Consider the following 144,179-nt stretch of genomic DNA (forward strand, 5'->3'; position numbering starts at 1 on the left):
GGTTTATTTCACTTAACATAATGTCCTCCAGCCTCATTCATCTTGTTGCAAACGACAGGATTTCATTTTTTATGGCTCAATACTATTCCACTGTGTATATAGGCCACATTTTCTTTATTCATTCATCTGTCTATGGACACTTAGGTTGATTCCATATTCTGGCTATTGTGAATAGTGCTGCAATAAGAATGGTAGTGCTAGTATCTCTTCTCCATACTGACTTATTTTCTTTTGGATATATATACAAATTACTACAATTGTAGATCATATGGTAGTTCTATTTTTAGTTTTTTGAAAACCCTCTGTATTATTTCCCATAATGACTGTAGTAATTTCCATCCCACTAACAGTGTATAAGAATTCACTTTTCTCTGTATCCTTACTAACACTTGTTATTTTTTGTCTTTTTTATAATAGCTATTTTAACTTGGGTGAGACAATATCTCATTGTGGTTTTGATTTCCATTTCCCTGATGATTAGTGATGTTGAGCATTTTTCTTTATACTTATTGGCCATTTATATGTCTTCTTTTGAAAAGTGCCTATTTGGATCATTTGTTCATTTTAAAAATGGATTATTGGATTTTTGCTATCGAGTTGTTAGTTTTTTTATATTCTTAATATTAATCCCTTGTGTAATGAATAGTTTGCAAATGATTTCTCCTATTCTGTAGTTTGTCTCTTCACTCCGCTGATTGTTTCCTTTGCTATGCAGAAACTTTTTAGTTTGATATAATTCCCTTTGTCTATTTTGTTTCCTGTGCTCTTAAGGTCCTATGCCTAAAATTGTTGCGCAGACCAATGTTCTGAAGCATTTCCTCAATGTTTTCTTCTAGCAGTTTTATAGTTTTGGATATTACATTTAAGTCTAATCTTAATTGAGTTGATTTTTGTATGTTTGTATATTTTTGTATATTGTGACAGATAGTGGTCTAGTTTCTCAAACTAAAACTAGAACTATCATATGATCCACAATTATACTGCTTGATATATATCCAAAAAAGTGGTCTACTTGTCTAATTTTTGTATATGGTGAGAGATAGTGGTTTAGTTTCATTCTTCTGCATATGAATATCCAGTTTTCCCAGCAGTATTTATTAAATACACTGTCCTTTCCCCTATGTATGTTCTTTGTGGAAAATGAGATTGCTGTAAATGTATGGATTTATTTCTTGGTTCTCTATTCTGTTACATTGATCTGTTTGTTTTTATGCAACTGTCATGCTGTTTTAATCAAGTCAGGTATTGTGATGCTTCCAGCTTTATTCTTCTTGCTCAGGATTGTATTGCTTTTCAGGGTCTTTTGTGGTTCAATATAAATTTTAGGAGGTGTTTAGGAGTGAAGCCATCTGGTCTTGGGATTTTCTTTGTTGGGATACTTTTTGTTACTGAGTCAGTTTCATTCCTCATTTTCAATTTGTTCAGGTTTGCTGTCTCTTTCACATTCGATCTTGCTAGGTTTAATGTGTTAGTAATGTATCTATTTCCTCTAGGTCTTCTATTTTTCTTGGTGTATAGTTATTCATGTAGTCTCTACTGATTTTGTATTTCTGTGGTATCAGTTGTAATGTCTCCTTTTTCATTTCTGATATTACTTATTTAGATGTTCTCTATTTTTTCTTAGTCTAGCTAATAGTTTATAGATTTTGTTTATCTTTTCATAACCCTAAAATTTACTCTTTTACCTAAGAGTTTTTTGGTGGAGTCCTTAGGTTTTTCTGAATATGAGAGCACGTTGTCTACAGACAGGGACAATTTGACTTCCTTCTTTCCAATTTTGCTGTCCTTTATTTATTTCTCTTGCCTAATTGCTCTGGCTAAGAACTTCCAGTACTGTGTGGAATAAAAGTGGTGAAAGTGAGCATCTTTGTCCCGCCCGTTCCAGTTCTTAGAGGAAAAAGCTTTCAATGTTTCCCTATTCAGTACAATGTTAGCTGTGAGTAAGTCATATATGGCCTTTGCTATGTTGAAGTACATTCCTTTTTTACCTCATTTTTGAGAGTTTTTATCATGAAGAGATATTGAATTTTATTAAGTATGAATTCTACATCTGTTGAGATGATCATATGGGTTTTGTCCTTCATTCTGTTGATGTGCTGCATTGCATTTATCAGTTTACTTATGTTGAGTGATTCTTGCATCCCTGGGATAAATTCCACTTGATCATAGTGTTCAGTCTTTTTGATGTGCTGTTTGATTCAGTCTGCTAGCATTTTTTTTGAGAATCGTTGTATCTATATTTATCAAGGGTATTGGTCTGTGGTTTTCTTTTTTGTTGTTGTTGTGTCCTTGTCTTGTTTTGATATCAGGGTAATGTTGGCCTTGTAAAATGAGATTGAAAGAATTGCTTTACCTTTAAATTTTTGAAATATTTTGAAAATAATAGGTGGTAGTTATTCTTTAAACATTTGGTAGAAATCAGCAGTGAAAACTTGACTAGTCTTGGGCTTTTCTTTGTTGGGAGACTTTTTATTGCTGAGTCAGTTTCATTCCTCATTTTCTGTTTGTTCAAGTTTTCTGTTTCTTTCACATTCAATCTTGCTAGGTTGAATGTGTTCAGGAATGTATCAATTTCCTCTAGGTCTTCTGTTTTTCTTGATGTATAGTTATTCATAGTAGTGTCTACTGATTTTATATTTCTGTGGTATCAGTTGTAATGTCTCCTTTTTCATTTCTGATATTACTTATTTAGATGTCCTCTGTTTTTTCTTAGTCTAGCTAGTAGTTTGTAGATTTTATCTTTTCATAACACCCCCTTTTCATTTTGTTGATCTTTTGGTTTTTTTAGTCTCAATTTTGTTTATTTTAGCTCTGATTTCTATTACTTATTTCTTCTACTAATTTCGAGTTCGATTTTTTTCTTGCTTTCATAGTATCTTGATGTAAATCATTGGGTTAATTATTTGAAATCTTTCTATTTCTTCTTGATGTAGGTGTTTATTGCTCTAAACATTCCAATTAGGACTGCTTTTATTGTACATCATAGGTTTTGCTATGCTTTGCTTCTGTTTTCATTTGTTTCAATATATTTTTAATTTCCTTCATAATTTCTTCATTGACCCTTTGGTCATTCAGGTCATTTGGCATATTGTTTAATTTACATGTATTTGTACAGTTTCTGCAATTATTTCATTAAATAGGTTTTCTATCTCTTTACTCAACTCTTTTCCTTTTAGAATTTTCATAGTGCTAATATTTATTTGCTTAAAGGTGCCCCATAGTTCCTGTAGGCTTTCTTCATTCATTCATGTTTTTTTTTCTTTTTTTTTTGTCTGACTGGGTTATTTCAAAAGACTTGACTTGCCTTTAAATTCAGAGAGTCTTCTGCTGGGTCTAGACTGTTGTTGAGGCTCTCTATTGTATCTTTGGCTTTCATTCGTTAAATTCTTTAGCTCCAAGATTTCAATTTGGTTCCTTTTTATATCTATCTCTTTGTTGAATTTCTCACTAAGATCATGCATCACTTTTCTAATTTTGTCAAATTGTATATTTATAATCTCTTGTAACTCACTGAGTTTCCTTAAGATCATAATTTTGAAATTTTTTAGGCATTTCATAGATTTTGTTTCCTTTAAGCTCCGCTACTAGAGAATTATTGTGTTCCTTTGGGGATATCATGCTTCTTGCTTGGTCACGTTTCTTGTGTCTCTTTGTTGATATCAGTGCATCTGGTGGAGTGGTTGCCTCTTTCAATTTTATGGAGTAGATATTATTTAAAAAATGAGTTTTCTTTCTATAGATGTGCCCTATAGTTTCAGTGCAGGGTACTTTGACTTTGGTTCCGGGTGGGTGCAATAGCGTAGTTTTCCTGTGATTTCTTTGGCTGTAATCAGCATCAGCAGTGTCAGAAAGTGCCTCAGTGGCCTAGATTGTGGGTGTTTGTGGAGGCAGTGGTGTAGCTTTGCTGAGGACCAGGGTCATTACATAGGCTGATTGTCATGCTCTGTGGGGATATACATAAGGCACAGTTGCTCCGTTGGCCAGTTGGCAAGGGTTGTCAGTGGTATTGGGCACCAGTCAAGACAGTCCTCAGGTTCCAAGATGCATGTGTGGGGTGTGGCAGCTCAACTTACCTTGCGTTTTGGAAAGATCTTATACTTCCGTATGATTTTGCAATCCCACGTATTGGTCATTGAAAAATATCAATTTACTGAGTGATACAGATATTTTTAATGTTGACACATTTCATTATACAGAGTTCTGTGTCTTTCAGCACACTTTGCTTAAATTCTCAGTTTCACTTTTGTCATTTGAATATGGAGGCTGAGGAATCCAAAGATCTACTGTCGACAAGCTGAAGACCCAGGAGAACTGATAATATACTTCCAGTCTAAGTTTGAGTCCAAAGACAGGATGAAATAAGAAAATAATACATAAATAATAAATAAAATGTAATAAAATAAAATATAATAAAAAATAATAAATAAATAAATAAATAAATAAACAAATAATAAAATCAGCTTAGAAGCTGATTGCTGCCATGAAGTTTCCCGAAATATGTAACCTTGACTTCGTGGCCAGGTAGCAGACAGTTACAAAACTATTCCAGACATCTGTATACTTATTATTATTTCACAGATGCCACACTATTTAAAGAATTTCCGTTTTGATTATGCCTTAATTTCTAGAGAGTTATTGCTATTAAAAGTGGTATATTATTTTTAATTACATTTTCTAATCAGTTATTGGGGATATAAAGAGATACCATTATTTTTCTTTTTTTAACTTTTACTTTAACTTCAGGGGTGCAGGTGCAGGTTTGTTACATAGGTAAACTTCTGTCGGGGGGGTTGTTGCACAGATGATTTTATCACCCAAGTATTAAGCCTAGTACCCATTAGTTGTTTTTCTTGATCCTCTCCCTCCTCCCATTCTCCATCCTCCGAAAGGCCCCAGTGTGTGTTGTTCCCCTATGTGTACATGCATTCTCATCATTTAGCTACCACTTGTAAGTAAGAACATACAAGAGCTACCATTATTTTCATCCACAAATGTAGTATATCGATTTTATCATTTTGTATAATTTGCTGATTATCTTTTTTAATGTAAATGTTTCCATCATTACAAGTAATAATTGATTTATCCCTTCACTTCTAATTCTTCTAGGTCATTTAATTTCCTGGCCAGTTCTGTTAAATAGTAGAAGTGATAATGCACATTGTAATTTGTTTCTTACCTTAAAATAAATGTATATAATATTGAACACAGATGGATATAAACATGGGACCAGTAGATACTCTGGACCACTAGAAGTAGGGGAGAGAGGTAGTGGGGAGGGGGTTGAAAAGCTACCTATTGGGTGCTATGCTCCCTACCTGGGTGCAATACACCCATGTAACAAACCTGCACATGTACCCCCATAATCAAAAATAAAAGCTGAAATTTTAAAAAAAGAAATGAAACTGTAAAAACAATCGATATTATTAAATTATATTTAAATTTAGAAATGTAAATTAAATACATTCTTCACCATGAAAAAACAAAAATAAATGTATTTGTAAATTTTTGGTAAAGCTTTTGTCAGCACAAGAACATTTTTATGTATTCTTAGTTTTCTGATTTTTAAATTATTTTATTAGCCTTGTTTTACTCAATAAACAGTACCAATCAAAGTATAATTACAAATAATGCCATTAATAACAGAAACGAGACTAATATGAATGCGATAAGAGCTGAGTGAGTGAAGGTCAGGAAGAGTGGCAGTTGAGGGGTCAAGGCAAGACTCACTGATGATTTCAATCTGAACCGCTAAACAAGTGACTCTCCCAAGTTTGCCAGGAAACTGCTGCAACTCTCCGATTTCTGGGAAAGGCCAAGGTGTTGGTCTTGATCTGCAGCAGCCAAGTAGGAACTTGTGCAGAAATCTATGAAACCATGGTATCTGGCTCTCACAAACTCCCTGGAATAAAAACCTCTCCTATAGTTCACTTTCCAAATATCGTGCAAGGTCCTTTCATTGGCAGGCTCTAGCCTGAAAGTATATAGGGAAGAAAATTCTGTAAAATAAATTTTCTGGCATCTGCAATGCAGAGTAGACCAAAGAAGAGGGTGGGTGGAGTAAAGCAAAGTTGACAGCTGATCCTGCAGCCCAATGCAGTTTTTTTTCCCTGTACATATTGAGATGACTGTGTAGATTTTCTTTTTTTTGACTCAATATAGTGAATCACACTAGTGTATCTTTCTGATGTGGAACACCTTGGATTCCTAGAATAAACTCTGTTTTGTCTTGATGTCCTATCTAAAAAAACAATTTAGGATTCAAAATCTTAAATATACTATTATCTGTGTTTCCCACAGATAGATACTCATTGTAAGGAATCTAAGAGGATGTACTCCACTAAAGGAAAATGAATTTAGAAGAAAGTTCTGTGATATGGAAAGTAATAACAAATAAAATACTTAGTAATAATTATACTGTCAATATTTGCAGTGACTAAAGTGTTTGCCATGTAAATTTGCTTTAAAATTCCATTTTCCACTTAATAAACATTAATTTTTTTATATAATAAAATACTACTTTTATAGTATTTATTATTTATAAAAGATACTAGCTGATTAGATACTAGTTGATATTAATCATCTGGTATCTGATAAATATTAATTCATTTAATTCTTATGACAAATACTAATTCATTTAATTATTATGACAATACTTTGAGGAAGGTAATACTAATATCCCCATTTTACAAATTAAAAAACTGAGACATAAAGAATAGTTGACTTTGCTCAAGGTCACAGATTGATCAACTGTGTAGCTGGGATTTATATCCAGGCAGTTAGTTCCATGTACTGCTATTACCTACTATGTTATGCTACCTCGATGCCAACATTTGGTGAAGAGAGAATGGAGATAATCCAGAAGAAGATAAAGACATGACAAAATTCTTATGTTATTCATGAGGAAAATATAGAACATGAGACATTGTTCTTTTGCTTTTTAAATCAAATACTTGTATTCACGACATGATTGAATATGACCACATTACAGCTGTTAAACTTACAAATCATATTTCTATCCACCCACATACACTAATTTTTTGTCATTATATTCCACATTTGGAGTTCATACAAATTGATGGGCCCAGCATGGGCTGTATGATTATTCCTGGTCTAGAGAACTATGGTGAGAGAGTGGCATGAATATAAACATGTTTGATGGTGATCAATCCTTACTGTTAAATAATTTTTCAGCGGAAGTGAGGGAAATAGAAGAACACCACTCCCAGAAAAGAAGCATTGTGTTGTGTAAGTGAAGTATGTTCCTTAGTGGAAAAATGAAACTTAATTTAAGAAAGTTTTATCTTTCTAGAACTGGTGTAATTGGGCCTCTACTCCTGTGGTGTATTTTTTGTGGAAAGTTATGTGCCAGTACACCTTAAGAGTGCTCTTTATGATTTTCTCTGAGACAATTTTAAATAATATATATTTTACTAACAATGTTTTTCTTATTTTTAGTCAGACCTCTCTTAACTGACACCTGTCATTCTGTAAAACTCATATGCCAGAGACAGCAAATTTATTAAGGCATGAAGGGATAAATACCTACAGTTATCTCTTTTTTCCCTAGGAAAACATTGACCTCAGCTATTTCCTGGTCATTTTGTTTCAGTTTTCTGAAAATCTGGCTTAACATAGCATCATCCCATAACATTTACTCTATGGAGCAGTCCTTCAGCAGTAAGAGAACAACAAAGTGATGGCAAGCACGTAATCACCATCACATACCCACAGAATGTTTTAATTAAGAAAACCTACCAGAAAGACAAAGATATGGCAATATTCTGTGATTGGAAGAAAACATGGGAGAATATTTCAAAAAAGTTGAATATATACAAGCTAATAAATTCCTATTGTAACTGTGTAATTCCCACAATGGTAGTTGTAGAAATAGAACTATCCACCTGCTTACCCTGTCTTCCTCATTCTATCCCTCCTAGACTTGAGAATTTGCTTCTGCCTCTAGAAATCCATCTAATGTTATCATGTTGACACATTTATCTTATAAATAAATGACTTGAAAGCAAACTATAGGCTTTTAGAGAGGGTCAGGATTATAGTGGGGCAATGTAACAGGAGGGCAGCATAAGTGGGGAGCTTTGGAGGCATTTTGGGGTGCTGCCAGGGAAGATGGTTCAAAGGATCTATATCTGAGATTCACTGATAACATTACTACTTAATAAAGACAATAAATGTGAAGAAAATAACATCTTAGAATCATAATCAAGCCAAAAGCTGATGTTGTGCTCAGTTTTTCAACATAGCTTTATGAAGTAGACATACGGAGTCACAAGAAGGCTGAACAATGTGGAAAGTGATTCTAAATATTCCTAAGAGAAAAAAAAGGCTGTTTTGGTGCCACAGTTCTGAAAGAGATTTAGGGAAAAGAAAAATGAGCAGATCCTTAACTCTTGCTACTGTGGGGTTTCTAGTAAATTGATTCTGTCCTTTAGGATCTGTTATACTCCTGCTTTCGAGCTCTGAATTGCTTAGGAATAGGTTCAGCAGCATATAAAAGTTCTTAATGTGGCTGAACAAAATAGGGAGATATTTTCCCTCATGCAACTAGGAGTTTGAAAGTTGGTAATTCAGGGCTAATACATTAGAATCACAGTCTCATCAGTGTCTCAGGCTTACTCTGGTCCCCAAGGTTGCAAGATATCTCTTCCCCAATTCCCCAGCATCACAAATTTTCCTTTCCCCAAGAGAAGAAAGGAAAGCTATGAGCCAGCTAAGTCTGTGACTGTTTTGCAGAGCATTCCTCAAAGTTCTGCATAATGGCTTCCACTTATATTTTTAGCCAGAACTGTGTCTAAAGCTACTTCTGTCTACAAAGGAAAATGGAAGATGTAGTTCTTAATTGTTCCCATTACCGTCTTCAGAAAAAAAAAAAGACATTTGTTGAGAGAGAATAAAGGGAAATTGAATACTGGATAGTCAAGCACAGTGCACTATGTGGTATACACTTCATACACTTCACTATCTGGCAGGGGCTATAATAATATCAGATACTATTGTTACTTGAGCAAATACGTATGATTTTCCTACAAGGCATATTTAGAATAGTACTTCCTTCCCTCATTGAAATTAGGTGGGTCCATGTTTCTCGTTTAGCCAATAACATCAAGAAAAGTGATATGTGTCTTTTCATGGAGAAAACTAAGTGCTATTGTGCAATTGGCAACTCTGGTACAGGATTTTTAGTGTTCCAGATGGTGGTAACTGCTTCAGCCTAAAGACCCTGAGTGATTACAATGAGCAGGGTTCCTCTGTTGATAATAATAGGCATGAAACCTGAAGCCTGTACATGGTGTCAAGCCGCAGAGAGTCGGGGGTTACTTTTTACTACCATATCATCTAGCCTACCATGACCATTGCCTCCTGGCACTAGACTCTATAGAATATCTGGTCATTTCTATTTCTTTATCATATTTTTAGTCATCTTCCCCTTTTACGTTTCTGATCCCTTTCTCTTCCTTCCTTTCATCAGCCACCCTCCTCCACCCCTTTATCTTTTCCCAAGTGAGCTGCACTTGTGAATACCATCTAGCCTTATTATTTGCACTGAGGTCAAAAGAGTTACTTTCTCTGAGCTGTGGAATAAGATACCATAATTTACAGAAGCTCTGTTTTGCTCTACTTAGCACAACTTAAAACAGCCAAGTACTGTTGACCAGCCAAGTGCTCTGTGCAGCATCTGAGACTGTCTTTTTCTCAGCATTCTTTTCAATATTTGGATAAGATTAAAGACTGGCACAAAAAGAAGTCTCCACTAACATAATTATGTTACTGGATTAAACTTGATGATAGCTGAGCAAGTAAATAATGGTTTTAATTTAAATTTTTACTGTACCAGCCAAGAATGCAGAGAAGAAATAGGAAACTGGATGTGCTATCACAAAATGTAAGTCCTGAAATCTAATTGAAATGACATAAAAGAGCATGTATCTGGAAGCTTCACACATTCTACTTAGAGTAGGCTTAATTGGCTATATAGTGCTATATTTAGATGTCATGATTATGGTATGTTTTTAAAGCAGAGATAAATAATAACTTTCACTGCTAAGCAAGATTTTATGATTATTATATCCTACACAGATGATAAAAATCATCTAAATATGTCTTGCTTTAGAAGCAAGATATTGTGTAGTAATTAGATCAGGATGACCAGATTTTTAAGAAGTGTATTAAGTGCATATTAAGAGTGGAGGATGTATAAGACTCTTAGAACTTAGAACTCATTTTTGGAAGTTTAATTAAGTTAACTCATGAGTGCCTTGGCATGAAGATTAGGAGTTAAAGATCCTATTTTTACCACTCTGAAATGGTTTAGGATCCTATTTAATTAGACATATTCTTCTTTTTGTTCTAACCACCTTTTTACTGATATTCAGGGAGTTGCATTCATTTATTCAAGTTAAAATAACACTTCTATAATCTGAGTTAATTGTCTCAGCAAAAGTGTGCATAATGTCATCAGAAATATCAGAAATTTTGCCATTTGTGGTAGGTACCAGTTGTTTTTGTTGTTGACTGTTTTTTCCCACATTCCTCTTCAGGCTGTGGAGTTGCTCCTACCATAACTCATGTGGTTCTTTCCTAGTGGTCAATTCTTGTGTTCAAGGGATAATTCATGAATTATTTATTTGTTGGATGTGATTTGCTAATATTTTTAAAGTATTTTTTCCATCTATTTACGTGAGGCATACTGGTCGGTAATATTCTTCCGGGTTTTTTGTTATAATTCTTTATCAGATTTTAGTATTAGTGTTATATTGACCTCATAAAATGAGTTGGGCATTTATTTCATCTCCTCTAAATTGCCTGTAGAAGATTAATTCTATTTTGTTCTTGAATATTTTTAATGTATTAATAATTCATTAATGAAAATATCTTTGCCTGGATACTTCCTATCAGGATTTAGGTAAAAACACTTCATTTCTGTAATAGACGTAGAGCCGTTTCTTCCCCTGTTGATGGAACAAGTTAAAAAAATTTGTCCTTATTTCAAATTTGTCAAATTTGTTGCCATAAGATTGTTCATAGTATTTTCTTATTATCCTTTTAATGTCTTTCTTATAAGGACACCATCATAAAACTTATACTAAAGACTCACTACTTTTAAGTTTTTTAACGTTTTAAATATTGGTAATTTCCAGGCTATAATCTTTACTCCTTTTCTTTTCTCACTTTATGAGCTACCTGAAAGAAGTCTTCTCTACTTCACAATTTTTGAGAGTAAGGCCAGGCACTAGTATACCAAACATCTCCCCTAATGGTTCAAATGTGCATCCATAATTGAGAATTGCTGCTTTAAATGCTCAAGATTCTAACCTCTAACTTCTGATTCTTTCAAATTACTTCCAAGAACCTCCAGTAAATTTTTTTTCAGCTGCATACTAGAATGTTTGAGAAATTTGAGTTCATTATCATTATCTCTAAGACTTGCTCTTATTTCTCTAAGTTTTTTCTTTATAAGCCAACTCAGTTAAGATAAATTTATACTAAAATGCCTCATTTTTAGTGTAGAGACCAAAAACTTTTGAAAAATATATTCACATATGTAACAACCACCCTAATCAAGATATGCATTCCTGCCATCCCAAAAAGCTCCCTTATGTTCCTTTGCATTCATTTTCTCTTTTATGTATCATGTCAAATTAGTAAAAATAAATGCAATGAATTGGAAAACAAGTGGAGTTAAGAATGGGCCTTGGAAAAGCCAAAGAAATAAGTTAGCCAGAACCCCAGCACTTCTTATATACTTCCTGCTATGCCTGATCTTACTCTTATTATAATCTACCAAGATATTTCCCAGGAACAGAGGACATTTTGATCTGCCTTGCAACCGAAGTCTGAGGCCATGGGGGAGACTGTTAAACAAGACTAGAGCAATAGTCGTAGGGCCAAGTAAGTCCTAAACTAAAGGTTTCTCTGAATTCATCCCAACAAGGCATTAGACAAGCTTTGAAAGTGTATAATTTACTTGAGTAACTTAACTCAATTAAGGTAACTGTGTAACAGTGCAAACTCCATCAATAGATAAAGTATACAAAAATCTAGTACCAAACAGAATTGAAAATAGCCAGTATTCAATTTTTAAAAATTTACTAGGTATGAAAGTAAGTTGAAAATATTAAGACCTTTAGTTATGAGAATATTTAATCATTAAAAAGAGATACAGATATGGGATAATCAACATAAATCAGTTAATACAGCTGTTTTAAATATACTGTATATGTTTAAAAAGTAGAGGGATCATGATTATGATGAGGAGAGAAACATAAAATTTAAAAAATAATTCAAAACCTAGAAATAAAAAATACAGCATCTGAAATGGATAATAGAACTGAAAGTGGTCAACAGAAATTAGACAATGTAGAAGCAAAATTTTGAACATAAATACTTAGCTATAAAAACTATTCCCAAAATAAAACACCAAAAGAAAAAATATGACATAAAAAATTGAACAGAGCATCAGTTGTGTGTGATACACTATCAAATGGTGCAACACACTTGTAATTGGAGTCCTAGGAAAAAGAAAAGATGTTGAGGGTAGTGGAAAGAAAATATATTTGATGACATAAAGGCAAAATTTTCTACATTTGATGAAACATTTTTAAATAAAATAAAACACAGAGAAAATACTACCAATGTATATCACAATAGAAATGCTAAAAACCAGTGAAGAAAAAAGTCACACAGAGCCAGTGAAAAAAAGACTCTATCTATCTATCTGTCTATGCAGGAACAAATTTAACAGTTATTGTAGATGCCTTGTAATGACCTAAGGAAGTCAGAAAACAATGTAATGACATTTTAATGTACTGAAAAAAAACTGTCATCCTAGAATTCTATTTACAGAGAGATAAGAAGAAATTTTAAAAATTAAAAAATTTAGAGAATACATTATTAGCAGACCTGCATCACATGAAATGTTTAGAAAGTTTTATAGGCAGAAAAGCAATGATACTAGATATAAATTTGGATCTAAAGAAATAAAGAACACTAAAATGGTAATGTGTATGGAAATATAAAAGTTTGTACCTCACTTTTTAGACTCTTTAAAAGATAATTTACTATTTAAACAAAAAGTAGTAACAATATATTGAAAGATTTATAAATTATGTGGAAGATGAATGATAAAATTATTACAAAAGATAAGGAAAATGGAAGTACATTACTGTGTGATTCTTATACTGTATATGGAGTGATATAACATTATTTGATAGTAGCCACAATAAGTTGAAGATATGTTATGTAAATTTTAAAGCAATCACTAAAAAAGAAAGAAAACAGATACTGCTAATGGGTCAAAAGAAGAGATCAAATGGAGTCATAAAATATACTCAATCAATAAGAAAGCAGGGAAATGGAACAAAAAGGATATAAAAAATTAGAAAAAAATACCAAGATGGTAGATTTAAATTCGACAATATCAATAATTGTATTAAACTTAAATTGTCTAAGAAATCCAAGTAAAAGGAAAATTTTTCTGATTTCCTTTTAATTAGAAGAAACAATTATCCTTTTCTACAGGGAAGCCTCTTTAAATATATAAACATAGATAAATTAAAAGTAAAAGGATACAAAAAGACATATCATGCAATTATATATTGAAAGAAAACTGGAGTAGATATATTAACATCAGACAAAGTACATTTCAGGGCAAGGACTATCACCAGAGATAAAGTGGTTAATTCATCAAATGAAATAACATTTAATAACATTTAATAAAAGAGCTTCAGAATATATGAAAAATAGACGCAGTTGCCTGCAGCTGTAGTTCTATAACAGCTACTCAGGATGCTGAGGCAGGAGAATCATGTTGGCCCAGGAATTCAAGGTTGCAGTGAGCTGTGATCACACCACTGCACTCCAGTCTGGATGATCTGGATGATAGAGTAAGACCCTGTATATCTAAAAAAATTAAATAAATAAAAGAAACAAAGAGAAATTGCTACTACTTAATGGAAAAATAGAAAAATCCACAATCCAAGTCTTGCTTAATTTGCATACTGAAAAAAAACCTTGGCATTATAAGAAACATCTATCTTGATAGTCCATATCAGAAAGATACAACTTTTTTTCTACCATTGCCAGATCTTAGCCTGTTCATGAACTTAGAACTCTGAATAAAGCAAATGTCTGCTCCCTTTGAAACTACTGGCACAGGTATGTGCTATCAATCTTTCTTCTAGCCTCTACCAAAGACTTGTAGTCATTTACTAGAGTGGTAGTGCATTGGGAAAAGGACATACTGAGACTTTGGGGGGGGACTTTTGAACATTTCTTTAAACTACTTTAATTTTTTGTGATCCAAGAAACATCACTGTGATGAGAATGAGGGGTTGAGAAGTTATGGCAGCCAGCTGATATGTGAACATTTGGTGAGAACTCATTTTACAATGGTCCAGTGAATCTAAGAACATACTCTGTGGTTATACAAATGCATAATTGGAATAGACATGGAAATATTGAGCAGATGGTAGAATTCCTAGACTGGCTTTTTAAACCAAGGAATGAGAATTGTTATGATAGAAATCATTAAGTAGAAGCTTGATTTTCCTTGACCATCAAAAGAGTAGACTGAAAAGCAATAGTGTATTCTTGAAAAATAATCCTAGAGTTTATTCCATCATCAAAGATGTATGAGGGATGATATCACACCCCTACTGAACTCATTTATTAGGACTATGTGAAAAAAGCAGGGAATTTGAGGAAAGACAGGGGGTTATCATAAATTTAATAAGGTGGTGATTCAAAGTACAGTTACCGTTCCAGATGTGATTTCTTTTTTCTATTTTTTTTTTTTTAATTTTGAGACAGAGTCTCACTCTGTTGCCCAGGCTGGAGTGCACTAGCACAGTCTCAGCTCACTGAAACCTCTGCCTCCTCGGTTCAAGCAATTCTCATGCCTCAGCCTCCCAAGTAGCTGGGATTACAGGTGTGTGCCACCATGCCCGGCTAATTTTGTATTTTTATTAGAGACAGGGTTTCTCCACGTTGGCCAGGCTGATCTTGAACTCCTGACCTCAAGTGATCTGCCTGCCTCAGCTTCTCAAAGTGCTGAGATAACAGACATGAGCCACTGTGCCTGGCCCAGAAGTGATTTCTTTACTGGCCACATCTAAGCTTTGATCTGGCAAAAGAACTTTTTTTTTGATTAGCAAAAACTTCCAGAAGTAGTTTGTATTCACGTGCAAAGACAGTAGTATATTCTTCTAAGACCTCTCAAACTCTGTGTTTTAATAGAGGATGCAAAGACTTTGATATTTCGCCATTCCTTGAGGTATCTATTTTTTTGCTTATTAAATTGATGGCATCGTGTTTATTGGACCTTTAAATAGGAAGTAGCATACACACATAGTAAAACATGTATATGTCATGGGGAGAGAAGTCAACCCCATTACAATTAGGTGCTTGCCTCTCCAGGGAAGTTTCTAGGCATCCAGCTATCTAGGACATAATAATTTTTCTAACCCAAAATGTAAGAAAAGTTACTGCACATTGCATAACCTGCCACTGAGAAAGAGGAACATTTGATGGATCTCGTAGTAATTTCTAGACAATATATGTCCATTTCTCTATGACGCTTTGGCTCATTTAGTAAGAAATTTGGAAGGCTTTTTTGTAGATCCCAGAACCAGAGAAAGTTCACTAGCTAGACTCTTCTCCAAAATAATTTTCTTTCAATTAGGTTTTATTACCCAAAATTTCAAAGATGCTCAAAATGTCTGCAGTAGGTACAGATTACTTGTGGAGTCTCTGGCAAACTCTAATACGAGAATCACAGTTCCGTTTCATAGGGTTTGGAATGAAACTGTACCACATTCAAAGAAAAACCTTCTTTAAAGAAAAAAACTAAATTAAACAAAACCATACATTTCTTAGCTCACTAATGGTCTGTAGTAGAGACCAAATATCTGACCAAGTGACACCAAATGACTATAAAATCTCAGCTGCCCATCATGAATTAGATATCAGCTGGTTCAACAAAGCATAAAGTTGAACATATTAGCTCTATGGTCAAGTAGAAGGGATATATGAAAGAGAAAGAGAGGTCTAGTAGACACTGAAGTTATAGGTATGCTTTGTTCACAGACTAGTAAGATGCCAGTAGCCTCTATCACTTCTTGCATCATCCTCACCTTTGACCTCATGATGAGTTTTCTAAAATTCCTATTGAATACGAAAAGATTCACACTTTACTTACAGATCATTTCACCCAATATCTTGTTGCTAGACTGCAGTGGATTTCTGCAACATTATAATTTATCAGGAGTGACCCTGAATGACAGAGGAAAGGGAAGTCCTACAAATGGGCAAATCTTTAAGCAGTTGTCCACTTGCTTAGTAACATAAATGGCCCAAAGTATAGGTTTATAGCATTACTTTTTAGAAATGGCTAAAGGTTTTGTCAGATTCTCATGAACTTGGAAGGAGTGAAATGAGATGGTTGGTAAAAAGGATGTCCAGAAAAGTTGTCTTAATGAATTTCTTGGAATAGTCACAGAATGTGAGGATATTTGCATCTCAGGGAAATAATCATTGACGTGCACCCACTAATAAGGAGGTTCTCTGTGATCAGGTGGACAAGAAGATGTGTCCCGTAAATATTAATCAGCCTCTTTCCCTTGCACAGTTTTTACACAATAGGCTTATGTGGCCATGGAGGCAGAGATGAAAGTTACAAATGTACTCAACAAAATAGACTGGTCCTCATGAAGTTTTATCTGGCCGTTAAGTGGCCATCTAAGTGCCCAAACTGTCAAAATTAGAGAGCACTGTTGAGCCCTTTCCTTAGCCCCATTCTGCAGAGAACCAACCAACCATAATGTGGTGGGTTGATTACATAGAGGCATCAGTGATGATTTGTTCTCAAATAGACATGTACTCTGGATATGGATCTGTATTTCCTACCTGCAATGCTTGTATCAGTATAAAGATTTGTGAAGTTGCTGAATGCCTTGTTTGCCATTTATGGTATCCTGCCATTTATGGTATCTTACCAAAGAACTCATTTTACAGTAAAATAGGTAAGAAAGGCCAACACTCGTAAGATTCACGGGTATGATCATGTACTCCATTAGGTGACTTGGTGAAATGGTACAATAGCCTAATGTTGACTGATTCATGTTCCTTACTGGTTGACAAATCCTGCAGGAATACTGAGCTCCCCTATCAGGTTGTGATATATGCTTGCAGATAACGGCGGCGTATGTAAGTTGAAAAACCAAGGTGTGGAAAGGGAATTGCTTCTATTTTTTTACGTAGTGTTCTCATTTGGGCTTAATTTTGCACTCCTACTCCCACCAGACATCTGGCAATGTCTGGATACATTTTTTATTTTCATGACTGTGGGAGAGGTAGAGGGCAAAGATGCTGCTAAACATCTTGCAATAAATAGGAAAACTCCCTACAATGAGAATAATCCAGTCTGAAATTTCAGTTACGGTAAGTCTGATAAACTTTGATCTACACCTAATGACACACTTAAAAAATACATGATTCCCATTAGCACAACCTTGGGTTCTGCTGATTAAGAATCCTTCTTATTTCTCAAGAGTGGAACTAATATCGTTTATGGCCTCATGACCAATTATAGAAGTGAAAACAGTAGTAGCTATGCATGTTTTTCTGTTTCTTTGTCAGGTATGTATGTATTATGTATGAAATTTCCTTCTTCATTTAGCTGAATATCTTACATAAAGCGCATTGAGGGGAGTTATCTTAATAATTTAGTCTCTAGGTTATAAAATGCCCAGAAGGGCTGTGACTAACTGGAAAAAGGAATAACATGATCCAGATATGAATACGGTGTTTCCTGAAATGTTGTGTTTTCATTTTGGGGGGATAAGTTAAGCTCATCTTGGTTTGTACAAGGAGAATTTCATCATTTTAGATGGAAACATGATGTTATTCTTTTTGTTGTTTGGAAGCTTAATGGAAACATGATGTTATTCTTTTTGTTGTTTGGAAGCTTAATACTGGCATAATGATGGAAATGGATGCTGACTGGAAGCCAATTGAGGCTTTGAAACTTTCCTGTTAGCAAGTTAGTGCAATTTCCACTTCCTTCTATGCTCTCCTATTGCACAACCAAATTCACACCTTATCTTTGCAGAATTCTGTTGGTTAACTTTCCCACATCCACTTCATTCACTCTAAACTCCATTCCCGTGAATGCCTTCTGCTGCTGACATGTCTTTATATGTTTGCACATGACATAGTCTATCTACCAACCTCCTTCCCTTTTTCAAATTTAAGACTCACCCTGAATGCCACTACAGAGGTGAATATTCCCTGAAATCTCTAAACATGATGAATCACATATTTCTCTATGTTCCCATGTATTCTATACGTATCTTTAGGATGGCACTAGATATATCGTGGGGAGTTAGCTAATATTTCTTTACATTTACTTTTAGATCATTCCAAGTGTTTAAGCAGTGTGCTATGCATGGTAGGTGTCCAATACATGCATTGTTTAAGTATCATATAGGTTCAATAAATGTTCGATAAAGTGTATTTATTGAAGCACCTCTATATTTTTCTTAGTTTTCTCAATTAGAAAAAATAACACAGTTGGCTACATAAAAATACATGTATTAATTTAATTATAAAAATGAAAAATTATCAAAAACCTACCTTGAGATATGCATAAAGTATTAATTTAATAAACAATTATGGAATTTTTTTCACCATGAAGCAGACGTCATGGAACATGCTTAGAATAAAAGAAATATAAGATAAAGTCTCTGAGGATTTCACAGTCAGTGTAGAGAACTAACAAATAATGACACTATAGTTCAATTATACATCTATGTTTAAAATATGATCAGAATATAGACACTTTTTAATCCCTAGGAGAAGTGGGGAGGCCTTCACAAGGCAGGTGACAATTTAGTTGGGTCTTGATTGATACATTGAAGATCAACATGAAAAGAATGAGAATAAAGTTGGTTTCATGAACAACTTCCACATATGCTATTTATATAAACAAAAATAATTATGTAAATATAACACATGTATTTAGAGATGTATGAGCATTTGTTCTATGCAGTTAGACAAGAGCAACAAAGATTAATATTGCAAAGGCAGGTTGAGGCCAGATAATGAAAGAGTTTTATGCCATGCTAAGTAATTTGGGCATTCCCCTGCAGGTAACATTGAGCCACTGAAAATTTTTAATTAGAAAAATCACATTTGAGCTTGTGCAAAGAATAAACTACGCTGTAGAGAAACTGGATAAAGGTAGGCAGATCATTACAATAATCCAGGTGAGATCGCTAAGATGAGGAGGAGGAGAGAAATCAAAACAGCATTTAAGTAATATAATTGCACATCTCCTTCCAAAAATATGTAAAGAGAGAATAGCTAATGCAAAAGAAACCGTGACAATCTTGATTAAATTCTAGCATCATGTTTTAAATTAAGGCATTATTTTCTGAAGCTACTGATCTGGGATTTGAGCAATGCAGGGGACATGTTATCAGTCTGTTTTAGTGTTTATCATACACCAGCTAGTAATTTTCAAATACATTATACATGATCTTTGAAAGCACTGTATCTATTAATTCTTTTGTGAAAGTAGAGATACTTATAGGAAAGAAAAAAGTTTAAAATCTAATACTTTTAGGTAAGAACGATATATGCTTCAGTGGAGAAAATACATTATTTTTTTGAAGTTCAGGGCATGTTTTGTTTGACTTTACCAACTCTGATAATTCTATTATGAAAAATGAGTAAAATTATGAGCATAGCTTGTAAAAATCCTCTTGGAATCCTTCTGGGGTTCAAATTTTAAGTCATCATGATATGCTTTTTCTTGTAGCCAAAGTATTTAGTTGAATGCTTTGCAGTGTTAGTTAAATACTAAGAACTTCATATGCTAGTCTCCAGACTCAAGCAGGTTTGGTGGGGAGGTATTGTAGATGAAACACTAATGTAGAGTGTTTCTGTGCATAAATGCACAAATGGGCAGTGTGTAAGTATATCAAGGAACCCACTGTAGACTCCTATGTTTGCCTCCTTAGAAGGAATCATAATTTGCAATAAATGGTCAGTCCTGAGCACATTGGTTATATATATAAGACATGGAATGTATCAACATGCTACGTTATATTTAAGCTTAGTGTCAGCCTATAGCCATTCCCAGAGATTGATCTCAAAGAATGCAAGATGGAAGGCTGTAAATATATATATAATATTCACAGGAGAGACTGGGTAAGAACACTGCAAACATATATATATAAATATATATACATATACATATATATGACTCATGCTAGAGATACTTCTTGCTGGCTTAAGTAAGTGGCCATGTTGGGAAGACCATATAGCAAGGAACCCAAGGCAGCCTCTAGAACTGTGTGTGGTCTCTGGAGCTGAGGGCAGCCTCATTATATGTCATTACCATCAATACCTAGCCAGCACCTAGGCCTCTTAATCCTACCAAATAAAGGGAATAAATTCTGCCAACAACCTGAGTGAGCTTGGAAGTAGACTCTTGTCCAGTAGAGCCTCCAGATGAGAATACATCCTCACCAACACCTTGATTGTGAAACCCTAAGTAGAGAACCTAATTAAACTCTTCCCAGGTTCTTGGTACACAGAAGCTATGAAATAACAAGCATGCATTGCTTTAAGACACTAAATTCATGGTAAATTTGTTTTGCAGCAATAGAAAACCTATACATCCTCTAAACTCAGTAACTCAAATTTCCTTGCAGACAAATGAAGTCTGAGGTGCTTCTCTCTTCATTTGGCCTAGTTGACTTGAACAGACACACAAAATAATGATCTGGGTGGAGAAGAAATGAGAGAGGAGAAGGAGGAAAAGGGAGTGTATAGCAGAGAAAGGGTAGGAAGGCAGAGGCATGGGGTAAAAAAATCAGAAAGATGCTTAAGTACATAATATTTGGGCAACTATTCACATTTCAAAATTATAGTCTAATTAAACTAGAACGTTTTTTTCGCTTTTTTGAATCCCTTTTTCTCCTGTGCTGAGCTCTAAAGCTGTACATACCAAATATGATCCTGACTAGTTTGAGGGCTTCCTCATCCTCCTAGATGATTTATCAGATCTAGCTTGGTCCCGGGGACACATGGACAAAAACCTCCTGCCCATTCAGAAATCTTGGAAGGGCAAAGGAGAACAGGGATGAGTGTGGTTGAAGAAGGAGGGTCTGTCTGTGCTGACAGCTGCATACTTAGAGCTTTTTCACTTGCTGTCAAACATTTGTGACAATTGAAATATTCACACATATCCAATTTCTTTCCTACTATTTTTCTTTTTTAAATTTACCTTTTATTTATTGACTGATACATAATGTTTTATGTATTTATGAGGTATATGTGATATTTTGTTACATGCTTAGAATGTGCAATGATCAAGTCAGGGTATTTGAGTTATCCACCACTTTGAGTATTTTTCATTTGTATGTGTTGGCAATAATTGAAGCCTTCTCTTCTAAGTACGTTGAAATATACAATACATTGTTGTTAACTATAGTCACTCTATTGTCGAACAATAGAACTTACGTCCTTTGTCTAACTTTATGGTTATACCCACTGACCTATCTTTCTTCATTTCCCTACCCCCACCCATCCTTTCTAGCCTCTAGTATCTATCATTCTACTCTTAGTTTTACGAAATCAACTTTTTTAGATCCCGCATATGAGTGAGAACATGTGATATTTGTCTTTCTGTGCCTGGGTTATTCCACTTAACATAATGACCTCCAGTTCCATCCATATTGCTGCTAATAAAATGATTTCATTCTTTTTTATAACTAAATAGTATTCCATGCATATATGTACCATATTTTCTTCATTCATTCATCCATTGATGGACACTTGGGTTGATTCTATATCTTTGCTATTGTAAATAGTGCTGTAATAAACATGTGAGTGCAGGTATCCCCTTGATGTACTCATTTCTTTTCCTTTGGATAGATACCCAGTAGTGGGATTGGTGAATCAATATAGCAGTTCTATTTTTAGTTTTTGGAGAAATCTCCATATTGTTTTTCATAGTAACTGTACTAATTAACATTTCCACCAACAGTGTATAAGAGTTCCCCTTTCTCTACACCCTTGCCAGCATCTTTTGTTTTTTTTTTTTTTTTGTATTTTTAACAATAGCCACCGTAATTGGCATAAGGTGATATCTCACTGTGTTTTTTCTTGGCATTTCTCTGATGATTTTGAGCATTTTTTCATATATCTGTGGGTTATTTGTGTGTATTTTTCTGAGAATTGTTTATTCATATGCTTTGCCCATTTTGAATAAAATTATTTATTTTTTATTGTTGAGTTTTTTGTATGTTCTGGACATTAGTTCCTTGTCAGATGAATAGTTGGCAATTTTTTTCTCCCATTCAACAGGTTGTCTCTTGACTCTATTGATTGTTTCCTTTTCTGTGAAGAAGTTTATAGTTTAATATAGTCCCATATATCTATTTTTTGTTTTAGTTGTCAGTGCTTTTGAGGTCTTAGCCATAAAATCTTCACATAAGTCATTGTCCTGTAGTGTTTTTCCTATGCTTTCTTCTAGTAGTTTTATAGTTTCAGGCCTTACATGTAAATCTTTAATCATTTTGAGTTGATTTTTATATATCATGAGAGATGGGAGTCCAATTTCATTCCTCTGTATATGGATATCCAATTTTCCCAGCACCATTTATCAAAGAGAGTGTTCTTTCCCCACTGTATGTTCCTAATGGCTTTGTCAAAAATCAATTGGCTGTAAATATATGGATTTGTTTCTAGTTTCTCTATTCTGTTCCATTTGTCTGTGTCTATTTTTATATCAATATCATACTGTTTCGTTTATTATAGTCTTACAATGAAAATGTATTTTGCATTCAGTTAGTGTAGTGCCTCCAGCATTGCCCTGTTTGCTCATAATTTGACTATTCAGGATATTTTTTGGTTCCATACAAATTTTAGGATTTTTTTTTCTATTTCTGTGAAAAATGACATTTGTATTTTGGTATAGACTGAATTGAATATGTAGATTGCTTTGGGAAGTATGTTTATTTTAATCATATTAATTCTTCCACTTCATGAGCATGGGATGACATTACATTTGTGTCCTTTTCAACTTCTTTCATCAGTGTTTTATGGTTTTTACCTTATAGAGATTTTATATCTCCTTGGTGAAATTGATCCCTTTTTTTGTAGCTATTGTAAATGGGATTGCTCTCTTTTTTCAGCTGTTTCATTTCTATGATATAGAAATGCTATTCATTTTTGTATGTTGATTTGGTATCTTGCAACTTTACTGAAGCAATTCCTGGTCCTAAGGACAAGAAATTTTTGTTGTTGGACAAGGAAGAGGAAAAACAAGAGAAACAAATTGAACACAAACTTTTTTTCTACCTGTTGGCAGCATTTATAACACAAATACTCCGTAATTAAAATAATTTTATTTTTACTATAAAAAAATTAATAATCTTTTCTGAGCCAGATTCTTAGAGAATAAAGGTAACATTGGGGAGGGTTGAATATAATGTTTAGTTATGAGCAAATATTCATTATTTTTCTCAATACTGATATTGCTATACTTTGGCAGAGGGGGAAAATATGAGTGAAACTCTGGAGTACAGAGACTTAGGTATGAACGCTAATTGTAGACATTTTCCCAACTTCTGAGGTACCTTTTGTGAATTTAAATAGCCATAGAGTATAGAATAGGTAAAGAGAATAGGTATGCACTGAAATTTCAACTGAATACTTAGGTTTCCATTTGGCTTTAGAAATAAAGTGTATACTTTAGTGGCCGATAGGTATATACAAATGATCCAGTTTATGGACCATCATGTATGAACAGTTTGAAATAATAGGCAAATTTTTACTTTGTTTGTTTTCCTTAAAGGCCTAAGCTTCCAAAGTAAACATTTTCCTACCTTGAGTCTGCTTCTTTTCTGCCAAACTTTAAAGTCACTCCTCAAAATCAAAGGTTAATTCTGGATAACAGCAGCAAAATATTTTCTATACAAAAAGTGAAGAGAAATGAAAATTTTAATGGAAAAGACTATCATAATACAAAATATTCTATTTTAGAATACAATTAGCAAAATATACATATTAATAGTACACACCTTGGGATTGGTGGTTTGCCTATTAAAAAATGGCAAACTCCTCTAATTCTACTGCTAGTAGACTACTCTTCCCATCTGTGAATAATGATATTTTCCAAATGTCAGTATAAGGAAACTTACACAGAAAAAACTCCGTATTGTAGATAGCAGTTTTCCACTAGATGAAAAATATCTATTTTCCTGTCTCTTAGAATACACCATCTGTATTTGTCAAACTTTCTGAATGTTGCAGGAATCTGGGCTGTGTACCTGCTCAGCTTTCTCCTAGTGACTGACAATCAGTGACATGCGGAGAGGGAAGGAGCTTTCTAACTTCTGTGAGATTGTGAGTTTTCCAAGTGGGGCATAGGACACAACTCAGTAGAGTTAAAGTATCAGTTTTTCAACACAAATGATCCAATTTATGGACTGTCCACACCTCTTTCTTTTCATTTGCATTGACCTTCTGCCTTTGTAGTGCTTTTTCAAAACTATATCAGATGGTGAGAGAATCAATAAAAATAAACAAATAAAATAAGAAAAATGAATGCTTAAAGTTTTTACCTATGGTGCTTCTAAGCAAATATAATTTTAATTTCTGTGTACAAATGGAAACAGATATATAGCTCTACGTATGATTCAATTAGGTATAATAATTTAAATCTATTGAACTTGCAATAACAAAAGTGTAGCTTTAATTCTGAAATGGATGTGAGGGGGAAACGAAAGGGATGGCAAAGCAGAGGAGGTATGGAGGGATAATGTATTTCATTTTTTGAGCAAAATTTCTGATGGAGTGTTGCTAAAATTCTCCACTAGGCAAAAAGCAGGTGCTGTGCACTGTATCACAGTGGCCCCTTGACTTAAGATGCAGGCCTATAGGCCAATTTTACCAGCATTAGGTATATCACAGAAGTATCTGTTCAAAGGAAATGGCCCATATTCCAAGGAATTTATGAGCCCTAATGTCACAGAACAGGCCCAGTGCCCTTGGCTAATGTGAGTAACAGAACTTTTGGAATGGAAGAAAATTCCATTTTCCAGTGAGCAAACAGAAACCTAGAAAAGGCAAATTTATGGTTCACAGCTCTCTAACTGCTTCTGTTAGAACTGAGACCTGGTTGCCTCTCCAGAGCTGTTTGTGGATGCTCTCACAGCAAAATTCTAGATGCCAAAATCATATTTAATAACCATGATATGATATTTAAAATCAGTTAATAATATAAATGTTATATATTTAATATACATATGATGATATGCATATTTTACCTCTGGTCTTTCTCTTCCAAACCCATAACTCCATTCTAATAGTGAGAAATATATCAAACAATATCAGTTAAGGGACATTCTAAAAAATACCTGACCAGTAATCTTCAAAACTGTCAAGGTCACCAAACCAATCAAAGTCTGAAAAACTGCTGTAGCCAAGATGAGGGTAAGAAGTCATGATAACTAAAAGCATTATGGTATCCTAGATGGGATTCTGAGGCAGACATGGGACACTGGATAAACACTAAGTAAATCTGAATAAAGTATGGATTTCAGTTAAGAATAATATATCAATATTAGTTCATTAATTGAGACAAATGCATTATAATTATGTAATGTGCTAATAATAAGAGAAGCTGAGTATGGGGTATATGAGAGTTCTCTATCAAACACCAAAAGCTGGTGAGGATATAGAGCAACAAGAACTTGCATTCATTGCTAGTGGAAATGAGAAAAAGCTCAGCCACTTTGTAAGAGAGTTTCGTAGTTTCTTACAAAATTAAACATACTCTCACCTCACAATCCAGCAATTGTGCTGCTTAGTATCTACTTAAAGGAGATACTAAGTAGTATCCACACAAAACCCTGCACACAAAACTTATATCCACACAAAACCCTGCACACAGATGGTTATTATTATGAGTAATGAGTAGCTTCATTTGTAATTGCCAGAACTTAGAAGCAACCAAGATATTGCTTAGTAGGCAAATTGATAAATAAACTTTGGTACATCCAAACAATGGAATATTATTCAGCACTAAAAAGAAATTAGCTATCAAGTTATGAAAATGCAAGAAGGAAACTTAAGTACATATTAAGTGAAACAAGACAATCTAAATTGGCTACGTACTGTATGATTCCAACTATATAACATTCTTGAAAAGTCAAACCTATAAAGATTTTAAAAATCAGGTGTTTCTAGGAGTTAGGGGACAGGGAGAGACGAATAGGTGAAATGGAGAAGAATTTTAGGGATCTAAATATACTCTATATTATATTATAATGGTAGATAAATTTTATTATGCAATTGTCTGAGCCCATAGAATATACAACATCAAAAGTAAACCCCAGTGTAAAGTACAGACTCTGAATAATAATTATATGTCAATGTTGGTCTATATATTGTAACAAATGTACTAATATGGTGGGGGATTTCAATAGGGTGGAGGCTGTACATGTGTGGGGGCAGGTGGTGTATGAAATATCTCTATACCTTCCTTTCAGTTTTGCTGTAAACCCAAAACTGCTCTAAAAAATACATTCTTTTTTCTTCAAATCACTATTAAAATCATCTTCATTTATGACAAGTATGTACAACTTAGTTAAGCAGGAATTTGAATCATTGCTTATGAGTACAGTTATGATTGCCTATTGGCTTTATAGGAAAATTATAACCAAAGCTAATTTTCCATTTCTGAGGTTACTACAATCCAATGTTTATGTGAAATAATGATCTATTGGACCAAGATTCTGGAAATTTTTACTTTTACCTGGTTATAAACTCATGTATTTTAGAGACAATTGCAATGTGAAATAGCAAGATAAATTTTCCAGAAAAGAAATATTTCCATTTTGAGCTGATTCATCTTCATAATTTTGACTTTCTAATTAATGTATTCCAATTACTTGCTAACTCTTTTATATGAATCATTTATTGTCTAGTTATGGAAAGACTGCAGATTATTGAAAGGACAAAAAATTATAAAATTATATTGAATCAGAGAAAATATATCCTACTTACTGGTTTATCCTGACCAAAAAAAAGTTCATGATTACACATTGCTTTAATTGCACATTTTTTAATTCTAAATTCACATGCAGTTGTTAAAAAAAATAATACAGAGAAATCTGTATACCCTTCAGTTTCTCCCAACGGTATCATCTTGCATAACTATAGTACAGAATTATGACCAGGAAAATGGCAATGCCATCCATTAACCTTATTTGATTTCACTAGTTCTACATGGACTAATTTGCATGTGTTTGTGTGCTTCATTCCATTTTATTTTTGTCACAGGTATAGATTTATTTAACAACCATCACCGTCAAGACACATAACAGTTCCATCAGCACAAGAATCCTATGACAGTTACACACTCTTCCATCTGTTCCTTTCTCCCTTTCTCAGTCCCTAGCAGTAATAATATATTTTCTATCTCTATAATTTTATCATTTCAAGAATGTTCCACAAATGAAACCTCATAGTATGCATAAGCTTTTGAGAGTACCTATTTTCAGATAGCATAATCCCCTTGAGATCCATTCAAGTGGTTGTATGTGCCACTTGTTTGTTCTTTTTTGTTGCTGAGTAGTAATCCATAATGTGAATGTTTTTCAATAATTCACCCACTGAAGTCTACCTACGTTGTTTCCAGTTGGAGGCTACTATGAATAAAGTTCTACAAATGTGTGTACCTGTTTTTGTGTGAACATAAATTTTCATTTATTTGGGATAAATGTACAGGGTCAAATTGCTGGGTCATGTGTAAGTGCAGATTTAGTTTTCTAAGAAATTATAAAACTCTTTTCTAGAGTGTTTATATTACTTTACATTCTCATCAACAATAAATGAGTGGTCTAGTTTCTTTGCATTCTAACCAGCACTTGACATTATCACTATTTTTTGAGCCATTTTTAATAAGCGTGTAGGGATGTCTACTAAGTGTGGTTTTAAACGTTAATTTCCCTCATGGCTAATCATCTTTTCATGTGCTTGTTTACCATTTGTATCGTTTTTCAGAGAAATACCTATTTATGTCTTTTTTCTACTTTCAAACTGGAGTACTTGGTGGTGGTGGTGTTGTTTCATGTTGGATTTTGAGAGTTTTTATATATTTTAGATACAAGGCTTTTGTCGGGTATGTGATTTTCAAATATTTTGACCCCATATGTAGCTTGTGTCTTCATCCTCCTGACATGATCTTTCACAGAGGATAAGTTGTTTATTTTTATTTTTATTTTGAAGAGGTCTATTTTATCTTTATTTCCTTTTATGAATCTTTTTTTTCTTGGGTGTCAAAACTGATACCTTTTCTCCTAGTCCTAAGTCTCAAATATTTTCACTCATTTTTTTTCTAAAAGTTTGAATTTGAAGTTCATCTTCTATCTTTAAAGGTTGTACAGTTTGGTTGAGGTTCATATTTTTGCCCATGGATGTCCAATTGCTCCAGCAATGGATGTTGAAAAGACTACATTTTCTTCACTGAATTGTTTTGTACCTTTGTCAAAATTAGTTGAGAATATTTGTGTGGGTCTATATGTTCCATTGATCTATGTGTCTGTCCCTCTGTCCCTCTGCTAACACCATACTGTCTTGATTCTTGGCATACATGGCTTTTTTTTTTTTTCTCAAATCGTTTTTACCTTTAAAACAAAGAGAACAATTCACAACACCCTCTTATCTATCTATGTTGGTTGGTTAGGGACAAAAAGGAAGAAATGAATCATTTAAAATGTAGAGGGTATTTAGCAGAATTTGTTTCCAATTAGAAACGGATTGAGATTCATGGCTTTGGGAATGATTTCTCTATTGCTTTCTCTCTCTTTGGTGTTCTCGTTTATCCACAATGTGTTATATTCTCCATTTTATAGGTGAGAAAATTAAAGTTCTTTGAGGTTCCCACAGAATATGGTAGGACCAACATCATGCTTGGAAGCCAATTCAGCTTGTTTCCAAAGTTTGAAATTTTATCCACTATGTTATACTGCTCATGACATCTCAGAGTCCAGTGCCCTTCAGACCAACACCTCTTACATATATATGGGAGATTTTTGAAAGTCTACATCAGTGTCTACTGGTAATGGTACAAAAGAATGATCAGGTGGAAAATAGTCTTATTTAATTACAAAATACTCATTGAGTACCTATAGACCATGCCCTTGACCTAATGGAGCTTACATTTTGTGGGAGAAGCAAACAAACACACAAGCAAGCAAGTCTCTCTATATATTTACATTTATATTTTTATATGTATTCCCCAAATCTCCTACCCACAGTTCTACAATTCAAGAAGTTCTGAAAACCAAAGATTCTTTTATAACTTATTTGTTGGCAAAAACTTGTCTTGAACTGACATAAAGCTATCTATATCTTTATTTATCCCACTTAAAATTAATTACTAGTAATGAATTTTATTGTAAATCAGTGGCTGAGGCCAAGTGTGTTGGGGGAAGGGGTTACATAATATACAGTAAATGTCCTATATTATCTTTCTAAAATTTGGGAGGAAAATGTCTTATTCTGGAAGCACATTTATTCTCAAAGGTTTGGGATAAAGGAATATAAATTTATATTACTAAATGCAGGAAGAATAGGTGCTACATTGAAAAATAGAGTAATGAAGGAGAATACTGTTTGAGATAGGGCAACAGAGAAGGCCTGTCTGAGGATGTGTCACCTTAGAGACATGCAGAGGAGAGCTATGGAGAAGGAGCATCCCAGGTAAAGAAAAAAAAATAAAACAGATGTAAAGACACCTAGACAAGAGTATCATGCTCGGGGAGTTAGAAACAGCAAGAACACTGAGCTTGGAGTGGAGTGAACATGGTAGAGGGCAGTAGGAGGTAGATTTGGACTTTCAGTCAGACCATATCACCTTAGTCAAAGAGCAAAATTATCCAGGTGTTTTCCCTTTTGTTCACTGTAAACAAAAAATATCTGAGACAAGTCTCAATCAGTTTAGAAGTTTATTTTGCCAAAGTTAAGGACATCCTTCGGACACGTCCTCAGGAGGTCCTGAGACCACGTGCCCGGGGTGCTGGTTTTATATGTTTTAGGGAGACATAAGACATTCATCAATGCATGTAAGATGTACATTGGTTTTGTCCAGAAAGGTGGGACAACTCAAAGCAAAGGGGATCGGGGTTCCAGGTCATAGGTGGATTCAAAGATTTTCTCATTTGCAGTTGGTTTAAAGAGTTTATTTAAAGACTTAGAATCAATAGAAGGGACTGTCTGGGTTAAGATAAGGGATGGTAGAGACCAAGGTTCTTATTATGCAGATGAAGCCTCCAAGTAGCAGGCTTCAGAGAGAATAGATTGTAAAACTTTATTATCAGACTTATCAAGTGCCAGACTCTTAGTTAATTCTCTCCTGAATCAGGAAAAAGACCTGGAAAGGAAAAGGAATTCTCTACAGATTGTAGATTTTCCCCTGTAAGAGACAGCTTTGCAGGGCCATTTTCAAAATATGTTGAAAAAATATATATACTTTGGGGTAAAATGCTTTTCTTTCCTTCAGGGCCTGCTGTTTGTCATGTTGGTATCATATTGCTACAAACAGTCTGCTTTGTCAGTCATAAGGTCTCTGTTTTAATGTTAAGGCTGGTCAATTGTGACTAAATTCCAAAGGGAGGAGGGTATAATGAGGTGTGTATGACTCCCCCGTCCCATTATGGCCTGGACTAGTGTTTCAGGTTAAATTTGTAATGCACTCGGCCAAGAGGAGGACACCATTTAATTGGCTGGGGAGCTTAGGATTTTATGTTTGGTTTACATCATAATTGCTTTTATTCTCTTTAAGTCATTTCTCTGTGTCTCAGTTATAATCTCTAATATGGTTTGAGGCTTGCAAACACCTTGCTATTATTTTTTAGTTATCTGGCACTGACTCAGCTTGTAAAACATCAAGAAGATTCTAAATCTTCCATAAACAAGGCAGTGATAATACTTACTTACATATTGGTACATGAGCTAGAATATATGTAATAACACTTTAATACATTATTTGAAGGCCTTAGGAAAAGAAGGATTATATTCAAATGCAATATTATAATATTTCTAATTTAAGAAACATTCTTAAGATAAAATCAAAGTTATTATTCAAAATTATTGAATTGGCCTTTTTTCTTTTCTCTTTATTAAATCATTTTGGAGGCTGCCATCTTAAGAAAGACAGACTTTTGCCAGTTCAATTACACTTGCTGGGTACTGTTCTGTACCAGTGTACCAGCTGCTTTTCATGGGATGCCCAAGTCCTTACTAAAGATGAAGATCTATAGTCACTTATTAAGTGAATTCACATCTGAGAAGGATAAAATGTTATTTAAAACAAAATACAGGTAGATTTAATGTAGAAGGATCAAATTCAATTCTGGAGACAGAATAATCTGTTGACCACAAAGTCTGATCCTCTCTGATATGTCTATAGTTTCTTTATTCTAATGCCAATGTGAGGATTGTCTTCTGTCCCAATGTCATGTGTATTTGCCCCAGCCTAGAGGTAATAATATTGCTTTAATGTGAAAATAAATAAATAAATAAATAATTACTTCTCTGGTGCTGACACCATCTAACTATAGTAAATTATAAATCCACATCCTTCTGTGACCATCCTGCACCCCCAGTGTTTCCTCAAATTACTTCCAGAACTTTTCAGAGAAGCCTCACATATGGTCACAGGCAGGTCCTTTCAGCCTCCACTGTCTACTGAGTTCTATAGTGCCTGCAAAGCTGGGCTTTGTTGCAGTTTTATCCTCTGAGTGCTCTAAGTTCTGTTCAAAGGAATGGCCTCGGTAAGCTATAGCTGAATCCACTGCTGGAGGTGGTGTCTCCTGCTATGAATAACCCCAGTGCTGACACTCCTGTGCTATGGTGGGCCCATTCTTTCTTGCTATATTTACACATGACCTGTGAAAATGCCTCTTTGAACATCCAACATCTCACAGAGACTTTGTGAGTTAACATTTTTTAAGTTTAACTTTGTCACACAGACATTTCTTTCTCTTTTTGACAGAACTCATAGGATTAAAAAAAATTGAGTGTATTAATTTGCTAGGGTTGTCATCGCAAAGTATCACAAACTGACTACTTCAAACAATATAAATTTGTTTGCAGTTCTGGAGGGTAGAAGTCCGAGACCAAGGTGTTAGCAAAGTCAGTTCCTTCTAAAGCCTCTGTCCTCGACTTGTAGAAGGGCTGTCTTCATGTTTACGTGAAGTGCTCTCTCTGTGTGTCTGTGTCTTCTCATAAAAACACCAGTCATACCAGATTAGGGCCCACCCTAAAAACTTCATTTAACCTTAAAAGGGTTAACAGCCCACCAAAGTGATATGAAGATTACTTTAACTGAAGAATATCTAAACAATCAGCAGCCACATAAAGAAACATAATCTAAACTTAGCAGAGACTCCCCAAATACAGCTGCCATTGACCCCCTCCAAAGCAGTTTCCTATTAGAAGGCTAAAATGGTTAATTCTACGTGGCAATTTAATGGGGCCAAGAGGTGCCCAGATTAAACATTGTTTCTTGGTGTGTCTATGAGGGTGTTTCCAGGTGACATTAGTATTTGAATCAGTGGACTCAGTAGACAGACCTCCCTAAGGTGAGAAAGCATCATCCAATTTATTGAGGGCCTAAATAGAATAAAAGGCAGAGGAAGGAAGATTTTGGCCCCTTTGCTTCCTGCCACATACTTGTTCTGGGACAACAGTCTTCTCCTGCCCTTGGACCAGGATTTACACCATTGGTTTCCCTGGTCTCAGACCTTCAGACTTGAACTGAAATTACACTGCCAACTTTCCTACTATGTGAGCCAATATTTCATAATAAATCTCTTCATATATGTATATATTATACATACATATTCATATGTATATATAATTGGTTATCAGTAATATGTCAATATATATTATTGGTTCTGTTTGTCTGGAGAACCCTGATACAGGAGAATACTAGCCCTTGGCAGCAGGAAGTATAAATTACAATGTCATAACACCCCTCCTCCTCTTCTGGCTGAGATTTCAACCTGGATAAACACTGCCATTTCTATTTGCATCAAAAAGCCAACAGGACTTTCCATACTTCCCCACTGAAACCCTAGACACTGGCCACAGCCACTTACCCTCCTTTTGTTTAGGTAGTATATAGACCTATACCTCCGGCTATTCACCGAGTCATTCATTACTCTGTGTTCCTATATATGTGTGAATCAAACCTGTCTTTTCTCCTTAGTATGTCTGTTAATTCACAGGTTCTGATCACTTGAACTTAAGTTGACAGAAAGATTTTTCTTCCAATAATCTTAATTACCTCTTTAAAGGCCTAATCTCTAAATATACGTTCATGTTCTGAAGGTACTATGGGTTAGGATTTTAATATAGATATTTGGGGACACTATTTAACCCATAAAACTGAGCTATAAATTTCTCCAAATCACACCTTCTCTCTGATATTAGAAAATCAGTCTTAGAAAGAGCTTATGTGTCTCATTTCTTTACTCAGAAGGTCTCAGACAATTACGTCAAGCATCCCTTGAAGAAACTAACCTGCTTGCCTACTGGGTATGTCTAGGTGTATCTGATCCTAGTAGTGAGAGTCAGCAGAATTGAAGTTCAAGCTGGGATGTATACTGTGTTCTCTAAACTACCTAATATAAACCAAATGTGTAAAGTGTGGAGTTGAGAAAATATTCCCAAATGGTCAACAATTTAGAGCAACATTCCCTATTTTGCTTCAAGTATCCACACAGAGACACCCAAAAATGAGTCTGGGTGATTATCCTGGGCTCTGAACATTAGACGATGAACAACTGAAGAGAAATAGAAGATCCCACAAATAGATGTTAAGAGAGGACTATGACATTTCTAACACAGCTGAATCTAAAATAAAAATTAATCAGTTCATGTTCTACAAGCAGTAGTAGTTCTAGAAGCCTTGACCCCCATTACCTCACATAGCAACCAATTTACAGATAAAGTGCTGATGGGATTTTCAATCACAAAAAATTTGAGGAGAATTCACTGGAGACTGTTTTTCTTAATGAGTCCATTCCTTGCCCAGACCACTTCCCTCACTGGGCTGATACAATAAGGTGTATTCCTTGGCATCTGATAATTGTCATTAAGTCAGCCTTTTGGGGAGCCATTTATGATAGCTCACAACAAATTTGAGTATTATGTGCTTTTCATGTAGATGCATTTCTTAAATGGAAAAGTCTCAAATGAGCATTGATGGGTTTATTTCAAGCACATTAATTTGGTTATTGCCCTTATGAGGCAATATTTTTCAACTCTCATATTTATTTTAAAACCTAAAAGCTGTATGTGTTAGTCCATTCTTGCATTGCTATAAGGAAATACCTCAGACTGGGTAATTTATAAAGAAAATAGGTTTAATTGGCTCACAGGTTCTGCAGGCTGTACAGAAAGCATGGCAGGGAAGGCCTCAGGAAACTTACAATTATGACAGAAGGCAAAAAAGAAGCAGGCATATCTTACATGGTGAGAGTAGGAGGAAGTGGGTGGCGGGGGGTGGTACCAGACACTTAAAGAATCAGATCTCATGAGGACTTTATCACAAGAACAGCACCAAAAGGGTAAGTCCCTCCCCATGATCCAAAAACCTTCCACAGGGTCCTACCTCTAACACTGGGGTTTACAATTCAACTGGAGATTTGGTCAGGGACACAAATCCAAACCATATCATTCTGCCCCTGGCCCCTCCCAAATCTTGTATTCTTCTCACATTGCAAATTACAATCATGCCTTCCCAGCAATCCCCCAAAATCTTAACTCATTCCAGCATTAACTCAAAAGTTCAAAGTCCAAAGTTTCATCTGAGACAACACAAGTCCCTTCCCCCTGTGAGCCTGTAAAATCAAAAACAAGTTAGTTACTTCTAAAATACAATGAAAGTACAAGCATTGGGTAAACCCACGAGTTCCAAATGGGAGAAATTGCCCAAAAGAAAGGGACGACAGGCCCCATACAAGTTCCAAACCCAGCAGGGAAGTTATTAAATCTTAAAGCTTCAAAATAATTTTTATTAACTCCATGTCCCGTATTCTGAGCAGGCTTGCACAAGGGGTGGGCTCTCAAAACCTTGGGCAGCTCTGCCCCTGTGACTTTGCAAGGTTCAGCCTCCACAGGTGATCTCATGGGTTGGCGTTAAGTGCCTATGACTCATTCAGGTGCAGGGTAAAAGCTACCAGTGGATCTCCCATTCTGAGGTCTGGAGGATGGTAGTCCTCTTCTCACAACTCCACTAGGCAGTACCCAAGTGGGGACTCTGTGTAGGGGCTCCAGTCTCACGTTTCCCATCTTCACTGTTCTAGTAGAAGTTCTCTATGAGGGCTTCGTCCCTGCAGCAGGCTTCTGCCTGGATATCCAGGCTTTTTCATATGTCCTCTGAAATCTAGGCAGAGGCTCCCAAGACTCAACTCTTGCACTCTAAGCACCTGCAGGCTTAATACCACATGGATACTGCCAAGGCTTACAGTTTGCATCCTCTGAAGCAGCATCCCAAACTATATCTGGGGCCCTTTTAGCCATGGCTGGAGCTGGAACAGCTGGAATGCAGGAAGTAGTGTCCCAAGGCTCAAGGCAGCAGGGCTGGTCCTGGCCCGTGAAGCTATTCTTCCCTCCTAGGCCTCTGCATCTGTGATGGGCTGGGCTGCCTCCAGGGTCTCTGAAATGCCTTGAAGGCCTTTTTCTCATTGTCTTGGCTATCAGCACTTGGCAACTCCTTACTTATGCAAATTTCTGCAGCCTGCTTGAATTCCTCCTGAGAAAATGGGGTTTTCTTTTCTACCACATGGACAGGCCACAAATTTTCCAAGCTTTTATGTTCTGCTTCCCTTTTAAATATAAGTTCCAGTTTCAGGTCATTTCTTTCCTCATGCATATGAGCATAGGTTGTTAGAAGTAGGCAGGGCACATCTTGAATGCTTTGCAGCTTAGAAATTTCTTCCAACAGATACCCTAAATCATCACTCTCAAGTTCAAAGTTCCACAGATCTGTAGAGTAGGGGCACAGTAAACCCAGGCTCTTTATTAATGCATAAAAGCATGACCTTTGCTTCAGTTGCCAGTAAGTTCCTCATTCCATCTGAGACCTCATCAGCCTGGAGTTCCATGTCCATTTTGGTCAAAACTATTCAACAAGTCTCTAGGAAGTTCTAAACTTTTCCTCATCTCCCTGTCTTCCTCTGAGCCCTCCACACTCTTCCAACCTCTGCCCATTACCCAGTTCCAAAGGCGCTTCCATATTTGCAGTTATCTTTATAGCAATGCCCCACTCTTGGTACTAATATTGTGTATCAGTCTGTTCTCACATTGCTGTAAAGAAATACCTGAGACTGGGTAATTTATAAAGAAAAGAGGCTTAATTGGCTCCCGATTCTGCAGGTTGTACAAAAAGCATAGCTGTGGAGGCCTCAGGAAACTTACAATCATGGTGAAAGGTGAAGGGGAAGCAGGCCCATCTTACACAGCCAGAGCAGGAGGAAGGCAGGGGAGGTGCCACACACTTTTAAACAACCAGATCTTGTGAGAACTCTATCACGAGAACAGCACCAAAAAGGGAAGTCTGCCCCCATGATCCATACACCTCCCACTACGCCCCACCGCCAACATTGGGGATCACAATTCAACATGAGATTTGGTCAGGAACACAAATTTAAACCATATCACTGTACCCAGCCATCTTCTCAGCCTTATGCCACCCCTGTTAGTTAATATGCCATAAGAAGTCAGAGAAGATTTTTCATATTTCCTAATAACATTTAACTATACTATCCATACTGCTAACAGTGAAAATGTTTTTGATGATAATGAGAAAGTACAAACAAATTATTCTTGTCTTCATTTAAAGCAATTCTTTATATGCTCATAAACTAATTTATCTGAGGCTTTGGTTTACATGGTTCTGTGCTAGCAAGCAGAGATGGTTTAAATTATACTTCTTCAATAAGTCATCTACACTTTTTAAAGCTTTAATATAGAATGTCTAATGCTATAGTGTAGATGACTGTTAATTTGTGTCTCTTCATAAATAATGTGAAAGTATTTAACTTTGGAAAGAGATGACTATAAGAAACTGATTTAAGGAACAGTATGAGTTTCTGTATTACAAATATTTAGATATTCTTAAGAAAATTTGTAGATTCCCATATGTTTATATGAGAACAAGACCCAGGTCCATTTCTTTTATTATTCTTATCTTTTTTTTTTGCCAAAGGTGCACGACAAATAATAAATGTTTAAGAATCAATTGTGAATGATGAATGAAGATAATATGACATACTTGAACATGGGATCGAGGAGATGGCCAAGTTAATAGTTGACACAATGCCCAGCCTAATGGTAGGCCCTGTGCATAACACAAAAGATGCCTAAAGTGTGGTCTCTGTTCATGCAGACTTCTAAAGGTCTATGCTTTAATATCCAAATATTTTAATTCATTTGCTAGTCATTAAACAGTTAATATAGGCAATAAAAAGATTGTAACAACAAGAGTAAGAAGGAAAAGAATCAGCCAGGTATTTACTGAACACTTCATACATGCCAGTCATTGTTCTAAGCCATTAATTTGTCTTATTATTTGCAATGATCCTGAGGTAAGTATCATTATTGTTCCCATCTTGTAGATGTGTAAAATAAAGTAGTTTTTCTCCTCAAGATGTATGGAATAAAATATAAGTTAAGTTCAAAGTAGAAGGTATTATTTTATCAAAATCTACAAATTATATTAGTTTAGTAATAAATACAGTATTACCAATTACATTAACAACTTTGCCAGGGTTTTTTTTTGTTTTTTTTTTTGTTTGAGACAGAGTCTTACTCTGTCACCCAGGCTGGAGTGCAGTGGTGCAATCTCAGCTGACTGCAACCTCCACCTCCCAAGTTCAAGCGATTCTCCTGCCTCAGCATCCCAAGTATCTGGGATTACAAGCGCCTGCCACAACATCTGGCTAATTTTCATGTTTTTAATAGAAACGTAGTATTTTTAATTTCACCATGTTGGCCAGACTGATCTCAAACTCCTGACCTCAGATGATCCACCCGCCTTGGCTTCCCAAAGTGCTGGGATTACAGGCTTAAGCCACTGCACCTGGCCCAACCTTGCCAGTTTTCGAACAAATATTTCTAATATAGAAAAACACTTTGTAACTATCTGAGATTTGGATAGTCATCTTATGTACAGTGTACAAAGTTTTACAAAATTATTAACATTCACAGAAAAAAATAAAACCAAATACAGAAAAACTAAAACTATTACCATGTGCAGAACTAATGGAATCAAAATTAATTTCTATCTATGAGAACAGAAAGAAAATGCAGCATACAATAATGTGTTTATCCTAAGAATACTATGAAATTCTTTCAAAAGTAATATTGTAATGAAGAGATGCCTTTTTAGTCTCTTACTGATAATTAATTTTCAGTTAATATAATATTTAGTGTTACACACCCTGGAGCCACAACTTAATTCACATATAAAATCCAATTGTGAAATTCTAAACATTGAGAAAGAATCTTTAATTTTGTTAAAACTGAAAGAAAATGGGAAAGCTATTTCTAGTACCACTATAATCTTGATAAAGTAACCTTAAAAATGTTGAAAACACAAAAATATTAGATTCTATTCCCAATAAAATCAATGCTGGTAATTATTTTTTCATTCATGTATCCATTTAACAAATGATTATTTAGTGCTTACTATGTGTTAGACATGGAGTTAGGCATTTTTTAGGGAAAATTGATATGAATTCAATTTCTAATTATGTGAATAATTAAGAACAATCAAAGTATAGAATTTTTAAATGACTTGAGATTAAAATTCTTTATTTCTTAATTTATTCTTCATTATTTTTTGTGTGCCCACTTAACAGAGATACATTTTAAAATATAAAGTCACTTTCTTGCTATTAAAAAGATTGAAATCATGGCAAGAAGAAATTTTATCCAGCCTTGCATACAACATTGAAGATTAGTCTATGATGATTTAGATACACCACACTGCCCTAGTAGATGTAATGAAGTCATTAATTAAATTGTGTAAAGAATCTAGAAGATAAAGCTCAGCATCACTAGTCATAAAAGAAATAAAATTGATAACAATAGTTACCTTCACCTGCCAAACACTAGAGAATTAGAAATGTTGGAACAACTAAGAATATGGAGACACAGGCATGGTAATAAAAAGTGCTGGTGGGCATACAATCTACTTACCAGATTTTTTTTTGCAGCAAGTAGTCATGTGACAAATTCTGGCCAATAAGATATAAACAGAAGTATTGTATACGACTTCCAGGAAAATTCTGACATCTTGTATTATTAATGTTAGTAACCATTTAAGATATCAAAAGAGGTTTTGCAGAATAAAGAGACAATTAAAAGAAAATGGTTTAAAGCACAGAATTTTCTGTAATTCAAATAGCTGGAGAATCAAAAATATTTATATTTGTTTATATAAGACAAAAATGAAGTATGTGCATTTTCTGTGCTGTTTTCTTGGTTAAAAAATATAAATGTTCTCCAATAGCATTATGTTTCTAATGACTAATACAAAATGATGGAACACCCCAACACTGATATTTGATAGATACAATCTCAAGTCTACTTTTTGGGAATACAGGACCTATGCCAAGAGTTCTCAGCCCCTCACTGCCTAAGAACACTGGGAACAGGGCAAGGAAATTCTGAGTTCCTTAAGATTCAAATTACAGCAAAGCTTACCTCAAGTGGTTTAAGCAGTAAGAACACATGCTATTTTGTACAACAAAAACTCTGGAGGCAGATGGTTCCAACGTAGGTTAAATTAATAGCCCAAAAAAGTCAAAAGTTCTAGCTCAAAGTCTTGTGATCCTCTGAGTTTTTCCTCATGCTCTGAAGATGGCTGCAGCTTCTCTGATCATCAGGGCCTCACATAGTAATCTCCAAAGGCAGATTAAAAATGAAACACTATTCACCCAGATGTTTATAACAGCTTCATTTATAATTGCCAAAACTTGAAAGTAAACAAGATGTCCTTTGGTAAGTGAATGAAAAAATAAACTATGGTATATCCAAGCAATGGATTATTATTCATTACTAAAAATAAGTGAGCTATCAAACCATGAAAACACATGAAGGAAACTTAAATGAACACTCTTAAGTTACTGAAGCCAATCTGAAAAGGCTACAAACTATACGATTCCAACTATATGACATTCTTGAAAAGACAAAACTGTGGAGGTAGTAAAGAGATCTGTGGTTGCCAAGGGTTAGGGGGCAAAGAGAGATGAACAGGCGGAGCACAAAAGATTTTGGAGCAGTAAAAATACTCTGTATGGTACTACAGTGGTGGATAAAGTCATTATAGATTTGTCCAAACCCAAAGAACGTACAATACCAACAGTGTACCCTAACGTATCCTATGGACTCTGGGTGATAATGATGTGCCAGCGTAGGCTCATCAGTTATAGCAAATGTATCATTCTGGTGGGGGATGCTGATAACGGGGGAGGATGTGTACGTGTGGGGGCAGGGCTATATGAAAAATATCTGTATCTCCAATTTTGCCGTGAGCCTAAAACTTTTCTAAAAGAAAAAGTTTTTAGGGGAAAAAAAGCATTCTTTATTTTCAAAGAAAAGCAATGATAAATAATGATGGAAACATGAAAAATTATATTTTAGGTAGGTACTATCTCTGAGACAGACTAATATCTTCATGAATGTTTATTAACAGTGACATTTTATTTTTAAAACTTCAATTTTTACTTGTAAATAAAAATTATTAAATTATTAACATAAAATTATAAATTATTAAATTAAAAATATTTTTAAATTTTTAAAATTAATTTTTGGTTTTTTAAATTAAATTGTATTAATCAAAAACTACTTGTACATATTAAATAAAATTGAACATATATATCATAAATCTCACAACTCAATAAGACTCTCCTTTTTGTTAATAACAGTAGTATGGTTATCACTTAGTAAGTTCCAGCCAAATGCCATGTTCTTTGTATATAATAAAGTTATATCATTAGTATATTTACGTCACCTCCAGTCAAATTTTAGCTAAGACTAAATGACATTACGTTCCAGGAACTTTCCTAAGTACTTTGCATATATTTACTTAATCCTCTCAATTTCTTGTGAAGTTGGTATTATTAGTATCCCTATGAATATTAATGATTACAGGGTGGTCTTAGTAGCACCAAGCCTCATATCCTCCCAGAAAAAGTGCAAAGCATGGAAGAAAGGAGAGGCTTCTTGTGAAAAGTTCCTGTAAGTCTTCTCTTCAGTTCCTATGAGCTAGCAGTGGAGCTGGTGCAAGGAGAGCTGAGAAAGCCAGGGTGTGGGAGGCGGGCTCTGCCAATAAGGAAGTGGGAGAAGAGGAACACCCTTAGGGAAAGTACAACCAGATCAGTAGCTACTGCTTCATAACAAACCACTCCCAAAACAGTTATTTAAAACCATGCATTATTTCTAAAGGTGCCATGGGTCACCTGACCTTGGTCAGGTTCTGGTATCTTGGCTGGGATCACTAGTGCATTTGTATTCCATTGCTGGATCAGTTCTTGTAAACCTAGTAGAGAACTACTGGTAGTCCTGGAACAATCTCCTTTGAAGCATTTCTCTTTATTCTTCTTTTTCCATTTTCATCCTTTGGTGCTAGAGCCACTATGTCACTATGAGGTTCAGAATCCTGACTACCTCATAGTAGCAATTCTGGGTGAAGTGCATATTAAAGAGGAAGCACATCTTTAGTTTCCAGTAACTGGCATTTGGTTATGGGGTGGCTGTTTTCCTACGTGGACCAAGCAGGGTCCCAGTTCAAGTTTCTGCTGCGTATCTGATAATCTTGAGGTATTTATGAAGAACTCCTTTGAAAGTTCTCTACTGAGTTTCCTTAAGGAATTGGAATATGTAAGTAAATTACTGTCCAGAATGGAGGAATACTATACTAATCACAATGAATAGACCGTATATTCCTTACGAAATTCATATCATTTGAAGGAAAAATTAGGTTAGTAACTCTACCACATAATGTGTTTACTTATGGAATTTTTTACTCACTTCTTCAGTCCATTGTATTTGCCATGCTTTAGAACATGGTCATGGATCTTATTGGGGTCATCCTCATCTTTATTCCTGAGCAGTCTCTACGTTTGGTGGCACTGCTTATATTATATTGATATAGTTTTGATTAAGTTTTACCACTGATATGGCTCCAATGAGTAGAGGAACACCAGGACTCTTGTCTCGTGTGGATTAGCTAAAACAACACGGACACACGTGGAGTGGTTTTAAGGAGTGGAGAGTTTAATAGGCAAGAAAGAAAAGAGAAGGCAGAAGGAAGAGGCTAGCCTTACAGAGACAGAAGGAAGGGGGCTCCAAAGCTGAAAGAGGAAACCGCAAGTGCCACAGATACCAGCCAGTAGGCTGGAGAAGGCAGTGTTTGATTTGCATAGAGCTCAGAGGATTGGTTTGACCAGGCATATCATTCATGGAGCCAGTGGAAAACGTTGGCCCTCCCACCCCAGCGTTTTAATATGCAAATGCAGGGTGCCATGATATTCTACACACGTGGGGATATGTGGAGGCGGCCACGTTGCCCAGAATATGTGGGGCAGGGGCAAGGGCCAGAAGGCCGAGGGAATGCCATGTTTGGGTGGACCCAGTTTCTAATGGCCTGTATTTGCATATCAAAGATTGCTGGCCTGGCTCTAAGAGCTGTTTTAAAAATGAAAACTTTTCAAGGACCCGTTTTCCTCTCTATCTGCCTAAAATAATTACTTAATAACTCCTACAGCACCACTAGGCATGGAAATAATTTGGAGGTGGAGACATTGGCAAATTCGTATACATTCAGTTAACTTCCCTTCCTTGTAGATATGAGAAAACTGACCCTTGAAAAGTGAAGAAAGAAAAGTGACTTTCTAAGATTGAACAGCCAAATGATGAGAGTCCAATCCCTTTGGACCTGTTTTCTCACCTATAAAATAGGTGAGACCATATCCTAGGAACATCCTGTCTTTGGCAAACAGTACAAAAGGAGAATTTGATAAACAAACACATTTATCTTCATGAATATCCAGTCCTACTGGTATTTACACTCTGGACATATACTTCAGTCTGGGGAGAAGAGAAGGACACTGTAGAGATGCTCAATCTAACAGGAAAGAGAAGTAAAAGTCTTATAACTTGTATGAGTTAATTTTTATCAAGAGTGAAGAAATGATTTATGTCGGGAGAGGTGGGAGTTTGGTGGGGATTGAGGATATTGCAGCCACGAGAAGCTTGCTCTTGGATATATGCTGTTCTGATTGGAAATTGTATTTTATCCATGTAGTAGCCATCCCTAGTAACTGCTTACCTACTTTAGGACTTTTAGTGAACAGAACCTGATTAAAATATACCCTCCTATATAGCCTTATATTATTTTCATAATAAATTGCCATTGAAAACTACTCAGAAGATAGTTAATGTATGTTAAAGATAATAAGTATTTGGGAATCTGGATGAAGTTTTAGTTTTAAATGTAATATCTTCTGAGAAAAGATAACTGATTCTTGGTCATCGTTTCAGTGATCTGAAAGAATCAATGCTCTTGTATTCAGCCAACAGGAGGCAAATTGTGAATCCAAATCATAGACTATAAAAACGAGCAAGGACCTTAAAAAGTATCCAGGCTCAAACCCCTGCTTTTAATGATAGGAAAGTAGGCTCAGAGAAGAGCATAATATGCAGGAATAATTTCACGGATTGCTGTTGTTTGCTTCTTTTTCATTTATTAACCTATTGAATACTTGCTGTGTCTCAGCATTGTTGGCTGACAGAGATATAATCATAAACAAAACCCCAGAATAGCACAAAAGCATGTTCACAATGCCTTCCTGACTTCTTCCAGGCTTATATTCCCCTCTTCCCCAGGCTCTCAGCCTCACCGAAAACCTCAGACACATCCTGTTCTTTCCAACCTCTCTGTCTTTGTTCATGTTGCTGGTCCTTTCAAAATAGTTGATTACAATCGTTAATACAAGTACATGGTAGAAAAATCCCAGAGGTATAAAAGGACAAATAAAATGAAAATCACATCTCACTTTTGTCTGTGTTTCCCAGTCACTCCATTCCTCTTCCCAGAGATAACCACTGTTTCTAATTATGTATTGTCATGGAGTTAGTTAATGGATATGTAAATATATATGCATGTATAATTGGTAGTCATTTTCTGTCACCAAATGTTAACATGTTCTGCATGTTGTTCAGTACCTTGCATTTTTGAGCTTAAATGTGTGTGTTTTCTTCTAAATTTGATAGTAAATTTTTTAGATTAATAAGGTCTCTCTTCACCTGGGCTTTGGTAAACTAAGATGATCTTTAACTTAACCTGGGTCCTCTCTTAAATTATATTCTTTATATTATATATAAATTATATTCTTTTATTCAATTTAATTCAGTTACTTTAATTCTTTAATTCAATTACTAATTCAGTATATTCAATTAATTCATCTTGTCATTCAAAGTCTTCAGAGCCTGTTTACCTGCAATCTGTAACCTGATTTCATGCCACTGTCTAACTCACACCTTCGTATCACTCAGCCCATTTCCTTATTTCCCCTTGAACGCTGATGCATATTCCTGCTTCTGAGACTCCGCTAGTTGTGTTTCTCACAGCATTCCCTTCTATCTGATTACAACATTCTTTGAGACTTAATCCTCACCTCCTCCATGAAGCCTTCACAGCTGTTCCCACCCACATTTGTCTCTTCCTCTTTCATATTCCTGTTCCATTTTGATATAATCACATACTATCCTTTATTTTAGCTCAGTGGGACTCAGTCATTATTCAGAGTGTTATAAGCTATATTTTCCTGGCAAGTTAATGTTTACAGAAATCATGTAGCCTCTTTGGACCTGGTTTCTCCCCTATAAAATGGGAAAAGCAGTATGATGCAGAGCAAGTTCAAGGAATTTGGAGTCTGCTAGACTAGGGTTGTATTCCAAAGTTTGCATCATATTCTATCCCTTAGGCCTATTAGAAAATTGCTCTAAACTCTGTTTTTTAAAATCTTCAAAATGTAAATAACTCCTTCCTCATAGCATTGTTGGAGGATCTAATAGAATAATTTATGCGAAGCTCTTGACATACAATAAATGCCACTTTTTGCATGTATAGCATTTAGTCAAGTGATGCCAATGTGGATGTCACCAATAAATATTTTACTGAGTATTGACTATGTGTGCAAGACTTTGTATTGGGCACTAAGGTATGAAGATTTACATGCTTAGTACCAGGACCTGGCACATGGAAGGTACCCAGAAAATGTTGATTCAACTCCCGGATGAGAAAAAGTCCCCCAAATGCAGAATGCAATATGTTAGAACATGGATATGTGCATTTGTTTTTTTAAAAAGTCTATAAAATTAAAAACTTCTAAATTTATCACTAAGGATTGCTTTAAAGTTTAACATATTTTGAGGAAATTATGAGCCTCAATATAGAAATACAAAGTATTCAAAATATGTAAATAATAATTGTTCTTATGTAGATGTAAATTAATCTCTAAGGTTTTTAGGACAAGTTACATAAGAGTCCAAAACATTGCCAAGGCCCTGAATAGGGAGTTTGGTTCTTATATTCAAAGAACATCAAAAAAACTAGTGTCGCTGGGGCAAGTTAAGTAAGAGATAAAATGAAATTAAAGGTGACTGTGGCCTTGTCTCCCAGCTTCTACAGGAATTAGGAGTGTGACTTCAGGAATGGCTTATTCCAAGTTGTAAAACTATCCCCTGTCGTGAAGGTAGGATAAAGTTTACTTTTCTTTTGGGTAAGGCCAATTAGCAAACACAGGTGGCCAATGATCCTCTCCTGACACAGCTTTTAAACACTTTCCAGCTTTTTGTCTCAGAAAAGTTGAACTCCAGGCCTTTCTCCTCTAGTTCAATAGCCTTGAATAAAGTCTTTCTTACCTGTATAACTTGATATAGTGTCATTTTTTCTTTGACACAATGATAATGGTAAGAAGTGGTGGGATCACTGGATATATTTTGAAGACAGGATTTTCTGATAAATTAGATGTAGACTGTGAGAAAAATAGAAGACTCAAGAATTATGTCAGGCCAGGTGCAGTGGCTCATGCCTGTAATCCCAGCACTTTGGGAGGCTGAGGTGGGCAGATCACTTGAGGCCAGGAGTTCAAGACCAGCCTGGCCAACATGGCAAAACCTCATCTCTACTAAAAATATAAAAAATTAGCCAGTTGCGGTGGCATGCACCTGTAGTCCCAACTACTTGGGAGGCTGAAGTGAGAGAATTACCTGAGCTCAGGAGTGAGTGGAGATCACACCACTGCACTCAAGCCTGGGCAATGGAGTCAGACCCTGTCTCAAAAGAAAAAAAAAAAAAAGGAATGCTGTCAAAGGAGTCCGTGAACAAATGGATAAATAGAGTTGTCATTGACTGAGATGGAGAACACTATGGTTATGGCATATGGGGGCGGTGGGTTGGGAAGTTCAGTTTTGAATATGTGAATTTGAGATGTCTTTTAGACTATACGGTAGGCTTTTAAATATTGAATGTAAGAATTTGTAGTTAAGAAGACCTGTCGGAACTAAAGATATAATTGTGGGTGTTGTTACAGTTTGAATGTTCGTCCCCTCCAAACTCATGTTGAAATTTAATTCCCTATGTGGCAATATTGAGAGGTGGGACTTTTAAGAGGTAATTGGGTCATGAGGACAGAGCCCTCCCGAATAAATGAATCTATTCATGAATTAATAGATTAATGAGTTAATGAATTAATAGATTAATGAGTTATCACAAGATTGGGACTGGTGGCTTTATAAGCAGAGAGAGGAGAGACCTGAGTTAGCACACTTGGTCCCCTCACCATGTGATGCTCTCCACTGCCTTGGGACTGTGCAGAGTCCCCACCAGCAAGAAGGCTCTCACCAGATATGGGCTCTCAACCCTGAGCTTCTCAGTCTCCATAACTGTTAAAAATAAATTGCTTCATTCATATATATATATAAATTGCTTCATATATATGTGTGTATATATATATACACACACTATGTAAATGAAGCAATTTATATATATATACACACATACATATGTGTGTGTGTGTATGTGTGTGTGTGTGTGTGTGTGTATAAATTGCCCAGTGTCAGGTATTCTATTATAACCACCAGAAAACAGACTAGGACAGGAGTCTTCAAAATACAAAGCATGTATCAAACCAATGCCTGGATATAAAGATTGTGGCTAGAGAGGAGAAGACTAAAGATTGAACTAACTATATCAGTTAGTGAAATAAGAGAACTTCCAAAGAGACTGAGAATGCATGGCTCCGGGTCAGAAAATCCGAGTGCTGCCTTGGAAGCCAACAGAAGAAAGGATCTGAAGGAGAAGGGAATGATCCTCTCAGTCAAATGCTGTTGATAAAGTTAAATGTGAGCTGAGAGTTGGTCACAGGATTCAGCAACTTGGAGGTCATGGGTGATCCTAACTAGTGCCACTTCATTGGAGTGATGGGAACAAAAACTGGACTGGAGTAAGTGAAGAAGATTAGGAGGTGGGACTTGGAGAAACTGAGTCTGGTAAGGAGTTTTTGATGCAAAATTGAATAGAGAGATGTGTCAGTAACTAGAGAGAGAAGAGGGGTAAGGTTTTGTTTTAGGTTTGATTGTATATTAGGGATGACAGAAATAAAAGCACAGTTGTACTGATGGGAAGGATACAGTAGAGAAGAATGTTTTGATGTTTTGATCGCATAGGAGAAAGAAAGAGGGGAGAACTGTCAGAGTGAGGCATGATGTACCCGAGTAGGGGAGATGAAAGTAAATCCAGGGTCTAGTGTACCAGATAAGGAATTAACCAAGTGATGAGATGCATCATATTTCCACCAGGAGAGGAGGTAGACATTTCACTTCAATAGCCAAAAGGAAGGCAAAATATATGGGCACAAAAGCTGGCATGGATGGGGGATGTGGTAAAGGAGGTTTATGAAAATTCTCATCTGATTGCTTTTAAATTATATTTTTTGGCTTTTGAAAAATCCATGGAACTTTAATATCTGTTATGAAGGAGTAATAGGGAGATTTTCATCTATAATATGAGTGTAGAACACTATAATATGAGTTGTAGAAGCCTGTCTCCAAAGATAATTAAGTATTCCCTTAATTTTAATGACACATCTGTGACTCATTAGTGGATCTCTCTTTTCCTTTCAAGGCAATAATAAAATAGCAGTCGTACAATTTAAGTACTATTTTCTAACATTTCTATTTATTACTTTTATTCTGTTTGAATTTTTACTGTTACTCTTTCCACTGCAGTGACAAAAAAGAGGTTATTCTTACCTTATCTATATACAGCTACATTTTGACATTTGGATTTTTAATCTACCAACATCTAGCCCAAGGCATCACATCCTTTCAATTTATCTGAAGAATGTTATTGTTGTATCTTTGAAAGAGAAGAAATATAATGTCTAATAATAAAACTAATAGCAACAATAAGAATAATCAGCATTAATTAACTGTTTATATACTGCTAAATGTTTTACACTTCTCACAGATTACATCTTTTAATTCTCACAAAAAACTATGAGTTAGGAACTATTATAACAATCGTTATAAATAAAGTTTCGGTGCCGCAAAAGAAATAGCACTTGAATATAAAATTTTCTTTGTAATTCTCAGCAAGGCAGGTTATTTCTATAGATGGGTACGCCCTTACAGAGGGAGCAATGGTGAGCCCACTTGGACAAGGGCAGGGAAGGGGTTCTTAACCCTGACGCGCGTGGCCCCTGCTGCTCTGTCCTTCCCCTATTGGCTAGGGTAGACTGCACAGGCTAAACTCATTCCGATTGGCTGATTTAAAGAGAGTGACAGGGTCAGGATAAGTGGTTTGGCGGGAAAAATGGTTATGCAGGGTGGAGAATGAGTTAGGGAGGAGCAGGTAGCAGGTAATCAGAATGTGTCAGGGCAGAGCAGGTGATTGAAATGAGTCAGGGTGGAGCCGGTAATCGAGAAAGGTTGCTTTATGAGGAAGTAAAGTTTAAAAGTAGAAGTCAAAGAATTGAACATACTGACATATTGATTCTTTGAAAAGAAATTTAGAACTCATATCTAACACACCCATTATTTATATTATGCATTTGAAGTTTTAAAAGGTTAAATAACTTGTCTATGTTTACACTGACTAAGTCACAGAGCTGGAATTTGAAAGCAAATTGACTACAGCAGATTATCCCAGAAGGTTGTATGAGAAAAACCCTGCCCTTTCAAATGGTAAAATGTAGGTGAATTCATCATGGCAATGGGGTTAGCAGCAGTGCGTGGGGTGTGTTAAGTTAGTGTGTATGTGCACACATATAATTGTTAAATGTGGACACTCATGCTTATATGTAGGTTTCTATCTATTTAGAAGTATACATCCAGTGGTTTAGAAAGCAATCCTTATTTTTTTGTTTTATATTCAAACCTACTTATGTTTCATTAATTCTTAACCTACTTAACAACTGGTTCTCAGAACGTTTAGTGGGCATTATTCAGGCATCTATTTTAGCTGATAGAAGAAATCATATTCATAGATTCCAAGGGTTCAACCAATAGGAGAGAGAGAGAAATAGAGTTTGAAACAGAGGGTCGAGGAGGTGTGGCTCAGGAGTTAGTGGGGCCTGGAAATCTGAAATTCGTGGAGCAATCTGACAATTTGGAAACTTAGGCAAGGGTAGATGTTGCATTCATGAGGCAGAATTCCTTCTTCTGGAAACCTCAGTTTTCACTCTTAAGGCCTCCAACTGATTGGTTGATGTACACCCATATTATCAAGGATAATCTTCTTCACTTAAAATCAATTGATGTAAATGTTAATTACATCTATAAAATACTTTTACAGCAACCTCTGGGCTGGTGTTTGACCAAACAATTGGTCACCATGCTGTCTTAGTCCATTTGGGCTGCTAAACAAAATACCATAAACTGAGGTGCTTAAAAAACGATAGAAATTTCTTCCTCTCACTTCTAGAGTATTGGAAGTCCAATATCAGCTCTGGCAAATTAGACATCTAGTGAGGGCCCACTTTCTGCTTCATGGATGGCAGTTTTCTCCCTGAATATGGTGGAAGGGGTTGAGAGGTCTCTGGTGCCTCTTTCATAAGAGCACTAATTCCATTCATGAGGGCTCCACCCACATGGCCTAATCAGCTCTCAAAGACCCCACCTTCTAATATCATCACATTAGGGATTTGGTTTCAACATATGAATTTTGGGTGAACACACACATTCAGTCTATAACAATAGCCTAGTGAAGGTGGCATATAATATTAACTACCACAGTAAATATTCCTTGTGATATGATAAATAATTCTTAGATTACTGCAGAAAATATAATACTGAGTATTACATACATGTTGAGAGGTGTTCCTGAGCACTGCTGCATGTTTGGATGTTTGTTCATGGCAACAGTAACTTCTCAGATATTTTGCTTAATAAGCTTTTATGTCTGACATGCAGAGAAAAACATAGTCTATGTTTGCAGTAGCAATTATAGTAGAGACTGCTCTCCGTGGACCAAAACTTGTGCTTCTCCTTTCATGTTATAGAGCTGTCAGCTGGATGTAGCTGCCTAGCCAGGGACTACCTGTCCCAGATCCCTATTCCTTACCTTCAGGCGGGGCAATGTGACTAATTCTCACAAATAAAATTTGAGCAGAAGAAATGTTAGTTTAAGGCTGATATGGTTTGGTTCTGTGTCCCCACCCAACTCTCACCTTGAATTGTAACAATCCCCATGTATCATGGGAGGGACCAATTGGAAGGTAATTGAATCATGGGGGAAGTTTTTCCCGTAAGTTGGTCTCATAATGGTAAATAAGTCTCATGAGATCTGATGGTTTTATAAAGGGCAGTTCCACTGCACATGCCTTCTTGCAGGGGCAAGACATCCCTTTGCTCTTCCTTCATCTTCTGCCATGATTGTGAGGCTGCCCCAGCCATGTGAAACTGTGAGTCCTTTAAACCTCTTTCCTTTATTTATTTCCTTAAATTACCCAGTCTCACATATGTCTTTATTAGCAGTGTGAGAATAGACTAATACAGTAAATTGGTATCAGGTAGTTGGGCATTGCTGTAAAGATACCGGAAAATGTGGAAGTGATTTTAGAACTGAGTAACAGGCAGAAGTTGGAACATTTTGGAGGGCTCAGAAGAAGATAGGAAAATATGGGAAAGTTTTAAATCTCCTAAAGAGTTGAAAGGCTCAGAAGACAGGAAGATGTGGGAAAGTTTGGAACTTCCTGGATACTTGTTAAATGGCTTTGACCAAAATGCTGATAGTGATATGGACAATAAGGTCGAGGCTGAGGTGGTCTCAGATGGAGATGAGGAAATTGCTGGGGACTGGAGGAGTAAAGATCACTCTTGCTATACTTAAAGACTGATGGCATTTTGTCCCTGTCCTAGAGATATGTGGAACTTTGAACTTGAGAGAGACGATTTAGGGTATCTGGTGGAAGAAATTTCTAAGCGACAAACTGTTCAAGAGGAAGCAGAGCATAAAAGTTTAGAAAATTTGCAGCCTGACGATGCAATAAAAAACAAAAGCCCATTTTCTGTGGAGAAATTCAAGCCTGATGTAGAAATTTGCATAAGTAACAAGGAGCCCAATGTTAACCACCAAGACCATGGGGAAAATGTCTCTAAGGCATGTCAGAGACCTTTGCGGCAGTCCCTCCCATCACAGGCCTGGAGACCTAGGAGGAAAAAATGGCTTCATGGGCTGGGCCCGGGCCCTCCTGCTGTGTGCTACCTAGGGACTTGGTGGCATACATCCCAGCTGTTCCAGCTGTGGCTAAAAGGGGCCGAGGTACAGCTCAGGCTGTGGCTCCAGAGGGTGCAAGCCCCAAGCCTTGGCAGCTTCCATGTGATGTTTATCCTGTGGGTGCACAGAAGTCAAGAATTGAGGTTTGAGAACTTCCTCCTAGATTTCAGAGGATGTATGGAAATGCCTGGATGTCCAGGCAGAAGTTTGCTGCAAGGGCAGGGCCCTCATGGAGAACCTCTGCTAGGGCAGTGCAGAGGGAAATGTGGAGTTGGAGCCCCCACAGAATCTCTACAGGGCACTGCCTAGTGGAGCTGTGAGAAGTGGACCACCATTTTCCGGACCCTAGAATGGTAGATCCACCAATATCTTGCACTGTGTACCTTGAAAAGTTGCAGACACTCAATGCCAGTCCATGAAAGCAGCCAGGAGCAGGGCAGTACCCTGCAAAGCCACAGGAGTGGAGGTGCCCACGGACATGGGAGCCCACTTCTTGCATCAGTGTGACCTAGATATGAGACATGGAGTCAACTGAGATCATTTTGGAACTTTAAGATTTGGCTGCCTTGTTGGATTTTAGACTTGCGTAGGGCCTGTTAGCCCCTTTGTTTTGGCCAATTTCTTCCACTTTAAACGGCTGTATTTACCCAGTGCTTGTACTTCCATTGTATCTAGAAAGTAACTAACTTGCATTTGATTTTACAGGCTCATAGGCAGAAGGGACTTGCCTTGTCTCAGATGAGACTTTGGACTGTGGACTTTTGGGTTGATGCTGAATGAGTTAAGACTTTGGGGGACTGTTGGAAAGCATGATTGGTTTTTAAAAGGATGTGAGATTTGGGAGGGACCAGGGCAGAATGATATGGTTTGGTTCTGTGTTCCCACCCAAATCTTACCTTGAATTGTAATAATCCCCACATGTCATGGGAGGGACCTGGTGGGACATAATTGAATCCCATGCCATCTTTGTGATAGTGAATAAGTCTCACAGATCTGATGGTTTTATAAAGGGCAGTTCCCCTGCACATGCTCTCTTTACTGCTGCCATGAAATACATCCCTTTTCTCTTTCTTAATCTTCCACCATGATTATGAGGCTTCCCCAGCCAGGTGGAACTGTGAGTCCATTAAACCTCTTTCCTTTATAAATTACCTAGTCTTGGGTATGTCTTTATTAGCAGCGTGAGAACAGACTAAATACACAGGCTGATCCTGTAAAGGAGAAGGTTGTCTTTCTCCATACATTTTTTCCATCTACTGAATGGAGAAGACTCTGAGATGCTAAGAAACAGTGGAAACACAGGGTGGAAGGACCTGGGTTGCTGAAGCACCTCATGGAATAAAGTCACTGCCAACAGAGATGCCTCCATTGAGCACCTGCATGAATAACATGTGCTGTTGTATTATGTTAGCAATTCTGTGTCATTAGACGCTTGCATGAACAAGGACAATTATTTCATTATGTTAATCTATTAAACTCTTGGAGTAAGATTATATTAACCTGAACCAAGACAAAACTGGGAGTATACACTTGGACCTTCACATCAGTAAATTGGTTCTTTAGGAAGGGGTCTTTCCTAGTGATTAACCTCATAGCTGCTTTCTGGTTTTTGTTTTGTTTTATTTTTGTTTTTCAGTGATGCTAGAATGTAAGCTGCATGTGAGCAGGAATTTTTGTCTGTTTTGCCATTGATGTATCTGAAGCAACTAGAAGAAATACCTGGCATAAGGTAGCATTCAGCAATTAGTTGCTAAATAAGCAAATGAGCAAAAAGCAAATATTATCTTCTAACTAGTGATTGGACTGTCATCATGCATAAATTGAAAAAATGTGATGTAAAACTATGAAATAGATTTTTATATAGCTGTGTTTCTCTATCTCCATAAATAGAATGTTACAAAGTTTTATGTTATTAATGGTAACAAAATAATTTCTGAAATTTTATGGCATAGTTTTCAGAGTTTTTTGAAAACTACTTGGCAGCTCTAAAAACTGCAAGAGTGTCACATAAATGATAATGCAAAGGGTTAATAAGGAAGAGGTAGCGTTGATCCCATAAGGCATGGAAGATTGTGTGGGCCTTCAGATCAAAAGGGAGATGTGTATATATGTGTAAGAGTATCACTGTGTCATAAGAGATTAATTGTTTGGTTTAAGTTACATCTCAAAAAGTAATACATTGCATGAAGTGGATAAAGAACTGAAGATTTAACCCTGGGGAACAGTTGTGGCTGTAATTCCATGACTTTTACTTTCTTCTATAACAAAGTTTAAGGAGAGTCTGAAAATTTAGGATAAATGAGAAATAAGCTTAGTACAAGTGGTGGGTGGGGGGCTCTACAGGGTAATTCTCCGGGCATCATCATCTTGGCTGAAATGGGCATCTGGCATCTACTTGGTCTGGATATTAACTTATGTAAATCTCTGGGAGCTTCATTTTCTTGGGTAAAGGAAATGAAATAAAAAACTAAAAATGAGTGAAACTACACAAATGAATGAAACCACGTGTAATTTACTATACTATAGGTTGAAGAGGAAAATATATACAAAATTCATGACTCCCATACAGTATCTTTTTGGTATTAATGTCCAACTTTCCCTCTTCACTCCTTGCCCCTCTCTCCCCAAACACACATGTATAGAGAATCACTAGAAATGAGTGATAGATCCTGAGCTAAATTTGTCTACAGGACATTTCTGTCATGGTCAAGTTTGTATCTTATTAGGCTTTCACCATTTTGTTCACAAATTCCATTTTATTGAGTTTCAAAATATAACATTTCATATTCCTAGCACAGAATCAGTGGCAGAAATTTTCCATATTTCCATTCACAGCTCGTATGTTATATCTTCTTACCTCTCTAGAGCCCTTTTCACTGCTTGTCCTGCCTTCATAGATTTATATAATTTGGTCCTTTAGGGGTTTCCCTCTTTTTCAATAGCCCGCTGCTATTATGGCCTCAGGGATAATTTACTTCTGTGTAAAGTCACCCATGTGCTCCTTTCTTTTTAAATGCCTAAATCTCTCTGGTCAGTAACTTGTATGTCTCTCTGCCACGCTTCCACAGTGGGAAGGACAGATTTCCATAATGAGGCTGAACTAAAACTGGCCTCCTAGTTGCATTCTTTCCTGATAAAAGTATTCTTCTTTCTAATGCCATTAAATATTTCCCTTGGCTGCAACACTGTATTTTACTGTTTGAACATGCATTAAATATGCCTTCTTTCTTTTTTTTTTTTTTTGAGACAGAGTCTTGCTCTGTTGCCCAGGCTGGAGTGCAGTGACACAGTCTTGGCTCACTGCAAGCTCTGCCTCCTGGGTTCACGCCATTCTCCTGTCTCAGCCTCCTGAGTAGCTGGGACTACAGGTGTCCACCACCACGCCTGGCTAATTTTTGTATTTTTTAGTACAGACGAGGCTTCACCTTGTTAGCCAAGATGATCTCGATCTCCTGACCTCATGATCCACCTGCCTTGTCCTCCCAAAGTGCTGGGATTACAGGCGTGAGCCACCGTGCCTGGCCCCTTCTTTCTTTATTATAGGAGATATTATTATTTTCGTGATAGTTCAGGAACCAAGTCTCAGAGGAATATAGCAGTGGGTTAGACTGGGTGTTGCTCACTCTTGTGATGAGTTCCAGACAGATGACCCTGTAAAAAGCATTACTGGACCACCCAGAAGGCACAGCCTAAGAAGGCCATCCTTCTGGGAATGTTGCCACACCTTTCAATGAGCTACAGAGCTAACCCATGGTAACAATTGGTATGGAGGCACACTACACTGTCTTATTCTACCTGAGAAACAAGCATAAAAAAACTATAGAATTCCACTTAGCCTGTTGTATCACATACTATTTAGTTTTTTTCCTGAAGCCTACCTACCTTCTCCCTCTCAATTTTTGTATTTTTTTATCAGCTACTCTGTCCTTTTCATTTTTCCTGGACTTTCTCTATTCCTCATTTTTGTTTTTATGAAAGCATGGCCTTTTAAAATGCCCACATATAACACTCTTAAGTTCACCAGATAAAACTATAACAATAATTACAAAAGGTTTCACTTATTGCGAATGCTTTATGTATATTAATACACTGTATAATCTTTGTAGCAAATTCATGATATTAGATTGCTTTTCTTTTTCCCCATTTTACTGAGCTAAACTGAAAATTAGAGAATTAGCAAGTCGTTCAAAGCCACATAGCTAATAAAAGAAAGGATTCAAAGCTTGGTCCAATTGACTCGAGAAGACGTGATTTATGGATCCAATAAATAACAAGTGAGTGCATTGGTGATAGAGACACAACAATGACAAAACAGGCTGATCACTCACCTCACAGAGCTTACATTCCTCTGGAGTGTCAAAGAAACATTACACCAGACATATTAAACAGGGAAGGAAGACTTTATTCAAGACTATTGCAATAGAAGAGAGAGAGAGAGAAAGAGAGAGAGAAACTGAACTCAACTCCCGTAACACAGAACCCTGGAGTGCTTTTCTTATGGGGATGAACAAGTGGAAAACTATTGGAGGAACTTAAGGTGTCTATGTGGTCAGATCATTTGTGTTGCTAATTTGGCACTTATGGAAGTTAAGCTTCTACCTTACCCCAGAGACTGGAAGATAGGGATGCAATTTTTCTTGATGACTGCACTGCAAAGGAATGAATCCCAGGTACTTAAAAAAGACATTCCTGGATTGTCAAACTGATAAAAGGCTGGGAGAAGATTTACATTTGAAAAAGGCAGAGAAAGAATTTACAACAGCAAATTTTCTGCTGTAAATGCTTGAAGAAAAGGAAGATGGGAAATCAACAGTCAAGAAGAAATCTGTCTAAAGTTTAGTCAAGCTAAAGAAATCATTAAGATCATCTTGGTCAGGAGAGAGACAAAAATATGTAGTGAATGTCCTATCAAGCAGGATACAGATGTTGCGGTGGGGGAGTTTCTATTTTGTTTCTATCTAGAATAGAGGTTTTAAGCTCCCAGTTCCTGATTTATGGAGAAGCTAGTTGATATTAAGGGGAAATATTTCCTGAAGACAAAAACATTACTACTGACTTGGTCTTTACTAGAATACACACTGCCAGATTGGTTCTCCTGATTTATCCCCTGATCCCAGGGCTTTTCAGGCATTATATTCAATGCACATTATTTTCGGCCCATTGGCATAAGCAAATAGGCTACTATTGACCACCCTGACCATCTTCTCCCACCCCAAGTTTCTATACTATCTAACCCAAGACCTTGTTATAACCATCTCTTAGATAACATGGCTGTCTTCTCGTTCTCCTTAAGGAAAACATCCCAAGGCACTTCAGCTCCCTCCTACCCCTTCCACATCTGGCATATTTGCCTAAGAAGCCTAAATATACAGTGTTCATGTATTCCATTTTCTGGATAATAGAATTATTTATGCAATCTCTAAAAGACAGAAAAGACACTTCAGCACTTTAAAAAGTAATGTCCCCACTTGGGTAATCAAGCAGACTTTTTAGCAGCCCTCTCACCGGCTAAATCCGGAAGAGCAACTGCCTAATAGCAAATGTAATCTCCAGCAGGGCACCTCTGTGCCATTATACTATTCTTATTATCCTTTTTTTGTCAAAAAAATTTTACAAAGCTACATTTCAAACATAAGAAGACTGAGGCTTAAAGATTTTTATTCAAGCCACGTAGCTATTAAGCAGGAGAACTGAGATGTAAACCCAGGTTATTTTAATTCCAAAGATGTGTTCTTTGAAATTTTTGTTTCCATTATTACATGCTACTACCAATCAAGTTTTATTTCTGGGGATAGGGGAATAAAACCTAAATATTATGACTTTTATTTGTTCATGGAAAACATAGGCATTTTTAATGATATCACAATGAAACATAAGAAATATTATTCTGGTCTAATGTAGGGTTTCTCATGGGGTTCAATAATTATTACTGAGTTCTCTATTCAAATGTCCTTTTCATAGATCATTTGGGAAAAGGCTAAATGATATCAATTAGTCATTTTTATTTCAACATTAGGAGGAACTATTTTACTAGCTTATTCTTTTCCTTTGTGGCTTTTTAGGCTCCATCCATCTTGTTCTCTTTAGAGATAAGAATATTGCAGAAAATGGAGAGTGCCACAGGGTAAATTTCAATTACTCTGTGGAATATTAGCTATTTTACCTTGTTTGCTTAAGAGGTTTTTTTTTCTGATTAAAGAATTATAATTTAAAAGGCAGAAGTAACTGTTCCTTTCATATTACTTCACAGTTCATCTCTTTTCTCTCTGGGGTTGACTTATGCCCACAAGGCTGATTCTAATTCCTTTTTTTTTTTTTTTTTTAAAGGCAGAGTTTCTCTCTTGACACCTAGGCTGGAATGCAATGGCGCAATCTCAGCTGACTGCAGCCTCCACCTCCGAGGTTCAAGCAATTCTCCTGCCTCAGCCTCCTGAGTAACTGGGATTACAGGCGCCCGCCACCACACCTGGCTAATTTTTGTATTTTTAGTAGAGATGGGGTTTCACCAAGTTGGCCAGGCTGATCTCAAACTCCTGAGCTCAAGTGATCCACCCGCCTAGGCTTCCCAAAGTGCTGGAACTATAGGCATGAGCCATCTTGCCCGGCTGGCAGTTTCTAATTCTTTTCTTGGGGAATAATAGTTGGTGTATCCCTTTGAAAAACTGGTCGTGCATCATTGAACTTCTGTCTCCCACCTTTTTACCCTAGAATTTATTCTGAATATTTCAGAAAATTCAGACTACATCTTCTATAGAGGAATGGGGTTTGAAAAATGAAAACCCAGGCACTTGTATAGACATAGGAACATCCAAGATGTACTCATGGAGATAGTGCTGTGGCTGCTATATTTCGGATGCTCTGTTCTGCTGCAGCTGTGAGCCTACTGAGGCTGTGAGCCTTACTTGTCATTGGCTTATCCCTGCTCAAATAGGAGTAGAAAGATGTGAGATCCTTAGGGCACCTCAGTGTAGCCCTGCTACACAAGATTCTCCATTATGGCACCAGTTAGAGGGAAAGTGCGAAACTCTCTAACTCAGGAGATATTTAAAGATCAGTATCGGTGCTGTATATTTGAGAGGGTGGCCTCTGGGTTCTTTCAGGAATGGCTGGTTGACATGATTGAATCATACAATTTCACAAGGAGATGGACCATAAAAGGCTACACAGTACAATCATTGTCAAACTCCAGAACTACTAAAAAAGTCGCTCAGGGATGAGAGTTAAACATTCAAATTCCTATGTCATATCCTGATAACAATAAGTTTCCCTGGGTGTCTCCAGAGTCTGTCTGGTCATAAACTTCTTAAGTATTTCTTAGTTAGCTCTGAAACTCAAAAAGTATTTGACTAAATGGTGAAATGGTGCAATGTACCTTTAAAAATTTGAAAATGACAACAAATAATTCCTGAATGATTTTATTAATAATAGTCTGCTAAAACCTAACCAGATGTTAACTTCTATAGATTAAAAACTTATTCTGTTTTCTCCTGAATGGATGGATTCCTACCTGATTTGATTTTTCCTTGCACAGACGTTCTGTGGCTGTGTCCCTCGTGGGAGGACATGAAAAGATGGCCATTCTAGAGAACAGATTCTGTTGTGGTGAAGGGTACCTTCGTTCCTCTAACTGGATGCAGATATCACAGTCTTTAGGAGGCAAGGAAAGCTCTGCTTTTAGCCTCACTATCCTCTCACCCTTCAAATTCTTGACAGAGTGCATCTGAAAAGTAAAATAGTTGTTTCCCTCATGACTGCAGCACAGATGAAATGAAAAAGACTGGCCTTTCCCCGACTCCTGAGTAATTAATTTAGTCTAATGTGTCTGTTCTAGCATCCAAGTACTGCAGCAATAGGCGCCAGGCATATGTGCAGATAGCTTGAGAGAGATCATGTTATTCAGATAATCTAGTTAGCCCTTGGTCCACCCAATGTTAACAGTGACTTGAAGCTCTCATTCATTATTTAGGCTAACAATATCTTACATGTTAGAGCAAATTTTAGCATTTAACACACTTTCATAAATACTGTCAGGAAGCTGGATATATGGGAGGAAGTTTGTATAACTTGTTTCATGGTCTGACAACCCAGAAAGGGTCAGAGTTGAGACTCAAATGCAAGCCTCGAGACTTCAAATCTAGTTTCCCTCTAAAGGACATGAGGGTGTATGTAATGCAATTTTTCCAGTTCCTATAGTTATAGAGGAAATCAAAGCTCTGCTTCCAATAAGAGTGTTATTTGGCTCAAATCCACACCCAGATTAGCTGAGACTCTAGAGTCACTCCTAACTCTTTATCAGGGCTTGGCTCCTTCTGAAAAACACTCCACTGTCTCCTTTATCCAGTTAGAGTTCTAGCGAAACTTATTTGATTAGCACTAAAACCCAGAGTCATAATATAATATATTTCTTTTAGCAAGTCCTGCATTAAACAAATACTTGTGTATTCAGCATGTGCTACGACCTGGGTACTGTGCTGAGAACAGGGAACATAATCAGTGGGGAGCAGGGGAAAACGTGCATGTCTTCTTTGAACTTACAGTAGATTTAGAAGAGGTAGACATATACACAGGGTATGGGCATAGAGGGCTATTTCTGAACGAGATGGATGTATAGAGATAAACAGTTGTCTGGGTGCGGTGGCTCACGCCTGTAATCCTAGCACTTTGGGAGGCTAAGGCAGGTGGATCACAAGGTCAGGAGCTCGAGACCAGCCTGGCCAATATGGTGAAACCCCATCTCTACTAAAAATACAAAAATTATCCAGGCATGGTGGCAGGTGCCTGTAGTACCAGCTACTCAGGAGGCTGAGGCAGGAAAATCGCTTGAACCTGGGAGGCAGAGGTTGCGGTGAGCTGAGATCATTCCATTGCACTCCAGGCTGGTTACAGAGCAAGACTCCATCTCAAAAAAAAAAAAAAAAAAAAAAAAAAACAACACTAGGCTAATCAATAAAGGATGAGGAGGAGTTAGGTAGGTAAATGGGGATGAGATGGAGAGAAGCTCCCAGGCAGAAGGGAGCAGCACCATGGGGAGGCCTGGACTGGGAAGCCTTGTCTGATCAGCTGTTGCTTACGTTTGAGTCACTGATGTGATGCTGCCACAAACCTCCACATCTGTGTGCATCCCCTTCCCTTTCCAAACCTACTCGCGGGCCTCTGGCTGCTGCCCTTTCTTGCCCCCCACTCTGTTCCCTGATGCAACTTACCTCTTCGACCTACCTCTGCTCCTTTATTTGCAAGCAAGGGAGACTGTATTAGGTAGAGTAATGACTCCCCAAAAGATGTCCATGCCATAATTCCCAGAAACTGTGAATATGCAAGGACATGCCAAGTAGGTAGTAAGGTTGTTTACAGAATTAAGGAAATTAATCAATTGGCTTCAATATAGAAAAGTGCCTGGATTTTCCAGGTGGAACCAATCTAATCACATGAGCTTTGAAAAGAAGAGGGAGGTGGAAGCGTGGGCCAAATGGTCAAGACACTAGAAGGATTCCATACTCCAGTGTTGGCTCTGAACGTGGAGAAAGCAAGCCATGAACCAAAAAAACTGGTGTCCCATAGAAGCCAGGAATGGCCCTCAGGAACATACCAGCAACAAAATATGAACCTTGGTCCTACAATCCACAACCTGAATGAGCAGGAAGCAGATTCTCTCCTCAAGTTTCTAGAAAAGAATACGGCCTGCCAACATTGTGATTTTAGTCTAATGAGACACACACTGGCCTTCTGACCTACAGAACTGCAAGATAATAAATGTGTATTGTGTGAGGCTGCTCAAATTATGAGAATTTCTTACAGCAGCAATATAAAACTAATAAAAGGCTTTCTACTGGAAAACGGGAATCTTCTATCAGACCTGGGATGGCCCCAATTTCAAGGTTACAATATAGGTCATCTGAACTGCACCCCTAGGGAGCAGTGTATACCCACAGCTCTACACGCTGCCTTGCTGCATGGAAATAACACCATAGCTTTTGCAGACATATTGAATTCAGTCTTCATCCTTCTATAAAGAATGGCCTCCAGGAATCACAAGAGATTTATTTGTGTGGTTCCAATATGTGCTTTATTCTGATCCCCTGTCCTAAAAAGTCTGGTCCTGAGTCTTGAGTAAGCTGATTTCCTTTAGTTTTCCCTCTCAGAGAAAGACCTGTTTTCCGCCTTGCTGAAGCACTTTCCTCTGGGCTTTGTGAGGGAGTTTCTGTCTCTCCGTTTCAATGCTATGATGTTTATCTTCATGACTTGAAACCTAAACATACTCTCCAAAATTCTCTAACAATTTTTTTGAGTTTGGAGATAGAAGTGGGGCCAATAAAGGTGATAGTGTGCTCAGCTGGTGGGATTTTAGGGCCTCTTAAAATTTGCTACACATGATGCATGTTGGGCTCCACTGCCAACTGCCATACACCCATAGAGATGGAAAAAGAAAAAAATTTGTAAAATCAAAAGCACATTTATGTCCTTAAAATTTTAAGATGGCATTATAAAGACATCTCTGTCATTTTCTTCCTACAGAAATCAACTCACAATAACAGAAAAATCTAAAAAATAGAAAATACAAAATCCATCTATGATGAAACAAGGGGTCATCTTGGCCCTAAACAACAATATATAAGGAAAGGCTGCTAAGGAAAGATCACATTGGGGTCTAGGAAGACATAGAGCTCTCTCCATGCCACTAGGGTGCATGCTACTGCAGATCTCAAACTAGCAAAACACCATCGTTTTCTAGTGGAAATGCATACCGAGGGAAAAAAACCTCTTTGCCCTTTGGCTTAAAGGGATTAACTAGAACAAGGTGCATATCTTACTGAGATTATCGTTGAAGACTGTGTGTCTCTGTAGAGTAATAGGAGAGTTAGATCTAACAGAGAAAACTGAAAATGTCATGACTGCATGTAGATGACACAAAAGTAGAGAGAAACTGAATTGTGAGCAGTTTAGACACGCCAATCTGCTGTGAGTGCTCAGAAAAATATGCTAAGAAAAATCATGCTTATACACACAACTCCATAACGTCAGAAGTTTCACTGAGAATGAGACTAAAATCCTGCTCACTTTGCCTTCTCTGGTCCCTTTAGTACATAAATTTCCTTAAAATAACTGAACCAGGACTGACTTAGGTCATTCAAAGTGAATAATAATAAATAAGAATAATTACCACAGGTCTATATACCTTACTACTACCACTGCTAGTGGGGAAAAGAGGAAAGAAATAGAAGTGAGAAGAAATGATAGATGCAAGTATCTCCATTGAGGAAATGACAATCCATAACAATCTGAATTGTAAGTTTTCATGAAATTAACAAAAAACACAAACCAGAGATCTAAGAGGTTAAGGGAGATACAGAAAAAATACAGGAGGATGATAAACTAGTAGAGTTCCAGATAAAAGTGGTGCAAAACCATCACATAAATGAAGGTTACATTGAAACCAAAAGGAGAACAGAATAGATGCCACTTAAATCCTAGTAATGACACAGAATGTAGGATTGAGAAAAGTAAGGATAGTAAAATATAGTAAGCAAGGATGAAAAGAATTAGAGAAAATATGTTAGATATAGATGGCAGACACACAAAATGTGATGTATACATCATTGGGTCCCTCAATAAGCAATCTGATGAATTAAAGACAAAAATATCCAAATATATAATTCAAAAAACTTTCCAGAATGAAATCCAGTTAGGATCCATAGATTTTTTAACAGTGTTCTCTGCCACAGGAAAAACTGGTATAGAATGATCAAGCTGTGACATATCCAAGTATATATTACTAGGTTCAAACACTAGGAAAAGAGTCCCTTGATCATTTTTGCAAAAGGGAAAAATCACTGTCCTAATCAGCGTGGGCTGCCATAATAAAGCCCCACAGACTAGGTGGCTTCATCAACAGAAAGTCCTTTTGTCACAGTTCTGGAGGCTGGAAGACCATGATCAGGATATCAGCATGGTCAGGTTCTGGTGCGGAGCAGCTTCCTGGCTTGCAGATGGCCACCATCTCATTGTGTCCTAAAATGGCAGAGAGTAAACAAGCTCTGGTCTCTTCCTCTTCTTATAAGGACGTTAACCCCATCCTGGGGATTCCACTGTCACAGCCTCATCTAAACCTTATTATTTCCCAAAGACCCCACCTGCTAATCCCATCACATTAGGGGTTAGAGTTTCAACATACAAATCTGGAGAAACATAGGCATTAAGTCCATAACAGTCATCTATACAGCATAAAAATTGGTTCCAGTCTTATACCTCGTCATAGATACACTCACAGCACTAAAAGACAATGGACTACACTAAAGAAAGGAAAGAAACACCCTATAACTTTATATTTAGTGAAACTGTCACAAGATATAAGAGCCATAACCCTACATCTTTTTAAACATAAAAGAACTCAGGAAATATAATTGTCAACAAGATTGTTTTTATAGAAAGTACCACAGGGTAGCCTTGAGAAAACCAAGTAATGAATAAAGAAAGGAAGGGACTAGTGGTCAGCTCTGAGTTCATTTAACTCACTAAGAATTAATACTTAAGCTGTGCTTAAGTATTAATTCCCCTCTGTGGTTGTAGAGGGGAACGTAAATGTTTAAAATAATGATAATGTGGTTCTAGTATAAATAATGCAAATTGGGAGAGGAAGTGAGAGATAAGGTAGAAGGTAGTGATGAAGACTGTTCTTTTCATAATAGATGAAAAATGTCACCACCAATAAAATTACACAAAATACTGAGTGGATCACATATTTACAACCTCATCACTGGCAGATGGAGTAATATAATTGAAATATTGAAGCAATTTTATTCTTACACAAATAGAGGGTCACATTTCAGGCTGACCTTCTAAAAAATATTTTATGTTGTAAGGAGCTGGATGAACCTCTGGCCGTTAGCCCATTTAAATTATTTCTGGAACCAATATAAATGAATAAAAACATTCAAATGTTTACATTTATCTCACATTTATCATGTTTTCTACTTTACCCTTATTAACACTCCAACTTTCCTCCCATCATGGAATTTGGATAAAGATTATCCTAATTTTGAATTACTTCCAAGATTATTTTCTTAAAAAATAGTGCTTATTTTCTTTTATAGTAATTGTAATTTTGGGCAAATGTTGTCTGGCATTTACTGGTATATATTGGTATACACTGACAAAATTCATAAATGACTGCGTACCAATTTTGGATGGGATACTCAGTTATACATTTTGCTGGAATTTGTGAAATAATTTCACAAGAAGTTTTCCTTGATAAACAACACTGGAAAGGAAATTTGCAAAATTCACTGCATCATATATGTATGTATATATATATGTGTACATATATATATATGTGTACATATATATATATTTATATATACACATATATACATATACCACTCTATGTTTTCTTGCAAAACTATGATCCTCTTTGGCCTATTCATTAGTGATACTGGGGTAAATTATTAAATAATGCTATGCATTAACGTAGCAGCTTTCCCTACTGTGGCTAAAAACTCAATTTAAAATGATCTATCACTAGGCAAAGAGGGAAAAATCTAAACATACAATGATGCTACATTGTCTTCTGTGTTAACCTTGATTGCTCCTTGACCTGTGTGTAGGCAATATTATTAACAGTTAGAAATACTCTATTCACGACAGCTACAGGCAATGGTATCCTTGGAATGATAGATTAATAATCATAGAGTTAGCTAATTAGTTTAAATATTATTTATGTCAGAATCTAAGCTCATTTCTACTTATTCTGAGGCAAACTCTTTGAATATGAAATATGATTTCTCAGGACTCTTACAAGAAAAACATCAGGTATAAGATTCATATATGGAAACACAAGCTGATAAGTTAGGGAAAAATATTTTAAATTGGTTGATACATGGGAGTAGGGTGTGGAGAGGCTATTGATTGGGAAGGGACAAAAGAGAACACTCTGAGGTGATGGAACTATTCTGTGTGGTGTTAGGAGGGTACGTATTTCTCAAACAGACCGTATGAAATTCTTAATCTGAGCATTTTACTCTATGTAAGTTATACATCAATAGTAAATAATTCTTTAAAAACTCACTAAAAATTACCCCTGTAAATTTCACTTGATTTAGTTTATCAATGAGTTTTGAAAATACAAACAGGGATGGTAGCTTGAATTGAAAACACTATTTGAACACTAGGAGTTCAAATCTGAGACTCCTAAGAATTTGATTACAAGTTATTCAGTATCCATTTCACTCCTGTCAGACATGCATAAAGCTAAGATACTAACATTAACCAAACTTATTGGGCTGTCTGAAGAATAAATTAGTTGAATATCTCTAAAACACTTAGCAATAGAAGCAAATCATTCTTTGTATCCTATATAGTTAAACTTGATGTGCAAAATGAAAAGTCATCACTCTCTTCCACACTTGTTATTCTCATTTATGCTACACATTACATTTATAGAGGTAAAACTATGTAAAATACATGTAAAATTGGGGACAGGTCATTGTTATTTTGTATAATTTATTTTTGGTGAGCAGAGAAACTTTTTGGTCAATTTATATAAATGCTGTAGTGTTTTAGTCATTATAACCAGGAGACCAATTTGTTGAATTGGACAGCTGGAAGCAAGGAAGGGAAAAAGTATTTCACCGAAAAGGCAGAAGACTGGCATCAATTGCAAGCTGTGGAATCAAGACAACTTTGGCTGAGTCCCATTTTATATAGGACTAAAGGAGAGTGCTGTCCTCAAGGGCAATAATACTTATGAGAACAAAGAAGACTATGGAGAAATTTTAGGCAGTAGAAGAGAGCAGAAAGGCCAAGAGGATCAGGGTTGAAGTAAGCTATACAGCAAATCAGGCATTGCCCAGTTACCTGGGAATTACATTCAGGCAAAGCAGAAATACCTGAAGCTAGTTGCTTATACAACCAAATATTGAGAAGTAAAGATATTTTCATCTAGAACAATCCTAAAAATCACTCTGGTTTCTAAAAGACCAAAGGTAGTGGGCAGGTATACAAAGAAAGGGATATTTATGAGAGAGGGCCTGACATTTAATCTATTTATGTAAGTGACATCAATACATATTGTCAAGCCTGGATATGACATAATTAATCATTAATACAACCTAATTGCAGAAGTTCTTTTTAAAAATAGAGTTATGTCTCAGAATAAAGAAAGATCCCTAGCTCCAACACTTATTGCCTCTATTTTCTTGGGCAAATTACTTCAACTCACTAAGCCTCAGTATGCTACAGTAAAATATAGATAATAATTGTGCCTACTTCATAGGATGTTTGGGAGGGATAATGATAAAATGCTTGCAAAAACATTTAGCATTTAGTACTTAGAATAAAGTAAGCACCCAATAGATGTTAAAATCTGACATATACACACACACACTTATATACACACATATTTACATATATTTGCATGTGTGTGTATACATATACATATACATATACACATAATATAAATACTTAGCAAAATAGAAAAATTTGACAAATATACATTAAAAACTCTACTTGTTACTTATGGAAGAGACTGGCTATTTACCACATCTGTTTCCCTTTCCTTCTGGGTCCACAGCTATCTTATGTGCCTTAAAGTAAGGTATTGCAGGTATGGAGTTCCTGCCACTGGCATGAGTAGCATGAATGTGTGCTGCTTCTAGATCTGGCAGGTGAAAACCTTCCATGAATTCCTCTACCTGTTCTGTTTCCACCCTGCCAGCTCAATGCTGGGAGTCATTTTCCAAAGAATGGCAAGGCTCTGATCATTGGAGACTCAGAAAGGAGGAGGGATGGCAGAAGGGTGAGGGATGAGAAATTACCTAATAGGCATAATGTACACTATTCAGGTGAAGATTCCATGAAAAGCCTAGACTTTACTGCATGCAATATGTTCATGTAACACAATTGCCTCTGTATCCCTGTAATCTCTTAAAAAAAAAAAAGAATGGCAGGGCTCAAATCTGACTGCAGGAACTGAGTGCTACCACCACCACCATCTCCACCCTTGGTTTTGTTTCCTAGAGTTTTAAGTACTTGAAAAATATACTTCTATTGCATTAAGGCCATTGAAATTTGGAACGTTGCCTATTGTAGTAACTAGAGTTACCTTGACTAATACACTGCTGAATCCAAATGGTGTATATATTATGGAACACCAGTTTCATGTTTTTGCTGAGTGTATGAATAGAATAAGAGTGTGTCATTCAGAATTTTCTTTGGTTCCTCGTAATAGAATACCAGTTGCCAGCAGCTTTGACACCTAGTTGTTTATTTTTCTTATAAGAATGTAGGTCCAGAAATAGCAGTTGTTGCTTTATTTCAGCAGTCAATATATCTGGAATTCACTTGCTTTTCCCTCATTATTACCATATGACTGCTGTGGTTCCTACCATCATGTCTATGTACAAGGCAAAAAGAAGGTAGAAAACCTCACTGTATCTGTCCTTTTATTAGGAAATTCAAAGCTTACTTAAACTTAGAAGACAACTCAAGTTGCACTGGCAGAATTGTGCCATCTGGTCACCACTAGCCACAGAAAAGATGCAAAGTTAGCATTTGACTGGGCACCTTATTGCCCTAGACATAACTATGGTTCTGTTATCAAAGAAGAATTGAGGAATGGCTATTGGCTAAGTAACTGACAATGTCTGTAACTTATAGTGGTAACAATGAACTCCAACCTGACTGATTTTTAGTTCAGGCTATTTGTCTATACAGCTGATATCAAAAAACCCAGAAAAGGTCAGAAGGGTCTGTGTTTTTACTAAATTCCAAAAGTTAACAGAAATAATTATAGCTCTGAAAGGCTATAGGTTGTCACATGCTTATAACTTCTGCTTCCACATGGAAAGCCACTCGACATCTGAAAACCCTGCTCTCTGTTCACGGGCTTTCTTTGTTTTTGTTCACTACATGATGAGACAGAGACATAAAAACATTTTATCTGTTAACTTTTAAAATAATTTGAAAAGAAAAGGGAAAGTATATTTGAAATTATTTGGGTTAAATCCTTCAAGTCTCTAATATACTATATATTTAATCATGTTTTAATGTTTTCATTTTCTTTTTCTTTTTCAACTTTTCTTTTAGGTACAGTGGGTACATGTGCAGGTTTGTTGCATGGGTAAATTGCAACAAACCTGCACATACGGTTTGGTGTATGGATTATCCCATCACCCAAGTCTTGAGCTTAGTACCTGATAGGTAGTTTTTCAAACCACATCTTCTTCTCTCCATTCTCCTCTAGAAGTCCCTGGTGTCTATTGTTGCCATCTTTATGTCCATGTTTACCCAATGTTTAGCTCCCCCTTATAAGTGAGAATATGCAGTATTTGGCTTTCTGTTCCTGTGTTAATTCATTTAGGGTGATGGCCTTCAGCTGCATCCATGTTGCTGTAAATTACTTAATTTTTGTTGTTGTTACTGTTGTTGTTATTGTTGGAGACAGAGTCTCACTCTGTCGCCTAGGCTGGAGTGCAGCGGTGCAATCTTGGCTCACTGCAACCTCTGCCTCCCAGGTTCAAGTGATTCTCCTGCCTCAGCCTCCTGAGTAGCTGGGACTATGGGCGCATGCCACCATGCCCGGCTAATTTTTTGTATTTTTATTAGAGACGGGGTTTCACCATATTAGCCAGGATGCTGTCAATCTGACCTCGTGATCCACCCGCCTGGGCCTCCCAAAGTGCTGGGATTACAGGTGTGAGCCACTGCACCCAGCTCTAAAGTACATAATTTTATTTCTTTTTATGGCCACATAGTATTTCATAGTGTATGTGTACCACATTTTCTTTAACCACCATTGATGGGCATCTAGGTTGATTTCATGTCTTTGCTATTGCGAATAGTGCTGCAATGAATAGACAAATGCAGGTATCTTTTTGGTAGAATGATTTATTTTCCTCTGGTTATATACCCAGTAATGGGATTGCTGGGTCAAATGATAGTTTTATTTTAAGTTCTATGGGAAATCACACTGCTTTCCACAGTGGCTAAACTAATTTTCACTCCCACCACCAGAGTATGTGTTCCCTTTTTTCCACAACCTCACCAACATCTGTTATTTTTTGACTTTTTTTTTTAATAATAGCCATTCTGACTGATGTGAGATGGTATCTCGTTGTTTTGATTTGTATTTCTCTAATGATTAGTGATGTAAAGCATTTTCTCATGTATTTGTTGGTTGCATGTATGTCTTCTTTTGAGAAGAGTCTGTTCATGTCTTTTGCCCATTTTTGGATGGAGTTGTTTGTTGTTTGCTTGTTGAATTGTTTAAGTGCCTTAGAGATTCTGGATATTAGACCTTTGTCAGATGCATTGTTCGCAAATATTTTCTCCCATTCTGTAAGTGTGTTTACTCTATCGATAATTTCTTTTGCTGTGTAGAAGCTCTTTAGTTTAATTAGGTCATGCTCATAGATAGAAAGAATCAATATTGTTAAAATGGCCATACTGCCCAAAGCAATTTATAGACTTGGTGCTATTCTTATCAAACCACCAATGTCATTTTTCACAGAATTAGAAAACAATATTATAAAATTCATATGGAATCAAAAAAGAGTCTGAATAGCCAAAGCAATCCTAAGCAAAAAGAACAAAGCCAGAAGCATCACACTACTGACTTCAACCTACACTAAAAGGCTACAGTAACCAATACAGCATGATACTGATACAAAAACAAATACACAGATCAATGGAACAGAATAGGGAATCCAGAAACAAAGCCACACACCTACAACCATCTGATCTTTGACAAAGTCGACAATAACAAGCAATGGGGAGGGGACTCCCTATTCAGTGAATGGTGCTGGTAAAACTGGCTAGTCATATGCAGAAGATTGAAATTGGACCCCTTTCTTTCACCATGTTAAAAAAGTAACTCAAGATGGACTAAAGATGTAAGACCTAAAACTATAAAAGTTTCATAGAAGAAAACCTAGAAACACCATTTTGGACATCAGCCTTGGCAAAGAATTTATGACAAAGTCGCCAAAAGCAATTGTAACACAAACAAAAATGGACAAACAGGGCCTAATTTTAATTTTTAATTAAATTAAAACAGGTAATAGTCTTGTTTAGTTTAAGTACAATGAAGAACACATCGACTTGTTTTCTCATCTTATTGGCAATTTCTAAATAAGCAACTCTGCTATATGACTCATTAATAAAACATACACTTTTGCCCTGTGAAAAACACCTTGAAGCTGCTTTTATATATTTATGACAGATTTTGCTTGCTGTCATGACTCATGGATGGTAATAATTATAATTTATTTGAAGGTCATTGTTTTCTTTTCTTAGTATGGGGGTAGTTTTAAATGAGACATTCAGTCTAAGCTGAAAATTTTAATGTACTATATATATATATATCTGGAGTATTTATATTTTCTATTTATTTTCCTTGTAAGTATTTTCTTCAATTTAAAAATTATTATGTGTAAGTATATTTGCATAATATATTTTCTGTGATTACTTGTTCATTTATAGTAAATTATAATTATTTTAATGAATTTTCATATAAACATATTTGTTACTTAGGGAAATTTATCCAAAGCCTTGAATTTTTTGTTTGTAAATATTCCAAACAAGCATTAATTATTGCCAACTTTTACAGCTGGTCAATATTTTTTTAGCAAGAGCAGAAATTTATACCAATGTCCTGAAAGGACCTTAATAGATATCAAGTAGTCTGCATGATATACAGACATTGCATTTCAACTTTATAACTCAATATTATGTTTTTCTTATTATATTGTGCTTGCTAAAGGGGAAGATACTAACATTATTGTCAGCATGGCACACATAATTTTCACCTAAATTAGTTGATTTCTGCAATGCTACCATATCTGCTGCCTGTAAAAGCATAGGAAGCATAATTCCATTTCATTTTTTATTAAATGATTGTTGCAAATAAGTTATAAATTCTTCTATCTTAAAAACAAATAAAGCCAGCCTTGACCCCATATCCCCTTCATCTATGATTCCCTCTCCAATTTTCTTTGTTCCTTGTTAGCAAAGCTTATCGAAAAGTGGCCTATACTTAGATTCTGATTGCCTCTCTCCCTTCTTTTTCTTGAAAACACTAACCAGGTCTTCATCCCCATCACTCTGTTGAAATCTTAATTTCTTAGGTCAACACTGACTTCCATATTACCAAATAAGTCAATCATCAGTCTTCTGATTACTTGGTCATTCTCTTTCTTGAAGCACTTTATTTCATTGCTTTCCAGGGAATGCACCTCTCCTGGATTTTCTCTAACCACACTGGCTTTTCTTTCTCAGTTTCAGGTGTTGAGTCCCTTCATCCTTCTGACCTCGAAATGTTGGGTTACCCTAGGGTTCAGTCTGGGACCCCTTTTCTTTTTTCTCTTTCTTCTTCTTCTTCTTTTTTTTTTTTTTTTTTAGGTGGAGTCTCGCTGCGAGACCCAGGCTGGAGTGCAGTGGTGCGATCTCAGCTCACTGCAACCTCTGCCTCCCAGGTTCAAGTGATTCTCCTGCCCCAGCCTCCCGAGTAGCTGAGACTACAGGTGCATGCCACCACGCCCAGCTGATTTTTTTATATTTTTAGTAGAGAAGGGGTTTCAGGATACTGGCCAGGCTGTTGTTGAACTTCTGACTTCAAGTGATCCATCTGCCTCGGCCTCCCAAAATGCTGAGATTACAGGCATGAGTTACCATGCCCAGCCTTTTTTTTCTTTTTTGACACAGGGTCTCTCTGTTGCCCAGGCTGGAGTGCAGTGATGCAATCACGGCTCACTGCAGCCTCAACCTCCTCTGGCTCAAGTGATTCTCCCAACTCAGCCTCCCGAGTAGCTGGGACTACAGGTGTGCACCACCACACCCAGCTATTTTTTGTGTTTTTTGTAGAGACAGGGTCTCCCGAAGTTGCCCAGGCTGGTCTATAACTCCTGAACTCAAGCAATCCACCTGCCTTGACCTCCCAAGTGTTGGGATTACAGGCGTGAGCCACCACACCTGGCCAGGGACCCCCTTTTCTTCTTAATCTATACCCACTATGTAGATGATCCCATCTAATCCCATCTGTATGCTGATGACTCCCAAATTTACATTTCTGGAGTTTTGTCCTTTGATTTGAATATCCAAACTAGCTACATGATACCTTCTTTTGAAATTAACTTTTCCAGAATTCTTTGTTTTCCTTTCCAGTCTTGATTTCCCAGTGTTCTCCATTTCAATAAATGGTACCACCATTCATTCTGTTGCTCAGTGCCATCCCTGATTCTATTTTTTTCCACAGCCTCATCCAACACATCTTGTAGTTTCTCCCTCAAAACACAACTGAAATTTGATGACTTGGCATTCTGTGCAACTACTCTCATCTTTTTTCTGAACAACTGCAACAGCTCTTAAACTCTTCACCCTTGTTCCCCAAAGTCTATTGTTTACGCAGGAAAATATCTATGTTATACGATCTTGTGCAGTCACTGCTATTAACTCTCCAATTTTACACGTGAGACTTAAAATGAAATCCAAGTCTGTGCCATGCCTTATGAGGTCCCACAGGTCAAATTCACATGGGTATTCTCTAGGTATTCACATGGTTTGCTCATTCACTCTTTTTAGGTTTATCTCAGTATTCTTTAGACAAACTTCTGATAATCCTATGTAACAGCTTCTATCACTCTATCCTCATACCCTGCTTAGAGGTTTTCGTACTTTTAATCGGTGAACATTACATTACACATGTACTTGTTTATCTGTTCAGTGTTTCTCTTCCCTATGAAAATAAATTGCATGAGCACAGGAACTTTGCTTTTTCCATTTATGTATACTCAGTACTAAGACTAGCACTTGACATATCTCATCTATTTACTGGGCTTCCATATAATAGATAATCATTACTCTGACCAAAATCATTCCTATATCTCACAAAAAACTATGTATTTTTGGTGTCCTTGGAATTTTTTTCTTTTTTTTTTTTTTTGCAAGACAGAGTGTTGCTCTGTCGCCCAGACTGGAGTGCAGTGACACGATCTCTGCTCATTGCAGCCTCTGCCTCCTGGGTTCAAGCAATTCTCCTGCCTCAGCCTCCCAAGTAGCTGGGATTACAGGCGTGTGCCACCACAACCAGCTAATTTTTGTATTTTAGTAGAGACAAGGTTACGCCATGTTGACTAGGCTGGTCTTGAACTCCTGACCTCACGTAATCCACCTGCCTCGGCCTCCCAAAGTGCTGGGTTTACAGGCACGAGCCACCACACCTGGCTGTCTTTGGAATATTTATTAAACTTGCCCACTACCCAGGGAGATTAGACATTTTCTCTTCTTTTAACAAAAGAAGATATCATTGAAAATGTTGCCAACCACCTTTATAACTAGCATGGAGAAGATAAGTTGACCTGGACAGATCTTCTTTGTTCTGGAAAGAGTCACAGCTTTGGTTATGTACTCTGAGACATGAGTTACCTGATTATCTGGGAATGATAGAGCTAGTTCCCAATATTTGTCATAAGGTATCAGAAAAAAATTGTTATTATTAATTACCCTGAATGTTTTAAGAATGCCTATATCAGGCTTGGTTAACACAATTGCCTTTTCTTTATATAAAAGTAAAATTTAAAATTATTAGAAAATAATAAACCTGTATCAAATGTCACAATAAGGTGTTTGAAAATGTATACTGGGTGATATGACTTGGCTCTGTTTCCCCACCCAAATCTCATCTCAAATTCTAATCCCCACATGTTGACGGAGAGACCTGGTGGGAGCTGATTGAATCAAGGGGGTGGCTCCCCCCTGCTGCTCTCATGATAGTGAAGGAGTTCCCATGATATCTGATGGTTTTAAAAGTGGCAGTTTCCCCTGCATGCTCTCTCTCTCTTCGGCCACCTGTGAAGAAGATGCTTGCTTCTCCTTCACCTACTGTCATGATTGTAAGTTTCCTGAGGCCATCCCAGTCATGTGGAACTGCAAGTCAATTAAACCTCTGTTGTTTATATAAACCTCTGTTGTTTATAAGTTACGCGGTCTCAGAAGACAAGAGTTGAGGTTTGGGAGCCTCTGCCTAGATTTTAGAGAATGTATGGAAACACCTGGATGTCCAGGCAGAAGTCTGCTGCAGGGGTGGAACCCTCATGAAGAACCTCCGCTAGGGCAGTGCAGAGGGGATTTGTGGGGCTGGGGCCCCTAAAGAGTCCCTACTGGGACTCTGCCTAGTGAAGCTGTGAGAAAAGGGGGTCACCATTCTCCAGATCCCAGAATGGTAGATCCCCTGACAGCTTGCCCCAGGTGCCTGGAGAAACCACAGACACTCAACGCCAGCTCATGGAAGCAGCTGCAGGAGCTGTATCCTCAAAAGCCACAAGGGCAGAGCTGCCCAAGTCTGTGAAAGCCCACACCTTCTATCAGAGTACCTTGGATGTGAGACATGGAGTTAAAGCAGATCATTTCAGAGCTTTAAGATTGAATGACTGCCCTTCTGGGTTTTGGACTTGCATGGGGTATGTGGCCTCTTTGTTTTGGCCAACTTCTCCTATTTGGAACCCAGTGCCTGTATTCCACTGTATCTTGGAAGTAACTAACTTGCTTTTGATTTTACAAGCTCAGAGGTGGAAGGGACTGTTTGTTGCGAAGGCATGATTGGTTTTGAAATGTGAAAAGGACATGAGATTTGGGAAGGGCCAGAGGCAGAAATGATATGGTTTGGCTCTGTGTCCCCACCCAAATTTCATATCAAGTTGTAATCCCGTGTTAAGGGAGGGTCCTGGTGGGAGGTGATTGGATCATGGAGGTGGTTTCCCCCATGCTGTTATTATAACAGTGAGAGAGTTCTCACGAGATGTTTGTTTGATACGTCTGGCATTTCCCCTGCTCTCTCTCTTTCTCTCCTCCACTATGTAAGATGTGCCTTGCTTGCCCTTCACCTTCCACCATGATTGTAAGTTTCCTGAGGCCTCCCCAGCCATGTGGAACTGTGAGTCAATTAAACCTCTTTTGTTTGTAAATTACCCAGTCTCAGGTACTATCTTTATGGCAGTGTGAAAATGGACTAACTTTGCTTGTGTGACTTTTTAATATCGGGTTTTATATTTGAGATGTCCACATGCAATCCTGATCAAGACATTTAAAGATTATCTCATCAAACCTTTAGAGACCAAACATTTTGTTAGCAAAAACAGATAATACAATTTTTGAAAACATAGACTGCATCATCAAATCCTTACCATTGGATCATATTTAAGTAACCAAGCAGCATTCTTTTCTTTCATTAACAATTAAAATGCTAAGATTTCATGTGACAAAGCAAACTTCAAATCATGTTGAATATTTTGTGAAATATAGTGTATCAAGATAATCATGAAGTTCCGGTTTGATGAATGGCACTTCCATGGTTGGAATGGATAGTGCAGTCACCTTGCAGCTAGTTTGGATGCCATTAAAAGCTCACACAAACTATGAAAGGCAGTATATACTTGAAGATAGAGAACTGTACCTTCCAGGAGACTCCATGTAGCCTCCAGGCACCACCCAGCTTCTATTAGTCTGGCCATTAGGCTGGCCACCATAGTGATGCACAACGGATGAATAACGTACTCACTGATTATTCAGTGAAAGAGCAGCTAGGGTGCCGGGCCATGCACAGAAAGAGTTGTGGCAGCCCCACGCCTTGACTAGCTGGCCCTGTGGGCATTTATTCAGCACAGATTAATGACAAAGGCTTTCAGTCAACACACCTGTGGATAATTAACCTGGTCAGCCTTCCCAGAGAGAGCCATCCTGCCTGCGAATGATCAAAGGTCAGTCTTAGGACCACATGAGTAAACAAGCTATTTAGATAAACTCTGTTATATTCCTTTGTATCTGTGCCCTGCGCTCTCTGGCTCCTGAAAAGAGAATCTGGCTGCCTTCAGCCAAATTTTTGACTGAAGCTATGCAAGCCCCCTGGCCTTCCAAGAAGGTTTGTGTCTATTTCCTATAATTTTTCCAACCACACCGATTGATCCCCTACAGTGATGTTTTTTGGGCATCTGAGAAATTAACCCCTTCAGCAGCCCACAGGCCCCTATCCATGGGAAGTAGCCTACTCCACAGCTGGCTACTGAAATGGATTCCATATGATTGAGGATCTTCATGGCCGAGGTAGAGCAATGACTGCCCATGTCCCTCGCTTTGTAGTAACAGTACAAAATGGCACACCAGTAAGCCCGAGTCTCCATGTGGCACCCTCCTAGAAGCCTATATGAAGCAGTTTGAGCCAGAGGGGACAAACTCAACTTGGGCTTTGTCCCGAGCTTCTGTAACTCCCTGACAGGAGCGCCCCCACCCCCCACCCCCAGCATTTGTAGTTTATCAGTGCACTTTAGCTCATGTACGTGCTTCAGCACACCAGTTGGAAATTTCTGGGGAAGAAAACATAACCAGGAAGGCTTGCGGATCTGTTTCGTTTGGACCTTGCAGTGTTCACTTTAAGAGTTTTGTTTGTTTAGTTGACATGGACACTGATATTTTAAAATACAAATTCTGTCAAGGCAACTATTGGCTGTTATTGAGGAAGAGGTAGGCTCTGTATCCCCAGTTCATCATCACCTTTGCCCCTCCATTTTGCCTCTTCAATACTGAGGTCATTTGTCCTTACACATTTATCAATACACAATTATTTTTCTGGTGGTAGAATCAGAAAAAAGTCAAATATTTCTTTTAATTGTGTCTGTTAAAATGAAAAATCTGGTGTTAGAAACAAATTCATATTTTAAGAAAAATAGCTCAGGGTGTGGGAAGAGCCCCTAAAGTAAAAATTAGAAAAAAGTAGCCACAAGCAACCATGCAATCCGTTCACCAGGACTGAAGCATCACTGTAGACCTTGACTTCAGCATCCACGCTTGGGTATATTTGAATTACAGCTCTATTCAAAAGATAGTTCTATCTGGGATTCATTTTTTAGACTGAATGAACCAGTAAACACTGGGCTTGTTTCTTTTTTTTTGAATTTAATATTGCCACAGGAAGGACACCAAGACAGAAAAAAAATAGTGCTCTGGATGGGGCTTAATCTACTTAATTGTAAATATTAGAATATAGGTGAGCTTATTTTCTTTCCCAACTTAATGCAATGATACACACATATGCGGTTTTTCAATTAAAGGATTATTTTGTTGAAACTGAAAAATTAATGTAATATTTAAGTCAAATTTCTATCTGTAAGTTATAATACTCATAATTTATAATTCCATTTTAATACTCATAAAATTTCTAAAATTTTATCTATAAAGTCCTGTTCATATATATAATATACACGCATTACAAACATTCATGCACCATTTTTTTTTTTTTGAGACAGAGTTTCACTCTTGTTGCCCAGGCTGGAGTGCAATGGCGCGATCTTGCTCACCGCAACCTCCACCTCCCAGGCTCAAGTGATTCTCCTTGCCTCAGCCTCCCTAGTAGCTGGGATTACAGGCAAGTGCCACCACACCCGGCTAATTTTGTATTTTTAGTAGAGATGGAGTTTCTCCATGTTGGTCAGGCTGGTCTCCAACTCCCGACCTTAGGTGATACGCCTGCCTAGGCCTCCCAAAATGCTAGGATTACAGGTGTAAGCCACCGCACCTGGCCATATTCATGCACTATTTTTATATTTTACTTTTAACTTACTATTCTATCAGCCAAAGATTATCCAGAACCAACTGATAAACTAGAAATGTCAAAATGCGGAAAATATAGTTCCTGTCGTCATAAAGCTGTCATTCAAGTTGGAAAATAGACGTATACACTTTAAAAGGTGTGGCTTTCAATAACAGTTATTTAGGGTAGGGAAACAGTGTAGAGAAGAGTAAGTTACACTGTGTGTGGGATGGGTAGGAATCACAGTAGACTTTCCTCAAAGGGGATCCATGAACACCATGGAGTTATTTTTAAAAGTTATATGGCCATGCATACAGAAATATAACTGAACTCAACCTCTAGATGGGGATTCATTTCATCATATCTACTTCAAGTGAATGGATTCCATTATTGTGTATGGTTACTACAAGTCTCCCAGAAATCATAATATGATTTGGTTTTAAAAGCATAACAAGAACCCTAAAGCTTATGTCAAAAATAAAGTGGGTTCAAGAACAAAATCTGAAATGAAGAGTTACTAGGAGATTTACTTGAACTGTTACTTTCTTACTCAGTATTCAATCCAGGTTTAAGTCCTTCAGCATCTGACATTCTCCTGGCAACTGTAATTGAATCAATGATGACTCATGTGAGATGAGCAAGTTGGTCCAGTCAGACCAAACAAAAGACATTCTATAATCAGGGGAGAAGTCTTCTCTATATCTCTCTTATATAAGCAAGTAAGTAAGCATTATTATTATTATTGCTTTGTGGTTTCGAAACTGTGGGCAAATATATGTAAAATTTACCATCTTAACCATTTTTAAGTGTAGGGTTCAGTAGTGTTACATACATTCTCACTGACGTGCAAGTGCTCTCCAGAACTCTCTTCATCCTGCAAAAACTGAAATTCTATACCCATTAAACAACTCACCTTCTATGTCTTATAGTTCTGGAAACATAAAAAGGCATCTAGTTTTATTTATAACATTTCCTTTATTTATCAACAGCAATGATATGACATTACAAAGTGACCCATGACATCTTTTTTAATCTTGCACATGCACTGCAGCAAGGTTAATCCTGTATGTGAAAACCTCTGAGTGACTATCTCAAAGTGTATATGTCATATAACCTGCTGAGTTTTCTGATATTGTAATACTAGATACAAGATGTCTGAATAACTCCTTACATTTATAAATTCTTATTTAATTTTATAGCTTTAATGCGGTCCATCATTTCTAATAATGATATTGGCTACAAGAATAATGATCATATTATTTATCATATAATTTACCATTTGTAAAGCAACAAATTGCCCATTAACAATGAAATTGTAGTTACAGCATCTAAAATTATTAGAAAATTATATTAGCATGGAAATATGTTCATGATCTATCACTGAGTGAAAAAAATCTGGCTACCAAATATGTAGTCTGACTCATTCTTATTTCAAATAATAAAAAATATGTGTATGTTTGAAAATATGCACATTAGTATTTGTATTTTATATATATTATGTACATTATATATATATGCATACATATTTGTATATACACACAGATAGCACAGGAGAGAGACAGAGTGGGAGAGAGAAAGAGGAGGGAGGAACTATCTCTTCCTTTTTTCTCAGCTTAATTTCAGCTACAGGAGAAAGTACACTAGAAACTAATTAACAGGAAGAGTACAAAATAATATGTTAGTTATAACTATCTTCAGGAGATGAGAACTGGGAACATGGGTGACTTTTGCTTATTTGCATTTTCTAATTATTTAATAATTATATAATTATATTATCTCTCTCTGTAATTTGTGTAGTAAAACATCAGTTTTATATCCAAATTTTTAGTCATTTATAATAAAAGGTATATTAGCATATGATTATTTTATCCTTAGCCCACAAATAAAACTCACACCACATTTCCTAACACTATGGGCATTTTGGAACACAGTCAATAGTGTCACCCAATAAAATAAATCTTGAATGGTTGATTTTAATACACTAAACATTACATGAAAATATGCTATCAAAAAGCAGACATTAATATCTTCTTAATAATTTTTAAAACATCCTAAATTCAATACCAAGAATTTTGCCTACCCAAGTTAACATTATACAATTACATGTAATATACATATTCAAAATGGCATAATCACATGAAATTTTAAAGTAAAAATAACTCAGAGAAACTTCCAGTTTAACATTTACACAGCATTTTATTATCCTATTAGCCAGTGTAAATGCAAACTAAGAAAGTTGATATCTTTCTTTTATGTAAAAGGAAGCATATGGGTTTAAATACCTTTTTATATAGCACTATCAAAATCGGAGTCAAGATTAAATTAGGGAAATCTAAGTTTCTTTTACTAGTTTATTCTTGGGAATGATTATAACTAACACGTAATTTCCCCTACTTTGTGAAATTCCTTTTCTTTATTGTATCTTAGTCCATGACACAGGATTTAAGAAACTTCATTATTTCCCCTCACTTTAAAGTGTAGGTACCCAAATAGCTTTGATCTGGTGGACAATTATGAAGGCAGCAGTGGAGGAGTAAGGAGATAAATAAGAGGACATGAATCAACTAAATTAATAATAACCACAGTTCAAAAGTTAGTGTGAAAGTTTTATCAATATCGAAATTGTGGAATGGTGAGCAGAATACAACTGGGACCCCTGATACTGAGATCTAACTCTAGATGTACCATAGTTAATTGTATGAGATTGGACAAGTCAAAGTACTTGACAATCAGTTTCTTCAACTTAGAAATAAAACAGTTTAGGCCAGGTTTATTAAAGTATTAAAACACCTTTCAGAGGCATAGTTCTATAACTCTAAGGAACATAAGACGGTGGATACCTATCTACTGTCAGGTACTGCTTTGGCAGCAGTGAAAATATCAGTTTCAATATAACTTTAAACAATAAATGGACTAACACTTTTGAAGTATGAAGCAAATACAAACCACTGGAATATTTTTATCCCATAAATCGTTACTTTCTTTCATTAAGAAAACTTTAACCTCTTGATCTAAAATGCCATATTGCATCTTTTAAGTTACATAGCATCACCACTTTCTTCATTATTATGAAATTTAAATTCTGTATACTACTTTATTATTTAGTATTAATATTTAAATTTATCCACAAACGTGCTTTCTAAGGAAACTTGTTGTAAGTAATGTTTTAAAATATTCATAAAATTTGTTTTCTTTACTTTGAGATCTCTGCATTCTTTAAGTGATCAACGCAATTTATAAAACCGGAACTTTTATATGAAAGTCTATATACTTTTAATGTCCTTAATTTGAATTAAACATTCCCTTATAATACAAATTAATGTAAACCTAATGAGTAAATATCTATATTGACATGACATACATCCTAAGGAAATATGGGAAAATCATACCTTTTAAATAGGTAAATGTATATTCAAGAGAATGTTACCAAGCTTGATTCTCTCCCTTGGATCTTAGGAAGTAAACAACAGTACTGTATTTTCACCCACCTCCCCAAACTCAGCTTTATTTGTGCTAGAAGAGGTGATTTTATTCAACTAGTTAATTTCAGTGCAGGTTGCTGTAAACAGGAAATAATATGTTATTTATCATAGTAAGACAAAAAAAACTTGAAGTGAATGACTTGTTGGGTCTATGCAAACACCTCAACCTACCTCAGAAGCAATCCTAAGAAATTAATACTTACTTAGCTTTCTTTTCAGGAAGGCCCTAATACAAGGCATCTTTCTGTTTTTTTTTTTTTTTTGAGTGTTACAGCATGGACTGGCCAGCAAGACAGAAATTTCTTCTTCCTAAAAATGTGTAATGTCAAATAACCATTATCAACCCTATCTATGTTAATGTTCTCACACTCATGAATGGGGAAATGTAGGGCTCATGGTAATAAATGAATAATGACAACAATGAACATTTAAGTCCTTATTATGTGTCAAATACTTTACATTAATTAACTCAGTTCTCACAACAACCTAAGAAGTAATAACGGTTAGCCACTAAATATGATAATGTAGAAGAAAATAATTGGAAAGTAAATAAATAATGTGAAATCTATAAGATACACATTCATGATCTCACATCCCCAAAAGTAGCTGTACCTTTTTCAGTTTTTTTCCTTTTACTTCCCTGGAATTTGTAAATATCTTTTCAGCTCTAAACAGCTAATACAATAAACACTTAATCTATTTTGGCAGGCACTGTTTTTGGTACTATGGGGGACACAGGAATGAGTAAGAGAGGTCCTAAATTCCATGCTGATACTACATATTGCTGATAATCAGATCAATATCATAAAGTATTACAGTTCTGGCCATATAGAAAGGGTTCCAGTTTTATCTATGAAATTTCTCTTAATTGTCTATAGCACTGATACAATCTTACAAAGCTGCCTATGACATCTTATCTTGCACATGCACTGCAGCAAGAAGGCTGACGCTCAGTATGTGGAACGTCTGGAGTGACCATCTCAAAGCCTTTGTCACATAACTTGCTGAGTTTTCTGATATTCTGATAGTAGTTATAAGATGCCTGAGTAACTCATGAAATCTTATGGATTTTTATCTCACTTTATAGATTTAATGACCTCCACCATCTCTAAGAACAAGCAGCTATTTCTGTAGAGAAAGATCATCTTTGGATAACAATACATGATTTTAGGCTCTAAAAGTTAAAACGTGTTTGTAACGTTGATATTATGCAGAGGTCTTGACAGAACTTGGCAGTCTCTGAGGCTACAGAGAAGTGTGAAAAAGAGCATAGAGATTTCAGAAGGAGGCAGATTCAGTCAGACGTACTGAATCCCGTTTGATCTCAACTTAGGCACACTCCAGATGGACGGTAAGTTACTTGGTTTATCTGAGCGTCAGTATTTTTATATGTAAGATGAAGCCGGTAACACCTACCCTGAAAAGTTGTTGTAAAGATGTTAAATACATTGTAAAGGTCCAGTAGAGATTATATATTAGATGCTCAATAAATAGGAACTGTATATTCTCATCCATCATCTCCGCATTGCACAACTGACTAATGCATTTCAACTCCGTGAGCATATACTTGGCCTGTCTTAAACCAGATGACCAGGTCAAGTATGAGGACATGCAGAGATCAAATAAATAAATAAATAAAGGCTTTGTGGACATTGTCAACATATTTACCTTCCCATACAGCTGTCTGCTGAATATAAGCTATAAAACAGGACTAGCTAAGATGACAATAATTGCCTAAATCACCTTTATGGCTTTAGTCTGGAAAATAATTATAGTGATAATGACCTTGAACTCCTGTGGAATTTCCATAACTAATACATAAGCATATCACTACTGTGACATTGATGTCTTTTGGTATCACTGAAATAATAAAGTGAGATAGAATTCAGAAAGAAAAATTTCAGAGGTGGACTCATTATAAAGTACCTATGATTGTCACATAAGCCTGGAACAGATAAAGTACACTCATATTAAAACATAAGGCAAAATTCTTAAATAAAAAGCCTTGATGATTAGAGTTCTACTGAACTACTGCCTCAACTGATGAAAATTCTAACTTGCACAGTACAAATGCAACTGCTTTGAGCTAAACATCAGTTTCAGAAGGAATAATATATGCGCACTTCCCAGCGACCCTTCATTTAAAAACCTGAATCTAGATTCACAATCATCCACAAAAGGAATAATTTCTATCATTATGGTACCTAGATGATTTCCTTTTTATTACTGGAATTAAATATACTTAAATAACATACAGAGCTTAATGAAAAAGATCATGAATCACTCCACCATAAGAACTATCAGGACATGATAAAATCTTATGTATCTTAATGGTAAAAACAATCTGATTATTAGGTCTTTGTTTGAGGCGTTTATCTACAGTTCAAAAAAATGCTTTCACTGATTACATTCCAAAGTATTTCTTTCATTGTCAGCAGGAGTGTCTGGCATTTAATTAAAATATATTCCTCTAACTATAAATAATTGAATGGTTTTAAATCTATGGCTAATATTGGCAAACCGATAAATAACTAAATAATGTAAGAACTAGAATTATCAAAACACTTTTGCGAACACAGTTCTGCTTGGAGGGCTCCACGGAGGAAGTGCCTCACTTTCAAGAAAGGAATGACGTTTCTTCTGTTTTCGTTCAATTCTTTCTTGTTTTTCCTTATTTTCCTAAAGAGAAAATAGAACACTATAAATTTATGTACATATATGATTATTATTTTCAAATCAGGTTGCTTGCTGAAGAACAAAATAATCCATTATAGGATATTTATATATCACTTCCTAGTTTAACAGATCATAAAGAAATAACAGGTAGGGCCAGGCATGGTGGCTCATGCCAGTAATCCCAGCACTTTAGGAGACTAAGGTGGGTGGATTGTTTGAGCCTGGCAGTTCGAGACCAGCTTGGGAAACATGGTGAAACATCATCTCTACAAAACAACACAAAAATTAGCCAGGTGTGGCGGTGCACGCCTATAGTCCCAGCTACTTAGGAGGCTGAGATGGGAGGATGGCTTGAGCCTGGGAGGTGGAGGTTGCAGTGAGCCGAGATTGCACCACTGCACTCCAGCCTGGGCAACAGAGTGAGACCCTGTCTCAAAAAAACAAACAAACAAAAAATGGAAACAAGAAAAAAAATAGTAACCATTGTCAATTTGCAAGTATTAATATCACTTAATTTTTTAAACTTTAAAAGTGAAAACATTAAAAAAGAATTGTATAAAATAGAAAAAAAGACCTATAATTATAACTCAAATATAGTAACTATTATAAGTTGGTGGTGACTTTGTGAGAACAAATTCTCAGAAGTGAATTTACTGGGTGCAAAGTTTCAATATGTCATGACAGTATGAGATACTTCAAATTTTTTACAAATAGTTAAAAATTCTGCCTGTTTCTTTATTATTGAACTTGAGCACATTTTCAAACATTTCTTTAGCCTTTCGTAAATTTTCTGCTCAATTATTTGGCCCATTTAAATGTACGGCATTTGCCTTTAATTTTTAGTAATTTGTGTACTTTCCTATAATAAATATTAATGATATCTTTGCATCAAACATTTTGCCTACCTTTGTGAGTCATTTCTGATTGTTACACAATGTACACAATGTAGATGGAAACATCACACTGTATTCCATAAATATGTGCACTTTTTATGTGTCATTTGGAAATAAAAATAATTTTTTAAAATCCCAACACACAAATATGGTCCCTGTCCCCCAGGGAACTTTCAAAAGGGACAGAAACAAACAAGAAAATAAACAACAGATAATTCCAAATTGTGTGAATTTCTCTGAAACATGTTTTAAAACTATGAGAAGGAATAAAAAAGAGTATTTACTTTCAACAAAAAATGGACTCAGGGAAAGTCCCTTTGAAGTGTGACATGATGGATAAGAGAAGCCACTCGTGATAAATATCGGGGAAGAGCTTTGCTTGCAAACAGTAGTGGTGAGGGCTCTGAGAGTGGGAAAAAAAATGTGTGCTGTGGGAGGAAACAAAAATATCCATTGTGACTAAGGCTTGGCAGAAGGCAAGAGACAAGAAACGGAAGAGGGGCACCAGGTGAGAAAAAAATGGATGAGGACTAAGATTATATGGGGCTTGGCAGGCCATGTTAACATGCAGAACTCAGGTAAAAGAATTCAACGAATGACACAGAAGCCAGGCAGAGAAGTGAGGGGAACACCAGGGAAGCATGACAGCCAAAGGAGGTGACAGCTGCAGGATGAGGAAATTCAACACTGTAGAATGCTGAGATATTCTGAAATGGGACAGAAACACACAATAGACCGTCTAGATGCAAACCTGTAACTTTCAAAGTGTGATTCTGGTGTAGTGATGAGGACAAAGACAAAACTGAAGTGGGAAGTGAATGAAAAGGATATAAGGAACTAAGGAAGTATAAGCAAAACTTTCTAGATGTTTCACTATAAAGAAAAGCAGACAAAAGTAGGCCCACAGACAGAGAGAAATGCGGAGTTCAGAGAGTGTATTTTTATGGAAGATTATGTATCCTGGAACATGATGGGAACAATTCAGAACAGTAGAAATAATGATGATTCACAGAAGTGTAATGGTAAATTTATATTTTATTGCTTGATAGGGATAGTCCTACTTCATATTATTCTCATAATATTATATCCCATATTTTTATTCCACAGATGAATTTGAGAATCATTTCATTTCCCTTCATGTCCTCCCGTCAAAGAAATAACTTAAGTATCTGCGTCTAATACGCAGTCTAATACGTCTAATACGCAGATACTTAGTTATCTGACGGGAGGACATGAAGGGAAATGAAATGATTCTCAAATTCATCTGTGGAATAAAAATATGGGATATAATATTTTATAGTATAATAATACTTGAAATATTAGTAGGATCTGGTCTTTCCATCTTACAACTTGGATTGTGACTAAGGCTTGGCAGAAGGCAGGAGACAAGAAATGGAAGAGGGGCACCAGGTGTTCCTCTATGTCTCTGCTAACACTATAAGGTTTGGTGGTGTCTTCATCTTGGTATTTTTCTCATATTCCTCAAGGAGCAGGAAAACCCTCAGTGAAACCTGCCTCTGCAGGTTGATGGCTTGGGAGGAAAGGCATTACGGAAAATGATTAGGTATGTATGCATCTTTTCATCAGTATATATACAAATGCCACAAGAATAATATGGCAATACAGTACAAGCTTTCCATTCACATGTAACAAACAAAGTGAAGTGGGAGGTTTGTTTTTTTTTTTTTGTCAATGTTAACACCCATATCCTCATTCCATGTCATAAGAATGCTTGCATGTTTGTTTGCTTGCTATTTCTAATAAGGCAAAGAGGAAACTTCCTTTCAGAATTTTAATTGAGAAGAGCAAAGCTGTAATTAGATCATCTTCAATCATTTTAATATTTTAGAGACAGACCATCTAGCTAGGTGGAAGAAAAGCAGTGACCAGACTGTGTCCACAGAAATTGACTGAATAAATCTCTTTTTGTAATTTCACTTAACATGTGGGGACAGTAACTTGAAATATGCTTCATCTTACTAGCAGGGAGCTGTAAAGCCAGGGTAGCAAATAGACAATTATATTAACTGTAATATCAATTCAAAAGAATCAATAGTCACCTTGATAGTAATTAAAAGAACCTTGTTAAAAAGTCCTTCTGACATTTATCTGTGGAAAACTGAGCTTTTTGCTTATTTTCTTACTAAAGGTAATGATGAATTAATCTGGTAATTGGCAAGAAAAATATTTTAGTCTTACCTGATCTTTGGCTATTAACATTCCCCTAAAGCAATTACCCACCAAATGCTTACTGTTCAAACTAGTTTGTATATAAAAAGCTTGAGATGTTGTTTTCCATGAAAACTGAAGTCATTAGACTTCTATACAGGGGCAATTTTTCTACTCTATCTGCAAACAAATTTCAGTAAGAATTTGGTAAGAACGAGAACCGATCTGTAACATGTATGTTTATGTGTTTATAGGTGTACTATATTTGCAGACATTTTACTAGATATCAAACATGTTATTTTGTCTTTGGTCTTTGAGGAATTCTTGTTCTTCAGAGGACTGATGACAATGACAATGTAATTAAGTGCTATAATTAAACATAGTATACCTAAATGTGACTTATTAAAGAAATTCTATTCCATTTTCATGAAGATATGGAATTAAAATGGAAAACTCAAATGTTTACATTTAATTTCCCTAATTGATATTAGCAGTCAGTGTACATATTCTTAATATAAGTAGACTTTAAAATTTTTTTTAGAACATAGCATTATTTAACAGATTAACTTAAGGAAATCATCATGAAACACTACCTTTTTCATTCAAAATTGAACCAATTTTGATTACCTTATTTTATTACTATTTCTCTGCATCGAATTAGCATATAGCAGTACTAAAGTCAACACACAGAGTAAATCCTGTTGGCTTTTGTTAAGACTGCATTAAATGACTTCAGGGAGAGCTGCCATCCTTACAACATCATTATAAGGTTAAGTGTGTTTCTGTGCATGGGCAATTCTGATCCATTTTCTCAAGTCTTCATTTGTGTTGTTCAGGAGAGTTCTACAATTTTCTTTATGTTGGTCTGGCATGTTTCTTAAGTTTATTATTGTTTTATCTTTTTATCCTATCTTTAAATCGCTCATTTTGGTCCCATGTACAGCAGCATGTACTAACTACTGCTGATTCTTAAGTTTATGGAAAAAATAAATAAACAAGACTGGTCAGAAAGACTGTGAAAGAAGAACTATAAAGGGAGATGAATCCAAGCAGATATTTAGACATATCAAGCCTAATAATGGAAGTGTGGCACTGGAATCACGAGACTGACCAATGGAACAGAAAGCTAAGAAACAGACCCGAAAACATGAGAAGGTATCATATAACAGAAATAGCACCTCAAATCAATGGGTAAAAATGGGCTACTTTATAAAGGATATATTTGGAAAAACTAAAGTTGAAATCATATTTCCCACCATGTATCAGGGTAAATTCTAAGCAGAACAAATGTTAAAACATTAAGATATTAAAGTCACAAAGTTGTTAGAAGAAAAATAAGAGAATTCTGTTTAACCTCAAATTGTGGAGGTCTTTTCAACTATGCTTGAAAATCAAAAGCCAAAAAAAAAGACATAAATTTGACACCTAAAATTTAAATTCTTCATGGCATAAGATACTATAAGGAAAGCCAGGAAACCAACAATATAGTGGGGGTAAATATTTGCAACTCATATAAAAAATGATAGGCTAATTTCCCCAGTACAAAACAAAAGATTCTAGAAATCAGTAAGGAAAAAAAACCAACAATCTAATAGAAAAGTGTGCAAAGTCTATGAAATGACAATTTACAGAGAAAATAATAGATAAATGGCCTGTATACAAATGAAAAGATATTCAAGCTCAATTCTAACCAGAGAAATGCAAATCAAAAATAACCTGGATGATTTAGTTGATTGGTATGAGTTGTTTTAAAGTTTGATAGGAAACCTGACTGGATAGACTTCTAGTGCAAAAATACTATAATTTTGGTTGCTGAATCATATGGATATGTTAACTATTCGTATGAATGTGTTACCTACTTATGTAAAGTATTCATAGTAATGTATTACTTATATAAAAATGGACAAAATGCATATTTATATTGATATTCTAAAATGGAAAATAATATTTTGCTTGACATCAACAAAAAGTAACTTTTATAAAGATAAGTAAAGTGAAATCAAATATATACACATATCTGGTTCAGCTAGCTATTGCTCCTCCTAAACCTCAAACCTGCTCTCTTTCATTAAAAATGCCTAAATAAGAGGTTCTCCTTGAGGTCATCAGAAATATCAAAAGAGAATAAAAGATGGAATAATTTTCTCACTGTTAAGTTCAGTGTTACTTTTTGTCATGACCAAGTTCTACCACGTAGTACCCTCAATAGTATACTTGGCTTCTTTCTATGTTAGATGTGAGAATCACAGCAAAGGAAGAATGGGCATGAATAGTAAATGGTAAATGTGGGGATGCAGGTAAGGAAGATTATAACAAGTTTTCAGCCTGGGTGTTTGAGGGAATAGTAGAAACATTAATAGAAATGACTAAATCAAAGAAAATATGCTATATGCAGGAGGAGAGCTTGAATTCAACAAAGCAGATTCCAGGTAGAAATGATCAGTAGATCTGGAGCAAACAGAATTAGAATTAGGGACAGAAAAGACACAAAAGGTACATGAAAAAGACACAAGTGCATTGACAAATAATACCTACCAGCCATTTTTCATATTCATCAATAGCTTGTTTATCTTTATCTTTTTTCTCAGCTCTTTTCAATTCTTCCTTTCTTTTCTCATTTATTTTTTCTTTTTCCTTTTGCTTGAAAAAAGCTTCCTTTTTTTCATTCCTATAGAGCATAGTATAAAACACTGGAGAGTTAAAGGAAAATACATAATAAAGATTCCCTAGTACATCTTTGACAGTAATGAAATTGAAATGCATTACTAAATTTCAAGTAAATTTTATAAAATCCTGAAGTGTTACTAATTTAAAATATATCAAAATATTTATGATTTTGGATTACCATTTCTCAACAGCAGTTAAATTATCTTTCTTTTTCTCGGCAACAGTTTCCTCCTCTTTCTGTTTCTTTGCTCTTTCATATTCTCTCTCCTTTCTATTTTTCTCTTTAAGATATTCCATCTTTTTCTCTTTCCATTTTTCAAAAGCCTGAAAAAGTTCAGAATAATTTTCTTACTGTGAATATTTGAAAATAAATAAAAATATGGTTAATCATTAATTTGGATTTCAAATGTTTTAAAATAATTAAGATGTGCAAAGTTCTGAATACTTGTAGTGCTTCTCCTTTTCTTGCAGCATTTTCTTCTTCAGTTTTCTTCTTGTTTTTTTCTTCAAGCCTCTTTTTGGCAGCTATTTTCTTTGCTTCCTTTTCTTTCATAGCCTTCCAGGCCTCAAATGATGCTAATGCTTCTTCTCTTTTAGCAGCTTTTTTCTACAGTGGAAAAAATAATAGAGTGATATACATATATATGTATATATACATAGACACAAATATGGCTAGATATAAATATACACATATACATTTATCTTTAGTCCTCTGATATTCATTATACTTAGAAATTAACTTTCAAAGTAGGCAATTTATTTAGAATGGCTTAGATAAGTTAATTTACAAAGAATGTTATCTGAATTATTCATTGGTTTTAAAACGTCCTTTTCTAAAAACATTGATCACATATTGACCTATTAATGAGAAAGATGTCAACTATTATTTTTGAAAGTGTACTAAACAAATTATATCAAAATAAACTGTAATAGGCTAAGTGGTATAGTAAAATTTTCATAATAAAATATTTGAAAAAAATCAGCAAAGTTATGGGCTTATAAAGTAAGTTAGAGTAAGGCAAATTGGCCAAGCCATGCAGTAAGATGCAGATTTTTGGTTTAAATCTTAATTTTGAATGGTATCAAAACATAAAGTTCTTACTGCACAAATGTATTCCAAATGTTGAAAGTATGTGCTCGACTGAAAAATAGGTTGGAGACTGTATAGCAAGTTATGTTACTATTTTACTTCCTTCAATCTAATCCCATAATATTCTATGTTTGCTTTATTGTTCAATATTAAATGACATAAAACCTTAATATTGGGGTAACATAATTTAGAAGTCATAGTACTATCTACCTCACAGAGCTACGAAAATCAAATGAGAAGGGGTATGGCACTGACCACAGCAGCATACTGCTATGAACGTGGTTAACAGATAGACAGGCACGCCCCCTGGAGGGCTGCTCCCTTCACTACTGACGCATTATCGTGCAGTTCACTTTGGAAAATATTTTTCTTCTAAATCTATTTTTAGTATTGAACAGCACACTAGAGTTTTTGTCCAGAAGTTTGACTTTAGAAGATAAGAAATAACTGAGCGTATTACAAGCAGGAGTTAGAGGAAGAGACTCAGTACAGAAGAGACAGGAACAAAAGTTCACCTCCGTTCAACGGGAAAGGATACAGATCAAGAGTTCAGGTAGGGGTTGGGCTTGAAGATACTTATAAAATTCAAGAGAGAAAAGAGGAAAATTGAAGGCTAACTAGTGTCTAATGATCCTTTATCTTCTCGTGCCTTTCTTTTTTTTTTTTTTTTTTGAGACAGAGTCTCTGTCACCTAGGCTGGAGTACAGTGGCACGATCTCAGCTAACTGCAACCTCCGCCTCCCGGGTTCAAGTGATCCTGCCACCTCAGCCTCCCGAGTAGCTGGGATTACAGGTGCCCAACACCATCCCTGGCTAATTTTTGTATTTTTAGTAGAGATGCGGTTTCACCACATTGCCCAGGCTGGTGTCAAACTCCAGACCTCAAGGAATCCCATCTGCCTTGGCCTCCCAAAGTGCTGGGATTACAGGCGTGAGCCACAGTACCTGGCCTTCTTGATTAAGTTCTAAATGAAATCAACTTTTAAAAGTGAATTAGGTGCTCATAAACAATAATAACTTCATAATCAGCAGGAACAAAGCTATCCTATACATATACAAAATTAAAATCTGTTTTCATGTAAAACAGTTATATCAAACTAAAATGTATAAAGTAAAACAGAAGTAAAACCAGAAATCATTTCTTCAATATACAAGTTATTTTGCCATTTAAAAAGCTGATTTAGAAAAGTTATATATTCAGGGATATTTTACTGAAATAAAAATCCAAAACATTTTTACTTCTATATGTCAGAATACCTGTTCATTTTGGATCCTTAAGTTTTCACTTTCAATTCTTTTTATTCTGTGCATTTCATATAAATATACATTTTTCTTTTCTAACCACTCCTATGAGAACAAGAAAAAGGTCATATAATATTTAAAATTTCTTAAGTGAATTAGAATTCTTTATATTAACATTTTCTCTGAAATTCACATGTACAATTTTCTAAAGTATACTATTCTACTTTAAAAAAGACAAAAAAAGACTTTTAGAATTGTGAATAAATTAATAAAATCTTTTTTCTATGTACGCCTAACAACATCTCAGGAAAGAAAAACTTTAATAACTTTTTGTTCATAATAACTCCTTTTGTTCATATAAACTTCAAGAAGAAAAAAATGAAAACATATATAGACTTTACAATGTTTTGGCTTGTGCTGTATTTCTATAAATTGCAATGTCATATTCTTTCTTTAAAAACAACTATGATCAGTTATGCAAAGTGTGGAAGCAAATAATTTAGTAAAATATGATTACTCATGTATTAAAAGGAAACTCTTTCTCAATAAATTTAAGTATTAAACCATCATTTTCTATCAGGATTATTTTATTCTTTATAAACAGTGTAGGCTTATGAAAGTGATCATTCTTCTCTTCTTAAAAATATTTTCCTTTTTTACCTGATAAACAGCTGCCCTTATGTTATCTGCTCTATCAGGTTCTATGCTCTGTTTCTGTGAAGGTTTTTGGTCCAAGACTTTTAAAGTCCCTAAATAGTGAGAAGAGGTAGTTGTCGATGGAGTTCTCCTTTTAGAACTAGATTTCTTCAAAAACTCAGAGGTCATTAATCTGAAAAGATCCAAATGAATCAAGACAAAATATTACAATTGCATTTGGTAGAAGAGAGATCTGTTAGAATATGCACGTATAATATTTGAAAACTGGCCAGGCATGATGGCTCACACCTGTAATCCCAGCACTTTGGAAGGCCAAAGTGGGTGGATGACTTGAGCTCAGGAGTTACAGACCAGCCTGGGCAACATGGTGAAACCCTGTCTCTACCAAAAATACAAAAAATTAGCTGGCGTGGTGGCACATGCCTGTAGTCATAGCTACCCTGGAGGCTGAGGTGGGAGGATAGCTTGAGCCCAGGAGGCAGAGGTTGCAGTGAGCAGAGATCATGCCACTGCACTCCAGCCTGAGCAAAAGAGTGAAACTCCATCTCAAAAAAAAAAATTGAAAACTACATTATAATTTAACAAATTACAATTACTTTGAAAATGATGTAGGTAAAATGTACTGTCTTAGTATACAAAGAATATTAAATTATGTAGAAGGGGACATAAATATGTCCCCTTCAACATAATTTAAATTTTATAACTTTAAGTTATATAGCTTTAAAATGATTGCTCTTTTTAAATATTTGTAATTAGAAACTTAAGAAATATGGACCACTTCTCAAGTTACATGGAAAAAACAATACAGTAGGTTATAATCACTCTTTTAATATTTTCTTTCATCATTTTGTTACATGAAGCATTCCAAATATAAAATTAGAAAGAACAGTACTATCTATGTCAGGGATTGGTGGGAAAATTTGGCCAGCCATTGGTTTTGATATACAAAGTTTATTGCACCATAGCTGTAATCATTCACTTAAGTTTTGCCTGTGGCTGCTTTCCTGTTAAAATAGCAGAAATGAGTAGTTCCAATACAGACTGTATCGCCTACAAAGCCTAAAATATGCACTAACTGGCCATTTACAGAAAAAGCTTGCTAGCTCTGTTTTATTTGATTAATGATAATTTGACTAACGATAATTTTAAAGATTCAGAAGGTTTTTGATTAGCGCTTATGAGTTAGGCATTCATTATCATTGGTGTGAATGAAGCTATACAGATAATCATTGTAATAAACCTACTTAGTTCATAGATTCTGAAGGCTTTCAGTACAATTTCTCATGTTAGACAATGATACTTGATAATGAATAAGTATCATTGCTAGACTTCAGCTTTATTACCATTTTATATTGCTTGACTCAGGAAAAGTAGGAGAAAGAAGCTCTATTCCAGAAGCAGTCTGGAGCACAAAGAATCCCTAATCACTGACATTAAGAAAGAAGAAAAATATTCCTAGGACGATCCTGGAGAGCAAAGGTATTGCATAAACATTCCAGGCACTAAAACAATCAGTAATAGACTTACTTTTTATAAATTACTTTATTTCAAATAATATCATCAACCAAGGGGTTTTATCATGAAGTAACTACTTTCATTTTATGAAATGGAAATAAAAAGAAAATACAGTAACACCAAAAGAAATTTACTTTATGAAAGTTAAATAAAAACTAGCTTTGCTAGAATGCAAGCCCATAAATGACAAATATTGGTAACTGTATTACCTGGCAGATGCACTGGATGCTCTATTACTTGTAGACTTTTTATTCTTCATATTTCTATCTTCAATTGTTTTCTATTAAACAGAAAATGCCAAAGATGATTTATTCATGACAACTATCCTTTTTAGGCTTAGAAGCCAAACTGCCAGTAAATCACTATTCTTTAAGCATCTACTATGTGTCAAACACAGTAGACATTGGGAGCAAATCAGTGAATAAAATGCCCTTAAGAATATTAAATTCTAGAGACGGATGACCAAAAATAATTATATAAGCAAACATGGCTCATGAAGGACATAAAATAGTGTGCAGTGACAGAGAATGACTAGAGTGGGGCTGAGGAGCTGCTTTAAAGAAGTTGGTCAGGGAAGGCTGTCCTGAGGGGCTGACATCAGAGCTAAGAGTGCAAAGGGCCCACCTGAAGGTCTATGAAAGAAAGAAACAGCAAGTGGTAAAAGCCTGAGAAGGGACGGAACCTGTTATCTCTGAAAAACAGAAAGAGGTGAATGGAGCTGAAGCATAGTGAATGGCAGGGAAAGCGGAGGAAGACATGGTCAGGGAAGAACCAGGTGAGATCACTAGGCAGCAATGAGGAGTCTGGATGGAATTCTTGTGATGAGAAACCAACAGAAAGACTTTAATGGAGAATGATTATATTTCTGTTTAGAAAAGGTCATTCAGTAGAGAGTAAGAATGAAGCCAAGGGTCCAGTCAAAAGAAACAAGTTACAACCTTACTTGTTACATATGAAATGCCTGTTCTAATTTAGAATTGCCTCTATTAGACATTCTACAATCCTGTCTATAAACTCCGGAATATCTTTTCTTCTTTTAAGGAACAACTTTTCTACTTTACACAGACTGATGGGTGCTAGTGGTAAAGTGAGAGCACAGACATAATAAACACATCCCTAACTTAGCAGTAGTGCTTTTTTCCTAAAGAAATTAGCTAAGGATGATATACCTGGAACATGGCTTAATGAACCTTCTTCATAAATTTTAAGAAAAGCTTGTATTTTATGTTATAAAAGTATTGCTCAAACACAAATTTTCAGCTAGCCCTGTTTTCTTCCACTGATAATAAATACACAGAGCTGCTAGCTAATTGCAGCTACAAGAGATAATGACAAATTCAGGAGAAACAAAGACTGAAAATGCTACACCATAAATTTTTAAAGTATAGCACTCAGGCACAATTTAGTGTAGGGACAAGTAATCCTACATATTACATATCTGTTTCTTAAGGTTAGAATAATAATGTTCCCCTCAACAACAACAACGAAAAACAAATAACCCCACTAAAAAGAGGGCAAAAAACATGAATAGACTTTTTGAAAAGAAGACATACAAGTGGCCAAGAAACATGAAAAAAAATGTTCACCATCACTAATCATCAGAGAAACACAAATTAAAACCACAGTGAGATATACTAGTCAGAATATTTAGCTATTATTAAAAAGTTAAAAAAGTAACAGATGTTGGTGAGAACACAGAGAAAAGGGAATGCTTGTATACTCTTGGTAAGAATGTAAATTAATACAATCTTTATGGAAAATAGTTTGGGGATTTCTTAAGGAACTAAAAATAGAACTACCACTCAATCCAGCAACCCCACTGTGAGTATCTGCCAAAAGGAAAATAAATCATTATATAAAAAAGATTCCTGCACTCATATGTTTATCACACCACTAGTCACAATAGCAAAGATATGGAATCAACCTAAGTGTACATCAACATATGATTGTATAAAGAAAATGTGTATACACACACACACACACACACACACACACAGGAATACTATTCAGCCATACAGAAAAGAAATGATATCTTTTACAACAACATGGATGGAACTGGAGGCTATTACCTTAAGTGAAATAAATCAGAAATAGAAAGTCAAATGGTACATGTTCTCACTTACAAGTCAGAGCTAAATAATGTGTACACATGTATATAGAGTATGGAATAATAGATAATGGAGACTAGGAAAGGTGAGAGGGAGGTGCGGTATGAGAAATTACTTAATGGGTACAATGTACATATTAGTTTATACTAAAAGTCTGACTTTACCACTACACAATATATCCATGTAACAAAAAAGCACTTGTAACCATTAAATTTACATGAATTGAAAAAAGAAAAAACAAAGCAACTTCATCACCTCTGGAGGTTGCCAGGGCACCAGTTCATTATTTTGAAAATTAGGAAATAAAGGCAAAGGATCAAATACGAATAATAATACTAATGTTCCTGATGATAACCATCTATTTTAAAGAAGCACAGATGTTGATAAACATTTCTTTAAGATTTTTGTTAAAATTGTTAACACGTTTTAAAACAATATCCAAAAACATAACTCTAATTTAAAATCTCAGAAATTATTCCAGACAGTTATATTTTTAAAATATGAAGACCTACGGAAATATATACACTATGAGTATGCATTTCTGAGACATTTAAAAGTATATTATGATCACACACCTCTGATAATTTTTAAACACTGGGTTTCATTATATTCACTACAAACTTTCCTTAAAGTTAAATTTTATTGGATTAAGTAAGAACCATGTGACAATACAATATCACTATCAAAAGATAAATTTTCCACTGGTAATTCAGAAGTATATAACATAGAAGATAAAATTTCTTAAAGTTCTATTTCAAGTTTTAAGCTGTAGTATGAAAAGTATGAATTTTTACAAATACCTTTGAAGATGCTGTTGCACTGGTAGATATTAAGATACTCTGAGATTTAGATAGTAGTGGATCAACTGTTCTGTCATCATCCATAATCAGTTCCGCTTTTGCCTTTTCTTCTTCAAGGTCATCAGCAGTCACTTGACTTTCCTTGGATTTCTCAACTGCAGTAGTCACATGGTCTGCTGAAAATGAATTCTCTTTATTTTCATCTGATTTCAAGGAATTATGGTTTTCAGTGATTTCTTCATTTGGATCTATTTTGAGACAGAGTAATAGCATTAAAACCCCCTTCTGAATTAATAAGGTAAATACTGGATTCATTTGCTTTCTTTTAAATGAGGACTATCTATAAACTCTTTTTTCTTGCAAAATATGAAGAAAACTTATCATATTAAACTTGCATAAACTCTTTTCGAAAGTGATTTACAAAAAAAAAATAGTCTAGGCTTAACTAATGAAGCACTTAACAAATCTAGTACTTAGAAAAATAGCATATTAATAAACAGAATGGAATAACTACCCTAAAACAAAGACATGTCAAAAGAGCTTGTTGATATACAAACCAAGTAAGTGAGATGACAATATTTGTTCAACTCTAAAGCCTGAGTTTCTTAGCTGGAACAACAGGCTGCATAAGAAGGTGTCACACCTCTCTAGGCTACTACAGTTACTAGTAGTAAAATTGTTGAATTGTATAGCTGCAGAAAGAACCAAGAATTAATGCAATTTTACACAGTCTCTAGTGAGTTTCATCTCACCAAGATGTAGTACTTCCTCTGATACCATAAGGGGCAATAAAGACAAGCCTATTGCTTATCCTCTCAGTGCTCCAAGAAACAGGCTCAAGCTCTGGCATAAGAAGATTCAGTTTTGCATTTATAGAATTGCTTCTACTACTCTGATTTTACCACATTTTGGAATGGGATCACCAACTTTCAGTTTTACCAACGTCCACCTTGCAGCTAAACCTGAATCTTTACTGTGAAAAGTCTTAATTCTGTTGGTTTCATTATGACCATTTTTTTGGAATTTGTTTTGAGGTAACATGGGCTTAAAATCACTCAATTCACTATTGGATTCTTTGGAGCTGTTAATCTGTTCAGTGAAAAGAACAAGAACTTTGGAGCTCAAGATTTAACTATGGTTCCATCACTGACCCCAATTGGGTATGTTTCCCTAAGTCACTGCACTTCAGCTTTTCTCATCTGTAAAATGACAAAAATGATACTACATAGTAAGCACTAAAATGTTCATTACACATCTCAGACCTAGAAATAGCTATGTCTTTTAGGTTTCATTAAGCTACGTATCACTAAGAAAAGAAATTATGTTAACAATTCACATATCACACCAAGTGCTTACTATGGTATTGCTGTAAATGCTTTACATGTTTAATTCTTACAACACCCTATAAGGCAAATTACTCTTATTTTACCCATTTTAAAGATCAACATACAGGGTCAGAAAGGTTAGTTACTTTGCTTATGTAATTGTGCCTGTATTGGAATCTAGCTTAGTCTCACTTTAAAATTCCACCTAGCTATTATGTTGTCCTGCAGAATATCACAGCAACACATACATAACAATAGTTTACCTTAAGTGCTCACTCCACTTGGGCTATTAACTAGGCTAATGGCTAAAATGCACTATATCACTTAATTTTCACAATAACCTTATGAGACAAATAATATAACTTAGGGAAATTGAGGCACTGAGAGATTAAGTCCTGCATCCAAAATCACAGTTAGTTAACTACATAGTCAGGATTAAAACTCAAATACATAAAAACATATATTTCTCTTATAACTATACAAAGTATTATTTCTCTTACAAACAGGAGTCTAAGTAATACAGAGTTCACATATAAGATATAATTATTAGATATAACCACCTTTTCCAGATGCGTTTCCCTCAGATCCTGGTGAAAAAGTATCTCCAATAATTTGTTTAAGTGATGATGATGCTAGACTTGTTAAGCATGAATCCTGTTTTCGCAAAAAAAAAAAAAAATACATTTGCCACGTAAGTTTAATAATTAACATTTATGGGAACAATAGCATTATTAAAACTACAAATTGAAATAGTGCATAACTCTGAAATCTGCATTATTTAGGCATTTGTTGCTGAAACGCAAAGTGTGACAAGCCAATGGAGGTGAGCATGCTTTACTTTCAAGCCTTGACGTCTTGGTCATTAAAAGGGGTCACTGAAAGAGTTATTCAAGTTCTTTAACTACCACCACCTCTCTATTTATTTTTACCAATTTTCAAAACTCCTATTACTTTATAATCACATTTCTTATAAATATTTAAGGCCAAGATTTGATTTTGATAGCTCTTCCTACAATTATCCTTTGAAGGAAAGCAAAAAGAAGACAGGTAAAATACTTTAGTTCCAAGCAAATATTACTAGTTGTCCAAATGAAAGCATTTAATAAAATCAAGTAAGCTGCTACTTCCAAATATTTTAGATAGGAAAAACACATAGATTGCATGCACTTGAGTTTTCCTCAAAATTCTGAATATTATATCTGATATGAAATAATTATATTTGTCTATCTAAGGTAAATATTTCTTCATAGAATCATCTAGCCTAAAGGTAATGATATTACAGTGTAGGAAGTTCAACTTTGTTGTACAAATACTTTAATTTTCTTTCTCCGCAGTATTTTATGGGTGCAAAGGAAATTATATGTCAAAAGCAATAGAGAGAAAACATTTGAGAAAATGGAAGAAGTGGTAAAGCTCAACTGCAGAACAAGATTTGAATTGGTAGCCTATTGTGCTTCCTAATACTTCCGGTCTGAATTAGGGGGATTCCCCCATTTAGTCATAGCACAAAAGAGCTCCTCTCAGCACCTTCTGCCTCACCTCCCAGAGAGCAGATCCTTAAGCACCAACACTGCAGACAAGCAATGAGAAAAAGAAAGAAGCTTGGCCAGGTGGCATGCAGTTCCCTAATCTGCCCAAGCAGATTATGGGGAAGAAATGTTCTTCCTGTACTTTTCCCTTCTGAAATGTTCAGAAGGGACAGTTTGCTTCTCATAATGAAATACAAAGAGAAAAACGAAGTGTTCTCCCTTAATAACAATGCATAGTAAACTCCCTGATGGAAACCTGAAAGGCCACATTTAATGCTATTGGAACATAACCCAAAGAACACAGAAGAGTGCCATGAACATTCAACACACATTTGTTGAGTGAATAAAATCAAATAAATAAAATGACACTGACTATATTGTTCTTGGCCACAAATTACATAATTCAAAGATACATAAATTTAAAAAATTATTAAAGATAAACACTATTATATAGATTCAGAAAAGCAACACTTTTTGACATTTTACTTTCTCTAAAACTGGATAAACTCTACAATCACTGGTGTGTTATAGTTTAATTGGATGCATTTCCTTCTTCCTTAGTGGTATGTAAAATAATGCTACATCTTACAATTGATGCAGTTTTAGACTCGGTGGAATACAGTGTATTTTTAAAAATTATTTCCTTATCAGTTGCAGAAGAAAATATGTAAAACACACACACACATGCACACAAATTCATTCTCTCCTTCTCTTTTCCATAATCAGATAAAAAAGCATAAATTCAAGAACACAATTCAACAGTTTAGTGGTAGTGCTAACCTCAGGATCAAGGTTTTCAGAGAATGCTTTTTTCTCAGCTTCTAATTGTACGCCATTTGGCATTGGAAGGGAAGAAGGTGCAGAATGTAACTCCAATTCTTCACTGAGGGCAGTTTCTTTATCTTCTAGTCCATCCTTCTCCTCCATGTGACTTTTCTTTTTCAACATACTCCTTGGCCGAGGTGATGGTTTAAAGTGATCATCTGTGTCAAGGCTGTTGTTTTCTGCTGAAAAATAAAATGCTTAAAGTGTGTGTATAAAAAAATGACCATGGCTTTATCTATCTCTCTGGGTGCTACCATACTTCCCTCCTGTGCCTATGCCCCTTTGTTCTCTGTCCTGAAGAGTCCAGATGAAGCCCACAACTCTTCTCTATACAGAGCTCTAGTAAGGCACAAATAAATGATGGTTAATAATCAGGCCGGACGCGGTGGCTCACGCCTGTAACCAGCATGTTGGGAGCGGTGACTCACGCCTGTAATCCCAGCACGTTGGGAGGCCGAGGTGGGCAGATCATAAGGTCAGGAGTTCGAGACCAGCCTGGCTAACACGGTGAAACCCTGTCTCTACTAAAAATACAAAAAAATTAGCCGGGCTTAGTAGCGCGTGCCTGTAATCCCAACTACTCAGGAGACTGAGGCAGGAGGATTGCTTGAACCCAGGAGTCTGAGGTTGCAGTGAGCCGAGATCGAGATCACACCACTGCACTCCAGCCTGGGTAACAAGAGCAAAACTCCATCTAAAAAAAAAAAAAAAAACCAAAAAACAACAACAACAAAAAACAAAGTAAAGAAACAGTTGTCATCCTGAAAGTAACCAGTCACAAGAAGTTAACTCTTCAACATTGTGAACTCTTATAATATTCAAAAAAAATGTTAAAAATAAAAAAACAAAGCAAAATCTTGCCCCAGTTTCTACCACTATAAAATGAGGAGGCTCATCCATCAAGCCTTTGAGTACCAAGCCCTGTACACGTTACTAAACCTCATAATCAACAAAGTGGCAATGGACCTGTCCAGGTACTTTACAGGTTGGTTTTTCTAAACAAAATTACAAGACGAGATTACTAAGATTATAAGTGCTATTATAAGAACAAAGATGATGATGTTGGCACTCAAGGGATAGGAGTGCTAACTCTCATTAGAGGAAGGAATCTTTTATGAGTTAATTGTTCTGAGTCCATAAAACTTCTTTAGCATTTATTAAAATTTCACTCTTTCCATTACTTCTAAGTTTAAATCAAGAATCTACTGCTGATTTGCATCCAGTATTCGAAACAATGGGAAGACTTTCCATGTATATATTTTTTGCCTGAATTTTACCTGCTATACATATTTATGTTTCTATTGTTCTACAAACGCATTTTTCTCAACTTCAAAATTGGTCTAATTAACATCTTCCTCCCATTTACCTAAAAATGGGCTTATGGATTCTGCCAGAAGATTCCACAACCATACCAAATTGGTATTATTATAAGTAGCTGACAATTTTAGCTACATCCTAAACTCCAGCCAAATGTTCAACCCCAAATCCAAGGGCTCTAGATTCCTCCCTCTATTATCCCTTAAATCCAGAGTATCAATATACCCTATCAATTCTAATTGCCAAATATCTCATTTATTCCACTTTCTACATCCCTGCTGTCGGGTCCTTATCCACTCTTTCCTAGATCACTGCTTCCATGATATTTACAAAATCCAAATCAGATCACATCACTCCTTTCTACAAAATTATTCAATGGCTCCCCATGATCCAATCCTACAGAATAAAAGCTTAACTGCCTTTAAACAACATAAAAGGGATTTTATGGTTTTGTCCTTCACTGCCTTATCTACAGCCATTTTGTCATCTGTGTCTCTGAAATGCTGGGCTAACAGTTGTCATGCACACATACCACAATCCCTCCAATCCCTCCTACTACCATACCTTTACCTAAGCTGATCCCCCTGCCTAGAATATCCACTTCCTGCTTCTCCTCCTGACAAATGCTTGCATGTCTTTTGAGCCTCAGTTTAAGCAGAATATTATATAATGCCTGAAAGAAGGTGTTGAGTCAATTTTTTTTATTATTGTGGTAAGAACAAACATGAGATCTACCTTCTTAATACATTCAGTGCAAAAGACAGTACTGTTGACTATAGGCACAATGTACAGCAGATCTCTAGAACTTACGCATCCCGCATGACTGATACTTTATACCTGCTGAGCATGTTTATAAACAAACGCTAAATAATAAAATGAATAATCAGAACATTTATAGAGTGCTAAATTTATGCCAATACTGTTCTAAGCACTTCAAATATGTGAACTCATTTAATTGCCTCAAACTCCTAGAGGTAGGCAACTATTATCCCATTTTTAAAGATGAATAAAATGAGAACAAAGAGGTCTCATGCCCAAAGTCACAAACTCTAGCAGGCTGCAGATCTCAGATTAAAGGAGAAGCATCTTGACTCCAAAGTTCATGATTCCAGTCATGTTAGTATTAAAATAAAAACATATCCTGTGAAAAATACTTTCACTTTATAGAGCAACTGTCACTTCAGTAGTGACTATAAAGTCTGGTTATTATACTCTTTACAAAAGACAAGCAAGGACAGAGAAAACCTTCAAGCTGTAATAGTTTCATAAAGCATTACTTGCTACTCAGCAATATCTCACCACATTAAAGATACTGAGTTCCAAACCTGTACAGAAAAAAAAAAGTCAAAGAATTTAGAGGATAAACTCATGAACCATATTCCCTCTTTCAAAGATAAATCATTCATATATTAATTTATTCATTTAAATACTTAATATATTCTATATGCCAGATATTATCTTAGGAACACTAGCCTCAATTTTTACTTTTCAACCTGAAGAACCTGAGAATGACAACTTTAATATATTTTCTACAAAAATTCCACTTCCGGAAGTACTGTCAAGTTCCCAAAAAGAAAAAAAAATGCCTATACTTTAAGAAAAGCGCTTTTTTTGGTAATCAATGTATACAATTACCTATTTAGGTAATTATTTTTATATTACACGTACTGAATATAACATTGCATATATAAGTAGAGCATTTAGGATCCTGATGCCACCTTGTGGTTAAAATGCAGTATTTTCTTATTCGTTGTAATACACCACAGGTTTTTTTTTTTTTTTAAGGTATGAAATAGGTGGATTATTGCTTTCCTGATTATCTACCATAAACTTCTAATTATATACATCCACCTGTCTCAGACAAATTTTTAGTTGCTATATATGCTCGCATTTTCTTAATAACAAAGTTCAATTATGTTCCTCTTCTCGCCAGCATTGATTTCACTCACTATACTTGGAAGGTACATTTTAACAAGTTAATTGTTTCATTATGCATCCTGTTTGCATTTTTGTAGGTTTTTATAGTTTATGAGATGCACTTCAATAAACTCTCACAATTTTGCAGGAATAGAAAGAGGGTTATTTTTAGCTTCCTCATCATGAGGATACTGAAGCTTAACTTATTTGCTGAAGTCATATATAATACACAGAAGCTTTTCCCCCAGTGTCCTGGACATTATTCTAGTGTTTTTTGCTCTGCTTACATCCTTTGCTCATTTCAAAGTTAATGAGATTGTGGGGTCAGGAAGAAAGGAGCAGTTCCCCAATACATGTCTGAAATAAAGTTTTGTCTGACGTTACCACTGGTATCTAATATGCAAAGTATGAAATATTTACCAGCACTGTATTTACTGATGATATGGAACGAGATTTTTATGAAGGTTAACATCAACTAATAATTCCTTTATAAAATACAAAGAATGAAAAACAAAAAATCCTTAACCTTGCATATACAAGTTCATGAATGGTGGCCCAGGGTATGTGACAGGACTTGGTCTCTGTTTCATTCTATCTCTGTTCCTTTATGCTTAAAGTTCAGTAAAATTGTGGGGAGAACTAACTGTAATCCCAGATCACTCCAGGAACTTTCCTTTGGAAAACTGAATCTTAGTAGATTTTCATAGGCAATACAGAGATCAAATGGAGATTCTCTTAAGGAGTGCCTGGATGCTTCAACAAACAACAGCAGCAATAACATAACTCATCCTTCAAATATACAAATGTCAAGAAAATTTTCTGGCACAATGTTGGTATGGCAAAGACTGTTTTAAGGATTAGTCTCAATATTGCTGTAACTCTAATCTTTGGAGTGTGAGAGGGATTAGACAGCATTCCATTCCAGTTCCACACCTACAAACAAAACTGAAGCTCACAGGTCTAGGTGTCTGGAGATCCACAGCTATGGATGCTATGGATGATTAAAGGTGCTTTGGCTTTGTGCTTTGGCTTTCTATCAGGCAACAGCCTAGATGCAAGACAAAATACAACAGGTCTGTAAAATTGAAGTTAGACAAAATACAACAGGTCTGTAAAACTGAAGTTAGACAAAATACAACAGGTCTGTAAAATGGAAGTCTGTCTTTTTTTCTTAAATATATACTAGCTACCATATAAAAATTTTGGGACTGATTATCTTAAAATAAACTTCCAAGAAATGCAATTACAGTAATCCTAACAAATTACCTGAAGATGTGCTTTTAATTGAAAGAATTCTGGGTTTAGGTTTCATTTTTATTTTGTTTTTTTCAAAGTCCTCATCCTTATTTTGAGATTCAGAGAAAGATTTTACAACAATGTCTTCACACCCATCAGGTGCCATTTCCTCTTCATTTTTGATGGCACACACTGGCTCATCTTTCGTTATGTTACCATTTGATTTCTTGATTTTCAAAAACGATAGTTTTGAAGGATTCTTTTCTTCATCATCTGATATATGAAAGTCATTCATTTTTTTATTAACTGAATTTTCATCTGCTGAAGTGTCAGAAAAATCACCTAAGGAAACTGAAAAATGGAAAAGAAAAAATGTTTTCAACAGTATTTTTAAAAATTGTCAAAGTTATGTTAACTTAATCAAAGTTTACCTTAAAAGCTACCAACAAAATTCTAACAATGAATAGGCACAAATGTATTTTATAAATAGTCTTGCAGCTCTAAAAACACAGCTAACTCAGGCATGTTTCATTAACATTTATGAAATAAAAATTCCAATTTCATTAATTTATTCAAAATGTATTTATTGTGTTGTCTGTAGGGTACCAAACAACCAAACACTGTTTGCTCTGGAAAAAGCCATCCAAAGGTCCCTAACAATCAGCCATGTAGCATTTAAATTAGATTATGGACTGTAAAACTTTTATTTGCAAATTACTTCTTCATATAAAATCAAGAACATTTGTAAATGGAAGAATTTAATTAGTAACTACTAATTATATTTTTTTCCATAAAAATTTTGGAACTACAATTCCATCCACACCAGAATATTAGATTTACTAAGAATCATAAGAAATGCTAAGTTAACTATACAGCAGTGATTTAACTGTGGTTATTACTGGTTTTACAGAAATCAATTACAATTATTCACCAAATTTTAAAGAATAAAACACCAGGCCGGGTGCGGTGGCTCACACCTGTAACCTAGCACTTTGGGAGGCTGAGGCGGGTGGATCACAAGGTCAGGAGTTCGAGACCAGCCTGGCCAATGTGGTGAAACCCCATCTCTACTAAAAATACAAAAATTAGCCGGGCATGGTGGCGGGCACCTGTAGTCCCAGCTACTCAGGAGGCTGAGGGAGGAGAATCACTTGAACCTGGGAGGCGGAGGTTGCAGTGAGCCGAGATTGCACCACTGCACTCCAGCTTGAGTAACTGAGCGAGACTCCATCTCAAAAACAAAAACAAAAACAAACAAACAAACAAAAACACAAAGTTTAGAATTCTGTATGCTTATACCTGAAACTAAAATGTTAATATATTTACATAGCTAACAGAAACCAAATTATAATAGTACTGATATATGAAACATGAAGAGTCTGTGGTTTTTAAATTTACCCCTTATCACAGCCAAAAAAAAATCTGATTTATAGCAAGCTTTATAAAAGCACTTCTAATGTGCACCGAAGTTTAGTTCTGTGGGACTAGTTACTAACTAGCTGTAGCACCTCCTAGGGTTGATCTTAAAGATGAACCTGTCTTCTCCAATGTGGTTTACCACTGGCAGCCATCCTTTTACTGCAAAACTGCCATCAATTAATTTATATTTTCGTATACACATTTAGAAAACAAAACAACAACAAAAAACAAAAATCATACAACTTCTTGAAAATTAAGAGTGGCTTTCTACTAATTAAAAAGTTGAAAATCTAAAATTAGTGAATGCTTAGGTATTATTTTAACATACATGATTGAGGGGATGGGTGGTTGGGGGGCTGGCTAAATACAAAACTAAGGAAGCAAAAAGAAGAAAAGTGGTTCACTTTTCCATACTGTCACATACCAATCTCATCACTGTCAAAGTCATCTGAGTATTCAGAACTCCTTTGTCTGGCTGAGCGAGCTGTAATTGCTCTTATTAGCTCATCCTGAAATGAGATACTGAAATCAATTTCCATCCAAACATGGAGGTATCATATTTACAAGTAATTCTTTAAACAAACAATGCTTGATTAACGACTGCTTTCAAACTTAGGTTTCATTCATCTAACAAATATTTCCTGCAAGCTCACTTTATGCCATGTACCCACTTTACGCCTCATACTCAATGCAGAGCATCACAGACAAGAGCCCTTCCTCATGGAGCTTGCAGTTAAACTAGAGGAGACACACATTATGGAATAAATTAATTGCAGGTTATAATTAGAGCTGGAGGGTAATAAATAAGAAGGGGCTCAATTTAGATTATAATTTATTAAAACCTGGTATTTTGAAAGAAATTGGTATTTTTAAGAGCTTTTGTCTCGGCATATTTCAGAAATGGATGCAATCAATATTGCAAACTTAGAGGCTGAGTTCAAAATTGCAGTGACTCAACAGAAAAAAAAACTTAAACATTATGTTACAACAGAAAAAAAGTTTTTATATAAAAATGGCAATTTAAGGTTGCGATTCAACTTTTAACTTAGTAGGAAACTAGTATTGAGGCTACTTTGGTAGTTTTAAAACCATATAGGGGAGTTTGTAATACTGGATGGAGCCCAAACATGATCATATGCAAAACCTCAAAAGAAATATAAGATTTACCCCTGCTTTATATAGGACTGTTCCTAGAATCACCAATTTCAACCCATCTAATACAGTGTTTACACTGTGAAATGATTCCAAATAAAAATACTTTACCTGGAAAGTAGTTCTTTTGGTAACTTTTGGACTCTTTGTATATGCCAAAGTGGTGCTAAAAACTTCATCAGACATAGTGTATTTTTTCTCGTTACCTTTATAAAATAGCTAATTATTAGAATTCAACTTCTGATGGTAGCTGAAATATACAAAAAAAATCAGACTTTGCATGCTTCAGAATTTATTTCATTACATTTGATTCTACTCTCCCCACAAACGTCAAAGAAAAGCATCTGATATGAACATTGGGCTACATCTTCACTTAAAAAGGTTCTTGTAAAGAAATAGCAAATTCTCACAACAACCTTGTTTAAAAAAAATTCAAATGGAAGTTATCCTAAAATAGTTTTGCAACTACTTAAAAAGTCTGCAAATAAATGATTACAAGTTAATACGACAAAATGCTGCCAATTAAAATAGAACACCTTATTTTTCACCTCTCTTCTAAAGTATAACATTGCCTTCAAAATAAGTCATGTCTTATTTAAAAGGCCATCAAAAGGATCGTCGGCGTAAAAATTATGAGCACCACCACCAAAAAAAAAATATATCTATATATTTGCATATAGCGCTATTCAAAGAAAAAGATCGTAATGCTAACCCGCAAACAGCCAGCGATATGTATTGCAAGCCAATTTTTCCTCTCACAAAAGTGTTAAAGAGAGCCAGACAAAACGACGAAGCTTTCGCGATGAGCCGCATTAAAATCGCGGTTTCCCGTGCTCGGAGCAGAGGCCTGGCAGGGCCGCCCATAGCGTTGTGCGCCCAGGGTTCCGTTCCCTACCAGGCCAGGTGACGTCCGGGTGCTCGCCGCTCCTCACCGCGCCGTATGCTGAGCACCAGCGAACGCCAGGCCCGTGCACGCCCAAGCGCGGTCTCTGTCCGGATCCCCCATGGCCCCCAGGTCCCGCTTTCTGTTCCCAGCCCCGGACGCCCGCGGCCAGTTCTCCGCGACCCTGAGAATCAAGAGCCAAGCGTCGGGTAGGAGCTGCTCACCTTGGTCAGGGCCTGGCGGCGCCCGCAAAGCCGGTCCTGGACCGAGCGAGGAGGAGGGGCTAATAACAGAGGCGGAGGGCGGTTGCTAGGAAACAGCGTCTTCGGGAGGAAGTGACTTCCCCACCGCCGGGTCTGTCGGGTACCCAACACCGGTCTTCGGCCCAGCGTGTCGCTGGGGCAACCACCCAGACGAAGGAAGTGACATCACCTTCCTGGGTCTTTGGAGAGGGGCTCATTATTGGTCGCTTGTGTGCATGTGCTGTTGCCTAGGAGACAGGACCCGCCCAACTCCCACCCAGATAGCCTTACTCTTGCCAATAGGGTAAGGGTCCTTATCTGCACGTGTTGCAAATAAAGCACATTCGTCGTTTTGCCACAGTTAGGACGTGAAGTTCTCTGAATCGAAGTACGGTGTCAGTGGATGGGACAGAATAGTACGGTAGTGACGTTTGCAGAACCCTGTTTCCGACTGCACGTTTGAATCCTGGTGCCCGTTTCCTACACACGTGATTGTCCCAAGTTAAGGTCTTTATGACTCAGTTTCTTCTTCTGGGGGAAAACAAAAGTGTACTAATAATAGACACCTGAAAGGTTGCTGTAAAATTGAATGAAATAATACAAGTGGAACACTTGGAAGAGTGCCTGGAATTGTATTCGATATTAGATATGCTCTTCATGCAACTAAGCCGCAAAGGGCCTGGAGAGAACTCAGCTCTTGTGGACACAACTGAAAGCCCATTTGACATCTTACTTGAATGTAAAACTACCCCCCTTTGTATACTTAGTGAGTAATCTTATTCGAATCAAACCAAACAAAATGATCCACTAGGCTAAAAGAGCATATGCTACTAAAGTAAACAAAATCAACATCATTTAATTAGCATAGGAAATTCTTAAAGCAAATAAAAACCAAAAACGTTTATTGAAAGTCTTTAAAATAATATGAATTTTTACTATTTTTAATTTTTAAAAAGTTTAATCCTAGTAGAATTGTCTGAATGAATTCATTGACTAGTAATTAAACTCATACCTGGTATTTTTTCCACATCTCTAAAATATGTTAATATTTCACTAATTCAATTTTGTATAAACAAATCACATTGAGACAGAAATTTAATAAATCAATGTATTGAAAAACTAAATGTGCGTAACAAGAAATAAGAAATTTAGTAAAATACAATGCTGTATTAATCAGGGTTCTCTAGAGGGACAGAACTAATAGTATATATATATATATATATCCACTCATCCGTATCCATTTATGAAGCTGAAAATGTACACCACCTCTACACACACATACCCAGAATAGAAAATGCTCCCTATTTTCTATTAACTCATGGCACTACTGTTGAACCCTTCCAGGTTCCCCTCATGCTCCTGGAACCTCCTTTCCACTGTAAAACATTCTCTCACTTTTCCTGTATAATTGCATCCTTATCTTAGCTAAGCAAAACTATTTTCTGAATAAACTATCTCCCTGAGGGCTTTTCAAATAGGGACTGCTGTAGAAGGAAGATTTCTAAGTTCTCCTAGGTCCTCACATACTCAGTGACTGCTCTCCTATTACTCTAAACTCTTCCTCCTCACAAGCCAATATTCTATGTTCTATTTCTCAGTTTCTGTCATCAATAGATATCTAGGCCCTTCTCCCACATTCACTGAATATCTACAGCCAACCTATCCAATACCTGAGATCACACCAAGGTATGGTGTGGCCATGTTCCATTCAATAGAGTTCTTTGCTCTATACTCCAAGACTTTCATTTGTCCATACCCCTAATTGTGGGGCTCCATACTGGAAGTCTTAAACTGTAATACTCCACTCCAAAAGGCCCATGGCTTCCTTTTTTAGTTATTCTTCTCTTGTTATTTCTATTTAGGAACTCATCAAGACATCTAGACTCTTTTTTTTTTTTTTTACTTTTTCTTTCTTTCTTTCTTTTTTTTTTTTAATGCATGTATCTCATCTAAGATGTCCAGACTCTTGAGCTTTTCACATCTTCCCCCAATTTATCAGTTGCTCTCTTTGCTTCCTGCTTCCCTTTCCTAGCTAGCCCAAGTCCCGCAATGTAGCTTATGGAGTTCCTTCTTCAGCACTTTCAACTTTCTCACTTCATCATTCCTCTGGGACATAAAACTTGTCCATTGATCATCCAAATTCTTTGACCCAACGTATTTCAGAGTAATAGTGCATCAATCCCAGCTTACAATTTTATTTTATTTTTAGAGACAGGATCTCACTTTTTTTGCCCACTACTGGGCTCAAGCGATCCTCCTGCCTCCATCTCCCCAAGTGCTGGGATTACAGCCATGAGCCACCATGCCCGGCCCCAGCTCACAACTTTCTGTGTGACCTCAGGTATGTTACTTAGACACTCCTAACCCCAGTTTGTGCATTCATAGGTTGGGATAATACCTACCCCTTCCAGTGCCATTTTAAAGATTTCATATAATACTTTGCACAAATACATATGATAAAATTATTTCCCCACTCAGGACAGTGCCCAGTAAAGCTGGTGAGTCAGTAACTGTGGTTCCCCCGCTTTCCCTCTCCTTACCAAGCTCACCTTCCACCTTCCCTCTAATTCCCGTCCCTATTCTCTTTCATGTGTTTACGTGCCTGTCTCTTCCACTAGAATCAGTTTCTTAACAGCAGCAGTTTCTCAAAATTGACAGTTTGAGCAGAATCATTCTTTGCTGTGGGGGCTGTCCTGTGCCTAGTAGAATGGTCAGCAGCATCCCACTCTCCACCCCACTAGATGCCAGTAGCACCCTCCAAGCTGTGACAATAAAAAATATCTCCAGACATTGTCAAATATCCTCTGAAGGACAAAATCACCTCAATTGAAAACCACTGCACTAGAGTAATGGCTATCAAACTTTTTTGAACAAGACCTACAATAAGAAACATTTTGTATATGTATATACACACAGTATGTGAAATAACTTCATCAAATCATTCTTTCGCTTACGGTGTCCCATTCTGATATGTTCTATTCTGTTTAAAAAACGATGACTAGACTGAGCCTCCACAAGAATAGTAATCTTATCTGTTTCATCTTTGCACTCACAGTACCTAGGCAAATTTTGTGGCACACAAGAGGAACACAAATACTTGTTAAATTGCAACGAATAATCATTTCTGGTAGTCAATAAAGAGTTTTAGTTAACAGAAGAAAAACAAAAATTAAATTTGTTTTCTGGTTGTGCCATGTTCCAAATTGAACACCACCCTTGGCAGCTTCCAGGAGAAAAAGTTCTTCGCCTCTGCTCTAAAATATTCTGTAGCCTAATCAATGTGAGCAAAAGGCAAAAATCTACTAAGGTATAAAATGTTTTTATATACTACATATATAATGTAGTATATATGTATACTGATTATACATATATGATGTATACATAGTATATATGTATACTGTACATATGTACATAGTATGTATGTATACTGATTATACATATATAATGTGTACATAGTATATATGTATACAGTATACATAGTATATATATATAGTATACATAGTATATATGTATACTGATTATATATATACTACATATGTAATGTAGTATATATGTATACATATATATGTATATGATTATATATGTAGTATATAATCATATATACATATATATATACACAACATATAATCATTTTATGATTATATACTACATGTACAATCATGTGTGCACGAGGCAGTGACCTAAAATGCCAATGACTATGGCCAAATTACTGACAGATACAAGCCTGTGACTTAAGCAAGCCACTCAGAAGAAATAAGCCTCCCTTTCCTTGGAGACATTTTCTTAAACTATAAAAATAAAAGGCAGAAATTAGTACATATTCAGGTAACAACTACCCCCCTCCCTAAAATAACTTCTGTTGTATAAAACCCAAAGATTAAAAACTACAACATTGGATATAAAAGCTGAGTCTTTCAATAAAAAGAGGAATGGGACAAATAAACTCAACATATTTTTTTTAAAAAACACTCATCATTTTTCCTGAAAGTACAATAGATCCTCCTTATCCAAGAGGGATCCATTTGGAGACCCCCCCCCCCCACCCAGTGCATGTGCTGAAACCATGGATAATACCAAATCCCATATATACTATGTTTTGTCCTATGCATACATACCCATGGTAAAGTTGAATTTATAAACTAGGCTCAGTAAAAGATCAATAACAGAATAATTATAACATACTGTAATAAAAGTTATATGAATGTAGCTCTTTTTCTCTCAAAATATCTTATTGTACTGTACCATAGGTAACTCGCACTGTGGATAAATGGGGACTATTGTACAATAATCTCACCATTTGCCAATATTCCCGAACCGGTTTTAGCTTTTCTCCTCCTCCCTTGTTTGTTTCTTTTGGTTCAATGCTGCTGATTATTCTCTAAGAGGCTCTTCTAGCTCCAATCACATTCTTATATATATCAACAGATAGGAGGTTCTTCAACTGTCAGCTACACATCCATCCCTGCTACTTTCTTCATTGCCTCCACAGTTTCTATAAGGAAAAGGCAAAATCTTCATACCTGCAGAGTTAGCGCCACGTAGATGCTGCCAAAGGGTTTTCTGCCTGTGCCTCTGGAGGGGTGACATCACATCCCCCACTGCACCAGGGCCCATTGAGCAACACTTGGAGCAACCAAGGGGTGCCACACCAGAATGTGGAGACCAGTGACTTCAGGGATTGCTGGGAAGCAAGCCCCAAGGTCCCCAGGGCACCCTAGGGCCTTCCTTGGAAACTGTACTGCACTCAATGCTCTGGCAACATGGTCCTGTGATGAGAGTGCAGCCCAAGCAATTTACAAAACACCTTCTGGGTTGCTCTTTCATTGTCCTGGTGAAGAGTACAGTCCTGATCTATGTCTCCTGATTCACAACCTTTGTGTTCTCTCCCACACTTTATTTGCTAAAATATGGACAGGCTGAGAAGGCTAAAAATTTCCCAAATCTTTAAGTTCTGCTTCCCTTTTGATAACTTCTGTCTCTAAATCATTCCTCTTTTCTTTCATTTTCCCATACACATTCAAGAGAATCAAGCTGCTCCTTCAATACTTTGCTTAGATATTTCTTCTAGCAAATTTCAGTCTCATTATTCATAAGTTCTGCCTTCCAGAAAACACTTGGGCATGAACACAATGCAGTCAAGTTCTTTGTCACTTTGTGACAAATGTCGCCTTTCCTCCAGTTTCCAATAACATGTTCTTCATTTCCATCTGAGACTTATCAGAATGACCTTTCTTTTCCATATTCTTTTTTTTTCTTAAGAGATTGGGTCTCCCCTATGTTGGCCAGGTTGGTCTTGAACTCTTGGCCTCAAGCAATCCTCCTGCCTCAGCCTCCCAAAGTGCTAAGATTCCAGGCATGAGCCACCACACCCAGCCCCCTCCATATTCTACAAACATTCTATCCAGCTCTCCTCCTCTGAGCTCTCACCAGAATCACCCTTAATGAAGAGTCACAGGGAGAAGACAGCCACCCACACCTCAGGAGACAGGACTGGAAAAAAGCCTTCCTGCACCGCCCTCAGAAGGGACCCGCCTGCTGACAACTTGATCTTAGACTCATGGCCTCCAGTAATGTGAGACAGTAAGATTCAGTTGTTGAAGGTGCCTAGTCTGTGGCCAGTCTGTAAGACAGCCCTAGCAAACTAACACAGCCTGTTAGCCCACGGATGGTGAAAAGATGTAGTGCGCAATGGAGCTCCAGGCTTACTGTCTGCAGTTCCCAAAGTGTGCTATGGGACCCTTTGGTGGATGTAGGTATGAAAGATAATTTTGGGTGGTGCAGGGTGAATAATTTCAGTTTACATAATAATGTAAGTTCACAAGCTTCCTGGGGAACCTAGTGACATGAAGGCACTGCAGAGCCTCTCCAAAAGAGGTGTCAGCTTTTGGTGGATCCTTGAGCCCAGGAAGGCGATAGGCAAGACATCACCCTCCACCAGAAAACACAATCAAAATCCATTGAGGAAGGGCAGCAGTCAAAGGTTTTATTCTCCAGAAGGAACTCTAGAGAACTGCAAGCAGCAGGCAGAAGACTTCCTTGCATGTGTGGTTAGGTGATGGTGACCTACAGTTTTCATTGGGAACTGGGATCGAGTGACCCGACCTCCTACTCATGCACCTCTCTCCCTGTCTCTCTCTGCCTTTTATGTCTCTCTTCCTATTTCTCTCCCTCCTCTTCCTCTCAGGCTCCTCTGTCTCTCTCCCTGTCTCTCTTCCTCTCTCTCTATCTCACTCCCTTCTCCCCATCTCTTTCTGTCTCCTTCTTGTCCACTTCTGTCTCCCTCCTCCTCTCCCTCTCTGCAGCTGTTCAGGCAGGACTCCTAGGCCACCTTTCAGGGTACATGCAGGGCAGCAGGACCTTGGCCCCCATCTCCCAGCACCCTCAAGATCAGGGGTGTGGGCCTTTCCATGCTCTCCTGGGTGGGCACCCCACACTCCAGGAAGCAGAAGCTGCAGGTCACTGCTGACTCGAGTGGCACACCCACGGGGTGCTTCCACTTGTAATTGTGACTTCCATCTTGTGATCTGCTGAGGTCAAAGCAGAGGACACATGCTCAGGCCGGACCCTGCACCAGGGTGGGGGTAGGGGTGGGTTTGGGGGTAGAGGTGGGGATGGCAGCAACCACTGCAAACTGTTCCCTGGCCGGCTTCCTGTCCTTCACCTTCCATGCAAGGCCCCCTCTCCTGCCCCTCCCCCCGCCTCCCACCACCTCCACCCCTAGGCAGCCCCAGACCCCGGCTCCAGAATTCCCCCTGGATCCAGGAACTAAGAGCAACCCATGGGCTCTGCAGCCCCTAGGCCAGGTGTCAGCTGCACCTGCTGCATGCTGAAAAACCTTGGCTCTCACTTATGCCCCGACCCAAGCCAGCCACACACCCCCAGCGTAACCACCTTCTCCTGACTTTAGCCCTGACATCCCTGCTTTCTGGTAATCCCCAGCTCCAGGCAAGCCCGAAGGCCAGCACCCTACACTCACCCTTCCTGGGTGCCACTCTTGTCTGCTTGCCAAGATGTCTTAATCTGGCTTTATCAGCATAGAACAAATAAAGGGCCTCTCCCAGGAAGGTTTGGCAAAACACTCTCCATTTAGAAGCAGGGGCAGTGACAAGACCTAGGGATGACCCGAGGTTTGCCACTCAAGCAGCAAGAAGGGCAAGGAGCCAGTTTCATGTCCTCATCCTGGAAGGATGGCCAGGGCTCCACAGGGTCCTGTGGGGGGCTGGCAGGAGCAGATCTGCCCTCCTCTTGAGGAAGCAGGCCACCACCACCAGGAAGCAACAGATGGTGGCATACAGGTAGAGCCCTCAGGTGCTGTAGAGCAGGACCAGCAGATCTGCACTCAGCCCAGCCCCAGGGGAGCTGCAAGACAGACTGAGACCCTGATAGGTTTGGCTCTGTGTCCCGACCCAAATCCCATCTTGAATTGTAATCCTCCAGTGTCAAGGGAGGAACCTAGTGGGAGGTGATTGGATTTGGAGGCAGTTTCCCCCATGCTGTCCCCCTGATAGTGAGTGAGTTCTCAGGAGAGCTGATGGTTTTAAAATGTGGCACTTTCTCATTTTCCACTCACTCCCTCCTGCCGCCTTGTGAAGAAGGTGCTTCCTCTTCACCTTCTGCCATGAATGTAAATTTCCTGACTTGTGAGTCAATTAAACCTCTTTCCTTTATAAATTACCCAGTCTCAGGCATTTCTTTATAGCAGTGTGAAAACAAACTAATACAGACCCCTTCTCTGAAGTGTCTTCTCCTTGGGCCATCAGCTGCCCTCATGCTCTTCCTCTGCCCCATGGTCTTCCTTTTCCCCTCATTCGGCCCAAGTGATCCACATGGCCAGCCCCAGCCCCATCCTACTGCAGGCCTGTCTGGCTGGTGGAGAGGCTGGGCTCCTTTCCTGACCCCAAGGATGGCTGACATGCTCTTTGGATCTTGGAGGAAACTGACCTCCCACCCTCATACTGGTAGCAACTTCTTCCAAGACCTCAAAGCTGGACCATATGAGCTAGTCTTTTTTGTTGTCTTTGCTTGCTAGGGCTGTCATTGGGACAGGCCTTGCCCAGGAAGCCCATGTGGACCGCGACACCAGGCCCTGCCCAGACCCATCAGGACTAAGAGGGAGGTCGGGAGATACCCCCGCTGCAACATGGGCACCTGCATCTGGCCCCGTTGGTGGCCAGTGACTGGCATGCCTGGAAGGAGCCAGGGTAGCACCCCACCAGCTGCCCTGCAGCCCCAGACACCTTGGAAAATCCTGTTCAATGTGGAAGCTGGTTTCATTAAGGCCATGAGAGAGAAAGGTGAGCATGGTATCCCTGCAGCCCCGGCCAGCCAGCAGCATGCCCTGGGGCCTCTGTCCCAAACTGTGCCCCTCTCTTCCCAGGGCCTAGACCCCAGCCCTGGGAAGAGAGGGGCACTAGGGGTGTGGTGGGCTCCCAGCTGCAGTCAGCATGACCATGCAGGGGACCCTGGCACTGTGGAGCTCTGTCATTGTCACAGTTCACCTCGCAGAAGCTGGGTGAGATCCCGAAGCCTTGCAGCCACTGCTATAGCCACAGCAGGGGCTGAGATTGGCTTTCACTGCACTGAGCCACAAGGTGGACATGGACTGGCTCGCCCTACAGTGCACACAGCACTGCTTCCAACCAGGGCACCCCGTTCACAGCTAGGGACATGCAGCAGTGTGCTCCCACCTTGAAGCCTTGGCTCTGCCACCTCTACTTGGAATGTTCTCAGTTCCTTCCAGGCTTCTAGAACCATCTGGGCCAGGGCTCGTGGTTGGATAAGTACCCGAGGCCCCACAACCCAAACAAGCTTCCCATCCTCGTTTTATTTTTTGTTAAACTTATGAAAATTTATTAAGATATGACTTACATCCCTGCATGTAAGTGTTCAGCTCAAAAGTCATTCAAAGATAGAACACACCAGCCCCCAGATCACAAAGCCAACCATGCCCAGCCCCTCCCAGTGCCCCTAGCCCTGCAACCAGTGTTCTGAATTCTGACAGCATTGTGAGCCTGCCTTTTGCACTTTACACTCATGGAAGTATAACCACCTTCCGGTTTTAAAATAAATGTTTACTTTTGAAGTGATTTTAGAAATACACCTGCCATCCAGCTGCCCCTAATAATGACATTTTGCATTACCATGGCACATTTGTCAAAACTAAGAAATTTAGGCTGGGCGTGGGGGCTTGCACTTGTAATCTCAGCAATTTGAGAGGTAGAGGCAGGAGGTTCAGGTTTGCTTAAACCCAGGAGTTTGAGACTCGTCTTGGCAATATGGGTAGACCCTGTCTCTAGAGAAAAGTAAAAGAAATTAGCTAGGCATGGTGGCATGTGCCTATAGTCCCATGTAGTCAGGAGGCTGAGTGGGAGCATTGCTTGATCCCAAGAGTTCCAGGAAGCAGTGAGCTATGATCACACCACTGCACTCCAGCCTGGGTGACAGAGTGAGACTTTGTCTCTTTTAAAAAATTAAGAAACTTAACATGGGTGCAATCCTATTGACTACATGATAGTGTGAACTATTATCTAAGGTTATTAATGCAGTAATTATGTTAATATGGTGAAATTTTTTCAGATTTCATCCGTTTTTGCCCAACTTCCCATACCTGTTCCGGGATCCCACCTCGGACTCACCCTCTGCCTTTAGGTCATTTCTCCTTAGCTTCCTCCAGAGAGTACAGCCAGACACACACCTGGGCTGAATGGTAGAGCTGATTGCTCCTGGGCTCCAAACCTCTGCAGCATGTTACCATACTAAGAACTGTAGAAAATTGTAACACAATAGTGGCTATTTGTGTATCTAAACACAAAAGGCACATAAAAATACAGTATAAACACTAAAAACTGGTACACCTGGCCAGTTGTGGTGGTTCATGCCTATAATCCCGGTACTTTGGGAGGCCAAGTTAGGAGGATCACTTGAGCCCAGGATTTCTAGACTAGCCTGGACAACATAAAGAGACCCCATCTCTTTTTAAATATCAATTTTTGGCAATGGTACACCTGTATAGGGTAGCTCCACTATAATCTTATGGGATTATAAGCACCATCGTATATACATTCTGGCATGGACTGAAATGTATTATCTGACACATGATTGCATAAGTAGTCTAGACATGATTTAAAATATACTAGAAGATATACTTAGGTTATATGCAAATACTGCACCATTTTATATCAGGACTTGAGCATCTGTGGATTTTGGTATCCATGGAAGGTAGTGAAACTGATTCCCCACAAACATCGAGGGACAACGGTAAACATTTCAGGCCACACAGAAGGCTCAATTCCCTGCACCCCTACCCCCAGGTAAACTCTATCACTGGAGATTAGTTTGCCTGACCATAACTTTACATAAATGGAATCACACATTGTCTATTCTTATAGGTCTAACTCAATATGAGGTTTGTGAGATTCATTCATGTTGTAGCCGTAATTTATTCATTTTCTTTGATGTATAGTATTCTAGTCTTCAATGTACCATGGGTTTTTTTTTTTTTTAATCCATTCTTCTGTGAGATATTTGGGAAGTTTCTAGTTTGAGGTTATTACAAATAGTGCTGCTATGAACGTTGTTTTACTTGTTGTATTAGTCCGTTTCACGCTGCCGATAAAGGTATACCCGAGACCAGGCAATTTACAGAAGAAAGAGGTTTACTGGACTCACAGTTCCACATGGCTGGGGAGGCCTCACTAACATGGCAGAAAGCAAGAAGGAGCAGGTCACGTCTTATGTGGATGGCAGCAGGCAAAGAGAGAGCTTGTGCACAGAAACTCCTGTTTTTAAAACCATCACATCTCATGCGACCCATTCACTACCACGAGGACAGCACAGGAAAGACTCACTCACATGATTCAATCATCTCCCACCCAGCTCCTCTCACCACACGGGAGAATTATGGGAGCTACAAGATGAGATTGAGATTTGGGTGGGGACACAGAGCCAAACCATATCACTTGTATTTTAGTGAAGATATAGACACATCTGTGTAACGTATGTGTGCAGGGTTGAAATTGCTAGTTCGTGGCAGGCAAATGTTTAGCTTTGGTGAATATTGCCAAATCATTCTAAAGTGTTTGTTCCACTTTACCTGCTCATCTGTGAGCCAGAGTGTTCCATCAACAGTTTGAGCTGTCTAAGAAGGACCTGAGTTCAATCCCATTCAATCACGTAGTAGCTGTGTCACTTTGGGCAAGCCATGTAACTTCTCTGAGCCTCAGTGCTCAGTGTCCTCATCTGTAAATTGGGCTGATGGTGGTCCTTACCTCGCAGGGCCTCTTTAAGGGCTAAGTGAGATGAAAGCTGACACCCCAAGTGACAACACTTCTCCCTCCCTCAGATTCAACAGGATGACGTCTTCACTGCCCAATGCGAAGGCCATGGGGAGGACTCGAAGCCCCAGAGTTCCCCTGTCCCAGGAGCATAAGCCTTGGATTTTTGCTTTCAAAAACAACAACCTGTAGGATCAGGATGGCTCTCAACTTCCCCAAATCTGTGCTCCCACCCCATGAAGGTGACGTGTTCAGCAGGGGGGAAGGGACTGCATTGTGCCAGCCTCACCCTGCCCTCTGTCTGTCCTCATGACTCGAGCCCAGCTAGTTCCCCAAGCAGAGCAGTGCAGGGTCCTGCCCCGGCCATGGGCTCCAGACATCCGGGCCACCACTACCTGTTCCTACCCTGCTGCCTCCATCCCTCAGCCCCTGCTTGCCTCCTTCACAGCTCGGGTTGTCTTAGCTTTTTACCTCTCTCCATCGTCTGTCTCATCAAGGGGAGAGCAGCACAAGGGAAGGGACTCTGTCAGTCTAGGGATGTGTCTCCAGTGTGTGGGAGAGATTAGAAGCTCAATACACACTTGCCCAGTGTCTGTGTGCATCTCACTAAGCAGAAGACAGCTTTGGAGATGAGAAGAGACCCTCCTGAGGTGACAGTCCTTAGCTGGCATTTCCCAAGTATTCTCAGCATGACAAGTGCTGAGCTGGACCATGGACATAGGAGCTCTGGAAACTGTGGGGTACCGGATTACAGGTGTGAACCACCATGCCTGGTCAGAAGTATTCTTTATTTCTTTTTTAAAATTTGTACTTTCTGAGTTTATGTAATTGGCGTGTACTGCTTTTGTAATTAGATACAGAAAAGGTATAGAGAAAATGTGTAGAAAAGGGCAGAAAACCAAATCACATCTACAATAAAATCCTAGCTTTTAAGTAAAATGTGCAGAGGAGAAAGATGGAAAAGGAATGCAGCAGGCCAGGCATGGTGGCTCATGCCTGTAATCCCAGCACTTTGAAAGGCCAAGGTGGGAGGATCACTTGAAGCCAGGAGTTTGAGACCAGCCTGAGTATCATAGTGAGACCTCGTCTCTTTTTTTTTAATATAAAATAAAAAACATTAGAAATGCACGAAAACATTAATAGTTGGCTGGGTGTGGTGGCTCACACCTGTAATCTCAGCACTTTGGGAGGCTGAGGCAGGTGGGTCACTTGAGGTCAGGAGTTTGAGACCAGCCTGGCCAACATGTTAAAACCCCATCTCTACTAAAAAAAAAAAAAAAAAAAAAATTTCCGGGCATGGTGGTGTGCACCTATAATCTCAGCTACTCGGGAGGCTGATCCAGAATTGCTTGAACCCAGGAAGCGCAGGTTGTGGTAAGCCGAGATCTCACCACTGCACTCCAGCCTGGGCGACAGAGTGAGACTCCATCCACAAAAAAACAGAAACAAACAAACAAACAAAAAACACAAAAACCTTTAATAGTTGCTGTCTCTGAGGACTGCGGTTATCAGGAGACTTACCTTTTGTGTCTTTCTAGTTTTTTATATGTTCATATCCAGATTTTAATGTATTATATGAACCTATTCCTTTAGTAGCCTCCTAAATAGTCTCCGGGCTTCCCTTCCTGCCTGTGATGTACAAAGGCTTCCCATGGCATTGTGCTGGAGAAATTATGCTGCTCCTAGTAAAAGTCTTCGTTCTCTGTGCCTAGTTAATCTCCACTTACCCATCAGTACTCTACTTAAGGTCTCCCCAACTTCTTTATGGAAGACTTCTGTAGTGGATGCTGTGACCTGCCACCCAGATGTCACTTCAGGACCAGGCCCTCATTCCCCAGCTGCTGGGAGACTTGGAGGCTGGTGCTGGCAGATGAGTCTCACTCTGGAAATGCCGTGGCTGAAAGAAGCTGCCTGGGGACAGCCGGCATCCATTACCTGGTCCCCTGGAGGAGGGAGATGGGGTGGGCAATAAAAGCTCAGACCCCTCGCCTCAATTCAGTGCAACTTTGAAGGGTCATCTACCCTCTAAAACTCCCTGTGGGATTGGCTAAGACCTTTGTTGCAACTCCAGTGCGGTTTTCTCTGCCTGCCGAGGCCTGCTAGCTTCACCCTCTCATAGGTGCCGGTCCTAAGGGCACTTCCCAAGAAACTTCCTTAGCCAGTAACACCTTCCTGACCTCCCAGGCTAGGGTAGTTTCCTTTATTATATGCTCTTTCAGAGCACGTATCTCCTTTGTAGGTTTTACATCTATTTCTGTTATCTGGCCAATGTCTGCCTGTCCCATCAAATATGATAGCCACAGGGTGGGATCTATATCTGATTTTATTCACCACTGCATTCTTCCATGCGGGCATTTGGTTTAGAAATATTTGTCGAGTGAACAAACAACATTATTAACCATTTAATCTAATCCCTTAGGAGGCCATCAACTTTACTTAGGGCTGCAGAATGTCTCATTCATTCATTCAATAAATATTTACAAAGAGAAGCTGTATTCTTCCCCTTTCAACACCAAAATAACTCCAGATGGTTTAAAGATGCTTATATATAAGAGAATGAAATCAATAACTTTCTAGAATAAAGATGAGTAGATTTTAGAAAAAAAATGGAATATTAAGGGTCTTCATAAGCATGACCACCTAAAATTCTAAGCCTTTATAAAGCAAAAATAAAAATTAATAAGCTGACCGGGCATGGTGGCTCATGCCTGTAAAACTAGCACTTTGGGAGACTAAGGTAGGAGGATTGCTTGAGGCCAGAGACTAGCCTGGGCAACATAGTGAGACTCTGTCTCTACAAAACAAACAAACAAACAAACAAACAAACAAAAATTAGCTGGGCATGGTGGTGCATACCTGTAGTCCTAGCTACTCAGGAGGCTGAGGCAGGAGGACAGCTTGAGGCCAGGAGTTCAAGGCTGCAATGAACCATGATTACACCTGTAAATAGTCACTGCATTTCAGCCTGGGCAGCATAGAGCCCATCTATATTTATATTTGAAAAAATAATTAAGACAAGCAAAGAAAAAGTATTTGCAGCTGAGTGCGGTGGCTCCTGTTTGTAATCTCAGCATTTTAGGAGGCTGAGGTGGGAGGATCGCTTGAACCTAGAAGTTTGAGAACAGCCTAGCAACATAGTGAGACCCCGTATCTACAAAAAATGCAAAAATTAGCTGGGTGTAGTGATGTGTGCTTGTAGTACCAGGTATACTCAGGAGGATGAGGAGAGAGAATTGCTTGAGCCTGGAGGTCTGGGATACAGTGAGCTGTGATGACACCACTGCACTCCAGCCTAGGTGACAGACCAAGACCCAGTTTCTAAAAAAAAAAAAAAAAAAAGAGAGAGAGAAAGAAAGTAAAAAAAAATTTAAATAAAAAACAGTATTTGCAATACTTACATAAGACAGCTAATATACCAAGAACCCTTACAAATCAAATGGTTAAAAAGCCTACATAAAAACGGGTAAAGAATGTGAAAAACTATTAGAAACCTTATTTATATTCTAGGAAATTCAAATTAAAACAATAATACAATATCTTTTTTCTATAAAATTGACTGAGTTGAATGATTGACAATATCCAGTCTTGACAAGAGCATAGATAAACTAGGAATTTAATTCACACTTGTTGGAAAAATAGTCCTGAACTCTTTGGAGTGCAGTTTGGCAATATCTATTAAATTAAAAGCATTCACCATTTTTTTACCTCACAACTCTACTTCTAAGAATTTATTTGTCTAAGAGCATGCGTTTGTACAGATTGTACAAAGTAGAACATTGCCACATTTATAATTACAAAGAAAAAAGCCTAGGCAACATAGTGAGATCTTGTCTTTACAAAAACTTTAGCATGGTGGTGCTCACCTGTGATCTCTGCTACTCAGGAGGTTGAAGAGAGAGGATCACTTGGGCCAGGGAGGTTGAAGCTGCAATGATCTGTGATCACACCACTGCACTACAGCCTGGGTGATAGGAAGAAGGATCACTTGGGCCAGGGAAGTTGAAGTTGTAATGAACTGTGATCACACCACTGCACCACAGCCTGGGAGACAGAGGGAGAGGGAGAGGCAGAGAGAGAGGGAGAGGGGGAGAGAGAAAGAGACAGAGAGAGAGACAGAGAGAGAGAGACAGAGAGAGAAAGAGGAAGGAGGGAAGGAAGGAAGGAAGGAGGGAGGGAGGGAAGGAAGGAGGGAAGGAAGAAAGGAGAGAAGAAAGGAAAGAAAGAAAAAGAGAGAGAGGAATGCTTCATTAATGCAGATTGCTTAAGTACATTGTGATTAATTCATACAATCAAACTCTAATAAACATCTGTCTTAAAGAATGAGGCACCTCTCTGCGTACTGAAATGTACTGTATGTACATTTGTACTGAAATATAAGGAAGTGTATACTCTCTATGTACATGAAAAGAGTCCGTCATGTATTAAGAGGAAACAGCATGTGGTAAATGAGGTTATTTCCCATTTTGGATGCATGGAGGAAAATATGGCATGAATGTGTGTGAGAGAGAGTGCATTAGAATAGGCACAGAAAACACATCTGCAGACACATAGCACAAATGCTTACTAATGGAGAGTTGGGGGTGATGGGCAGCTTCTACCCTCTCTGTCATGTGCTTCCTTGTGTTTGATTTACTAATAATGAGTTCGCATGACTTTTGTAATCCTAGAGAAAGGACAGCACATACGAAGGTCTGAAGCAATAGGATACATTTAGGGAAATGCTAAAATTGGTCCAAAAAGGATGGCAGGAAGAGATGATATTGAAGAGGAAGGTGGCAGGCAGGTGGCCCAGGTGAGCCCACTCTGTGCCGAGGAGTGTGGGGTTCATCCCGGGGCAGCAGGTTTTCTTTGTCCTCACTGGCAGCTCCTCTCAGTTTCTGAGGCTGCCTCCTTGTTTTCTGCCCACATCAGAGTGTGGGAATTTCTAATCTAATCCCTCGGGAGGCCATTAACTTTACTCAGGGCTGAAGAATGTCTTATTCACTCAATAAATATTTACAAGCTCTGCACGGTGGCTCATGCCTGTAATCCTAGCACTTTGGGAGGCTGAGATGGGAGGATCACTTGAGTCTAGGAGTTGAAGAGCAGCTTGGGCAACATAGCAAGACGTGTCTCTACAAAAAATAAAAAATTAGCCAGGTGTGGTGGCACACACCTGTGGTCCCAGCTACTTGGGAGGCTGAGGTGGGAAGATCGCTTGAGCCCAGGAGGTCAAGTCTGCAGTGAGCCTTGATCACACCACTACATTCCAGCCAGGGTGACAGAGTGAGACCCTATCTCAAGAAAAAATAATAATAAAAATAATAAAAGAAGAAGAAAAGAAATATTTACGAAGAGAAACTGGATTTCTACAGATTCAATCCTGCTGAAAGTCAGTCCTACTTCCTCATCTCTTCTTCGTCTACACTGTCTCCTTCTGTGATATCATCCATATTCCTGGCTGTAAAAAACATCTTTGTGTGCCCACTCCCATGTCCTCTCTCCTGCTTGATTTCCCTCTGAGCACAGACTCAGGGATGTAATTTTCTCCTTGGCACCTTCATCTGATAGTCATGTCACATGAAAAAATTAACTTTGGCTTTTAGCCACCCCACCAACTGGGTCCTCTTCTGAACTTCATCTCAGTAAACAATGCCACCATCCACCCACTTGCCAGGAACAGACACCTATGGAGTCTTCTTTATCTTTACTTTCATTTCTGTGACAAAGACTAGCTCTATTGCCCAGGCTGGAAGGCAACCTCCACCTCCTGGGTTCAAGCAAGTCTCTTGCCTCAGCCTCCCTTGTAGCTGGAATTACAGGAGTGTGCCACCACGCCCAGTTAATTTTTATATTTAGTAGAGATGAGGTTTTACCATATTGGCCAGGCTGTTCTCAAACCTCCAGCCTCAAGAGTACTCAGCCTTCCAAAGTGCTGGGATTACAGGCATGAGCCACCATGCCTGGTCTTAAGGAGTCTTCTTGATGCCTCTCTTTTCTTTCCTGCATCCCCCTCTGCCTTCTAATCCATTATCAAGGTTGGCCTGTTTTACCTCCAAAATAGACCTCAACTTGTCCGCTTGTCCCCATCACTCTTGCCACCCCTAGTCCAAAGTGCAGAAATAAACAAACAGCACTCAAATGAGAACAAACAAAGTCAGTTATTAAGTTTGCTCTAGAAGGGGGTTGGCCACCATCACCTGCGTTCGGCAGAGCCTCAAAGGTAGGGCAAGGGCTGGGAATGCCTTCTTTCTTTCTTTTTCTTTCTTTTTTTTTTCTTGACCGAGTCTGGCTCTGTTGCTCAGGCTGAAGTGCAGTGGCGCAAACACGGCTCACTGCAACCTCTGCCTGTTTCCCAGCCTCAAGCCATCCTCCCACCTCAGCCTCTTGAGTAGCTGAGACTGTAGGCATGCACCACCATGCCCAGCTAATTTTGTTTATATTTTATAGAGATGAGATTTTACAATGTTGCCCAGGCTGATCTCAAACTCCTGGGTTCAAGTGATCTGCCTGCCTCAGCCTTCCAAAGTACTGAGTTTACAGGTGTGAGCCACTGCACCCAGCCTCTTTTCACTTTCTTGCTTTTTTTTTTTAATTATGATTATACTTTAAGTTCTGGGTACATGTGCACAACGTGCAGGTTTGATGCATAGGTTTACATGTGCCATGTTGGTTTGCTGCACCCATCAACTCATCATTTACATTAGGTATTTCTCCTAATGCTATCTCTCCCCCAGCCCCCAACCCCCAGACAGGCCCCAGTGTGGTGTGTGACGTTCCCTGCCCTGTGTTCAAGTGATCTCATTGTTCAATTCCCACCTATGAGTGAGAACATATGGTGTTTGGTTTTCTGTCCTTGTAATAGTTTGCTGAGAATGATGGTTTCCAGCTTCATCCATGTCCCTGCAAAGGACATGAACTCATCCTTCGTTATGGCTGCATTGTATTTCATGGTGTATATGTGCCACATTTTCTTTCTTTCTTTTTTTTTTTTTTTTGAGACGGAGTCTCACTCTGTCGCCCAGGCTGGACTGCAGTGGCGTGATCTCGGCTCACTGCAAGCTCAGCCTCCTGGGTTCTCGCCATTCTCCTGCCTCAGCCTCCCGAGTAGCTGGGACTACAGGCGCCCACCACCATGCCCAGCTAGTTTTTTGTATTTTTAGTAGAGACGGGGTTTCACCGTGTTAGCCAGGATGGTCTCGATCTCCTGACCTTGTGATCCATCCACCTTGGCCTCCCAAAGTGCTGGGATTACAGGTGTGAGCCACCGCACCTGGCCCACATTTTCTTAATGCAGTCTATCATTGACGGACATTTGGGTTGGTTCCAAGTCTTTGCTATTGTGAATAGTGCCACAATAAACATACGTGTTCATGTGTCTTTATAGCAGCATGATTTATATTCCTTTGGGTATATATCCAGTAATGGGATGGCTGGGTCAAATGGTATTTCTAGTTCTAGATCCCTGAGGAATCGCCACACTGTCTTCCACAATGGTTGAACTAATTTACACTCCCACCAACAGTGTAAAAGTGTTCCTATTTCTCCACATCCTCTCCAGCATCTGTTGTTTCCTGACTTTTTAATGATTGCCATTATAACTGGTGTGAGATGGTATCTCACGGTGGTTTTGATCTGCATTTCTCTGATGACCAGTGATGATGAGCATTTTTTCATGTGTCTGTTGGCTACATAGATGTCTTCTTTTGGGAAGTGTCCGTACATATCCTTTGCCCACTTTTTGATGGGGTTGTTTGTTTTTTTCTTGTAAATTTGAGTTCTTTGTAGATTCTGGATATTAGCCCTTTGACAGATGGGTAGATTGCAAAAATTTTCTCCCATTCTGTAGGTTGCCTGTTCACTTTGATGGTAGTTTCTTTTGCCGTGCAGAAGCTCTTTAATAAGATCCCATTTGTCAATTTTGGCTTTTGTTGCCATTGCTTTTGGTGTCTTAGACCTGAAGTCTTTGCCCATGCCTATGTCCTGAATGCTATTGCCTAGGTTTTCTTCTGGGGTTTTTATGGTTTTAGGTCTAACATTTAAGTCTTTAATCCATCTTTTTTTTTTTTTTTTTTTTTTTTTTTGAGATGGAGTCTTGCTCCATCACCCAGGCTGGAGTGCAGCGGCACGATCTCAGCTCACTGCAAGCTCCACCTCCCAGATTCACACCATTCTCCTGCCTCAGCCTTCAGAGCAGCTGGGACTACAGGCACCTGCCACCACGCCCGGCTAATTTTTTGTATTTTCAGTAGAGACGGGGTTTCACCGTGTTAACCAGGATGGTCTCGATCTCCTGACCTCGTGATCTGCCCGCCTTGGCCTCCCAAACTGCTGGGATTACAGGTGTGAGCCACCACGCCTGGCCCTTTAATCCATCTTGAATTAATTTTTGTATAAGGTGTAAGGAAGGGATCCAGTTTCAGCTTTCTACATACAGCTAGCCAGTTTTTCCAGCACCATTTATTAAATAGGGAATCCTTTTCCCATTTCTTGTTTTTGTCAGATTTGTCAAATATCAGATGGTTGTAGATGTGTGTTGTTATTTCTGAGGCCTCTTTTCTGTTCCATTGGTCTATATCTCTGTTTTGGTACCAGTGTCATGCTGTTTTGGTTACTGTAGCCTTGTAGTATAGTTTGAAGTCAGGTAGCATGAAGCCTCCAGCTTTATTCTTCTTGCATAGGATTGTCTTGGCAATGCAGGCTCTTTTTTGGTTCCATATGAACTTTAAAGTAGTTTTTTCCAATTCTGTGAAGAAAGTCATTGGTAGCTTGATGGAGATGGCATTGAATCTATTAATTACTTTGGACAGTATGGCTATTTTCATGATACGGATTCTTCCTATCCATGAGCATGGAACATTCTTCCATTTGTGTCTTCTTTTATTTCCTTGAGCAGTGGTTTGTAGTTCTCTTTGAAGAGGTCCTTCACATCCCTTGTAAGTTGCATTCCTAGGTATTTTATTCTCTTTGCAGCAATTGTGAATGGGAGTTCACTCATGATTTGCCTCTCTGTTTGTCTGTTAATGGTGTATAGGAATGCTTGTGATTTTTGCACATTGATTTTGTATCCTGAGACTTTGCTGAAGCTGCTTATCAGCTTAAGGAGATGTTAGGCTGAGACAATGGGGTTTTCTAAATATACAATCACGTCATCTGCAAACAGGGACAATTTGACTTCCTCATGGTGTCTTTGGAAGTGCAAAAGTTCTGAATTTTGAAGAAGTCTAATTTATCAATTTTATTGTATTCTATCTATCTATAGATCTATACATACAGACAGCTCTGATTTGCCATGGTTCGACTTAACAACACAAGGTTAGGAGGGGAGTGAGGACATGAATGTGTGGTAGTGAAAAAGGTGATACTGAAAGTGGATTGGAGGCTCTGATAAAGCCTGGTGTGGAGGGGAAGCTAGAGCCCATGATAAATGAGTTGAGGTGTTTGGAAGATGAGTGCAAGAAACTGCAACTGAGGGAGCACAGGGTGTACCCTAATGGCAACAGACGGGCATGGGTTTTGAAAGTGGAGGAAGACAAATGGCTCAGGAAGACAAACGAATGAAAAGAGGGTACCCACATCTCCTCCTGGCCTTCCCAGGATGTTTCTCCCCTACATCTCTCAGAGCCATTCTATCTATTGCCAGGTTGCCTGAAAAAGCCCATGACAACTTGGGTGGCTTCAGTTTTAAGGCTGATCAGACCATTTTTTGACTTTGTTCCTCCTTACAGCCTGGTCCACAGCCTGGTTCTGACTGCACCGCACAGGTGGTAGTGATGTGTCTTCTGGAACAAGCACCTATGGGCCACACGGGAGTCTTGTCCCTAGAGAGAAGCCTTGGTTTCTTCTCCTGTAAAATGCATTCCATCATTTGTCTATTCAAACATGTGTGAAACACTGCTGTGTGCCAGGCCTATTTGCTTTCTTTTCCTTACATTTCTCAGCCACCCTGAGGGAGAAGAATTATCAATTTTTATTTATTTTTACTTTTTATTTTGTAGGGATGGGGTTTCACTATGTTGCCCAGGCTGGTCTTGAATTCCTGGGCTCAAGCAATGCGGAGACGGATTATTACACTCATTTTTACAGATGAGGAAATAAAAGCTCAGAGAGCTGAAAACCTTTGCCGAGGTCATATAGGGTCTATCTGAGTCCAGGGAGACTCACCATCCAGTTAGGGAAAGAATCAGGTAGGGAAAGAATAAAAAGTAAGTTGGTGTACAAAATTGTATAGGAATATGGAAGTTAGAAAGATTACTCCTGTTGTGGGAGAGGTGGTATTGTGCATGTGTGTTAGGCCCCCAGGATGAGTAGAAATTTACATGGGGAGATGGAGAGGAAGGACCGCAGGCAGAAGTGATAGCCTGAGCAAAGACACCACTGCATGAAACTCCATGGTGTGACCAAGATTGTTGAGTTAAAGGCAGAGACAAGATTGTCTATAAGCCTGGGGTTCATGGACAGCCTCAAGGGGGGCCCACAAACCTCCAGACGTTTTATCATAATTGTGGATGTCTATTTTTTTTTTCTGGAGAGAGGCTTTTTATTTTCATCAGATTCTTAAAACTGGGATATTCACTCAAAACAGCCTTGAGTAGCAGATAAACTTGGAGACATCATCAGGGCCCTGGAATGCAGGACCTTGTACCCCGGTTCAGGAATTCATACTTCACGCTGAGGTTGATAGGGAACCCATGGGTTTTCTAGCTGGGAGCAACATGGAATGGGCCTTAGGAAGACAACACAGGGTTACTGTGAGCTGAAATAGATGGAAAGTCCTTTTATAGACTATAACATGAAGGGCTATTTACTGCCGTATTCCCAGTAGGGCACAGTGCTGAGGACATATTGGAGGTTCAGTAGATGTTTGTTGAATGAATGAAGAAGTAAGTGAATGAATGAGCACAGGTGCATGTAATAACAATAAAAAGAGTGTATCTCTCCAGGGCAACTTCGTGCATTTCTTGACCGATTTAATTGAAGGTGAAATCCATGAACCCCAAGCTCCCCCTGCACAGCTTCAGGCTCTAATAGAAACCCACTGAGTCCTGAGATGATGCTAGGTGTACGGAGGGGTAAGGGAGAGTGTATTTGGTACCTGAGGGTGTGGCCACACCTGGCTGCAGGGTAGGGCTCTTCCCGCAGTGCCCTGCAGTGTCTTTGGAGGAGTGGAGGCTACACTGCCAGGATGGCCGGAACTCTTCCTTTTCCATTGCTTGTCATGTTGACTCTGTCTCCAAAACGTGACCTCTGTCCCCTCCATTTCCTCCATCTCCTCCACTCCCACCTGGTTCCTGCTCCCCCACCTGGCCTGGGCCACCACAGCCATCTCAAAACCAGAGCGATGGCTCTGCCCTTGTATCTCTACCATCTGCTCTTCATGTGGCAGCCTGAGGGATCTTTAAAACTCTCCACCTGGGCTGGGCATGGTGGCTCATGCCTGCAGTCCCCACACTTTGGGAGGCCAAGGTGGGCAGATCACCTGAGGTCATGAGTTCGAGACCAGCCTGACTAACATGGAGAAACCCCGTCTCTACTAAAAATACAAAATTAGCAGGGCGTGGTGGTGCATGCCTGTAATCCCAGCTCCTGGGGTGGCTGAAGCAGGAGAATCACTTGAAACCAAGAGGTGGAGGTTGCTGTGAGCTGAGATTGCACTATTGCACTCTAGCCTGGGTGACAAGAGCAATACTCCATCTCAAAAAACAAAACAAACAAAAAACAAAACAAAACAAAAAAAGCAACTCCCCATCTGCAAAGGATGTGGCTTTCTTTCCATGAACTTAGAGTACTGTGCTTCCAAAAATTTAATATATTTTCAGAGTCATGTGGGAATTTTGCTTAGATGAAGTTTGTGATTCAGTTGATCTGGGGTTGGGCTCAAGACTGCATTTCCAACAAGCTCCCAGGCAATGCAGTTGCTGCTGCTCTTGGACCACATTAGGAGTAACAAAGACTTAGAAAAAAATGCAAACTTCCTTCCCATGTCCTACTTTATCTGGCCTTTGCCCAGCTCTCCCACATCATCTCCAGCCCTTGCTCCTCTTCCTCATCTTGTTGTGGCTCCCCTGGCCTTCATTCTGTTTCTGGAGTGTGCCAAGCTGCTCCTGCCTCAGGGCCTTTGCACATGATGTTCCCACTGCTCCGAATGCTCCTTTCCTGGAACATTCCACATGGCTTGCTTTTCTTTATTTACATCTTAGTTCAATGGTCAGATAATAATTCTCAGACCACTTCACCTAGTGAAGTACCTTAGCTCCCAGAGACTCTCAGCTATTTGTTTTTTTTTCCCTCTTCATAGCACTTATCATTCTCAGTTTATTTTGGTAATCTATTGGTCGACTTTACTTTCCTGTCCTCCCCCCTCAACCACGTATGTTCCACATGGATAAGGACTCAGTTTCCTTCACTCTGAGCCTATCCCAGAGCCTGGCACAGGGTAAGCTTTTCATGTTCCTCGGGCCTGTACACGAAAATGCTCCCACCACTGCTGTTGGTGTTTGGATGCACACAAGCTGGAAATACTAACGGAAGTGCCTGAGGCAGAGGGGAGGAAGGAGGGAATAAGCAAACTTTCTCTACTGGGGTGCCTCAGAAACAGCCTCAAGAACCTGGAGATGATGTTGAAACTAAGAATCAACACATAATAGATGAATTCATCTAACTAGAAGAGATTCATTCTAGGTGGAAGATGGAGAACAAAGTAACACATAGTTCAACGAGTTAATAACCATTTGGAACAGTGTAAGTAAATACATAGTAAGTATTTATCGAATAAATAAATAAATATGCCGAGTGCTTATTTTATGATGATCACTTTGTATTATATAATCTGTTCATCCTCATAAAACATTATCACCATCTTGCACATAAGAAGCTGTGCTACCAGATTAGGAGATTTGCCCAAGGCCATATAAAACTTGCCCAAGTTCATAGAGCGATTCAGAGACAGAACTGACAACCCCACTCTCTAAAACAGCTCCATTCAAAGTTGTAAAGGCCATATTCCCTGTCTCCCTTCTCTTCAATGACATACCACTTGATAGCACTTGATACACTGTGCATTCTATTTATCTATTTGTCTGTTTTCTCTCACCACAATATAAATTCTCTAAGGGTAAGAAGCTTTATTTAGTTCACTACTCTTTTCCAGAGCCTAGAATAGGGCCTGCCATGTAAGCGGCACTTAATGAATGCTTACTGAGTGTTAAAAGGATGAATGAAGGGATTATTTAAGAATCCTTATTTTGGCCAGTTGCCATGGTTCGTGTCTGTAATCCTGGCACTTTTGGGAGGGTGAGGCCAAGGCCAGGAGTTTGAGACCAGTCTAAGCTACATAGCAAGACACCGTTGCTACAAAAAATTTACAAATTAGTCAGATGTGTTGGCATGCATCTGTAGTTCTAGCTACTTTGGAGGCTGAGGCAGGAGGATTGCTTGAGCCCAGGAGTCTGAGGCTGCAGTGAGCTTTGATTGCACCCCTGCACTGCAACCTGGGCAACAGAGCCAGACTCTGTCTCTTAAAAACAAAAAAAATGTTTCTCCACCTCTAAGGGGCAGTTCTGTAAACTTGTGGCTGACAGATCACTCAAATCCAGGCAAGTAGCTTTTAATTAATTGAACCAGGATTGGACCCAGAGCCAGCGTTCTTAACTAACCCCTGTAGTTAACTCTCAGAAAAGTCCGTGTTCTAATTCCCAGAACCTGTGAATGTGTTAACTTGCATATCAAAGGAGACTTTGCCCATGTGATTAAATTAAAGATCTCAAAATGGGGAGATTATGGATTATCAGAGTGGGCCCAGTGTAATCACAGGGGTCCATACAATTGGAGTACAAGAGGGTAAGAATCAGAGAGGAGGTGTGACCACAATGGAAGCAGAAGTTGGAGTGATGCAGGGTCATGGCCCTTAGAAGCTAGGAAGGAGCAGGGAACAGATTCTCCCCTAAAGCCTCTAGAAGGAGTGCATCCCTGCTCATGCATTTCAGACTTGTGGTCTCCAGAACTGTCTGGAGATGGTGTTGTAAGACAGTAAATGACTATGGCAGCAATCAGATATTCACATAACCCCTACACTATATTTTCATATACCTGACTTTTTCAGTCAAGATTCTGGTGCTCAGAATGGGAAAAACATACGACTTTATGTTAATAAGTTGTATTTCTGTTGGTGCCTCCTACACATGGCAGGGAAGCAGGATTGATTATGGCCTGTGCAATTAATATTTTAACCTAGAGGAAAAATGGGAGAAAGTAGGAAATGTAATTAGACTGTGCCAAAGAAGTGTAATTTTGACAGTTAAGTTGGAAGATGAATGGTGGTTGTGGGGAGAAGAATTTGAAAGGAGGGTAGACAAAAAAAATCACCCAAAAAGCTGTGGCATTTGCTCAGGAGAGATATGACATGCAGATGAAATTAGGCAATAGCAGTGAATATAGAGAGGAATAGATACATTTTTAAACTATGGTAAATAGTACGATTGAAGTGTGTGCCGGGTGCAGGAAAAAAAGGAAGAGGGGACAGCATGATGTCAGACTGGGACTCCCTGAGTTGGAGGTGCCTGTGATATATGGGAGTGGGTGAGGGGCTGAGATTATAAGGGGAGTGAATACAGAAGGGAGCAGAGGATAGGACCCTAGGAAGCATCTATCAAGTTACGGGCAGAGGTTGTACGTAGCACAGAAAGGCAAGAAATTGCCAGGGAAATAGGAAGAGAACCAAAGAGGAGAATGGCTCACCAATAAGGGAGTGGCTCATGCTGCCTGTTAGTCAAGTAGAGAAGCAAACTAGATTTTTCCTTAGGAGGTCACTGGGATCTGTACCATGCCTAGGTAAGAGTAGTTTCAATAGAGGGATTAGAGAGAGATGTGCTGGAGCTCATACCTACTCAGCAGAGGCCCTTGTGCACTGGAGCTCATACCTACTCAAGGGAGTCCCTTGTGCACTGGAGTTCATACCTACTCAGGAGAGTCTCTTGTGCACATCCAAGCCCAGCTCTGCATTCAATGACATCAGCTTTAAATCAGTGATGGTGGAATTACTTGAAATCAGCAAATGCTACAATGCTACGAATCAGGGTGTTCCCTTCTCACATCCTTCCCCATCCCAAGAGTTAAACATTCACCAGCTTCAACTGGGAGAGAAGAAAGGTGAAGCATGACTGATTAAGTCTGCAAGTGAATGGGAGATAAGGAAGTGGGGCTGAGGGAGTTCATTATCTTTCCAGACGTGAGTGGTGAACGGAAAGGGCACAGTACAGTCACATCTTAAGACCCAGATAGGTTTGAAAGAATGTTGCTTTTTCCTGGAAATGTCCCAGACAAGATTGATTATATAGCCTCTATTGTATCACTGAAGTTTTAAGAAATCTTTACTTTTAATGGCATCTCACATATATAAAACCACATTATTGTTATGTAAGAAATTAACCCAGTGCTTTCCTACTTTCCTGATCGATTAGCACACACTGTCTTTTTTGCACCATTTCTCCCATGTGTAGCTCCTCTGTTCATCCACCTTTCTGGAATTGCTTGGCTCCTTCCTGCTTTGTACACGATCCCTTTAAGACAAATCTAGTTTCACACACGAATGCAAATATACTTTTAGGCACTTCTTGGAAGAAGGATACAAGTGGATGCCCAGTTCTCTTGTTTGTATGTTGGATTTCTGAGTAAGATTTCCTAAATAAAGGGCCCCAAACTAATGTTTGAAAAAGGGGGGGAGGTAAACATAGTTTCAAGTTTTTTTAATCACTTATTTACACGTTACTCTTTATTCAAATTGTTCTATTTTATCTGTTATCATTATATGCATTTGTAAGATTATGAGTTTTTGTGGAATTAAAATCCAGCACTGAAGAAAGCCCAGGCATTACTTAGTGGGAATTTCTTTGTAAAAAAATAATCCCATTCAGGATTCTCAAGGAAAGTCCAGAGCCCAACTGTAGGTTAATGAGAATAAGAGAAATTATTTAGCACGTGCATACAGCTAATTTGGCGTCAGCATTGTGCTCATGTAAGGATGTAATTATTCTTTTGTCTCTTCTGGGAAGCCCAGAGTATACGTTAATAATCAAGTTCCAGAAGATGGCAGCAAAGGATTTACTATCCAGAGGAAACATGAATGTAATCATTAGTATTCTTGAGATACTTCATTTTGCTTACAGTGATTAAAAGTTACATTGAAACAAAGCTATTTACATCATTTAATAAAGCTTTTTGAATGATTAGCTTTTTCTTTATATTAGAAAGTAGAAATTTACTAGTTTAATGTGTCAAGAAAATATTGTTTAAATCCATGTTTTTAAAAGACTTAATGTAAGCTGCTCACCTCCCAATCCTTTACCTACCCGCCCAAACTCAAGCAGGATCATTGTTCATAGTTAGGGTTCTTTTCCATGCTTTTATCCTCTATGCACAAAAATGGTCATATTACATATATTATTCTATAACCTGGTCTCGCCATTTGAAAATCTTTCCATGTTAATCAAAAACTGAATTGTGCATTATTTTATGGTTGTATAATTATATGTATATATTTATAAGTATGGTTGTTTTCAGGTTGCATGAGCAGCCTTGTGGTACATGTAGTTGAGTTGTTTATTTAGAATACATCCTAGAGGTAGAATAATCAGGTTAAAGTATATGAAAGTTAACTGCAGTTATCCTTCCTGCCAAAATGCCTTCCAGGAAAGTCTTTACAATATACATTCCTGTGAATATCATGAGAATGGTTTTTTACCTAAATTTACTCATTAGATACCCTTATTTCACCCTTAGAAGATGGAATTTTATTCTCATTTTATTTTATGCAACTCTACTTACTGTTTTCTTTAAACATCCTTTCATCTATTGTCTCTAAAAACTAGATATGAAATAAAAACATAAAAGTAAAATGTTATTTTATTTTGTTTTCAAAGTGAAACATTAAAAAAAAGACATTATTTAAATGTAACTGGGAAATGCTCTTTTGTGGGCAAAAATAAATCATTTTAAATTTAATTTATTCCTGTAGCTATTATTCCTAGCATTAGGAAGATACGATTTAATAAAGTTCTCTTGAGGAAATTCATTAGGTCACAGGAACTAACATGAAAGCTCTTTATATTTCAAACAGGCAATGATGCTAAGGCATTACTAAATTTGTAACTTCAAAGGCACTACATTGCCCAATCACGTACTCCATTTTAGGCATTTTATATACATACACTGTAGCCAAACTTGAGTAAACTTTGATAAAAATGTCCTATTATGCAAGTTTCTTAACCTTAAAATGAACTTCTGTGATTCTTAAGTAAATATTATAGGGTGATGCTTTTATTCTCTGGGCTGGATCCAGATGTCAACTTTTCGTTTTATAACAGCATGTTCTTTGCAACTCATAGCCAACTATTTTTTTCTAGTATGGACAAAGAACAAAGGATGTGCCCTGTAAAAATTTTGTACAAACTTCTTTTTCCTGCATTATATATTACATGTCTCCTTCTCTTTGTGATTAAAGCCCACGAATATTTTCCTTTGAAAAGTCAATATTGTATCTGTTAGATAAGACAAATTTTCCCTATTATCTAACAGCAAATCTGCTTCTTTCTGTTTTTTTTTTATTTTAATGTTTTCTGTTTTGTTTCAAAACTTGGAGTGATATGTGTCTGAGATTGGTAGGTGTTGAGAAAAAAAATCTGTAATATCTGAAAAGGTATAGATAGTACAAATTTTTTTTGAGAGGGTTTATATTTCAAAAGCCAAATCTTTTGAAAGTTTGGACCCACATTTTAAAAACTCACTGTTTTAAATGAAGTTAGACAATGAAGTAATGAGACATGATTTTGCATCTAGCGTATGAACATCAGTCATATTCAAATGTGTTTTAGACTATTTTGTTTTAGACAAAGCAATTCAAGAATATTATGTCTCAGCTAGAGAGTTCTACTGTCTAGATGAATTATGCTACACTCACTTGTATGTAGTTAGAATCCTAGAATGCCATGGAAATAATGTAATTCTTGGTACATGGATCCTTCGGATAATATTATGGGACCTGTTTGAATACTTTGCAGGACATGGAATGAATACATCAGCGTATGACGCACATGTTCCATTACTGGACAGCTCTAATTATCACAATTTTATTCTTTATACTTAATCAAAGTATGCATCCCATTTTTCTGTACATTGACCATAGTTTTGTTTTGCAGGGTCATAGAGAATAAATCTAATCTTCCTTTCACATGACAAAACTTTCATTTGGGGAAAGATTTATGTTAATTATTAGCACACTGCCCTCACTTTACCATTTTCCTTTACTGCTATTTCTCATGTTCCTCATAATTTTAAAACCCATCACCATCCTGGTTATGCTTTTTTGGATAATCCATTTGATTTCATCCCTTAAGAGTTGTACCTTAAGGTAAACAGAGTAACCCAGATACTATTTAACCTGAACAAGGAATAATCCCTTTTTTAGGTATGGACACTGCTAACAGGGCCTGAGCTTACATTAGCATCTTCCTGGTAGATAGGCTCCACCCTTCGTTTACCTTGTGTACGTGTAATCAACCAAAATGCTAAAGTTATCCAGATCCCATAGGATTCAAATATTCCTTAAACTCAAATGTAGGATTTTAAATTTTAATGTGTTAAAGACTGTCTTTTGGTTTGGGATATCTCTTTTTCAATCTTTCAATCTATAGATAACTTATTGAGTTCTATTTTATCATCCAACATACTATTTTTCAGTTTCATATTTAAATGTTACAAGTATATCTGCTTGGCACGTGTTTATACAAGTCATTACTAAAAAGAATATTAGGATATTTAATTTATCCACATTCATGAGTACGTTTCTAATCAAGTTCAAGGCAAGGTGATTTTGCTATTTTCTGTGGGACAATTTTAGAAAAGTTGAATCTATTTCTGAACCACAATCTTTTCCCTCTTTCCCAAGGCAGCATAGCAATATTAGGGCTTACTTAGGCTTGGTTCTCTTGTCTTTGGCAAAGGCTGCTGAAGGAAAAGAGAATCAAGTCTAAGTAAGCCTTGATATTGCTATGCTGCAAAGGCAACGAAGGAATAGATTGTGGTTCAGAAATAGATTCAATTTCTATTGGGAAGAATTCTTTCTTAGGAAGACAATCTCATTTGATGACGTTTCTTTCTTTTTTTTTTTTTTTTTGAGACAGAGTCTCGCTCTGTTGCCCAGTCCAGAGTGCAGTGGTGCGATCTTGGCTCACTGCAACCTCCGCCTCCAGGGTTCAAGTGATTCTCCTGCCTCAGCCTCCCGAGTAGCTGAGACTACAGGCACATGCCACCGCACCCAGTTAATTTTTGTATTTTTAGCAGAGATGGAGTTTCACCATATTGGCCAGGCTGGTCTCAAACTCCTGACCTGAGGTGATCTGCCCACTCTCTGCTGTGATTTTTTTGGAAGGTGCTTTTTCTTTCTAAAAGTTCCTGAACTCTATTATATTTAAAACTTGATTAAGGTATTTTTTGGGAGGACAGAATTGCTCTACAAAAGGTTACTATTACTAGACATTTCAGTAATTGAACTATTAAAAGGCATTAATAATTTTATTTTAGCAAATAAAGCATTTAGGCATGGAGTAAAAGTGCAAAAGGAAATAGTCCGAATGGTTTTAAGATTAATTAGGAGACAGTGATAGACTTAGCTGACTAAATTTCATGGAATGTAAGCATTCTTTTTTTGAGCATTACATACTGAATTATCCAAAATCCCAGAATAAACTACATTTCTATTACAGGAAACACCAATAAATGTGTTCCCATTTATTTTATTTTTTAACTTTAGACATTTTGTTATTGGTGAGAATATTTATCTCTGCTTGATTTCATGATTATGCTTTTGTTACACACACAGAAAAACTTTACCAGTTTTTAAATAGGATTCTACTCTTGCTGTGTAAAGTATTTGTCACGTTAGGCATTGCTTTCTATTTTCTGGAATTAGATTTTGCCATGTTTCTATTATACTACCTTCATTGTATTTATTCCTATAAAAACTCAAGCATGTGTTCTATATCCATGTCAATATAAGTCTAAATCTTTTTTTTTTTTTTTTTTTTTTTGAGACAGAGTCTCGCTCTGTCCCTCAGGCTGGAGTGCAGTGGCGCGATCTCGGCTCACTGCAAGCTCCGCCTCCCGGGTTCACGCCATTCTCCTGCCTCAGCCTCCCGAGTAGCGGGGACTACAGGTGCCCGCCACAACACCCAGCTAATAAGTCTAAATCTTGAAAGAAGGAAATATATGGAGTGCTTTAAATTTTTAACACTTTCAATATGAATAGAATTGGGAGCAATGCAGTGAAAGCTGTAATGCACTTGCTGTTACTCTCTAGAAAGTCACAGTGTAGTTGAGCAGTCAGACTACGTACAAAAAAAGAAATATTGATAATTACCTCAAATGTTCAACAAACCGATTTGATATTGATTAACCTGTATACTTAAAACAGAAGCAATGTGGATATGTACGGATAGAAGAAGAGCTTGAAAACTGCAGAGTAATGCACCGAGGGTGGAAAGAAAGAGACACAGGGGAAAACAGCAAATGCTGTAGACTAAACCAGTGAGTGCTGTACTAAGAGGTGCAACATCTTTCAAATTAAGAATGGGGGCCATCTAGTGTGTCATCACATTTATTTAATTGAAATCAAGATTAAAAAGAAGTTTCTAGCATAAACTAGACTAGATTAATACAAAAATAGTGCATTACAAATTGAAAAGGTATGGACCATTTCAGAAAGACTTTGTTTCCATATATAAAAATATACTGTGTATGTAAAATAGATCATGTACATTTATGTGCATATATAAGATATATTTATGTGTATATGTATATAGGTGCACTTGGGTTGTGGTATAAAATATACTTTTTACAGTATTCAGTGACAAAAATGTTGATAGCCACTGAGGTGTTGAATATAGACTACTCTTTTCAATGAGAACAGAAAAAGAAAGTTAAAGTAATTTCCTGGGGTTTTGTGAAACCTGAAAACTAGTTTCCCTAACACCATAATACTTAATTTGTCTACTATTACTAAAAGACAATTTCATTTCCTGTGACACCTTGTAACTGGAAATGGACTAAACATTACAAATAACTAATCTCCCACGAGTCAATGTAAATTATAGTAATAAAATTGTAAATGAACATTAAAAGAAATACATAACTCTCTGCAAAACTGCTTCTGATCCTGCTGTCTCACTCTTTTTGGACAATCTATGCTTTATTGTTGTACATATACTTCATTTTGGAAGCATTTTTTAAAGAGAAATATCTCTTATTCCAATCTTCCTACATACTATCATTCAAAAGCCTTTCCCATTTCACATCCTCCAGGAAACTTTTCATTATTAACCCAATATGGTATGACAATTTCTCTGTGTGTATCCATCTTTATTCCTTGCTGTCCTAATCTTAAAATAAAGAGATTCTATCATTTAATCTCTAATATATGGGGGCATTTATAGAGGAAGGCAAAATAATTCTTATATATAACTTTGATGTAATTAAGTGATATTATGTGGAGTGTTTGTGTGTGTGTGTGTGTGTGTGTGTATGTGTGGTGTGTATGTGTGCTGTAAATCTTAGGTAGTTACGTGCCTCTTTAGTTAAATGTTACTTTATATACGATTTGTATTTCTTTTCAGTTTTGTATTTCTTAGTGGAGAGGGGTAAACTTTAACAGTCTTTTCCCAGGAGAGTGCAATGAATTTATGAGAGCTTAAGTACTTTTAGATTATGGTAATGATAATAATGGTGCTAACTTTGTCTTCAAGAAACAGACTATTTTTTCAATCAGCTCCATGCCTATTTCAGTCATCTGTACTTCATATCTTTTTCAGCATGAATTATTTAAAAATCTGTGAACTTGCCTTTGCTTATCTTTCTGTATTCTGGATTTTACTTATTTACTTGTAGGTGCTAATATTACTCTTTCAGGGAGCCAAGAGAGATCTCAAGACAGAATGTCTCATGTGTGTTTCAAAGATGGCATGAATTACTAATGTTCCCTTCAAGTTTAGAATATTCTTATTGTTGGACGTTTATGGCAGTAAGTAGAAGAAAATATATTTTTGCAAGAAAAATGAATTAAATCATATTTTAGAAAGGGAAAGATCAGAAGTAAGGTAACAAGCAAGGTTGTAAATCAATGTCAGAGATGGAAGAATTGTAATCAATGAACAGAAATAATATTGTACAGATTACACTACACCTGTCGCTCTGTCACCAACTGTTTTTGTTTTTAAATCAGTGGAAAGTTTTATAAATTTTCTTGATGCTTGTCAAAACTAGATTTAAATTTATCAAATTTCATTTATTCACAGAACCAGATCTTAGATTTATGTCATGTTTGGTCCTGATTCATTAATTTCTGCTATTATCTCAATAGATTTAAATCCACTGTTTTCCTTATGTTTGTTTTTTCTTTTTGTAATTTCTATGACTATATATAAAATTATAGTTTTATAATTTCTGTTTTTAAATACTTTTTTTATACTATTACTTTTCTTTACATCTGGAATTTCAACAAGAAGTTGCAAGTTGCCACTGTGTTTGTGTGTCTTAAATAGTGAGACTTCGTTTTTGTAAATGTATTAAATAAATTTTGGCTTTAGGATCAGGACCCTGTGCTCAAACCCTGGCTCTTCCATGATGTAGCTTTGTGACTTTGGGTAAGTTACTCAACCTCTCTGAGTTTCAGTGTCCTCTTCTGAAAAACAGAAAAAAAAATTGGAAATATCTGTTTCTGACTGGTGTCGAAAAGTTAAAGGAGATAAACGTGTAACACATTCCCCTGATGCATAGCATGAAGAGTCAATGAGTATTATGGAGCTGTGAATAAATATTTATGTGTGACATACCTTATGTGTTTTTTATTACATAGTCAATCACCTATTCTATGTCATATGATACATACCGTAGGTTCCAGATGAACCCCTCCCTGTCTCTATTGTGTAGAAACAACCCTATTTCTCCCCTCGATAATTAAGATAAATCACTCCTGTGTTTATGTGGTGGCAAAAGTAGTCCAAAATGGCCAGGTCACAGTCTCAGCTTCCAGTTCAATGGAACCATTGTTTTGTCTAGTTATACAAGCATTAATCCTTTAGGAAACAAGATCTTCATATGAGCAGAACCTAATGTTTCAGATACAGAAAGCACAAAGTGTTCAGATTATTTATTCATTTCTACTTCAACCCTTTTTTCCTGAACCTGACTTACCTCTGGGAGAATCAGCCATAGATAGCAGAACTGGTTCACGGCATGCACTGCATCTTGTAGGCGAGCACCCTGCCCTGATCAATG

The 144,179-nt window shown here is 37.3% G+C and overlaps 1 protein-coding gene and 2 long non-coding RNA genes across 11 annotated transcripts; 1 reads left to right on the plus strand and 2 right to left on the minus strand.

Moving 5' to 3' along the window:
- Window positions 1-22,834: 22,834 nt before the first annotated feature.
- Window positions 22,835-41,728, minus strand: LOC134758272 (uncharacterized). Its single transcript, XR_010133273.1, has 3 exons — window positions 41,576-41,728; window positions 23,913-23,997; window positions 22,835-23,305 (listed from the first exon to the last, which is right to left on the minus strand). It is a non-coding gene; the product is annotated as an uncharacterized lncRNA (long non-coding RNA).
- Window positions 41,729-41,856: 128 nt separating this feature from the next.
- On the plus strand, window positions 41,857-94,816 carry LOC115934339 (uncharacterized). 2 transcript variants are annotated; one of them, XR_004070166.3, is made up of 7 exons: window positions 41,857-41,991; window positions 79,016-79,180; window positions 83,031-83,294; window positions 87,000-87,076; window positions 88,625-88,836; window positions 91,827-91,991; window positions 94,703-94,816. It is a non-coding gene; the product is annotated as an uncharacterized lncRNA (long non-coding RNA). The 2 variants fall into 2 exon arrangements; XR_004070167.3 differs by having other exon boundaries at window positions 88,628-88,836.
- MAP9 (microtubule associated protein 9) lies at window positions 82,185-109,796 on the minus strand. 8 transcript variants are annotated; one of them, XM_055384222.2, is made up of 14 exons: window positions 109,588-109,796; window positions 108,592-108,730; window positions 107,753-107,837; window positions 105,940-106,260; window positions 101,395-101,618; window positions 99,646-99,739; window positions 97,761-97,936; window positions 95,062-95,132; window positions 93,341-93,509; window positions 92,696-92,785; window positions 90,794-90,955; window positions 90,527-90,672; window positions 90,217-90,349; window positions 82,185-84,622 (listed from the first exon to the last, which is right to left on the minus strand). In XM_055384222.2, the coding sequence occupies exons 2-14, from the start codon at window positions 108,664-108,666 to the stop codon at window positions 84,500-84,502; spliced, it is 1,869 nt and encodes a 622-aa protein (XP_055240197.1). In that variant the 5' UTR covers window positions 108,667-108,730; window positions 109,588-109,796; the 3' UTR covers window positions 82,185-84,499. The 8 variants fall into 8 exon arrangements, with proteins under 8 accessions (XP_055240197.1, XP_055240193.1, XP_055240190.1 ...); XM_055384218.2 differs by having other exon boundaries at window positions 97,761-98,008; XM_055384215.2 differs by having other exon boundaries at window positions 97,761-98,008; window positions 101,395-101,621.
- Window positions 109,797-144,179: the final 34,383 nt, after the last annotated feature.

Source organism: Gorilla gorilla, chromosome 3, assembly GCF_029281585.2.
Source record: "Gorilla gorilla gorilla isolate KB3781 chromosome 3, NHGRI_mGorGor1-v2.1_pri, whole genome shotgun sequence".
Classification (NCBI taxonomy): Eukaryota; Metazoa; Chordata; class Mammalia; order Primates; family Hominidae; genus Gorilla; species Gorilla gorilla.

Coding starts and splice junctions, on each gene's coding strand:
- MAP9 (XM_055384215.2), bottom strand. CDS start 108,666: ATGTCTGATGAAGTTTTTAGCACCACTTTGGCATATACAAAGAGTCCA. Junction 99,740..101,394: donor CTGAAAACCTTGATCCTGAG/GTTAGCACTACC, acceptor TTGCGAAAACAG/GATTCATGCTTAACAAGTCT. Junction 92,786..93,340: donor TAAGGGCAGCTGTTTATCAG/GTAAAAAAGGAA, acceptor TTGTTCTCATAG/GAGTGGTTAGAAAAGAAAAA.